We start from the raw sequence: 144179 nt of genomic DNA on the forward strand, positions 1-144179 counted from the left end.
TGTGTGGGGCGATGAGTCCGTGCTTTCGGAGCTGCGCTAGAAAAGACGGAATGCAAAGATCTACGAGAAGATCTCAAAAGCAATGACGGAGAGAGGATACAGCCGGGATGCAACGCAGTGCCGCATGAAAATCAAGGAGCTGAGACAAGGCTTCCAGAAGACCAAAGAGGCAAACGGACGCTCCGGATTCCAGCCCCAGACATGCCGTTTCTACAAGGCACTGCATTCCATTTTAGGTGCGGCCGCCACCACTACCCCACCACTGACCGTGGACTCTGAGGATGGGATTTTGTCGAGGGCCGCTTCCTCGGAGATGTTAGCGGACGGGGAAGATGAGGAAGGAGATGAGGAGGACGAGGCAGTCGACAGCGCTTACAACGCTGATTTCCCCGACAGCTAGGATCTGTTCATCACCCTCACAGAGATCCCCTACCAACCGTCCCCAGGCGTTAACCCGGAGCCAGAATCAGGGGAAGGATCAGTCGGTAAGTGTTTTAAAACATGTAAACATTTATTTTGAACACAACAGGAATATTAACAATATTAACAATGGGTTTTTCATGATTAGTTTGCCCTAGGCGCTTAACGTTTTAGTCCTTGGCAGTGCAACTACTGCAAAAGAATCAAACAATGTCCGGTTTATGATGATTAGTTTGCCCTAGGCGCTCTACTTTTTAGTCCTTGCCAGTGCAGCTACTGGAAAAGAAGGTCTATATGTCCGGGGATAGAGCTAAAATCCTCATGGGACATCTCCACGAAGCTCTCCTGGAGGTAATTGGAAAGCCTTTGCATGAGGTTCCTGGGGAGAGCGGCCTTATTGGGTCCTCCATGGTAGGAAACTTTTCCACGCCAGGCTATCATCAAGTACTCCGGGATCATTGCCTTGCAGAGCATGGCGGCATACGGCCCTGGTTTTCGCTGGCTTTCACGCAGCATGCGGTCTTTCTCTGTCCCAGAAATCCTCAGCAGAGTGATGTCACTCATGGTGACCTGCTTTGAATTAGGGGAATGTTACTGTTGGGACTGCTTGCCTGTTCCTTTACAGAACTGTAACCGGCGGTTTACAGCCACGCGGTGGAGGCGGGAGAGGGGCAGCATACAGGGATCTTTCCCGGGGACAGCCGTGAGGGGGTGGGACAGGGGCAGAGTTCATGCTTGCCGGATTGCCGGCAGCAGGAACTGGCCAACGCTAGTAGCATTGCTTTGAACGTGAAAGGAGGGCACTGCTATAATTTAAGTTTTAAGCAGCCAAAAGTCTACGGCTTACCATGTCAGCCTGCTACCCGAATTCCGCTGTCCTGCCCTGCTTGTCTGATCTCCAGTGCAAGACCCCAGGCACTGAATGTGAAGGCCGAAAATTCGATCTTGTCCTGAGTGTGCATGTGATAGGTGCTGTGCATGGTCTTGTTCACAGAGAAAGACAATGTTCATTGTTCACAAAAAATTATCTTTGTGAGGAATTCACTCGCTTTTTCACCATCCCACAGCTACGACTGTCTCCCGACCTACCCTGGCATCCCCCTCCCAGAGGCTGGCGCAGATTAGGCATAGAAAGAAAAGGACACGGGACATGTTCTCAGAACTTATGGGCTGCTCCCGAGCCGAGGCGGCCCAGCAGACCCAGTGGAGGGAGAACATGTCCCAAATCCATCGATCACACATTGAACGGGAGGAGAGGTGGCGTCAGGAAGACCAGCAGGCGACTCAAACGCTGCTTGGACTAATGAGGGAGCAAACGGACACGCTCCGGCGCCTTGTGGATGTTCTGCAGGACCGGAGGCAGGAGGACAGAGCCCCGCTGCAGTCTCTCTCTAACCGCCCTCCCCCGCCACAAAGTCCCATACCCCCCTCACCCAAAGTCCCAAGAAGGAGGGGCGGCAGGGGCCGTGAAAACTGTCACTCCACCCCTGCAGACTGCTCGAGTACCAGAAGGCTCTCATTCCCCAAAATTTGATAAGTCCTTTCCTTCCCGCCTCACCCAAGCCCCCGTCCCAGTTTCATCCCCTAACTGTGTAGTTGCTAATAAAAAATACGTTTCTGTTAATTACTGTTTCCATCATGTTCTTTTACAGGAGAGTGTGTTTGAAGGGTGGAAGGGGGTTGGTAATTGGAGAGGACAGTCACCTTTACCAGGGTACAGACGCGGGGGCAGGTTCAGCAGCAGGTCACACACACATTGCAGTCACTAGGCACCCTGGTCAGTCTGGGAGGTGGTTTTCATGTTCTCTGTGGGGGTGGGCTATGTGACTTTGTGGCGGGGGAGGGCGGTTAGAGATCTTATGCAGCGGTCCTTATCCTGGATCACAGAGCCACGCAGCAGGGGATCTGTAACCATCCTCCCCCGCCACAAAGTCACATAGCTCCCACACACAGAGTCCCGAAAAGGAGGGGTGGCAGGCTCCGTTGAAACAACCAGTCCAGCACTGCGGACCACTCTAGGAGCAGGAGCCTGTCATTCCTCGAGTTTATAAGCGTTCTTTCCATCACTACGCCCGCTCCCCACCACAGTCTGCGTCCCAGTTTCAACCCTTTAACACGAAACCCGTAATAAAGACAGGTGTTCATTAACAAAGTTCCATGTATTTTATTTTTAAACGTGTGTTGGAAGGGGGGGGACGGGGTGAACGGGGTATGTAGCTGCAGAGGATAGTCAACATAAACTGGGTAAAGAAACGGGGGCAGGTTCCGCTTCTCTTTAAACAAAGTTAATAGTCACAGGTTACCCTGCTCAATGAGGAACCTAGCTTTCAAAGCCTCCCGGATGCACAGCGTGTCCCGCTGGGCTCTTCTAATCGCACGGCTGTCTGGCTGGGCGTAATCAGCAGCCAGGCTATTTGCCTTAATCTCCCATCCCGCCATAAAGGTCTCCCCCTTGCTCTCACACAGATTGTGGAGCACACAGCAAGCTGCAATAACAATGGGGATATTGGTTTCACTGAGATCAGAGCGAGTCAGTAAGCTTCTCCATCTCCCCTTGAGACGTCCAAAAGCACACTCCACCACCATTCTGCACTTGCTGAGACGGTAGTTGAAGAGTTCTTTTTCAGTGTCCAGGGCGCCTGTATAGGACTTCATGAGCCAGGGCATTAGCGGGTAGGCTGGGTCCCCGAGGATCACTATAGGCATCTCCACATCCCCAACAGTTATTTTGTGGTCCGGGAAGTAAATACCTTCCTGCAGCCGTCTAAACAGACCAGAGTTCCTGAAGACGCGAGCGTCATGAACCTTGCCCGGCCATCCGACGTTGATGTTTGTAAAACGTCCCCTATGGTCCACCAGTGCTTGCAGCACCATTGAAAAGTAGCCCTTTCGGTTAATGTACTGGCTGGCCTGGTGGTCCGGTCCCAGGATAGGGATGTGAGTTCCATCTATAGCCCCACCGCAGTTTGGGAATCCCATCGCGGCGAAGCCATCTATGATGACCTGCACGTTTCCAAGGGTCGCTACCTTTGACAGCAGTAGCTCAACGATTGCGTTGGCTACTTGCATCACAGCAACCCCCACGGTAGATTTGCCCACGCCAAAGTGGTTCGCGACTGACCGGTAGCTGTCTGGCGTTGCAAGCTTCCAGAGGGCTATGGCCACTCGCTTCTGGACAGTCAGGGCTGCTCGCATCCGGGTGTCCTTGTGCTTCAGGGCAGGGGACAGCAACTCGGAAAGTTCCCTTCCGCATTCGAAAGTTTCGCAGCCACTGCGGTTCATCCTAGACCTGCAGCACTATGCGGTCCCACCAGTCCGTGCTTGTTTCCCGGGCCCAGAATTGCCGTTCCACAGCATCAACATGACCCATTGCCACCATGATGTTCACGGCGCGGGGTCCCATGCTTTGCGAGAGGTCTGTGCCACTCTCAGACTTCATGTCCTCACCGCGATGCCGTAACCTCCTCGCCCGATTTCTCAGCATCTGCCTCTGGAAAAGGTGGACGATAAGGTGCGAGGTGTTGACAATGGCCATAACTGCAGCGATGGTCGCAGCGGGCTCCATGCTCGCAGTGCTGTGGCGTCCGCGCTGTCACTCACCAGAAAAGCGCGCGAAATGAAATGATTGCCCGCCGGCGCTTTCAGGGAGGGAGGGCGGGACTGAAGGTTGGATGACGACAGTTACCCAAAACCACCCTCGACACATTTTTTCCCCCAGCAGGCATTAGGGGCTCGACCCAGAATTCCAATGGGCAGCGGGGACTGCGGGAACTGTGGGATAGCTGCCCACAGTGCACCGCTTCCAATGTCGACGCTTGCCCCGTTAGTGTGGACTCACAAAGTCGAATTACTGCCCTTAGTGTGGATACACACGTTCGACTTTAATATCGATTCCACATGTTCGATTTAAGTAAAATCGAACTACTCTCGTGGTGTAGACATACCCTCAGTGTAGATTTTCACTTTGTTTCCTTTGGGGGCTGACGAAATTCTTGGTGGACCTGTTGGGAGTAGTAAATTTGCTTCTTGAAAGGGGCACTGTCAGTGTTAATAACTTAAATAAAAAAAGTAAGATAAAAAAACTGATAGAATCTTTTAGTTTCCTGATTTCTTAAAGCTTCCTGCTCCTCGTGGATATTTATAAGGGTTTTATTTTTAGTAAGACGGGGACAGGCTTGTTCCTTTTCTTCTCCCGCACTTGTTTCTCCCACCCTCTTTAATAGCACTGAAATAAAGGCTCCCCCCATCCCCTAAGAAACGAACACCACTCTACCTACCTCTGCTCATGGGGATGCTCCAAGGAAGCCTGGGAAGTGGTCTCAGCTGCCTCAGCCACTGTTCCTTTGTGGACCCATGTGGGAGCCTGGAGACTGAAGCAGCTTTTCTCATGTTTATTGTTCCACTAATGCCTGCAGGGGCCTAGGGTTTGAAGGGGTTTCCTAGCCCTGGCTCCTAAGAGGAATACAACCACCCTTTTGGCCACTAACTCAGGAACATCAAAAGCTCTGCTAGCAATTCAGCAACAACACCTTCTTGCAGGGCCTGTGACTGAGCATATTTTACACTAGAGCTGGAAGGTGTAAATTCCAGCTTGAGGTGACATACCAATGCTAGCTCTGACTGAACTAGTGTGCTAAAAAGGGTGGAGGTGTAATGGGAGGGGGGTGGGATAGCTGCCTGAGTACCCATTTAAGGTCTCTTGGGATCATAGTTTGGGGAGTAGCCCCTCATCCCACTGTGGCTATATGCTTTAGCCTGTTAACTTGATTATAGCTAGAATGGCTGTGTTCTCAAGCTTAAATTTACAGATTCCAGTTCCAGTCTAGGCATACCCTTAAGCTGCAATGTAAATTTTCCTTTTCCCGCACTGAGAACAGAGCTTGAGATTAATGCTAAAGTAAGTACCAGCAACTAAACAGTAATATGGTTAAAACACTGCATGTGATAGCACCAAGTAAAAAGGAAATATTTTCTTACACATCTTTAGTGACAGGGCTGTTTAGCATCATAAATACAAAAAGTTCCACTAATGTAATTTAAGTTGACAATGATCCTTCAAGTTATTTTGGGGTGTATTCCTAGCATGCTAATTATAGATCAACACTTTTAGTCTGCCCACCTTATTTTAAACTGGTGTTAACAAAAGGTGCTGCCTAAGAAAAACATCTCACATGTTCAACTGTTGCATGATGAAATTTATTAAACTGCTGGCACTGTGCTCAATGCTTCACAAGATAAAGCCTGTCCCAAAGAACGTACACTCTCAGCTGAATAGACACAGAGTGGACAGGTCACAACTGGAAGATGAAGAAGTTTTTTTTTCTTTTGGTAGCTTATGTTAAGTTATTCATTACTTGTGGGGAAACCAGAAAAAGTTAATCTTTTAGGAAGGATTTGAAGGAAGAAAAGAAAGTGACTTGGCAGAGCAAAAGCAGGAATTTTAATATTATCAAAAACAACATTTGCTACTGAATATGTGGCAATTTAAAATATCAAAAAACAGAACCCAACCCAATAAAAATAAATGGTAAAAATTTTCCTGGTAAACTAATGTATTCTACATGCTCTCTTATGAGTGGCAGTGGTGGTTGTAATCAATTTAGCTGATCGTAATGAATTATGTGCAGTTATGTAGTGCTTTTTCAGCTGTAGATCTCAAAGTGCTTTTCAAAGGTGAGTTACCCCATGCTACACTGTGGTACCTAAGGCAAGAAAGATTAAGTATTTGATCTGCATCATACATACAGCTAGTGAATATCAGAGCTGGGATTAGAAACCAGGTCTGCATCCCAGTCTCATGCTCTACCCCCTATACTTAATGGTTTCCTGACAACCTAGACAAGCTCAGGATTTTATTTTTCACCCCCTGTATATTAGAGAACAAATTGGACAACCCCATTCTTTCAAGCTTCTTTTAAGGTATTAGCCGTTGCTGAAAGCAAGCTAGCAGGGGCAGGTATGGGAATAAAAATTTGTCCACTTCTGGCAGGGCACTTTCTGTGCCCCCAGGGCCAGAGGAGCTGGCGCTCTTCCACCCTCCAGGCTGGAGGAGCTGCCTTTCCTGCTGTGGCTCCAGGGCCGGAAGAGTTGTCATCTCCGGCCCAGGAGCTCACTCTCCCTGCCCTGGCCTCTGAGTTCTGTGCCCTAGTTGATTGGGGGGGAGGGGCTTGCCGCCCCCCCCCCCCCCATTGCACACACCCTTGCAGGCTAGTGAACTCAGAGCTATGATCTGATCCACTATGGTGATTCTTACATGCTTAACTATCCCCTGCTATCACTCAGAAGGATTTACCAGTCTTTAGGGGACTTGTGTGCATAACTTGTGAACAGGAAACATCTTGTTGCAGTTAGAATCCCCAGTGACCTTCTCACTAAATTTTGTCTAGTAACCGATGTATGTATTTCATTGGGGCTTAACTGGCCTCTCTCTATGCCATCCCAATGGGGCTGGAGCACTGGGGTACCACTTCTAAGAGAGGCAGGCTGTTGCTTGCTTTTCCCCAACAATGCTGATCTGTACCACCGATCACCCATCAAGGCTTGTCCTACCTAAAAAACACTTCCTAGGAGGAATGATCCACTACTGTAATGAGAAATCAATGGGGTTACAGCATTTAAAACTTAAGCATACTAGCTATAAATGTATTTTAAAAAACTTGATTCTACTATATGTCCATCTTCATACAATACACATGCACTATTACAGCTAATGAGAAGCACAAGTTTTGACCAATGGCTGTCTGAATATGAAAATTTTCAAGCTTTCTGTATTGTTTGAAGTTTGATTTTCATCAAAACAAGCAATTGTTTCAACTGAAACTGAAAAGTTTTCAATTTTCTTTTTGTCTCTCCTGTTCCAGTGGTAAAAGGAGAGAAGAGGTTAGGGGGAATGAAAATTGAAAACCAAACTTTGCATCAACTCAAACTGAAATGAAGCTTTGTTTCAAAACTTCCATTTTGAAAGTTTTCTGACAAATGTTCATTTCCTTTAAAAATTTTCACAGGCTAATTGACATTTTTTGACTATCTCTAGTAGCATGATAATAGTTTGAACTTATCAAGCTCCTTCTGAGTCTATCAGAGCACTCAATTAACCCTCTACATCCCTCTGAAGCAGGGGAATAGTCTTCATTTAACAGATGAGGAAGCTGAGGCACCAGACCTGTTAAGACACTTGGTCAGTATCACACAAGGAGTTGAATGTACAGTGTCAAAAATGGAATATGTTATTCCCACTGGATGCAAATGCATTGAGGGAATCTGTAGTGTAAACAGGGCTCCTGAGTATATTACAGGTTCCAGTGGTATTGATGCATCAATTTGAATTACAGATTCTAATTTTTCTAGTGTAGAAAAGTCCAGGAACTCCATAGCAGAACCAGAAGTAGAATCCATATCTATTAGTTCCCATTTTTCAACCATAAGACCATTCTTTCTCCCCTTTTTGAAGAATTCTGAAAATGCATAGAGTTTAAACCACTCTGTCTTTCTGCATCTGCCAAATGAGGTATATGATTATGTGTTGCATGATTAGATGTCTATTTGGCACTCTACTGTCTGTCATCTCCTCTCCCCCAGGGCTCTTCCTTCTAAAAGTTGCACATTGCTGTATTTTGTTTCAAGGGAATCATCCTCTTTATTCAGTGCCATGAGCATTAGCCTAGTTTACATTTTCTGCCCTCAAAGGCCCTGTGTTATGTGGCAGCCTTCCTTCTGAGGTGGCCTAGATAAAATCCCTTTACAAGGGCACTTCCAGGTTTCCTGGAAAGGGCATAACAGAGACTACCATGTAAACTTCTTGGGAGAGAAGTAAGCATGAGGAGAACAGGACAAAAAAAAAAAAAAAAAAAAAAAGCATAGAGACACTTAAAAAGGTAGTGGGAAAGAAAGCAAAGAGATATTTTTCTACCACATCAAAAAAAATTGGCTTCCAAAAAATACATAAAGTGGAACACATAACTTATGAAATCACCAAATGCTCTTGGTGGAATTGCAGAATATTTAAGTAAGGAGTATTTCATTAAGTTGGTAGGTTTTGAATTTTTCAAGTACCTTGTGAAGTTATGGCTAGTTTGCATGTATTTTATTACAATTTCAATATGTGAAAATAATTAAAGTTGTACCATAGGTACAGCTTTTTTTTTTTTTTTTTAATGAAACTGAAGTTTATTAATTCATCTCCAAGCATTCAACTGTGGTTCATTAGCAAGGCACCACATTCAGTGATGGATTTTACTCTGTGCTTATTTCTAAACTCACTGCTACAAGACCCAGTGCAGACTGGTAGTAAGTTAGTAAAGAATTTTAACTTCAATTATGCAGAGCCGTAAGAGAAGCCCCATCACTTGAAACATTTAGAAGTAGACAAGACAAAGCTGTGAAGGAAAAGGGCACAGGGATGGATTAATTGACCCATTACATCATTTCTATCTCCAACTTCTAGGATTCTATGAAAATATTTTTCATCCTCTTCATTGGTTTTCCATTCCACCCCTGTGCTGTATAAACCTTTATCAAGCTGACATTTACATGGTTTATTTTCCTAAATGGAAACATTCATCAGTATTATTCAAGTAAGGTGATGATGACATTGTCATCTTTTCCTTGCCAAAGCATTTCACCTTCAAACTGAACCAGCCCATATTTTCTTGCTCTCAGCAGGATTCCCACTACTTTATTGGAAATAGTCACATATGTTTCAAACAGCTGTCGGAATGTCACTCTTACATTTCCATCTTCTCCTTTCTCCCCAATATTTCTCATGATCAAGCATAGCTCTTCCACTTCCTTTCCCACATGTGTGTGGGCATCTTTCCCTCTTTGCTCTGTTTTAGACCCTTCAGGTGGTCTTCCATAGATGGGATCTCCTCTCTGGGGATGCACAGACTTAATCACGGGCTTGCTATCATTGCTGAATGGATTCTGTCTCTGATAATCAATGTGATCTTCTGCCCAGCTCTGCCAGCTTCTCCTCAGGTCACCTACAGCAGTGAGTTGGGTTCTGGTGGCTCTAGCACTCTGCCCTTTGTTTTCCTCCATCTCTCAAGAATGTTTTGTGGCATCCAAGCAGGAGTCAAAGCAATGCACTGCTAGAACAGCAGCTTCCTGTATGCACTCACAGCTGTGGAGGAAAACAACACTTTACATTCATATCGCTCTTATCTAAAGATCCTTAAGTGCTTATATAAAATATTCTAATAAAAAAATGAAATAGTTTCTGGGTCTTTTCATCTTCTTACAAACCCATTCACATCTTGTAGCAGATGTAGCACCCAAAGCCCCCCTACCTCCACTTCTTTCAATTGTACAACTGCATGAACTGAAAATAACGGTCCTTACTCGGGCAAAAGTCCTGGTGATTTCTATGGGAGTTTTGCCTGAGTTAGGGCTGGAGGCTTAGGCCAAAGAATACTGTAAAAATCTGAACATGTCATTATGTCTGCTCCTAACTCAACAACAATCAAGAACATAAAAGAACCCTAATTAAATAATTGAAGTCACTGAAATAATGTAGGTCCATAAATTAAACAAATTAAACTTTGAGTCTGTTACAGGACACATTTCCTTCAGTTTCCAGACAGATATACCATATAGCCCAGCAGGCTTAGGATCAATACAGTATAGCCTTTGTGAAATAAAAATGCATTATAATATTTACTTACTTTTTCATGCACTTGCATCTTTTATAAAGCTTTCACCCTCTGTAGCACAGACCATACCCAAATAATCTGTTCTGCCACTGTATTTGTTGACCTGTTCAATGCAGCTGCCTGCTGACAGACAACAAAACGAACCAGTCATCAAGCAACAGCCCACCAATAAGTGCTAAGGGGTGGGGATTTTCTCTCTTCTACTTATACACTTAAGGTGGACACACGAACCATGCTTTGAAGATTCCCAAAGTTGATGTTAGTTACTCTTTACAGAAAACATTATCCCCTCATTTGTGACATGCCATACACTGATGCACAGTGTATTAAGGAGGATTTCAGTGGTCACACAGGCTGAAAAGGAAATGGAATCCCAACAAATATTGATATCTACAAGTATGCACTTCAAATAACACTGAAGCGTGTAAGACTAGAGTAGATGGCACTCCCTTAATATGCTTGTGCTGTACAGCAAAGTCACGGATGCCTGCTAAGGAAAATGTGCATTGCAGCACTGCAGTCAAAAGAAGTTTTGCATGTGGGAAATGATATACATGGGCTGTCCTAGATTTCATTTCAAAGAAAAGAAAAGGATAAGATACATGGAACCAGCTCATGTGCAGCTATAATTATTTGATATACAGAAAGATCATGTGTAGTTGTCCCGCTTATAGAGATGGATCCGTTTGTATTAGTCTTTTCTTTATACCAGCCTTATACTTTGGCTGTTAAAATTAACATACTAGGTCCATCCTATACAAGAGAAAAGCTGTAGGTGTTTTCCCCCCAGATGGGGTTGGGGTGGATGGGTTAATTACTGTTTTAATTTACAGTAACACAAACCTGATCAGTTTGATAACAATGCATGGGAAGATGTTTTGAATGTTCTCCTATAACTTAAAAGTTAAAATTTCATGGCAATCTGTCTATGAGCAGACTGCAGTGCTGCTTCTAGTGAACTCCGATATAGAAATACTCCATTAATAATAAATAAGAATGGCATTCCCAAATTGCTCCAGTGCATTGTAATGTGTAAACTTCAATACCAATTATAATGAATTTATGCTCACAATGAAGTATTTCTGGGTGGAAAAAGAATGACTTCCCTAAAACATTTTTACTATAAATGGTTTTGGAATTATGCATGGGGGATTTTTTTTTTAAATAACACAACGGTTGTGAAATATAATTTAGAAAAACAACAGCATGAGTTAAATCATTGTTCATCAGAAGTGTTTTGAGGATTTCTCCTACTCCCATTCAAACTCGTGATCATTATAAGATCCCATGATACTTGCTACAGGAGAAGGGGGTGTTAACTCCACTGTACTGGTCAAATTCCAATTTGGATAATTACATACTGCTTACCTAAAATTTGCCCCGTAGGCTGAAAAGAGGGATTGTTCTTCATTTCCCTTTCTAAAATCAATTATGCAATGTTGTTGGTTTAATATGGCTGTCATATTCCATCCTCAAAACAGCTACTTTTCAATAGTACTGTAGAGAAATGGTTTATATATAAAATATAATATAGAATCTGTAAAATTGTTTGGATTCTTTCAGGATCAAACATTCTGTATAAATCATAGCTATTAGATGTGCAGTCACAAGCAGAATTGAGCAGCACATTCATTACAGAGACTCAGCTTGTGCTTTTGTTTGGCATTTACAGTGAAAATGTGAAAACAAAATTTTATGAGATAATACTAACATGATGTGTATCTGTGTTCACATGTGCATGCAGTTGGTTCATATTTAAAATACAATAGAAATATAAAAGCTTATCTGGTGCTATTTGCATGAGGGGTTTAAAATTTTAAATCTCCCCCCGAAACAAGATTATTTGTTTACTCTCTTAACCCATTTAGAAAACAGTATAATTGGAATACAGTGAAGTATTCAGAGTTCCTGACAACAGAAAGCAACACACTCCATAGATGAGACGCATGTGAAGAGAAAATCATCTCTTCAAAGAGCTTAATTTTAAACAATGGAACAGATAACTCCTACTTACAAGGTGCCAAGACAGAGACTAAATGGCTAAAAAAGCTCAAATGGGTCAGATTGGAAAAATAAAAGTGGTGACCTTCTGCTAATCTCTTCCTGCAACCCCAGACTAGCTGGATGTTTCTGCTGAAATCATTAGCAGTGAAACTGTTAACAATGTTGATAAAAAATGTGTCAAAATTAGGTTTCAGCATTAAGATATTGAGACAAAGGGGGCTAGCTGACATCTCTCAAAGCTGTTCTGTCTGTAGACTCAGACAGACAGTACTGCCTCAGTTCAAATTTGGAGTATTTTCTTTGAGATTATAAGGGCTAGACATTTTTAAAGTGAAAGTTTAAATTCTGCAGAAACCAACGAGGTAACCACAGAAGTTCTAGTGTAATGCATCAGCCAACAGCAGCTCTTTCCAACCTCTGAACACAAATATATAAAGAATGCAGTCCATGGAGCGCTTATAAGTCATGAGCAAGATCTTAAAATCTACAAGGAAAGCTATCATATGACAACAACAACAACAACAAAAAGCTGGAAAACAAAAGTTAAGTGTTGAGTTGGTCTGGTGCTAATAAAAGGCTTAGTGAAATCTGGATAAGCTAAACCTTTCAGTCAGCAAAATAGAGACACCAGCCAGTAGGGAATTACAGTAATCACACCTAGATGTTGGAGAGGGGAACCCAAAACAAAGGAAAACAAATCTTCAAGAAAAATACAGAAAGAAAGTTTGCCTTTTTTGTCCACTGGGTCCTCATGTCTGTCACAATCCTGAATATCTCTCCATTTTTTCCATCTCCATTCACTTCCCATCCTCACAACTCTATGCAATGGCTACTGTCCCCTTTGGTGTGGAAAAAATGATTGCAACTCCCTTCAGAAACTGTTGATGCTTTCTAGTCCATCTTTTAGATAGAGCCACTCCTTAATCAGCTGGAGGGGTCAATGGTGAGCAACATGAGTACTCCTGCCCTCCAGAGGGGAAAGCCTCTTGCCCTCAAGACCATTTCCAACCTCTAAGGTAGTATTATTTTGTAACATTTGTATGTCACATCATTAAAGTTGGTAGTGCTGCCCAAAGCATTTAAAGACAGTCCCTTCCACCTAGGGCTGAAAACAGCTGCCAGAATCAGAAAGCTAGGTAAATGGGTGGGAAGTTTTTGAAACAATTCCCTAGAGTACATAGGGCTTAAGAGAGATAGGATGTGAAATTGGGACCAGAAATGGAAGTCGGGTCTCCTGCACTGCCAGAGTACTACCTATAGACCACGGATGCTGCCAAAACCATCTTGCTTCTAATTGATTCCCAGGGTTTTTTTTCTTTTTTTTTTCTTGGTAGGTCAGTACTGGAGTGGAGAACAATGTATATGTATAAAGCATCTTCCATATTCAATATATTACAGAGTATTTTACAAAACAATATATAGTGGTAGTGAAACAACTACATAGGCGAGCTTAACAGCAGAGGCTCAAACATAATTTTGGACATTACGACCTGCTTCCCTGAGATGGGGAGAGAAGGCTGTTGGCCACGGCACTAGACATAACCCATATCTTTTTGAAAATTGCAATTGGATATTTAGGGTCTACTTGGGCATCCAACCAGGAATAAAAAGAGGCATTTTAGCTACATAATTTGTCTTATACTTAGATTGTAGGCTCCCTAGGACATGGCCCATCTTTTTGTTCCGTTTGTCAGTGCCTAGCACACTGGGGTCCTGGTCTATGACTAGGGCTCCTAGACCCTACCACAATACAATAACAATCTCTTTTCTGAAGCTCCCTTTCCCAATGCTGCCCTGCAGCATCAGTGTGGCAGGGTCCCTTCCCAGGGCATGGCACAGCGTGGCCCCACATGCACCCTACCCGCAGTGACATACTTGCAGGCAAGAGTACTTAAAGTAACACTCCTCTTCCTGGGGTTCAATTGAGTCCTTATGAAATACCACCTCCTTTGGCCTTTCAGGCCTAAACCCTTCCTTCCTGAGGTTCCCAATTTCACCCGAGCCAGCCAGCGAGCTCTGTCAGACCCCACATCAGCCCCTGGCCTCTCTGGAGAGTCTTTTCCACAGGCCTCCTGCTGCCCTGGGCACTGGACTCACACAACCCCACCGCTCGGAGCTCCCCGTCCCCCGGGCTCTGCTCCTTCCCCTCCCCAGATAAGGGATCCCCCAATGGGGCTGCGCTCACGTTCAAACAGCCCCCGCCCCCGTTACAGACCCGCTGCACGGCGCCTCCCCTCTCCCCCGCAGCCTCAGCTGGGGCTGGCTTTAGCCTCGCAGGGGGCCGCTCCGGTTAACACCTGCCCCCGCCCCAGCGGCTCCCTGAGCACCCCTGTTGGGTCAAAGGAGTCGCGTCACGTCACGTCCAGGGGGGTGGCCCCTTGCAATGGGGGAGGGCTCGGGCTCCCCCAGATCCCGTCAGATTTCCGTGGTGGCGCGGCCGGCTCTTCCCCTCGAGTCTGGCCGCTGTTGTGACCGCGGCCGGCCGGCGGCCGCAGACGTGAGCCCGTAACGGGCCAAAGCGAGGGGCCACACTCGCCCCAAGGCCCCGCCCCGCCGCGCTTCAGCCTGCACGAGCCCCCGCCCACCCCAGTACCCCTGGCTCCGCCCTCCCCCGGCGGCGCATGCGGAGTTGGGCGGAGCACTCCATGGGTTCTGGCGGGGCTATGGCGCGCGGGCCGCTGCCGTACTACCTGCTGCTGCTGGCGCAGGAGAACCTGGAGTTCCGGCTGCCGGTGAGAGCCGGGGCGCAGGGGGCGGGGCAGCTCCTGCTGGGTACGTGCCTCCTGCGGGGCAGGAGCTGGGGGGTACCTCGTCCCTGAAGCACCATCGGTGTGTGCGGGCGGGCGGGCGTGCAAACCTCAGCCCCCCCGGCCCGCTCCCTCCCTTGCCAGCGGCCCCTGCCCCGCTCGTGGGACAGGCTCCTCTCTCGCTTTCCCCCCTATCGCGGGAGGGAGGGTTGTTGTGACTCTCTTTGGGGACTGTGCCGTCCCTCCTAGCCTGGCATCGAGCTGGCTTGTGTGTGCCCCGTTGGCTGAGATGGCCCCACAAGCTTGCTTGTCTTTTCTGTATGTGGGTTAGCGGAGGGAATCGTCCCAGCTCTGCCCTGCAGTCATTAAACGTGAACCCAGCAACAGGGAGAGGATAGGTCCAGCAATGGCTATTAGTCAAGATGATTAGGAACACAACAACCCCATGCTCTAAGTGTCCTAAGTCTCTGACTGCCAGATGCTGGGACAGGCCGACAGGGGATGGATACTGGGCTAGATGGACCATTGGTCTGATCCAGTATGACCATTCTTATGTTCTAACAAACATGGAGTCTTTACAGAATTACGGATGTACCATTTCTGTTGGTGTCTTGTCCCCAGAGGCATAACTGGTTGCAAAAGCTGAGTAAATCTAGTAAATTGGATTGAATTATCCTGCTGAATAGTTTTAGCAGGTGTTTGATTGGTGGGTTTTAGTTATCTAGTGGCTTCTTTCAGGCATAGAAGGCCTGCAGAGTTTCTTGTGAAATTGCTACGTGTAGAAATGTGCTGTTTGTAGCAGTTAGTGATACGTATAGATCGTAAGAAACAGCTTCTGTAAAAAGATGCTACTTTATTTGTACATTGGTGGTGTTGGTGATGGTGTTATTGACGGGGAAAGGGATGAGGTTTATATAGTCAAATTTTAGGCACACTAAGTAAGCAAAGCAACAAAAACAAAGCAAACCCAACTGTCTCATAGGGTGTATCTACACAGGAATAAAAAATCTGTTGCTGGCCTGGGTCAGATGTCTCAGGCTTGTGGGGCTCAGATTCCGGGGCTGAAAAAGAAATTCGGGCTCGGGCTGGAGGGTCCCAGAGCTTGGGCTCCAGCCCGAGTGTGGACATCTACAGAGTGATTTCTAGTCCCACGAGCCCATGTTAGCTGACCCAGGCCAGTTGTGGCCATGCCACAGGTCTTTTATCCATAGATACACACCCATAGATACATATAAAAAGAGCGAGGAGCAAAAAACATACATGAGTGTATTTTTTAGCTCTACTGAATATATCTTCATTGGCTGTTTCAGGGCACAGAGTGTCTTGTCTTCTCTTCAAACTTCTGTACCAGGTAGGATTTTCAGAGATGATTAAGGCCACTTTGAAGTTTGGAATTATGTTTGGAAAGCAGCTAGCACACTGTGGGCACTATTGGAAACAAATACAGTAAAAGCTGTGTTATCTGGCACTTTACCAGCCGGAAAGCTTTAGAAACTGGCATTTTGGGAGGGGTTGCGGGGTGTGGGCTCTGGGAGGGAGTTTGGGTGTAGGAGGGGGCTCGGGGCAGGGGTTTGGGGCATGGGAGGGGTTTTGGGGTGCCAGATCTGGGCGGTGCTCACCTCAGGCAGCTCACTGCAAGTGGCGACCTGTCCTTGCTGCTCCTAGGTGGATGAACGGCCACAGAGACTTTGTGCGCTGCCCCCCCCCCCACCCCGATCGCTGGCTCCGCCTGTGGGCAGAGACAGCGCACAGAGCTGCTGGCTGTGCCTCTACCTAGGAGCAGCAGGGATATGTTGCTGCTTGTGGGGAGCCGCCCGAGGTGAGCACCGCCCAGATCTGGCACCCCAAAACCCTTCCCTCACCCCAAATCTCTGCCCCACACCCCTCCCACGCCCAAACTCCTTCTCTCTTAGTTAACCGGAATTTTTGACTTATCAGCATCCCCTATTCCCCCAACATGCCGGATAACAAAGATTTTACTGTAATTATAAACTCTCCTTTTTAACATTGTCAGGAAACGTCACCAACCCATATGTAATATCTACTCGTGTACCCATGTGGTCCCATGACTACTATGATCATAATGAAACAACTAATGGCATTTTATTCACCTTGTGCAAGCTGGCGAGTAACTCGCTTTTGGAAAACTCTAGCATCCTCTTAATTTCTATAGAAAATAGAAGGGGAAAATGGTCATAAAAGCAGTCTTACTAAAACAGTGGATGACTAGCATTATCCGGTGATTTTGGGGAATACTGAATGACTTCTTCCTTTTGTCTTCCATCCCCATGTAATTCTCAGTCCATAATAAAATGTAGGCATATGTATTTATAAGGATACTTTTGTGAGGGTATAGGTAGTCATCTGTTAGAAAATGAATGTGAAGTTCATCCTTTCAGGATATTTATTGATATGGATAGATCTCCAAGAGAAGTATCTTGAGAAACAACAGAGACATCAGAGATTGAAAGCCTATTCTAGTTCATTATTCTCTTGTTCCTTAGTATTTAATGGTTGCTCTGGGATTCATAATCTTCCTGCTTCAGTTTACAGTCTCTAACTTCAGTTACTATGGAAAATGCATCCAACAGAGCAAGTTATCAAGATCTCTGTAAGCAGAGAAGGAAGCAGAAAGAATGGACTCCTGCCATTGTTTTCCTCAAGAGGGACTTGCCTCGCTAATAATACACTTGAAGCTTTCTATGACTAGACCCATTACCCAGAATTCAGTTATAGTTATAGTGAGTGTACAACCATGTTAAATATTAGGAATTCCAGAGAGAGGTAAGTATAAAAATGAAGCACACTGGAGCTTGTCAAAAATTAGCCTAATCATTTTATCCTAATCCCATTGTGCATTGGATAACTAATCAATGGATTACTGCTATCAGAGGGTACTTTTAGGCTGTAGTAAAAAAAAAAAAGTTCATTTTCCAAGTGGAATATTTAAGTAACATTTAAGTAGTCATTCGCTACCACAATGTCAGATTTTTCTCCTCTCCTAAGATTTTTAATAGTTGGCTCCTCCTATGAATTAATATTGGACATAAGAACTATCATAACATTGTTGTTGAAGTCTCTTTGAAATTTTGTTTCTAGTATAAAGTTATTGTAGATGTAGTATGTGAAATTATGGTATGGGAACAATACTTCTGTTTTCTAAAAATTTTTTGTCCTTCAATGTTTTCATTGTAGGAGATAAAGTCCTTGCTCTCACTTTGTGGTGGACAATTCAGCAGTCAACAAGAAATTTGTATAAATGTAAGTTGAGTCCAAATGTTTTACTTGCAAATATATATATTGGCTACTTGCGATAGATTGACTTGACTTATGTGTTTTCTTTGTATTATCTTTATTCATTTTGAGTAGCTGATCAAATTTCAAAGATGCTTGGGAGAAGAGAGCATTTTCCAAAAACTGTCATTGGTGGAGTTTGTGGCGGCCTTACATTCAATTTTATGGCATTTCTGTGTGTGTTTGTGTGCATGTAACGCAAAAACTTTTGAAATCTGTATCCAGTCAATACCAAAATTTTAGGGAACACTCTAAACATCAGCTGTCAGAACCCTATTGATTTTGGGGAGAACTGGAAGACCAAAAGAGGGGGAAATGGAGGGCATGTGGTGCTGCTGCTATATTTAGCACAGTCACAGCTTCAAGCATTCTGCAATTGTCTATAGCTCAAACAACTCGTTGATGGCAACCATCAACACTGTCCAGCATAACAGTACTCCTACTCATCCTCCCAAGAGAGTTTTAAATGCTGACACCCTGAATGACTTATCTCACAGACAAATAATGGTATGGGGGGAAGAATGGGAGACCCTGCTATAGGAGGAGTGGGGGGCACACAGAGCCCCTGGCAGGGAAGAGGAGAATGGGAGACCCAGGAATAAGGGGAGGAGCTATGGGGGGGGCACACAGAATCCCCAAGTGATGGAGATTGGGGGAACCTCATATTGAGAATGGGATACACGGAGCCCCTGCCATGGGGGTATGGAGGTTCACACAAATTGAATGGGGGGGATAATAGGAGACCCTAATGGGGGGGGGAAAGAGGGAAATGGGGGGTGTCACAGTCTGAAGTGATTCACGACCATGAGTGCCAACCTCGGGGCAGACTTTCAAAAAAGGGCAGAAACCCTAAGTTGGTTGTAAGTTCTGTAATTAGATTTCACCAACCCAGTAATAAACATAAACTCCTGAAGCACTGTAACAGTCTTATGATGGAGTCACAGACAGTGCCCTTGGGCATTCCAGTCTATCTTGTCACCCAGGCAAGCTGGACTATGTGATAGATCAGGGGTGGGCAAACTATGGCCCGCCCGGGCTGCATCTGGCCCTCCAGACATTTTAATCTGGCCCTTGAGCTTCCGGCAGGGAGCGGGATCCGGGGCTTGCCCTGCTCCGGTGCTCCAGCCGGGGAGCAGGGTTGGGGGATTGCCCCGCTCCGCGCGGCTCCTGGAAGCAGCAGCATGTCCCCCCTCTGGCTCCTACGCATAGGGGCAGCCGGGGGCTCTGCAGGCTGCCCCCACCCCAAGCGCCACCCCCGCAGCTCCCATTGGCTGGGAACAGCGGCCAATGGGAGCTGCAGGGGCGGCGCCTGCGGACGGGGCAGCGCACAGAGCTGCCTGGCCGTGCTTCCGCATAAGAACTGGAGGGGGGACATGCCGCTGCTTCTGGGAGCTGCTTGAGGTAAGTGCCGCCCAGAGCCTGCACTCCTGATCCCCTCCCGTGCCCCAAACCCCTGCCCCAGACCTGACCCCCTCCCAAACCCCTCGGCCCCATGAGTTGGAACCTGTTCTGCCAGCATCTTGGGGAATAGAAATTGTATGGCGGGCCACGAATGCTCACAAAATTGGGGTTGGGGTGCAGGAGGGAGTGAGGGCTTTGGTTGGGGGTGCGGGCTCCAGGGTAGAGCCAGAAATGAGGAGTGCAGGAGGGGGCTCTGAGCTGGAGCGGGGGAGTGGGGTGTGTTTGGGGGGTGAAGGCTCCAGATGGGGTGGAGGCGGGGGCTGGGGATGAGGGGTTTAGGGTGCAGGAGGGTGCTCTGGGCTGGGATTGTGGGGTTTGGAGGGCGGGAGGGGGATCAGTGCTGGGGCAGGGGGTTGGGGCATAGGGAGAGGCTCAGGGGTTTAGGCTCTGGGTAGTGCTTACCTCAAGCGGCTCCCGGAAGCAGCGGCATGTCCCTTCTCTGGCTCCTGTGTGACAGCGCGGCCAGGTGGCTCTGCATGCTGCCCTGTCTGCAGGCACCGCTCCTGCAGATCCCATTGGCTGTGGTTACCGGCTAATGGGAGCTGCGGGGGCAGCATGCAGAGCACAGTCCCCTGGCTGCCCCTACACGTAGGAGCTGGAGGGGGGGCCATGCCGCTACTTCTGGGACCTATGTGGAGCAGCCCCCAACCCTGCTCGCCGGCTGGAGCGGGGCAAGCTCCAGACCCTGCTCCCCAGCCGGACCTTGAGAGCCGGATTAAAACGGCTAGCAGGCTGGATTCGGCCCATGGGCCATAGTTTGCCCACCCCTGCTCTAATGTCTGCTTTCTACCCTTCATGTGACGTCTCAAGATAGAACTGTTGAAGGGTAGTTGCCATACATGCTACTGACTATAATCTTAAAAGAAATAGTGCCATCTACTGGAAGTCTGTTGCTTCTTTCTAAAGCAGTTGAGCGATGAGAATTGCTAGAATTGCAGTAGCTGGAGTCCTGATTGGATTTGGGTTTTTTCTCTCTGAATCTAATGTGTGAATGTCTAGAAAAGTGAAGGTATTAAATTTTAGTCTTAGCAGTTACTTAAAACAAAACAAGGATAACTAAATGTAAATACAACTGTCAGGTTATGCTTCTACAGGGTTCTTTGAGGAAGGATGAATAAACAAGTGGACAATCTACTATTTTGCACTATCTACACATGCTCTGTCGTGTGTGTGTGTGTGCGCGTGCATTCCAGCTACTCTTGTTTGACCTCAAACTGAGTATTACCTCCTCATATTTATACAGCAGTTAACATCAGAACCAGAAAAAAGGTGTTCTTGTACCTTTGATTGCGTATTGTAATTTTATATAGGTAATCTTAATTGTATAGTGTATCTTGTGATATCCTCTTCTTAGCACTCGGATTTCTCTTACTGTCTTTTTATTTCAGTCTCCATTTTGGATTCTCAATATTCCTTCAGAAGAGATGGCAAGAGGACTAATGAAAAGGACAGTATGTGCAAAGTAAGAGTTACAAATTACATACACCTGGGCAACATGTTCAGCTATTTTGTGGCATATATTTTTACATGGAATCTTTATTTTTAATTTCAAGATTGAAACTTTGAAAATGTGTACACATTGTTGAAATGAAATATGACCGATTGAAAAGAATCGGTCTTTATTCTTTGGTTTCAAGTCTCTTTAGCGGTCTTATCCTGTGTTCTTCATTGCAGAGTACAATACTTATTTCTTCACATTGACAACCTTGTGGCAAATTTGTTTGGACACCTTGTGTCATGTTAAGTTAGTGACTTTTTTGAAGGAGAAAGGGGAGAGATATTTTTAATCCGTTTGGGTATATTTTTATTTTTACATCAGTTGTAAGTGATAGATAAGAGTTAAACACTGAATTTAAAAAAAGAAGGGGTATAGAGTAGCTGCTTCCTGGCTTCACTCTTCCACTCCTGAATGCTGAGTCCTCAGCCTGTGGAGCTGCAGCAGAGAGCCTTCCAGCAGGTCCTAGGGAGGGGGAAGTGTTCCAGGGAGCTAGTGCTATTCTCCCTTAAGATGAGGTCTCCTTGTTTTGGAGAATACAGCCCTACATGCTTTTCAAACTGCAGAAGGCTGTGTCCATTATATGGCACTTTGCAGACCAGACTCAGTAGTCTGGGGGCTGAAAAGAAAGCCTTATGTCTTTTTGACTGTCGATTGCATCATGTATTCAGTTTCATCTATGCTGGGCCATGAGTGTGCTCATGCAAATGCGCCTTTATATGGTAAAATATAGTTGTATGTCCTTTGGGGATAAATTCTGGTCTACTTCAAACAACAATGGGAAAGGAAATTGATTTGTTTTCAGCAAAATGTTTTTTGAAATTCACCTAAGTGGTAGTGATCTTTTATAAAGGGTGCCTTCAACAAATGTATTTCTAATATTAAATAACAAAAGAATAATTAAGGATATCCCTTAGAAAGAATGAACCTGGTATAGCTGCTCGTATTTTTTTCACCCATTGTGCCCACACACTAGTTTTAGTATAAGGTTGTTGATGGTTTTCCAGGTTGCTAGCAATGAAGGTGATTAAGTACTGTACTTGGAAGCACTATTAAAAAACCCCAACACCAGCAACAAAAAAACGAATGACGAGGTCTTTGACAACAGATAGATAAATAGGTGAGATGTGGGCCTAACGCCTTTTTTAAAATATCCCTCTAACATTACATCAAATGACAAAGATTAATATTCAGTTCTGCTTAATGCAGTTTATACTGTCAGCATTTCTTTAGCTCTTACTCTGAGTAATTTAAAATCTCACAGTAGATAGAAACACAGATGCTGTGAGAAGAAATAGCAGACTGTTCAAAAATGTCCTATTTTCCAGGGGAAATGCAGATTACAAATTTAGCTTTAAATAACACTTTCAGGAACTGAATACATTAATAAAATGACTTATTCTGAGTGGCTTTTGTTGCTGCTTAATAAAATATAGCTCATTTGCATGTCAGTTTGAGCTAACTAGAACCTTTGAGCATTTTGAAGAATTTCCTTAAGATGTTAGACCCTGATCTTTGAAAATAAGGTGCTGTGCAGTGACTAATCCTTAGATATTTTGTAAGAGTTCTTAACATGTTGTGTTCTGCAAATGCACCATAAGAACGTATAGCAATATATGGTACCATTAAGGTTCCTGGTACTGAAAAAGGGATTTTATGGCATGAAAAGGCCATTGGATTAGGATATTTGAATGGGAGAAAAGACAAACTATGGTGTGTATAACTGTTCAAAAGGAAGAGTTAGGTCAGGGGCGGGCAAACTTTTTGGCCTGAGGGCCACATAAGGTTTCAGAAATTGTATGGAGGGGCGGTTAGGGAAGGCTGTGCCTCCCCAAACAGCCAGGCGTGGCCCGGCCCCTGCCCCCTATCCGAACCCCCTGCTTCTCGCCCCCTGACTGCCGCCCCTCCCCCCCCGGACCCCTGCCTCATCCACCCCCCCTGCTGTCTGTCCCCTGACCGCCCCCAGACCCTCTGCCCCTAACTGCCCCCCTGCTGCCCCATCCAACCCCCCCTCTCCTTCCTGACTGCCCCCCAGGACTCCTGCCCCATCCAACCACCTCTTCTCCCTGTCCCCTGACCGCCCCCGGAACCCCTGCCCCTGACTGCCCCCCACTGCCCTATCCAACCCCCCCTCCTTCCTGACTTGCCCCCCCCCAGGACCCCTGCCCCATCCAACCACCCCTTCTCCCTGACCGCCCCCATAGCCCCCACCCCCATTCAACCCCCCTGTTCCCTGCCCTCTGACCGCCCCCACCCCATCCACACCCCTGACCACCCCCCGAACTCCCCTACCCTCTATCCAACCCCCCTCCCCTGCTCCTTGTCCCCTTACCACGCTGCCTGGAGTACCGGTGGCTGGTGGCGCTACAGCCATGCCACCCAGCTGGAGCCAGGCCATGCTCCGCGCAGCACAGAGCATCGGGTCAGCCCGGGCTCTGCAGCTGCGCTACCCCAGGAGCTTGCAGCCCCGCTGCCCAGAGCATTGTGCCGGCGGTGCAGTGAGCTGAGGCTGTGGGGGTGGGGGGACAGCAGGGGGGAGGGCGGGGGCTAGCCTCCCCAGGGCAGGAGCTCAGGGGCCAGGTAGAATGGTTCCGCGGGCCGCATCAGTTTGCCCACCTCTGAGTTAGGGTAAGGTGTCAACTCTCATAGCTTCCAAGAGGATTTTTTCCCCTTAAAACTGGCAGTATAGAAAGCAAAGGAAATCCATAAAAAGTTGGTGGTGTTAATGTTAATGATCTGTCTCAAAATGGCATAAGACAGAGCATCTTAAAAATGAGACAGAACCTCTGATGGTAGCTGGTCCCATTATACCCTGGGCATTACAGCACAGTATAATGCTCAGGTATAATGATACCTAACCACTTGGAAATAGGTAAAGAACAGAATTTCAGCCTGAATGCTCTTTCTTGAACATTTTAAATGTGAGTGAATTTTTGTAGGTGAGTCATGCCTGGTAGCATTAATTACTACCATCGTAACATTGTTAAATGAAGGATATTTTTTAAGGATCCCATAACATAGGAACTAAAATTTGCATCTCCAGCATGTGATGCAAGAGAGGGAAAGCATCACTGAGGCCCCAATTAACAAAACGAGACCCCGTTTCCTGAATCAGTGCCTGAATGTGTTGAGCAAGAAGACTCAGTGTGAAATAGGGTGTTTATTTTATAAGGCATCATTTTCTTCACTGACAGCAATCTAATAATCATGGAATTTCCAGGTCTATATTTGAACTGTGGGGTCAGGGAAAATCTGCAGAGGAACTGTACACATCTCTGAAGAACTACCCAATGGAGAAGATGGTATGTGTATAAAAATCTAGGCGATTAATTTCACAGTCTCACAGGCTAGCATTGCAATTTGTACTAACCAAAAGATGTTTTTTCTTTATTTTAGGTTCCATATCTACAGTCAAACTCAACATACAAAATACATATTCATGCATTTAACAAAACACTGACACAAGAGGAAAAAATTAAAAGGATAGATGTAAGTGGATTTTTTTTTTAATCTATTTTCAACTTCATGTATTCATATGAGTACCACAATGTTAGCACATTTACGCTTGTGTTGGGATTTTCAAAAGGGTTTAAGGGAGTCACCCACCCTAATCTTGTTTGAAATTGATTGGGAGCTGTGTACCTAACTCAAAATCTGTTGAAGATCCCACAGTTGGTACTTTCCCTAATAGATCTCACTCAAAACCTTTTTATGAAGAAAAACAAGTATCAGTGTACCTATTTTACAGATGGGGAAACTGAGGCACAGAGGTGTTAAGGCCAAAATGTTCAAAGTTGGATGGCTAAAGTTAGGCAATGGACTTCTGGACACAGCACCTCTGGAAATCTGGCCACGTTCAGGTGCCTTTACTTTAGGAATTTGTGTTTGGAAAACTTTGACTTAAGTGGCTTGTCCAATGTGATACAATGAGTTAGCTGCAGAGCTGAAAATAGTCTTCTGATTCCTGGTCCTGTGCCCAATCTGCTGGACCATGCTGTCTCCTCGTTAACTAGAATAGTGTTTTAATCAAGAAGCGTTAGTAAACGAATGGTCATTTTTGTATATTCCCATGGTCTTTTAGAGAAATAGTGACAACTGTACTTATGCAATCTTTATAACCACCTATTTTATATACCTTGCTGAAATTTTCACTATTGTTGATTCTAATTTTTGTGGTGTTGGGTTGCAGTAAGGAAGTTTGAGCAAAATTCCTTCAGCTGTTTCTCACTTACAAGGGAGTGGGGTGAATCCTCTCCCTCCCCTCTCACCTCCATTATGGCTAGAATATTTTTTTAAGTGGCTACATGAAAAATGTCCGAATTTTTAAACTAGACCTTGGTGTAGCTATAGTCCTTACTGAGAGCAGGTACCTTTTGGCTTGACTTGAAAAAAAAGTTTTAATTTGAAAATTCCATATTTAGTATTCACAGTAGATCTCTTTTAGAAGTGAGCAATGCACATGTAATAATAAACACAATGGCTCCTGACCTATCTTCAATCCAAAACCATTCAGACTTTCTTTATACATCAGAAAGAAGCTAAAGAGTGCAATCTCAATCTTCTTGTCCCCTTCCCCGTTTTCTGGTAACTTTTAATGTCTTATTAACAGATGTTTTGTTTTTCTTGTCCTGGCTATTTAAAAATTTCCCCAGGAAGTCTAGAATTTGTTTTTGCTATTTATACAGGCTCTGGAATTTCTGCCATTTGAAGGGAAAGTGAATTTAAAAAACCCAGAACATATCTTCTGGATTCTGGAAGATTATGGAATGGACCCTAACAACATTCCAGAAGAACCTCTTGATTTATATTTTGGTAGATGGGTGAGTGGTAAAAACTATATCACATTTTAGTAATTCGCATAATCAGAAAAGCCAGATTCTAGCATCATTACTTACATTTAATTTCTAAAAAAATAAAGTTTAAGTAAATTTAAGGCTTTAAAAAAATAAAAGTGATAAATTCTCTGCTTTTTAAAAATTTACTAGTTGTTTATGCCACCATATATAGTATAAATCAATGATAATGCAGAATTCTGGGAATCCTTATTGTGGGTAAGAAAAGGCAAGTTAATTCATCAGTGTAAACAAAAATGAAAAGATTAAGGTGTCTGTGAAAAGAGATTAGACATGAGAGACCCAGTGAATTTTAGTGCCAATGTACATCCCCTTTATGGCAGCTCTGCCAGCACAGAGGAGCTGTAAACCTGTCCACTGGGGAGTTCTCCAACATAGGAGCAAGTCTCTGCAAGGCACAATACTGGCTTAATAGTACTACACAGCCTCCCTGTGCTACCCCCAGAGTAAAGTTGTGTGGAGGGAGGTATGTGGCTGAAGCACCGCTCTCTAGCTATTCCAGGATCTCTGAACAACTTCCTGAAGCTATAGGCAGCTGGATCCAAATTAGGGCATCCCTGAGGCTGTTCTAACCTGCCCCTAGGGACTCTAAGCGGCCCCGGATGACACCTACGTAGCGAACATCATTCTGGGGTGTATTAGCAGGAGTGTTGTAAGCAAGACACAGAAAGTAATTCTTCTGCTCTACTCTGCGCTGATTAGGCCTCAACTGGAGTATGTGTCTAGTTCTGGGCGCCACATTTGAGGAAAGATGTGGACAAATTGGAGAAAGTCCAGAGAAGAGCAACAAAAATGATTAAAGGTCTAGAAAAAATGACCTATGAGGGAAGATTGAAAAAATGGGTTTGTTTAGTCTGGAAAAGAAAAGACTGAAAGGGGACATAATAGTTTTCAAGTACATAAAAGGTTGTTACAAGGAGGAGGGGAAAAAATGTGTTCTTCTTAACCTCTGAGGATAGGGCAAGAAGCAATGGTCTTAAATTGCAGCAAGGGAGGTTTAAGTTGGACATTAGGAAATCTATCTAACTGTCAGGATGGTTAAGCACTGGAATAAGTTGCCTAGGGAAGTTGTGGAATCTCCATCATTGTCGAACCTGCTCTTCAAAATCTCCAAACACCTATCAGGGATGGTCTGAGATAATACTTAGTCCTGTCATGCGTGCAAGGGACTGGACTAGATGACCTCTCGGGGTCCCTTCCAGTCCTATGATTCTATGAACTTGGGACCTCAGAAGTTGTTGACTCAGCGTAAATCAGAAGTTGAGGTTCATAGAGCAGAACATTGGAAGTGCCGGACTTTATCCCCATCTACACTATATAGGAAGTACTGCCATGTTTTTTAAACTGGCTGGTACATGTTCATCTGATCCATGTACAATAAAAGTGATTGATTTGTGTTCATACAGCAGTGTCTTTCACAATACAGCCATGGTTCAGTCACATTGGCATGTCCATATTCTACCATGCTACCTGCCTAACTATATTTGTATCAGTGCATCCTGGGAAAATCTGAATTAGTCTCTTGTACTGCTTCAGCAAGGATAGAGCATCCAGAGGTCATGTTTACAGGTAGGACACTCTTGGATGTCCTAGTGCAAAGAAAACTAGAAGGAAGGAAGACGAGCCAACCTGTTTACACAGACTTTGATATCTGGACAAGACCCCTAACCAAGTAGTAAGATCTGGTTACAAGAAGACAATTGTGACCACGTGGGCTGCTAGCAGGAATGATACTTGGTTAGCTCTTAGTTACTAAGAGTATTGTCCACCTCTGTCACTAATGTAGAGAAGGCCTTGAGTTGCTGAAATGCTGTGAAAGGCCTAAAGTCATTGTTGTCCCATCTGTACTGGCTTTTTAACAATATTTAAACATAGAAACCTGTTTTTGATTCTACTGTGGTTTGGCCAGACAGTTTGTATTGGATCGAACTGTGCTGGCAGATTAGTGTTCTAATGTAGTTTGACCCTGCCTATGTTGGTTCTGTCCAAACTGTGTTAGAAATATGATGGTTGAAATTCTCATTAAAAATGTTTGCTATTTTTTTTCAACAAGTTCTGGTCTGAAGACAGTTTGCTTTTAACAGCACTTAAACATAGCTTATAAACATAGCTGGAAAACCAGTGTATCTAGGACCTTAATGTAGATCTTAAGTGTTTTGTGTATGTAGCCATGCATTTACATAAATACATTAATATATTTGAATTTTTTTAAGTTTAGCTTTAATTCTGAATTTTCTGGGCGTAACCAGGTGGCTTGCCCCTGTAGCATATGTCTGCATTGCATCTGAGAGCAAGCCTGCCAGCCTACGTCTACAGACTTGTGTTGGTGGTGCTCACGCTAGTGCATTAAAATTAGCCATGTAGACATTGCGACTTGGGCTGGAGCTTGGCTTCTCGAGCCCTCCTCAGTCTTCAGCACAAGCTGCAATGTCTCCAAACAAAGCTATTTTTTATTGTGCTAGCGCAAGCCCCACCAGCACAAGTCAGTGGACCCAGGCTGGGAGGCTCACTCCTGGATGCAGTGCAGACATACCATTATGGGACAGAGGCCTGGGTCCAGCTGACCCTCCTCACTAATAAGGTGACCAGGTGTCCGGTTTTTGACCGGAACACCCGGTTGAAAAGGAATCCTGGCGCTGACCAGGCCGTTGACTGTCCGGTTGGTGGCGCCACCCTGTGGGGCTGGCGTGCTTTTTGCTAGCTGCCGAACCGTGCGGCTCCCAGGAAGCAGCTGGTATGTGTCCACCTCGCTCCTATGTTTAGGGGCAGCCAGTGGGCTCTGCACACTGTCCCCACCCCAAGCGCCGCCCCCACAGCTCCCATTGGCCGGGAACTGCGGCCAATGGTAGCTGCAGGGGTGGTGCCTGTGGACAGAGCAGCATATAGAACCACCTGTCCATGCCTCCGCATAGGTGCTGGAGGGGTGAACATGCCACTGCGTCCGGGACCTGCTTGAGGTAAGCCCCACCCGGAGCCTGTACCCAAGCCCTCCCCCGCACCAGCGCCCCTGCCCCAGCCCTGATCCCCCTCCTGCCGTCCAAACCCCTCAATCCCAGCCCAGAGCCTCCTCCCACACTCCGAACCCCTCAGCCCCAGCCCCCGATCCTGTACCCCAAATCCCTCATCCGCGGCCTCACATCAGAGCCCGCACCCCCAGCTGGAGCCCTCACCCCTCCATCCTTTGCATCCCAACCCCAGCCCGGAGCCCCCTCCCGCACCCTGAACCCTGAACCCCTCATTTCTGGCCCCACCCCAGAACCTGCACATCCAACCCAGAGCCCATACCTCCTTCCACACCCCAACCCCCTGCCCCAATTCTTTTATAGAGAAGTCTCGTTTGTATATTTTCAGTGGATTCAATCCAGGTGGCATACTATTCAATGAAGAATGCCTGATATTCTGTTTGTGATGTAGTATTATTAAGGCTGTTTATTAGTCTACTTATGTATTATATCCAGGGCCATCACACTGATTTTTTCTAAATGTTTCTACAGATTGCGGATGGGCAAAGGGAGCTTATTGAGTCATACAGTGTAAAAAGGAGGCATTTTATTGGGAACACAAGCATGGATGCCTGCTTGTCTTTCATCATGGCAAACCATGGGAGAGTAAAAGCAAATGATGTCGTGTTTGATCCATTTGTTGGAACAGGTATTTCTTTTTCTACTGCTGAAAAAAATTGGGTATTGCTTGCTTTATATACATTGTGTGTTAAAAGTAAGTTCTTTAGGGGAGGGACTGTCTTTGTTTGTTTGTACAGTGCCTAGCACAGTGAAGTCCTGGTTCACGACTGAGGCTCCCGTCCTGGTTCATGACTGGGTGCTGCCACAGTACAAATAAGAATAATTATAAAATCAACTGCTTGGTTATTTCCCAAGTCCTGTAGGGGAAGTGATTATAACTTCAGAAGGACTGGGTAGATTTGCTGAACATGTAGAACAAAGTACCTTCTCAATTCTTTATTTACCTCGAGTAACATTTTAAAAAGTGCCTAAGTCCCATTTTCCGAAGTTATGTAACTGCTTAGGAGCCAAAGTCACTCTGACTGTCAATAGAACTTAAGTTTCAAAATGATGTGAAATTTGAAGTTAGGAACTCACAAGGGGCAACATTCTTAAAACATTTTTGTAGGGGAGTTGTTAGGATGGTATTGAAGAGCAGAGAGCACCCCCGACTGTACACATTAGCATGGCAATTGTGGGAACACATTCTTCCAGGGTGGAAATAATGAGCTCTTCCTTGTGTCCTAGGGAAACGTGGTGACAAAATTGTCCACTTCTTTCTCTGGCTGAGGTTTTTTTTCCCTTTTCTGACAAGTCAGTAGGGGGAGCTTTCATTCCATTTATTGGATCACTTGTGAGGCATTCAAGTACCTTTTCCTGCACCTTGTTTGAATTTGAAATGGAAAAGCGTATGTTTCAGGATGTGCCATTTAAGTAGATTATGTCAAGATAATTTCATCAATTTCTTCAAAGGATATAGATGAAGGAGGGCAGTGGATGTGACTTAGTGAAATCTAGGTGAACTTTGATCAGGTATCCAGAGGGAACTAGGGGAACAAGAAATGATCTAAAGGTATCTGTGCTAATGTAGACGGGAGGGGAAGGGAGTGGTTAGTTGGCAGGAAGGGTCCAGAGAATGAATGGCAGCAAGTCCTCATTGAGAAGTTAGGAATGGGGAGGAGCAGGTCCCACAGTTATGGGACTGATTCTCTTTATTATGTGTAAATATGACTTGGAAAATAGCCTGATTTTATGGCATCAATGTTTTGCAGATGATACAAAGCGTTTGTCAATTCTACATTTTGTATATAATATAGTTCATGTGCAAACTGAGATTTTCAGTCCACACTATAATCTCTTCAGAAACTTCTTCTCTTCTTCTTGTGTCCCGTTCTCTTCCTCCCCCGCCCCGTTGTCACAGATTGGTAGTGCTTTTTGGAAGGTCAAGGAAATTCACTTAGGCTTGTGTTCTGCTTTTCTTGTCAGATTCATTTAATTACAATATTTGTGTTTAAATAAAAACTAAAGTTACAAAGCAACTTTGCAGGGGAATTCATTCTCTTAGGAAATCAAACTTGGAGAGAGAGGTAGGCAAGGGAGGTAAGGTTAGACAGAACAGGAAGAATTCATTGTAATAATGGTGGAAGTACAGAAATTGAAGACCGTGTTATATGTTCTTTATCATCAATTTTGTATTCTCTATGATTCAGTTTTAAAGCGTGACTATTTGATATAGGTGGGAGGTAAAACAAGAGACTTATTGAGTGGTCAGTTCATGTTTCCTAACTCTTCCTTTTCTGCAATCAAGAAAAAATTTATTAGATGAGCAAAGTACTCTTTCTTGCTCTCTTTAGAGGACTGGGTGGTATATCATACTTGGGGAAAGGGCTAGCTAAATTTGTCTTGACTTTCTGGAGGCACTGCCCATCTGTTCTGAGGGGTTACAGTCGAGAAGGGAAATGGGTGACTCCTTTAGGGTGAGTAACCTTGTTTTTCCCGGATCCAATTAACAAAGAAAAGTGGAGGACAATTTTTTTTCTCCTCATTTTTACTTAATTTGAATTCATTAATTTATAAGTGTAAGAGGTTTTTTTTTAAATCCTCTGAAATGGCATATTTAGCATGCATATTTAATGAGTGTTAAGAATACACAGATGGTGATGGGTAGCATTTGATTAATGTAGCTGTGTGGAACTCCTCTTCAGATTACGGCTAAAATAAAAATCTGTATTATAAGCACAAAGGGTCAGATTGTGAACCCCTTACTCACATTGGTTAGCTGTTGACTCTTATGGAACTGTCCCACTCACTAAAATGGGAAGATCTGTATGCATAACCACTCAGCACTGTGGGTCGCAGGTTCAGAGTCTGGCCTATAGTTGCACTGTAAGGCCTTGTACTATTATGTTAGGCTTACTGTCATGGACATCTCCTTAGTAATAATTTAACCCAACAATGCAGTTTCTCTTTGGAAGTACACTACTGCCATGCTTCTCCTTATTTTGGAAGCTGTTCAGGGCAGAGAGGAAACACTTGAATCCCTTTTATATACTGTTCAGATGTAGCATGATTTCAAGGGTAAATCATACATATATATATATACCCAAGACAAACGGTAACTGTACACAGTCCTATCCATCACAATAACTGAGGAAATAAACTGTCTTCATTCTGGCCATACTTGGATAACTTTAAAGGGACATTGTCAATTTAAAATCTAACTATAAAAATGAGTTAGAATTATTTCAAGTACTGCATCTGACACTGTCAATTGTTGTGCTTTTTACAATTACATTTTCCTAATATTTTAATTTCTGTCCCTGTTGCTGTGTGAAGCATTCCCACAAACACGGACATTGAATTTACACAAACTGCTGTGAAATGGACAAAGTAAACTAGGAAAAACTGAGAACAATATTTTCCCCACTCTAATATTTTACTTTAAGTAACCTTAGGGATAAGTTGTAACAATAGAAAGTTTAAAAAAAACTATCAGACAGAAGTGATTTTTAAACTGATATTCATTTAATTGTATTATGGTAACCGGAGGGGAGTGTAAGTGCTGAACAAACCAGCTCTTCCCAGATGTTTGATTCTATAACCCAGCAGGATAGAAATGTAGCACTGGAAGGGACTTTGAGAAGCCATCAAGTCCAGCCTCCAGCACTGTGGCAGGACCAAGCAAATGTAGACCATCCCCGATGGATATTTATCCATCCTGTTTCTTAAAACCTCCAGTGGAGGGAAGGGGGGATTCCACAACCTCTCTTGGAAGCCTGTTCCAAGGCTTTACTTAAATTTTTTCCTAATGTCTAACTTAAATCTCCCTTTCTGCAGATTATGCTCATTATTTCTTGTCCTACCTTCAGTAGACATCAGGAACAATTGATCACAGTTCTCTTTATAACAGCCCTTAACATATTGGAAGACTGTTATCAGGTCCCCCATCAGTCTTCTTTTTGCAAGACTAAACATGCCCACTGTTTTTTATGTTTCCTAATAAGTCAGGTTTTCTAAACCTTTTATCATTTTTGTTGCTCTTCTCTGGACTCTCACAAATTTGTCCACATCTTTCTTAAAGTGTGGTGCTCAGAATTAGATTCAGTACTCCAGCTGAGGCCTCACCAGTGTCAAGCAGAGCGGGACAAGTACCTCCTGTGTCTTCCATGACACTCCTGTTAATAAACCACAGAATAATATTGGCCTTTTTCACAGTTGAGTCACACTGTTGACTCCTATTCAGTTTGTGATCTATTATAACTCCCAGATCCTTTTCAGTAGTACCACCACCAAGCCAGTTAGTCCCCATTTTGTAATTGTGCATTTGATTCTTTCCTTCCTATGTGAAGTACTTTGCACTTGTCTATTGCATTTAATCTTGTTGATTTCAGACCAATTCTCCAATTTGTCAAAGTCATTTGGATTTCTAATCCTGTCCTCCAAAATGCTTGCAACCTCTCCCATCTTGATGTCATCTGCAAGTTTTATAACCATACCCTCCATTCCATTATGTAAGTCATTATCTTGGCTACTGCACAGTGTCGTCTTGTGAAGGTGGCCCACATCTCAGGGTTTTCATTCCATCACATTTTAAGACAATGCACTTTAGTACATGGGAGTGGATGCCTGCTTTGCAGAAATGGTCACCCTTGTGAGCAGACCGTACGATCAGCCTCCAAAGTTAAACGAAGGTTCAGTGAGGAGAATAAAAGGGAAAATAGTGTTGGCATACAGGGGACCTCACAGTAATATTATTTCTAATAGAAAGGGGCAACTGCCATCTGATTGTAACCCAGAGTGGTACATGTGTTTTCAAATTTCTCAGACTCAGGTAGCAATATCCATGACAGCAGACGATACACTTTTATCTTTTCTTTGCAGGTGGCCTTCTTATATCCTCCGCACGTTTTGGAGCATACGTGTGTGGTACTGATATAGATTATAATACTGTCCATGGATTAGGTACGTTATATATTTTCTTTCTGAACAAGTTAATTCTAACTCTTCAGTATTTAAGTATCTTTTATAGCAGGTACTAGTAGATCCAGGTATGAAAGGAGTATTCCTCTTCACAGGATTTGTTTTGTGAAACATCTGTGATATATCAACTCATTTACGGATATAGTCTAGCTAGGCAGTACTCTGAATATTAAGGATCAGTAAGATATAAAGATGGGATTTTTTTTTTCAAGTTTTCTAATACGTGTAACTAGTTTAACTGCCAATCCAACAACATTGAGTGATGGTATCTGGAGTGGCAGTGCCTGGCATGGTTCAGTTTAGTGGTAAGATTAGCAGGTAGATTGGTTTGGCTACCAGTGATGTCCCAGAGCCAGTGAGTCATGGGGACAAGCATAGTGAGGTTCTATCCAAACTTCTTAAACGTGACTGAATGAGGAGGAGTTGGGCTTTGAGATGGGTGTTTTCTTTGCACTGGGTTGGAACTCACTAATGCTCAATTTTAAGTATTTTGGCTTTAATACCAGTTTGTATTGGCAGTTTTTGTTACTAAAAACTGTTTAACTTTTTTGAACTATTTTTAGAGTTGTCTAGTTATATTGATAGTGCAGTTCAAAGTAGTGGAATTCAGTATTACAACTATATGTTCCCATTGAGATATTATGCCTTATGCCACAGGTGTGTATTTCTTAACCTGCAAATATTCAAGATGAGAGAAAATTATCTTCATATTAAAGTTAGATACAAATGTGTTCTCTCTTCCTGTTAAATTCCAGAGAAGTACTTTCATGGTGAGAAATGACTATTGGCTTTATTGAATCCCTTTAGTTTTCTGAGTTAAATTAGGATAAAAGGTTAGCCACTGTTAGTCTACCATAGGGATTAAAAAAAAAAATAGACCACTGCTAGTACTAGTGGCACCATCCTGTTTTGTCGTACAGTAGTTATTTTCTTAGTAGCTTTCAAAACCCAAAGTTCTAACAGTATTTTTGCTACTCTGAAAGATTTTTGTGTAGATTAAGTTTGATGTATGAATAGGGTTTTATGTGATGTATGTTAGCATAACATGAGTTCCTTGTAAACATTAGTAAACTTTCCTAACAATATCTCTGTGAAGTAGGGGAGTTTAATTGAACTATTCTTCCTCTCATTTGCATTATGGAACAACGTAACTGAAATAGAAGGCTTGACTAGAATAACTTCTGATACTTGAAAGAATCCCAACAGCCACTTTCCACAATAAGTAGAACATGTCTGGTGACAAGAGCTCTTAAATTGTTTTTATTTAAGGCAACTACTCAAATATGAATCCTATGAAGTGTTGTGAGATCTACTGTTGAAAAGCATTATATAAGAGCTAGGTAATATTATTCTCTTAAAATAAATAATGAAAAATCAGAACACTTTTGCCACATCTAATTTGCCTTAGATCAGTGGTTTTCAACCTTTTTTCATTTGCGGACCCCTTTGGGAATCTTAGACATAGTCTGCGGACCACAGGTTGAAAACCTCTGCCTTAGACTATGCCTTTTTTATTTTCTTGTAGGCAAGGCTAGCAGGAAGAACCAGAAGTGGAGAGGACCAGATGAGAATATCAGAGCTAACCTTCGGCAGTATGGTTTAGAGAAGTACTATCTTGATGCACTCGTTTCTGATGCATCAAAACCTATATGGAGGAAGGAAATGCTTTTTGATGCAATTATTACAGATCGTAAGTTGATTAATGTCCTAAATATATATGATTCATAATAGCCTAACTGTGGTATCCAAAAGATTGGAACCTGGCTCTTAATTTGTGTAAACTGGAGAAGTTTGCATCTACCTTCTTGACATAAGCGTGGCCTCCTGGAGACCACAAATCTGCTAATAGAGTGCTGGAATCTGTGATTTCCACATTAGAAATGATGAACATCACAGGCAGCATTGTAGAAATTGGGGCTGCATTTTGACCACTTCTACATTTAATCTGAGTATGTTAAATACCTAATGAAATATGGACCAGCGTATTAAAGCATTGTAACTATAACATTTTGTTTTTTGTTTCGTTAACTTATTTCCACTGAAAGAGTGTTATATTTCTGAATAGGAACCAATCTTATTGTCTCCTATACCTTTACTGAGTCATACTTCTTTCTACGTTAGGAGAGGTTTCTGTTCAATTTTTAAGTTGTACTGCATTGCTCTTGGGCCTGGATTCAAACACTATTGAAGTCCATGGAAAGGGTCTGACCGACTTTAATCATGCCTTCGGTTAAGGCCCTGAAGTGCTCATTGAAATGATTTCAAACAAACTCTAGTGCATCTTCTGCACACTTGACTACCAGCAATGGTAAAGATATGAAAGGTTCTCTGCTCTTTTGAGTCTCTTTATTAGACACTGTTTGTCATGAGCAGGAGACCTAAAAGGCAGTGCAGTCTACTAGACTAAACGTGGGATGGGGAGCCAGGAACTTCTGACCTCTACTATAGCTCTGCCCTGCCTTGCTGCGTTACCATGAGCAAATCAGTGAAGACTCTATTCTGTTGCCCTTGTTCCTGGGGAATGTTACTTTGCTCCAGGAGCAGTCCCATTGATTTCATTGGGACCGCTGGCCAAACAAGGTAACGCACATTGCGAGTAAGGGTGTTAGAATCAAGCCCTTAATCTGTGCTTCAGTTTCTACATCTGTAAAATGGAGATGATGCCATGGCGATAAGAGCATTAGGAAAGCTTACAGAAGTGTTGAAGATGAATTAATGTTTATACAGCATTCTTAAAGCTTTGCAGAGATGTGTAAAAATAAAGACTTGTGTAGTATTTTTAGGAAAATTATTTTGAAATGTAGACAATTACAACCATTTTGAAATATCTGTTACAGATTTTTCTAGGTGCATTAACAGGAGTTTGTTCTTTACACTTTTGTAGTGGGGTGGCTGCTTACTGAGCACCCCCTTGTGGCCAGGTGTCGCTTTGCAGGCACCCTGCCCCTGTTAGCCCCCCTCTTGTGCGTCCCTTAAGCCCCTCCTCCCCCCACAATTCTCTCTTTTCTGGCTAACAGCATCCCCACCTGGGGCTGGTTTAATAATAGAAAAGGTTCAAACAATCCTCAGTCCTTAATAACAAAATAGTTCAAACAAACAATCATCAGAGAGTCCCCAAAATAAACTTCATAATGCCGACACACAAATTCATATTCAGTCCTGGTTCTTCTGCCACACACAAAGCTTTGCTCTACCCAAGTCTGCGCTAACCAAATCTGCCAGTCCAGACCTTTCTGGTTGGAGCTCTGGCCCTGGCTTTCTTCTCTTGTCAGTGTTTCCCCTTGTCTTGAGGGAGAAGCTAGTGTATATACTACCCTCCTCCAGAGAGCTGCTCCCAATGGGCTGAAAGAGAAGGGAGCCCTGCCCCGCTCTGCACTACAGGGCTCCTGATCGTAAAGTATTCCAAGTATTTTACAAAGCAATAGGTAGTGGTATGAAACAGCTACACAGGTGAGCTTAACAGCCATAGCAAGAGCTCAGACATAACCTTGGACATTTACGACCTGTTTCCCTGAGATGGGGAGAGAAGGCTGTTGGCCAGGGCACTAGGGATAACCCATATCTTTCTGAAAAATGCAATTGGACTTTTAGGGTCTACTTGGGCATCCAACCAGGGATAAAAAGAAGAACCTCGGCTACATACATTGTCTTATACTTAGATGGTAGAGTAGCAGAGACCACCTTTTTGTTGTTTGTTCAGTGCCTAGCACACTGGGCTCCTGGTCTATGACTGGGGCTCCTAGACACTACCACAATACAATAACAATCTCTTTCTGAAGCTCCCTTTCCCAATGCTGCCCGGCAGCATCAGTGTGGCAGGGTCCCTTCCCAGGGCATACCCCTTCGAGGCACAGTGGGGCCCTGCAGGCATCTTGCCCTCACTTCCTTCAATGACATACTTGCAGGCAAGAGCACTGAAAGTAACACTCCACTTCCTGGGGTTCAATTTATTGGCCCAAACCCTTTCTGAGGTTTTCAGTTTCACTCTCATTCCAGGGCATCTGGTTCCTAGTCCCCCCCCCTCCAGTTACCTCTGAACCCCAACTAGGGAGCTCTGTCAGTCCCACATCAGCCCCTGGCCTCTCTGGAGAGCCAGGCCATTTCCTGGGCCTTTTCCAATTCAACTTCCTGGTATAGGGTCTTCTGGCCCCCTCTAACCTTAAAAGGGTCATTAAACCCCATTACAAGACGAAGCAAGGGAAGGGGATTAACAGCGTCATGTGTTGGAAACGTAAAGAAAATATTTTAGCCAACAAAATCATTAAAAAAAAAAAGAAAACCACTTCAGCACCATATTAAATAGTTTTTAAGTGGTTAGTGTGCTATTACACTTGACTGTTTAGTGTCTTACTGATAAGAGACCTTTTTGAAATAGCTTTAAAAAAGTGAGTCTTAGGATCAAGATAAACTTTTAATGGATACATCTTGAAGAAGTTAATCTTATAAACTCTTTGCAACTGCTACCACATGTACACTATTGTAGAATTTCATGACGTTATTTGTGTAAAGGGTGAACTCCTGAGCTCGACATTATGTACTTACTCTGTATAGCTCCATATGGAATACGAGAAGCTACTAGAAGAACTGGTTCACAAAAAGAAATACTTAAAGCAACGGAAAGAGGGTAGGTAAGCCTTTTATTCATTGTACATATCAATGTGTTAATGGAAGGCCAGCCACAGTTTTAGAAACTTACTTCATTGCTGTCCTTTAACCAAACAATTTTAAAAAGTACCACCGTCACTACATAGCTTGCAAAAGTGACTGTCAGTGCCCGTCTTCCTAAAATCCTCCTCCTCCTTGGCCATGCAAGTTTTCTAGCTTCTAAGTCCCAAACTCCATCTCTTACATTTACAAAATAGCTTCACGTCATCATCCCTGTCCTTGAACAGCTCTATTTAAGTAAGGGTGGCAATACCATAGCATGCACCCTTACTTCTGTGCTGCTGCCTGCAGAGCTGGGCCCACAGTCAGCAGTTGCCGCTAGCCAGCTGCACAGCGCTGAAGGCAGCAGCGCAGAAGTAAGGGTGACGTGGTATGATATTTCCCTTACTTCTGGGCTGCTGCTGGCAGGGGTGCTGCCTTCACAGCTGGGTGCCTGGCTAACAGCTGCTGCTCTCCGACTTCCCAGCTCTGAAGGCAGCACAGAAGTAAGGGTGGCAATACCGTGACCCCTTTAAAATAACCTTGCGACCCCTCCCCCCTGGAACTCCCTTTTAGGTCAGGATCCCCAATTTGAGAAACACTGATCTCCTCTGTGAAATCTGTATAGTATAGAGTAAAAGCACACACAAGACCAGATTTCACGCGTTTTTCATGGCCATGAATTTGGTAGGGCCCTACCCATGTATTTTAGTTTCCCTTGCGCCCCTACTCCCTCTTCCCCCCACCCCCCTTTGTGCTCACCTGCAACAGGCATTCTCTGTCCTGGCAGACAATCTCTCCATTGTTGGGATGACAGCCTGTTCTACTGCTTGGCCTTGATTTTCTGCTATTTTCAGATTTCATCTCAAAATGTCTCATCCTCCTTTGATTCTTACAATAATGCTTATGAAAGACACTGTACAAAATAGTTGTATTTCAAAAGTTATTTTAGTTGAGTAGTTTTCTTTGCAAATTCCATCCCTAATATTTAAAAAGCCACTGTGAAAGAGTTTGGATGCAGATTTCTCATTAATTTTAGTGGGACTTGGTCATCTAATACCCTTAACTGGCTTTGCAAATCTCAGCCTATGTTCAAAAAATAAAATAAACTAAAATTGTGGCTATTACCTGTTCAGTATTTTTTTTCAATATTGTTTAGCACAGAAAATCACATCTCCATTTCCTCGAACTATCATCTGAGTGATATCTTTTTTGACTTGTTAAACTCTGCGGCAGAGTACCTGGTGTTGGGAGGAAGATTGGTGTACTGGCTACCAGTTTACAAACCTGAGTACGTACTCTTCTAAATGCCTTGATATCTAGTCTGTAGTAGATAAAAATTATATTATAACCTAGCCATAATTTCTTCCAGGGTGGGATGTCTCTAGAACTTCCTACTGGGGTTTAAGAGGGATTCCTACGATTTTCATATATCAAAACTGGGTGAGTGAAGGAGAACAGTTTGGAACAATTTTTGAAAGGAGAGAGAACCATGTGCTGCCAGTTAGAAATCAAAACTTTTATTTTTTTGCAAAAATGCATGCTATTGATAAAAGAATGGTATGTGACTGGAAAACCAGAATACTGGAATCCAGGTAAACGTCAGAGCTAAATGCACACCCCTTTAAGAGCAGGCAATATTAGTTTGCCTTTTTATTGGGGCTTGACCCTTTTAAAGAGAGAAATTCTGGACAATTAAATTCTCCAGGCGAGTCCAGAGGTCAGATGACCAAGAGGAATCATGACTGCCAGGCTATATAAGAAGCTGCCTGTAGCTCAGAGACAGACTTGCAGGTAACTGAAAATGCTAGCTGTTCAGCTGCGTAGGTATGGGTTATGACTGTGGTGGACTGGGCAAGCTTGCCAGGGGTCAGGTGGTTCCCCGTGAAGAGAGTGAGCTGGGGTGGAGTCTGCCAGAGGGGCTTGGCTAATGAGGCCTGAGAGAGGCCCAGGAGAAGACCAGCTTCCCTTGTCCCTCCACTGCACTATCAGGAGAGGGCGAGCTGACACACCTGCCATGAGAGGAAAAGGACTGTTGTTTCTCAAAGCCTGGAGAAGGCAGAGAAGAGCAGAGAACCCTCTGTCAATAGGGCAAGGAATCATTTGGTCCTGGGGGAGGGTATATGACTTACCTGGGTATGGAAGGGCAGTCATGCATCAACATGGGTGAAAGCTGTAGCCTGTGCAGCAGGAAGGCACTGTGTACCCCCAGGAGAGCAAGCCTGCACTAACAGGGCAGAAGGACTATTAAGTCTGGGATGAGCTAGAGAAATTAGTTTGGTTTGGCCTTGGGTGATTCTTGGAAGGGGAAGTATTGACCAAGGGTTAAACTCCCAGTCTTTCCCAGGCAGATGGATGGGGTGGACAGCTGCTAAAGAGGGGGAAACTGAGCCACGGATGTGACTAGATGCAAGGAGAAATAAGGACTCCGTTACAGGCCATGGGACAGACCATAGGTGGGGAAAAAAGGAAGTATTTTCTTCACTTTCAGATGAGAACTGAGGGACAGAGGGTGACTTGCCCAGGGTAATACTGGAAGTATGTGGTAGAGCTGGGAATTGAACGTGAGTCTCTTAAGTCTCGGTCCAGTGTCTTAGACAGAGTTACACCTGAGCCTCTGGAGTTACAGCATGTCAGGGAAACCTCTTGTTATGTCAGTAAGATAACAGAAATTGCGTTCTGAATGCCAAGGCCCTATATCCTCCACAGCAAGCTGAAACTAAATTTTGTGGAAGAACCTTTGACTTCTGTGACATTCCGTTGCAGCAGACTGGAAATTTTGCAGAGCTTATTTAAATTTTAAAAATTGAGTCTTTTATTGAATTCAACATGAACAAAAATGCTGCCAGTATAATAGGCCATGTTAAGTGGAATTCATTTTATGCCCTTCCACACTCTGTTTTCAGTTTTTTGTGAGGGCAATATAAAATTGTGTCATGGAAATTTAGTTTGGGAGGGAGGTGGAAGCTGGATGTGTTTGGCAGCTGGGTAGGTGATATTTGAGGCTTTTGGAACCCCAGAAGGATATGGGAAGCAGTTTGGGATTGTGGGCTAAGCACATTAGTTGGATGTTTGTGATAAAATGATGAGCAATGACATGGCTAATTGGAAATATAGACATTTAAACTGTCATCCTTAGGTTGACTGAAATGGATCATATGTCTCTCAGAGGTATTGTTTCAGGCTGTCTGCAAACTCAAGGAACAATATTGTATTGTTATACATTAGCTCACATTTTTAAAGTTTTCTTTGCAATTAGGAGTGGAAAAGTGGGGGGGGTGTGTGTTGTTTTTAATATGAGAGCTTAGATTTTTTAAGTGCCAATCTGTGGCAAAGGGTGTGTTTTTCAGCCATGGAATACATGGGATCCTGTCTGTTGCTCACAGGTGTCAAATATGTAATCTAACATGTCAGCCTATAAGAGGTGTTCCTCACAGGTATATAGAAGGGGGTAGTATACAGCATGTTTACACATCTTAGGTCAGCACCAATACATCTTGTATCTAACCACAGCTTGTACATTGTCACAAGCGTCTTTCTTCACATGTGGTGGGACTGGAAACCACTAACAGTTGTCCAAGGTTAGACCACAGTGGTAAAACCCTGTGGCTTGTCAAGTTGTGACACCTCAACACTAACTCTGGGTATCAAGTGATTATTACCAATGAGATATCATTTTAACACTTGAAAAGACAAATAATCTAACATCAGACCCCTCTCTAGTTGCTTTGTGATGGTGGAATCACTACAAAAATATACTTCAAAGGTGAGCTTAGTGGATCTGTATCATATAGCTTGCATGTCACTCTTTTTGAATGATGGAATAAATATTTTTGTGTATACTTATTAAATGGTTCTTGCAGACAAAAAGGTGCCTTAACCAATGGAAGCTTTTAATTCATTATTCAGAATGTCTGTGGCTGCTTATCTCTGATGGCATTGTGTGTGCTTGTGAATTCCTAGATTGCCAAAATGTATGGCTTGTGCTAGTATGCTGTTTGCTTAGAATTATCAAGTATATTCTGTTTGTCACAGCATCGCGTTTTCCCTACTTTTTTTGAAGTTGTGCAACAGCAGTGCTGCCCCAAACAATGGAAGCTGTGTTTCTTACTGGTTAGAGCCAGTGTTCCCTTTAATTTTTCCCACCTTCATATTGGTGCACATAACAAAATTCATGTGGTGCGGGTGGGGCTGAGGGGTTTGGAGTGTGGGAGGGGGCTCAGGGCTGGGACAGAGGCTTGGGGTGCAGGGAGTGAGGGCTCTGGCTGGGGTTGTGGGCTCTGGGGTGGGGCCAGGGATGAGTGGTTTGGAGTGCAGGGGGGTGATCCGGGGCTACAGTGGGGAGAGAGGACTCCCCGCAGCGCTCTCTGCCCGCAGCAGCACCTGGACTGGGGGGGGGAGAGGAGCCTCTCCTCACCGTGGCAGCTCTGGGGCTGGGGCTACAGGTTAGGCGCCCCTCCCCTGGCCCCAGCAGGTCCGGGCTGGGGGAGGGCCACGTCGCTCTGGGGTTGGGCTGGGCTGCACCACCCCAGGGCCTGGCTGGGTCCGGGCTGCTCCGGGGTTGGGCCACGTCGCCCCAGGTGCAGCTGGGCCCGATCCGACTGTGGCTTGGTCTGGGCTGCAGGCTGAGTTGGGGCTGGGGGAGGGGTGCCTCTCTGGTGGCAGGTTAGGGGCCAGGCTAGGTGGGGGCTGGGGGGAGGGGCACCCCTCCCCTGGCCACAGGAGGTCCCTGGGTGGGTTCTCTGAGCGCCTGCATGGCACTAAATAGGTTGCTTCATGGCCTCACAGCTTACAGGGAACTTAGGTTAGAGCCGGTGGCTAGGAGTTAGGAATTCTGTGTTCTGTTGTAGCTGTGCCACTGACTTGCCTTGAGCAAATCAACCTCTCACTTCCTCAGTTTCCCCATGTGTAAAATAGTGCTGACTACCTACTGTTATGAATGTTTTGTTTGTAGTGCAGTGTGAAAATTTCAGATGAAATGCACTATGGAAATGTGAAACATTAATATATTAACACAGTGAGTTTTCAGTTTTAATCCTCTGTGCAGGTTCTTACTTTAACAAAACTTGCTAGCAAATTTGTGGGCCAAAGAGAGAGAAGCTAGTGACTAATCTGTTGAGCTGTCAGGTGTTCACTGACAATGTCTCCCTTCCTATTCATCTGTAACTGATGGTTACCATATGTCCTCTTCTTTTAAATTAAAAAGAAATCCATTTTACCCAATTTTTTGTTAAAGCAATTGCTACTATACTTCATTTGACAACGTTCTGGGATTTACCTAACGGAGTAATCATTACCTGTAGAAAGAACTGTCTGCATTAATGCTAAAAAGACAGGAAGGTGTTTTAGCAGAGTGATAACACCTCTCATTCTGAAAGATAACATTACACTCCAAAGTAGTTTATTGTTTCAATCTGACATTGAAATCATTGTTAGGCCTGAATTCTTTTAATTCCTTTGCTGTCGGGCTTTTACACAGTTATGAAGAGAAACTTCTAAAAGAAGTGGTGGCAGAGTGCCTATCTTTGTAAGTTGTTAAGAATTCTTTGGCCCTCTTCTGTCATGCATTTCCTGATTTTTACCTGTTGTAAGGGAGGCGTTACCAAATTTCAAGCTGTAGGTGCATTGGGAGAGGAGTTTGAGGTAGTGAATTTGGAGCCTCTGAAATGATGCACAGAACCAACTCATTTACTTGGTAGGACTTGTGATGCATCATCTTAATTTTATAAAAGCTCACGTCTGGTTTTTTTTTCCAGTAAGAAATTTCCAAATCTACCTCCTCACCTACACCTTCCTGCTTTTTCGGATGGTTGTTTGAAGCTGCAATCTATTGTAGGAGGTGTTTCGGATCTGTCTTTAGCTTTCTATTATCCAGATTTTGTGGACTGGTGTGTTCACAATCACAAAGTGCTCAACCCTGGTAACACTGTGGCTGAAACTCTGGTGGTGGTTGGTTTGATGTCTGTTTTGGGAAATAGAACTGCAGTTTGGTTGGGCAAGAAATTTAAAATGGGGAACATAAAGATTATAATAGAGCTTTTGAATGAAGACCTGGTAATACTTGTTGCACCCGAGGAATAGCTAAAAGAGTGTGGGGTACTTTCAGTTGTTATCTGGGTTTCAGATCACATTATGTGTAGCAAAGACCTCAGGAACTGGGTAACTAAAAGGAAGTGTGGGGAAAAACAGTAGTAGAGTTTGCTCTTCCAGCTGCAGTTTGAGTCGGTCTGTGACCCTTTTCTGTGCTTGTGGTCATAAATCATGGTAGCTAGATTAATTTGTTAATGATTAAAATGTTAGTTTTGTATCTTTGGGCCAGTGTTAGCCAAGAGTGTCCGTCCCTCTTCCTGCCAGTCTCATTATGTGAAATGTAGTAATATTTGCCTAGGCTACTAAACTCTCTCTTTCTTAAAAAAGCAAAACCCTCAAGACTGTTGTCACTTAAATTATAAACTATTCAGGGCAGGGCCCATCTCCGTTATATATCTGTACCATGCCTGGCACAATGGGGTTCTGATCCAGGACTGGAGCCCTTACGCACTACTTCAATACAAACAATGGTAGTGTGTCCTGTCAGGTATATGTGCATAAGTGAGTCTCTGATTTAACATTTGCGTTCTGCAAACTAAAAGTTGCATGAGACTTATTACCTCCTGTAATCAGATCTCCTAAGGATCAAAACAATGTTTTCCTCCTGTCACGCTGTCTGGAGTGACACTCAACTGTGAGTGCCTATCTCAGGGCAGACTGTCAGAAACCAAGGGCCAAACTGGTGGTATGTTCTATAATTAGATTTCACCAATCCAGTAACAAATGTGAACTCTGGATCACTATGTCAGTCTTACCATAGAGTCTTAGTCTCTCAGTCCATCTTGCCACCCAGACAAACTGAACTTTATGATAAAAGGTTATTAAAACCAAAAATCACACCACATCAAGTTTCTCCCAATCCCAAGAGCCCAGTCACTTACCCCTGATCAATTGGTACTCCAGGTCTTACACCAAAGATAACGCTGGCAGCCAATTCTATTGTAAACTAATTATAAGTTTATTAGCTAAGAAAAAGAAATGAGAGGTATTGAGAGGTTAAAGTAGGTAACATATATATTAACAAGTGAGTCAAAGTTTGTAAGTCTGAAATGATAGCAGAGGTGTAATAAACTGCCAGTTTACAAATGTCTCTCGGTCCCCTGAATAACTCTGGGGATCTGTCGTCTTGTTCAGTTATTCCACCCTGTTAGAATCCAAACAGTCCAGGAACACAGGACTGTTCCTTGAATCCATATTTATAGTTTCTTCTCCAGAAAACAATCTGAATAGTTTTCAGAGTAGCAGCCGTGTTAGTCTGTATCCGCAAAAATAACAGGAGTACTTGTGGCACCTTAGAGACTATTTACCCTTTGACAATGAGTAGGAAATGCAGACTGAGTCTGTGAATTCCCATTGTTGACCACAATGGCCCTCGCTTTGAAGTTATCACTCTTCTTCATTTACATTTCCAAGGCTCCAATTGCGTTTGATGAGTAATTTAATTATAGTGAGATATAGATATATAATGTAAATGCCTGCCATGACATTATGATAGAAATAGATAAGTGAAAAAATACAAGTAAGATTCCATTAGTTTTCATGAAATTTTAACACCTGAATACACTCTTACATTAACACACCTTTGATCTAGGGTTATTTAATTACGGGGGCATATAAATTAAATTAATGGAGATATCCCATCTCCTAGAACTGGAAGGGACCTTGAAAGGTCATCGAGTCCAGCCCCCTGCCTTCACTAGCAGGACCAAGTACTGATTTTGCCCCCGATCCCTAAGTGCCCGCCTCAAGGATTGAACTCACAACCCTGGGTTTAGGAGGCCAATGCTCAAACCACTGAGCTATCCCTGAAAACAATACAATTAACATCTCTTTATACTAACACACAAGCGAGTTGGCCTGAATACACTATAATACCTTTTAACACTTCTTTGACACACTTCTTTTAACAATTCATACACAAGTGAATTTGCCTGTGGCTTTGGCTTGAGCTGGTCTGTGAGCATCACACCTCCCGTGTGCTGTTTTTGACAAGCTCAAAACCTATCTCATAGGGGTTGTGTTTTCCAAAGTCACAATTTTTGTCACTCCCTGTGTTGCTATCCAGCCAGGCTAGGACCAACCAACTGGGCATTTGCCTTTGTGCCATCTGCTTCTGGTGTTCAGGCCTAGTCTGCCTCACCCACTCCTTGGCTTGCATGCTCTGCACCCTGCACTGCTTTGACCAGAGAGCTGCATGCAGCGCAGAAGGGGTGACCTTGTTGGTGGCTACTGCTGTCTCTTACACTGGCCTATGACTGTGCTTGCTTAAACCGCAGCCTTGCAGCAGCTGCCTCCCATGAGCAGACTAGCAACAGGGGAAGAGAGAAAGTGGCTTGTTCTCCACTCCTGAAGCAAGAGAGAGAAGAAACTTTCATTGTTTAAGGAACTAAGGGAGAGACTACTGCCAGCTCCCTTTCCCCTATCCTCAAGTGTTCTGAGTCTGGTTATTTTTCATGCCATCTGTCCTCCAGAAGGCGTGGAGTGTTGCTTTGGCTGTAATTTTTAATTTAAATTTTCTCTGGATTTATACAATAATAAAGGGCACCTGTCGAAGACTCGGCATTCTGCCACAAATCAAAAGAACAAAAATAAAACTAAGTAGCCACTTACCTGCCAGCAGGACACATCTCCCTTTCCCCACATACATCAAACCCAACATCCTCTGGAGCAGCCTGCACAAATAAATGTTCCTTTCAGCGTGCCTTGAAGTTCAACAGATCAGAGCTAGCTTGGACCAGGAGGAAACTTGTTTCAGAGCTCAGAGCCTCTCACGGATAACTCTATTGCCAGCCCCCTCCCTTTTATAAATCAAGGGGGCTTCTGGTCAAGCACGTTTGCTGATTGCAACTGTGGTAGTGTAGCAAGAAGAGAGAGGCAGTCTCATAAAAAGGTCCTGAGCGATTTAGGGTTTTATATAGGTCAAAACCATCCCCTTTTATCCATTAATTGACTGAAGCACAGTGTATTAGGGTGCTACTTCAGGTAGCAGATAAAAATTAAACAAGTTTAGGAGTTCTTGGGCATCATAGTAGTGCCCAATGCAGAAAACGGAAAATAAATGCAGCTCAGGAGGCAAGAGGTTTATTGCTGCTTTGAGCTTTGCTGAAGAGACACACGTTAGTACAAGAATTAAGGAGCCTGGAACTTCTGTCATTGATGTTCCATTTTCCACTTTCCTTTGAAATCTTGTAGCTGCTCGGTATGTCTATGTGTAAAACACCACAGTAGTTGCAGCCTCCCTGCTGTAGCACTTCATTGTACGCTGACAGGAAGGCTTCTCCCGTTGACATAGGTAATCTACCTTCCTGAGAAGCAGGAGCTAGGTCTACATCAAGAGTTAGGTTGGTATAGCTGTCTCTCGGGGGTGTGGATTTTTCACACTCCTGAGAGACATAGCTATACTAATGTAAATTCCTAGTATAGACCTAAGAAACTCTAGTTCTATTTTGGTTTGACTTATTTGTTTATGCAGGAGGTGGAACTCCCCTTATTTAAAAAATACTACAGTGTTCTGTATTAATGGCCCCCAGCTCTGTACCAGCATTATTGAAGGTTAGTGTCTATGGCTGTTGTAGCAGGCTTTCTAATACAGTTGAAAGAAGCAAGACTTGCAACATTGGTCACATTGTTCATAATTTTTCAGGTAGCAATGCAAAACCGTACACTTATATTCTGTCTTGAGTGGCCACATTACTGTAGTATCTGAGCAGTCTCTTAATGTAGTTATCCTTACAACAACCCTGTGAAGTAGGGGTTTGCTATTATCTTCATTTTACAGTTGAGGAAACTGAGGCACAGAGGCTAACTGACTTGCTCATGGTCACACAGAAAGTGTATAGATGCATAGAAAAAGTATTTTTTTTAAAAACAAACTTGGGAAGGTACCATCATAGGTGGCAGTAGGTGGTGGTGGTAGGAACTGCTTTTGCATTTTTTTTGTTTTCCCTAATATTTATTTACTTTTCGATACATGTTCAGAAATGCCTCCTTGTCATGGGTAAAATATGGAGCATCTCCCTCGTGCCTCAAATACTCCTTGCCCTTCAAGGGATGTGTGGGGGTTAGTTTTTTAAAGACTAACTCAGCAGCAGGGTGAAGATGCCTCATGTTCACGCTTTCCTTTATTATATATTTATAGGCTATTAATTGAGTCAGATGTCTCCTCCCCTTCCCCTCCGTGAATCTCTTTAAAACCTAATTCAGCTTTTAGCATTTTGAAAAATAAGAGGGGGAATGCAATTTCGGAGATGTAGATTCTTGGAAATTAGTCTTCTTCGTATGGCTGGTGTAGATGTAGTTTTTCTGCAAGATCGAAGTTATGTAAAATATTGTGGAAGCTTACTCTTTACCCACCAGTACAGAAGTTTTAACTGAATTAATTTTGGTACATTTTGTCAGCCAGGCAGTATTATTGTCCTCTGTCAAAGGGCTATCAGAACAGATTTTCTCCTTTAAAATGTCTTTCCCTGTCTGACAAAGGAAGTCCAATATGCTCCAGTCTGTTTATAAAACCAGTCTCTGAATCCAAAAGATTTCAATGGTTATTAAAGAGGTTGTGTTGTAATATAGATTGAAGTCCAAGTATAATAGTCTCCCATTGGGGTGTGACAGTAAATACACAACCACCCAAATCAGTTGATTATCATTGGATGCTTGTGAAATATTTTTAAAAAGCACAGTTCCTGATTGGGTGGTTGGAGGCATTTTCCCATGATACTTGACATGATGCAGGCATCTACATATAGAAATGTATGGCTGGAAGGGACCTCAAGAGCTCAATTACCCATTTGTAGAGAGCCCTATGGGAAATATTCTTCCTGTTTACAGCTAGTTCATCTGCACCATGTCTTTTATTTGTGTCCCAAAAAAATGGGATATATGCTTATGATTTCTGAAAACAAGTGAAAACGTTGTTTCTGGAAACTTAGTATGGCTATAAAATGTGTGGAAGCTTATAGTGTAAGCCAGTTTGAATAGATCTGTATAACTGTTGTGTTTCAAATGCACATGGTACAGTTCATAGGTTTACAGCTTTCTGACTGCTTATTTCTTCCAGATACACAGAAGAGATTATACCCCGGCACCCCTGCCTGAAACTTATTAGTAACTGTGAGCAGATGCTTTCCAGCCACACATCAAGGCGCTTGATAACCATGGAAAAGGTGAAAGAATTTGAGGTAAAATGTTCTTGGGTGTGGTGCGAAGTGGCGGCTGTCAAATATATGAAAGGTTTGCTCTACTGTTTGAACTGCAAAAGGGAATTTATTGTATTACCACCACCAGATTTGGTATTCAGTACTGGATTGTCAATTCTGCTGCTGCTAAGCCATTTTTATGACACGAATTAGAGGCTTTGAAAAATGCCACATCTTAAAGACAAAAAACAAGCCTGTTGTGTTGCTCACTTAGTCTGCAATGATTTAAGATAGTTTTTTGTTTTTAAAAAATTTTGATAACCAGTTTGCCCTGGATGAAAAATTTAATATGGGTGATGGCAGGATCTTTGAGGACAAGATATTTTTTCAGAGGTGCTGACTGCGTGCATTTCCTGTTGACTTCAGTGGGGATTGAGAGTGCTTATCTCTGAAAATTGGGTTCTAAGCCATTATATATACAGTACTAAAGTCTGACATTAGTTCAATGATGTGGGGGCCTCCTGACAGGGGTATTTAATCTCCAGTTCTCATGCAGGAAAGGTAATGTGTTTTCAGTTGCTCAAACTGTTAAAGATGACTAACAAAAAAATCAGTCTGGAAATACAACATTAGGAAAGAGGTACTTAGACATGGTAGGAAAGCAGAGGCAGGTTAATAAGTAGGACATTGTTCTTAGCTAAAATGTGTAGGAGGTGAGTAAGCGCTTCCAGTATTTTCTTAATTAGCTGTAAAAAGCTATTATTTTAAACAGTGGAGGTGGTTTGAAGCAAATTAGTGCTTCAGCATTATGGTATACATTCACAATCCAGCAAGCTTCCAGTCTGGATTTCATAATGCAAGTGATGACTTAAATTGTCAAATAGCACTTACGTAGTGTAACAAATTGTAAGTTGTTCAGAGCAGGTGCTGTTGACTTTGGCAGTAACAAACCATCATTTATAACTTAAAATTTGGACATGTATCTCTCCCCCCTTCCCCTATGCCAGTTTTATTTTTTATATATTGACAGGTTTGACATTAGTAGTATTCTCGGACTACATGTTCTAATTTAAACCACTTCTTCACCCTTCTGTAAATAGACTTCAGTCATTTAGCACTATTGTGTTTTGTACATCACTTACTCTTCAGTATGTATCTTGCCAGTTCAGTGATTGAAATGCTTAGTTTTGAGCACTTGATGTTAGCTGACAAATTTACTACTTAGTTAAAAATAGCAGGTGCCTCTGCCCAGAGATCCAGAGACCTTTTCTATAACTTAAGGGCAATGAAAGGCAATGTCCTGTTTCTAGTGAAAAAGCATGTCTAAGTAATAAGTAAAGCTGTGTATTGTTTAACTCCTTCCCTCAGCAAATGCATATCTGCTGTTGAGTTTTTTGATATAGGGTATGTTTGGCATCACATTGTTTAGTTCCTTTTACGGGGATCTCTTAATTGACATTCTTCCTACTGTTTCATATCAAACAAATGTTCTGTAGGGACATTTTGTTGTCCAGTAAAAGCGAAGAAGTGACACGAAAATAAGTTGTTTGGGAGAATTGGAGGTCTGCCCATTTATCTTGCTGTTGTGTGAGTGAGGGTTTTTTCATACTCCAGCATCTAGTGTACTTTTCCAGGCATTGTTCAGTATAATTTCATTTAATTAGGAACTAATTTTCTAGTGTGTGTGATAGTTCAACCACAGTGCACAGTGTCCGTGAATGATGATACATTTTTATAAAGATAGTGATTTTTATGCTTAAGGCTACGTTTTAGTCACTGGTATTTTTAGTAAAAATCATTGGCAGGTCACGGGCAGTAAACAAAAATTCATGGCCCATGACCTGTCCCTGACTTTTACTAAAAATACTCATGACTAAAACTTGGGGGTGGGCTGCCCGGGGCCCCCACGGGTGCTGGGGGCGGGCAGGCGGTTGTGGGCAGGCGGGACCCCCACTGGGGGTGGGAGGGTTGGCAGGGCCTGCAGGCTCCTACCTGCCTCCGCGCCTCCCCCCACCCAGCAGCAGATTTGGGGGCGGGGGAGGGCAGGGGGTTGGGGCACAGGACGGGGTGAGGCTGGCTCAGGGCAGCACTTATCTGGGGGGGCTCCCTGGAAGCGGTGACATCCCCCTCATTCAGCTCCGTCCTAGGCGTAGGTGTGGCCAGGCAGCTCTGCGCGCTGCCTCCGCCTCCAGGCCCGGCCCCTGCAGCTCCCATTGGCCACAGTTCCAGCTGAGCGAGGGGGATGTCACTGCTTTCAGGGAGCCCCCAGGTAAGTGCTGCCAAGAGCCCGCCTCACCCAAACTCTGCTGGGAGGACAGGGGACGGGGTGTGGTGGCCCGGGACTGCTCCAGCAGTGGCTGGTGCACCTGGCGCAGGGGCTGCCTGAGCTGTCCCTGAGCCAAGCACACCGGCCACTGCAGAAGTCATGGAAGTCACGGAAATTCACGGAATCCGTGAGCTCCGTGACAAACACGCAGCCTTAATTATACTGCATAATCATCATGCAATATTGCCAGGAGTTACCAGTACTAGCAGTAATGAATACATTGTATATATTTTTGTACAGTATAAACACTCTAAAACCCTGACTCCACTAAAGAAATTGATCTGTTGTTGAAAACACTCATCTGCAATGGGTCCCATTGAACGGGTGTTGAAAATTGGTCGTGTTTATAATTTCAAGAAATTAGTGATCTAAGAGACCAAAGTAGACATGAATCCTATCCAAAAATATTAATTGACGTACATAATTTTATCATAAGCATAAAGAACATCCCAGTAATAAACAACTTGAATTGTTTTTATCTCATTAAGTTCAATAGGAATTCCTCTTATAGCTGATAAAGATTTTATTTTTTGTAAATGTGCAGTAATGTACACACTTACGCAGAGCAAACTGGACAAAGTCTATACAAAAAATGTGCTCAAGTATGGCACACAATGGGTGGGAAATCTTAAAAGAAACATTTTGAGGCTTACTTTGGCCAAGGTGTCTTATTAATTACTTCACTCCTTCCCCATAATAAATGGGTATGGCCATATTGGAGGTAGGTTAAAAATAGCTAGTTAATACGTTATGAATCTGTATGAAATAAAAACCAAGAAGGTGGAAGAACAAGAAGGAAAGGAAGTGGGGGAGAAGGAAAGTTTGAGGGATATGAAGTGAGTATTTGCTATCCTTGATAAGGACCTAAAACCATTATTATAAAGGGGGCCTTTTACAGCATGAAAGTGTCTTGTAGTTTCTCCCAGGGTTGGGGAGGGATTTGGTTGGATGTGGATACCTCCCATGTCTCAGTGATATTCTTTGTTCAGGGCCAGTGCTATTAGAGCAAGCTTTTTCCACATAGGGGATATGAGCCTGTCCTCATCAAGGCTGATGAGGAGGCAGAGTTTAGAATTTGGCATGCATGTGGAAGCACCATAGTATGTCCGACGGTGAGGCATATGAATGGCTGCTTCTTCAGCAGATGCAGAATCTGTGAAGCTTGTGGTGTATAATCTGGTTGGTGTCCAGTAAAATTGGTTCAGTCTTTTGTTTTAGGTTAGCTGTAGGTTGAGCCAAGTTGAAGTGTACTGTACTTGATGTTGCACCAGGTTAGTTTCCAAGTTTCATAAGCAATCTGTTTAGGTGACGCGGGGAAGGAGGAAACAAACAGTTTTATGTTGCATACTTCGTATTTTTCTAATTCCAAAGTAGAATCAGATGGAAACTGTGTAACTACAAATGTATATGGGACAAAACAATTTCCAGCAGTATTACAGGAAGTATTCTTGAGGCTCCATATCTATTCTTTAAAGATTGACTGACTTGTTTTTAAATTCATCTTGTAGTTAGGTTTTTTGGGGGGGGGGGCAATCTCTTGTCTGTTCCACTTTTTTAATAAAACTGTCTAGCTTCTAGTTTTGTGGGGCTTGTTGAGTCACCCTGTAAAATATTTTGATGACTATATACTCTCTTCCACTTTCTGTTTCACTACTATTCTGTGTCTGGTGTCTTTCCAGAATAATTCATATCTATTTTGCTGGTGATTGTTCTTGTTCTGAAACTTTTAATCTGTACTCCTGACAAAATACTGATATCTGTAGAGTTCTAGAGGAGAGGGGTTGTTGACCACTCTTGAGCAATGTGCCTATGAATTGCATGTCAAGATAGGAACAAGAACTAGACTGAAAGTGCATTCTGAACAAATGACTGCCCATGAAAAGACCTGGGAGCAAAGTGTTAACAGATTTGCAAAGCTGAAGGTTTCCAGCACCTCCTTGTCACATGGTCATTCTAGGCATCTTTATTGGTGTTGAGTTTTTTCTACTGTATTTAGCAGCATCAGTTGCTAGACTTGACCCTGTTGTCCTGTTTGAACTACTTGGTGATGTTTATAGCTGTCTAAAATTTGTACAAGGGTTTCTCTAGCTACTGTCCAGTTCCAGATGTAGAACACTGGGAAGCTGTGATAAGGGTAGGAGGATTTTTTAAAACAAAAAACAGACATGAGTAATTACCCTGAGGCTGAACTGAGGCCCACTAGATTCAGCATAAGCTTGTACATTACATTGGATATCTGCACAGATGTTAAACTAAACACTGCTCTATTTGTAAACTTCAGTTCTTTTCCCTCCTCCCCTACCTGCTTTATTATGCTAGAAATATATTGCACCATTTTTAGATTATTCTATATAAGCAAAACTAATGTGAAGTTGCATGATCAAATAAGTTGTAAGCACTTAAGTGGCTTTCACTTTGACATCAGCCTTTCTGGCTTTCATTTATTGTAGGATGCATCATAAGCCATATGTGGGTAAACGTTTATGTAAAACAGCAGTTTAGTTGAAAATTGGTGCCATTGAGTAGAATATAAATATATCATGGTCCATACCAACGATGTGAAAGAAATCCTTATCAGAGAATGACAGTAGGTTAAAGGATGGTGGAAACCTGACTCTTACAAACAAAGGAGGAAATCACTTGCTTTCCTGAGCTGATACCATAATAGTGATGGATTTAGTCAAGTTAGTGTCTACAGTTCATTGTTGGCCACTCTTGGTGCCTGACCCAAAGCAATGGCTTCTAGAGAAACTTCACCTGCTTGTGCAGAGTAACCAGTTAAATGTTTTACCTCTAATACCAACTTTGGGCAATGGTTACAAAGGAAATAAAATGAAAAAACTTTTCCTATTCTTTCCCCTCCTCTTCAGTTTCAGGTCTGGGGAACAAAACAGAAAAAGAGGGGTGGAAGATGTCATTGCACTGGAGTAGGTAATGTTAGGGAGAGGAATGGCTTTAAGGTGATAGTTCAAATGATAAAGTTCAACTTTTGTCCCTGACCTGTTGCTTTGCTTAAAAAGCGGGAGCTAGGGGAAGAAAAGGCACAATATTTGGAAATTGCACCTGACAATTCAATGGTACAAGAGGATTTGACACCAACACTTTAATTGTGTGAAATCTGCTGTGCTGCAGATTTCATTAACTAGTGTGGCCCATGCACCTACTGTAGGGTGTATATGAAGAGTCTCAGAGATTTGGCAGAGATACTGTTGCAGGATTAGTGCTTGTATAGACCTGCTGACTTCAGCCATTATTCAGAAGCATATTTTAGTTAACCATTATATTCTGTTCATTGTAATTACCTAATATCCAGCAAAAATAGTAGAGAATAAATTATTTCCAAAAGATCTTGCATGTATTTGTCATTTTATATGGCTAAAGTCAGAATATCACTATTGTTCAGAGTCTACCTATTTAGCTTGTCATTAGGTAACAGGTTGTCATGCTGCCTAGCATGGGACAGAGCTATGAGTACCGATTTCAGGTCAGACTGCCAGAAAACAGGGCATGCACCCCAAACTGGTGGTTTATTCTATCCTAAGACTTCACCAAGCCAGTAACAAATGTGTGCTTCCAAATTACTATACTAGTTATTATGAAGCCACAGACTGTCCCATCAGGCCCTCTAGCCTCTCATGCACCATCCAGACAAACCAGACTTTTGTGATAAATGATTATTAAAACCAGAAATCACATCTATTGGGTTCTTCCAGTTCTAGTGAACCAGACACTCACCCCAGGTCAATATGTACTTCAGGATCTCACCAAATACCACATTTAGGGTTGCCAGGCGTTTGGTTTTCTGGTTTTCTGTTAAAAGTCCAGTTGGCTGCAGCGGGATAGGCAGGCTCTGTGCCTGGCTCCGTGTGGCTCCTGGGAAGTGGCCTGCATGTCTCTCAGACTCCTAGGCAGAGGGGTGACATGGGGGGCTCTGCGCACTGCCCTCACCTGCAGGCATCACCCTGAGTGCTGGCCCCGCAGCTCTCATTGGCCGAGAACCCACACACTGTAAAACTCTCAATCCCAGCCCAGAGCCCCCTCCTACACTCCAAACCCTTCATCCCTTATCCCTATCCTTTAACCTTTATCAATATATTAGAAGCAAGAGGAAGAGCAAAGACAGGGTAGGCCCACTGCTCATTGAAGAGGGAGAAACAGTAACAGGAAACTTGGAAATGGCAGAGATGCTTAATGACTTCTTTGTTTCGGTCTTCACCGAGAAGTCTGAAGGAATGCCTAACATAGTGAATGCTAATGGGAAGGGGGTAGGTTTAGCAGATAAAATAAAAAAAGAACAAGTTAAAAATCACTTAGAAAAGTTAGATGCCTGCAAGTCACCAGGGCCTGATGAAATGCATCCTAGAATACTCAAGGAGCTAATAGAGGAGGTATCTGAGCCTCTAGCTATTATCTTTGGAAAATCATGGGAGACGGGAGAGATTCCAGAAGACTGGAAAAGGGCAAATATAGTGCCCATCTATAAAAAGGGAAATAAAAACAACCCAGGAAACTACAGACCAGTTAGTTTAACTTCTGTGCCAGGGAAGATAATGGAGCAAGTAATTAAGGAAATCATCTGCAAACACTTGGAAGGTGGTAAGGTGATAGGGAATAACCAGCATGGATTTGTAAAGAACAAATCGTGTCAAACCAATCTGATAGCTTTCTTTGATAGGATAACGAGTCTTGTGGATAAGGGAGAAGCTGTGGATGTGGTATACCTAGACTTTAGTAAGGCATTTGATACGGTCTCGCATGATATTCTTATCGATAAACTAGGCAAATACAGTTTAGATGGGGCTACTATAAGGTGGGTGCATAACTGGCTGGATAACCGTACTCAGAGAGTTGTTATTAATGGTTCCCAATCCTGCTGGAAAGGCATAACAAGTGGGGTTCCGCAGGGGTCTGTTTTGGGACCGGCTCTGTTCAATATCTTCATTAACTACTTAGATATTGGCATAGACAGTACGCTTATTAAGTTTGCGGATGATACCAAGCTGGGAGGGATTGCAACTGCTTTGGAGGACAGGGTCATAATTCAAAATGATCTGGACAAATTGGAGAAATGGTCTGAGGTAAACAGGATGAAGTTTAACAAAGACAAATGCAAAGTGCTCCACTTAGGAAGGAAAAATCAGTTTCACACATACAGAATGGGAAGAGACTGTCTAGGAAGGAGTACAGCAGAAAGGGATCTAGGGGTTATAGTGGACCACAAGCTAAATATGAGTCAACAGTGTGATGCTGTTGCAAAAAAAGCAAACGTGATTCTGGGATGTATTAACAGGTGTGTTGTGAGAAAGACACGAGAAGTCATTCTTCCGCTCTACTCTGCACTGGTTAGGCCTCAGCTGGAGTATTGTGTCCAGTTCTGGGCACCGCATTTCAAGAAAGATGTGGAGAAATTGGAGAGGGTCCAGAGAAGAGCAACAAGAATGATTAAAGGTCTTGAGAACATGACCTATGAAGGAAGGCTGAAAGAATTGGGTTTGTTTAGTTTGGAAAAGAGAAGACCGAGAGGGGACATGATAGCAGTTTTCGGGTATCTAAAAGGGTGTCATAAGGAGGAGGGAGAAAACTTGTTCACCTTAGCCTCTAAGGATAGAACAAGAAGCAATGGGCTTAAACTGCAGCAAGGGAGGTTTAGGTTGAACATTAGGAAAAAGTTCCTAACTGTCAGGGTGGTTAAACACTGGAATAAATTGCCTAGGGAGGTTGTGGAATCTCCATCTCTGGAGATATTTAAGAGTAGGTTAGATAAATGTCTATCAGGGATGGTCTAGACAGTATTTGGTCCTGCCATGCGGGCAGGGGACTGAACTGGATGACCTCTTGAGGTCCCTTCCAGTCCTAGAATCTATGAATCCCCAGCCCCACCCCCGAGCCCACACCCCCAGCTGGAGCCCTCACCCCTTGCTGTACCCCAACCCCCTGCCCCAGCCTGAAGCCCCCTCCCACACTCCGAATCCCTTGGCACCAACCCAGAGCCTCCTCCTGCACCCCAAACCCCTCTTCCCCGGCACTACCCCAAAGCCCACCCCCCCAGCCGAGAGCCTGTACTCCCTTCTATACCCTAACCCCCTGCCCCAGCCTGGTGAAAATGAGCAAGTGAGCGAGTGATGGAGGGAGCGGGGATGCAGTGAGTGGAGGGCAGAGCCTCAGAGAAGGGGCGGAGCCTCGGAGAAGGGGCAGGGCGGGGCAAGAGTGTTCAGTTTTCTGCAGTTAGAAAGTTGGCTGCAGCATTGGTTGCCAATCTTTAGTAAACTAAGTAAAGATTTATTAATAAAAAAAGAGAAGAGAGTTACTAAAAGGTTAAAATGAATCCTATGCATTACAGTTGATGTCAGAGTTTGTAGATCAGGATAATAGCAGTGATGTTAAATCTGTTAGCTTGCAATAAGTCTCTCTGGATCTTCCAAAAGATTGGGGGTATTTGGTCCTTTGTTCAAAGCTTCCCTTTGTTAGAAATCATAGTCCAGAGATGTGGAGCAGGAAAGAGGCCAGGAGTTGTCACAGTCTCCAGTTTATACCCCCATGTGCATGGAAAGTTCCTATCTCAAACATGGAGTCGGGGTCACATGCTCTACAAGTCCTGTTGAGTCACTGGGCCTCCATTGTTCATACTATCTTTGAGCCATCCTCAGGAGGGGCCCACTGGAAGAGCTGATTCTCCTTAATGGCCCATCAACACATGGCTGGCTCGTCTTGATGTAAATCTGTCTTCTGGGTGTTACCAAGGGACACAACATGTTTGAGATACAAACACATAGCAAAGATTCTTAACCTTCATATACAATGATAATACATGCATATAAATAGGATAACATTGTTCAACAGATTACATCTTTTTAAATTATACCTTACAAGGTATACTTTTTATAAGATTTATCACAGTTGTGCAACAGTGGTGATGCCTTAGTGTAAACATAGTCATCTTTCTTTTTATACAGGGTCACACTGGTGTTCTAGGCAAAAATGAAATAGACAACCTAAATGCACCAACCTACCTATTTAGTGTCTTAATAAAACAAAGGAAATGTTAAAATAGGTTTTAAATATTAGTATCTGAGTCTGAAATCACGAATTAATTTGATTTTGATCATTCCAATTCTAGTCCTTCCCTACAGAATTATGTGCATTTTGATTGGTAAATTATTGGATTCAGAACAGTTCAATGTTTGACTTTTTCCTTTAAGAAGAGAGCAAACCATAATTAGAATGTTTGATCAATGGGTTGACTACTTCCTTAAATCTGTTATGGATTTACCCATGTCATCTTTCTCCTACCCTCTCTCTTTACCTTCTCTGTATTTAAATAGACTTGTTAGCACCTGGAGTTTAATGTTGTTCTATTTGTGTGTTTACACATTACATTTCCTTAGATACCTTTGGTTTTGGTAATTTGAGCTAATGGAATTTACTGGTAGAGACAAAACTACACCTCTACCCCGATATAACGCGACCCAATATAACATGAATTCGGATATAACGCGGTAAAGCAGCGCTCTGGGGGGGGGGGGGGGGCTGCGCACTCCGGCAGATCAAAGCAAGTTCGATATAACGCGGTTTCACCTATAACGCAGCAAGATTTTTTGGCTCCCGAGGACAGTGTTATATCGGGGTAGAGGTGTATATGCACGTATACAGGAATATATCTAATTATATCTAGTAGACTAGGGAAGTTGTACGCGTACACACAAACCAGTATTACAAATCTTAGTTTCAGTCTTTTAAATTACACAGTGTAGTTTTTCTAAGTGTCATGCACTCTGAAGCCAATGGGACTCCTTGCGATCACAAAGTTCCAATTGTGCAGATTGCTTTGTAGGCTTAGAATCTAAAAGAGTTGCATAATGGGGGAAGCTCCTTTGAATTTAACTATTTTAACCTTGTTACTATCTGGTGTTGAAAAATGTTCCACATTACTATCAGGGTATTTAATATTAATAAAAACAAATGTCCACTACATCATGGTCAGCATATGGTATTGACTAAGGTTTGGAGACTTTATTCTGTTGAGTGTAAATGTTGCCTTAAATTATTTTTATCTTACTGTTTGCATTTATGTGACAAAATCTACTTGAGAAACCCTAATTTCAAAGCAGTGGGGAGGATAACCCTTTACTGATAATTATAAACTGAATAACTTGCTGCTTTGTTTTCAAGTAAAGTACAGTCACAAACCTCATATGTATATACAGAAGAAACACTTTCCTGGACTATTTGGCTTTTTTTTTTTTGAGGTTTCTTTTACTAATTCAAGCCTTGCTGACAAGCACGATCAATTTAATGGCAGTCTAGCATTTATGGTTAGTGTAAAGTAGCCAGCAAGTTTATTCCTAAGCAAAGTTGATGTGTTTTAATGTATAATATAGATATTTGACAGGAATTTTGAAACGTAATTACGTGTATTTTGAACAAAATCTCTTGGCCTTAAAAGCCAGTAAATGGCTAAAATCTCACACACACACACACACACACACACACACACACACACACACACACACACACACACACACACACACACACACACACACACACAAATGTCATTTTAGCCATTTACTGGCTTTTAAGGCCAAGAGATTTTGTTCAAAATACACGTAATTAAGTTTCAAAATGCCTGTCAAATATCTATATTATACATTAAAACACATCAACTTTGTTATACACACACATATATACCAACTTAAGAAACTATTCTTGGCTAACATAAGATGTATATAATTTATAAGGATATCAGTCAAAATGTTAACATTACAGCTGAGTGAATACTGCACAAAACGAAACAAAAAACCCAACCACTCTTCCACCAATATCTGTAATTTTTATACGAATTCACTCTGGCCATTCTTGTGCCTCTTTTGTGTTTGCTTTCCACAAATATTTGAGTGATTAAGTGTTACTGGTAGCAGCATTTCCAGAAACCAAACTTTAAATTGCTGTCTGAGTAATCATCATGGTGGAAGTGCCTGTCCACGTCTCTGGTCAGGAGACAGCTGCGTGCTGCTGTTTCGATCTGAAAAATTGCTATTAAACAGCACGGTATCAAATACTCCTAGCAAATTGTTCAAGATTGATGCATAGAATGGAAAAGGGCAAGAAGATTTGAATAATGAATACACGTGAAATGATCCAAGAATATCTGCAAACTCGCATAAATTATTCATTGCAAATTATTTCTCAATTCTATTTAATATTGAAATTTGGAGAAGAATATCAACATTCCTGTAAATTCTGATTGAAACTTGAGTTATCTTTGGACTATTTAAACAAAAAAACAAAAAAAACCTGAGAATGACTTTTAGTTTGACTATTTACTTTCATTTGCCATTTTTTGAATGAGCTTTTGGCACTAACCTCTGTATTTTAATGCTATACAGGACAACGACCAGTATTCTCACTTGTTGGATTATCAGTCTTTGCTATACAAGGGTCACAATGCCTTTCGTGAGAAGTATTTCAGTGGTGTGACAAAGAGGATTGCCAAGGAAGAAAAAGACAACCAGAAGTAAAAAAAAAAAAAAAAAAAAAATAGATTAAAAATGAGGAAAGTATGAAGATTGTATTTCTTTGTAAAGACATCTGGATGCTTCAGAAAGCAAATACTGTTTTCAATTTTAAAAAAGTCACAATGAAAACCACAACATAGGTTAAGAACAGTTCTTTTTAATTAGCTTTGTTTATAGCAGATTTATTGTACAAGTTTTTTGAGCCTTATTTAATTTATATTTGTACTTTCAAGTACTAATGATGATTGACTAAAACCATTATTATTATTCTTTTACCATTAACTTTTACAGAAAATAGTAGTATTGTTTGGCTTCTTAAACTGTGAACATCTGGATGCTTTAGAAACACGTAATAGAGATCAAGGTTTGCTTATTAGGAATATTGCTTTCATTTGTTTTGTTTTTTTGTAACTGATACACAATAAAAACCAACAGAGCTTGTTGTGACTTTTTAAAATTGTGTTGCATGCAACAGATTCTCATGTGAATTCTTACTGCCATGTACTGGGCCAGCTATGTTTAAAAAAAAAAACAAAAACCCTCTAGGAGCTGAGGACCTGACAAGGCTTGGAGAGGCTATTAAACCCCATAAAGCCTGTCCACATCTGAAGCTCATCTGTACCTTGGATTTGCTGTTGCATTCCTAAACTTTGACTGCTGGTCAAGCCAACTGTCTGCAATTTTTGATTCAGAAACTAACTGATAGTTAAAGCAGTAACAACAACAAAAGATTTGGTAATGGTTTCTTAATGGTATTAAGCCTGATCAGCTCTTTGAAACTGAAATTGTATTTTTTAACGGGAAAACTTTGCTGAACCTACATTGTGTCCATCGTGAAAATACCTTGCTTGAAAACTACTAGACCCATTAATTAAGGATATTAATGGCTTTACTTGCTTTTGATGGTCAAATATACCTCAGCAGGGCATTGGTGAGTGTATCTATTTGTTCCAGCTAGATAGAGCCCCATTTCTTAATTTACTGCAGGTTATTGTGGTCATACAATAGTCTGCATATAGTGGTGACCTTCAAAAAGCCAGTGATACCTAGGCAGGCACGAGTCTGCATCTCTTCGGTTCATTGACTTATTTCACCTTCCCTTGTGTTTGACTCTGAGGGCACGGCTACACTGGAGAGTTTACATCAGCGCAGCTGCAACAATGCAGCTGCATTGCTGTGAGCTGTCTAATGTCGCTCCAACAGAGCTCTCCTGTCGGCTTAACTACTCCAGCCCCACGCTCCATGAGCAGCGGTAGTTATGTTGGCGGGAGAAGCTCTCCCACCGACATAGCGCTGTCTATGCTGGCACTTTAGTTGGTATAACTTGTGTTGTACACGGGGTGATTTATTCACAACCAATCCCCGTTCTTCTGAGCGACATAAGTTATTCTGACATAAGCTGTAATATAACATAGCCTATGTTCCAGCAGGGAGAGGTTACGTTTTCAATGACAATTTTGTCTAATCTTCTGGATGTAATTTTTGGTGTTTGGGTAATTTCTAAAGTAGTGATTTATTTTCAGTGTTTCCATTATAAACTACTGTGTTTTAAAGTCTCAAAGTGGGCCATAACAGCTGAACTAGTAGTAAAAAAAAAACCTTAAATCTAGTAAGTTTTTTTTTTTTAAACAAAATTTGAATTGGCCATTTTAAAGTACTGCACCAAAAAATTTACTGCTTTGAAAAGTTGTCTTTAAGTAACTAAAATGGCTTTAATTTTAGCAATAAAATTGGGTATTTAGTCTTTATTTTAAAATTTAAATAACTCAGTGTTTCCTCTTCATGGGTAGATACTGTGATGTATTTGCTGTGCATTTATAATTTACTGTTATCTTCATGATGAAAGTTACACTGGGCAGACATGATCTAAATAGCTGTACAAGATATGAGGCAGTGGAGAATCAGGCCCCATATATGTGAGAGAGCTTTGATTTAGTGTCTCCTCCACTTGTCCCAGAATGCTGCTACTTCAGGAATGACATGTAGCATCTATTTAGCGTGTGACAGACTGCTAATATCCTGAGCAAATTTTATGGAATTAAGGTAACTCAATAAAGAGTTAAGTCAGACCTTATTGAATTAGGGTTAATACCTTTGGGGTACTGTATTTAAAATGCAATTTGCTATGTGTTATTGTTGCATAGTATGTGCCTTCTCTAGTAGAAGGGGGTTGCTAATGTACTTTCTCTGTTATCAGCCCTTTAAAGCCACCTGCCTGGAGAGGTTTTCATATACTAATTCAAATTGAATTCTCCAGGGACTTACAGAAGAAGATGATTTTTGGATAAATAACCTGGTTTTAAGCTGGTTCCAGCACCCATGTCCTGAGACCATCTAAGATTGGGTGCCTGTTCTGAGCAGAAGCTATGATGAACTTGTTACCACAAAGGAAACCCTCTGGGTGGGGTGTTGAAGGACTGCTTCTGCCAGAGAGCACCCCATGTTAGAGTTGGGATGGTGTCTGGTAAGTTTATGAGCATGTACATAGGTTCTTCTATTAGAGTGGGTGCCCTGGCTAGACCACTGAGGGGAAGTACAGGAGCATTTGCCCTGAAATGAGTCAAGCAGTTCACACATCACGTTCTTAAGTAACTGAAGAGTACCACATTCCAATTGAAAGTACAAGTGGAATTTTGGCACTGGTGTTACATCCACTGTTTCAGAATAGTACAAAATTTAAAAAGTCAGCTAAAGAAGCATCTCTCGACCACCTAATGTCACTTAGGAGCAGCTTCAATTGTCTAAGCTCTTCGGTCAATTTTTCACCTTATCCGACATCCCTATAGTAGACTCTCCAATTATGTACCCAATGTATGGATGCTGCTGTTTTGATAGTGTGAATGCTGTGATGAAGCTGCCATGCTTTCTGTAATGAAGGATCCTTTCAAGTTTGTGGACTGGGGTCTCCTCTCCATTATAGATGGATGGATTGTCCTTCCTCAGAGGAATCAGCCATTAATAGCAGAGGTTTTTGACATACTCTACCCAAGCTGACTCTATCCCATCTCTCTTCCTCAGATTCCAATTAGTTTCCTGCCTTATCATTGATACACTTTTTTTACTCTCCTATAGTAAACGTAAGAGGATTGTGAAAACTTTTGTCTTTGAATAAGGGGTCACCAATCTGAAAAAGTTGAGAAACATTGCTCTAAGTGCCAACGTCCTCACAGAATGGACCTGTACAGAGAAGTGCTGGCTATTATGTGAGTGCTGGCTATTATGGAAATAAATCTTACTGTTCTTAGTCTCTCTTCTCCTCCCCCCTTACCCCCCCCCCCCCCCCATGGTTATTTCCTCTATGCCCAGGGCTTTTTTGTGACTTGTGGATTATGAGCTAGAGGAGTGTGTGTGTGTGTGTGTGTGTGTGTGTGAGAGAGAGAGAGAGAGAGTCACAAGTGAACATACTAAACCCTATATAATGCCCCCTCCCCACCACTTATCAGGAACAACAATGATCCTGCCAGGGCAGTGGAGGGACAGGAGGGGGAAGTGTCCAGTCTGAGGCTATTGCTTTTATGCAGTCGTGCTCATCAAACTTTGCTCCCCCTACCAGTAAGTGAGCAGCTGCTGCGCTCAGTCATCAGGAGTCTGCAGCAATCTCCTCTCTGCAGGGCCCCCTGTTGGGCAGGTAGAAGGCTGCAGGGCCACACTGCAGCTGGGTTAGTTCCCTTCACGGCTATGTTGTCACCTCCTTTCTGGGAAGCTCAGAGTGTCTGACAGCTGGGGAGGATTAGGAGCCAAGTCTAGCAGGAACGGAACTGACCTGCTGCCAAGGAACATCACCTGTAGTAGCTCTTCTTTTTCCTGCCACTGTCGTGCTGGAGATAAGTCCATGGGAGTTGGCTGATTTGGAAAAGACATAAAATGGGCATTTTAGGGAGAGGGACATGAGTACTGGGGAGCTTGGGAGGGTGGAGACAGTAAACATGTCATGGGAGCAAATCAGAGAATGAGACTTGGGGCACTTGGAAGCCAAAAAGAAAACATCCAAAGCTGACCCCACATGAAATGAAACTGGAAAAAAAACAAAAAACATTTTGGTTTGAAGCAAACAACTTTGGGGGGATTTTTTGTGGTTCTCGGCTCTAACTGTAACCAACCACAGCAGGGCTGAGCATTTCCCATATACAGTGCATTTGTGGCTTGAGGTAACTTCAGCTTTGGGTATATGTAATATGAGCACCACCTCTCTTCTCCTCCTCCATTGTCAGTGTTCATCTCTGAGTTGCCCATCTGCCATACTTCAGATGGATCTGGCTGTGATGCTGGCAGGCCAGATGCCAGTTCTTGCCCAGGCTGCAGGCATTAACTAAGAACTGACAAATTTATAGCTGGAGACCAGACCAGTTCACCTGTATGTTTAGTTTTACTCAAAATAAGTATTAGTCTTATAAGAATGTCTTTAGACTTTATGAAATGCTTGTAAGTTGCTGCATGCATTAATCTCACTTGTAATGTCTGTATTCCATGCTATAAGAAAATATGTACGTTTCTTGCTTTATAACTTTGAAACTGCTCTGAACTTGTGAACTCAGGCATGGGAATCATCTCCCCTATCTAGAAGGACTATCAAAATCAGATGAGCCATCAAGGAAATTCACAAAACAAAGGATTAGTTAATGGCTCTATTGCACCTGGGAAATGCTACGTGCAGGGTAGCTCGTCCTGTGGGCTTGGAAAATGGATGAAGGAAATAAAGCAAAGCCACAGGAAATTTTTCCATCTTTTTGGCTGTTTGAACTCTGAAGGACCAGAGACGGTAAACTGAAGCCAGAGATCCTGAGAGACTGCCTCCTGGATCCACCCTGAAAGACACTTTGAATTGACAGATCACTACAATTCTTTCACTCTCAGGGTTTAGATGGTAACTCATTTGTGTGTATGTGTTTGCTGGCTTTAACCTGTAAATAACTCTTATTCCTTTTTCCTTGGTAATAAACCTTTAGATAGTTTATTACAGTATTGGCTACAGGCATTGTCTTTGATGTAAGATCAAGGATACCAGTTGATTTGGGGTGCATGTTTGCTCTCTTGGGACTGGAAGCAACCTGAATGTGGTGTGATTTTTGGTGTAAGTGACCATTTATCACTAAATCCAGTTTGGCTGGCAAGATAGACTGGAGAGTCTAAGGGGACTATCTATGGCTCCCTGGTAAGACTCTCATCATGATCCAGGAGTTCACATTTATTACTGGCTTGGTAAAATCTAATTAAAGAACATATCACCAGTTTGGGATGTCTGCCCTGTTTTTGACAGTCTGCCCTGAAGTAGGCACTCATGGCCATGAGCCACTCCCGACAGCGTGACACTGATTTTCGTTAGTGTATGTCCCAACCTTAGAATTACTTAAACATATCTCTGGTTTTCATTAAGAAATATGTATTTTGGTGGGACTGATGCCTCACTTCTGTGGGGATGTATCAGTGGCAATGCAAGCACACGTCCATTAATGCACAGTTGAGGACAAATGAACAGGAACACCAATCATAATCTTCCATTCAGTATAGTACTTCTGTCCCAGAATAGGTTTTTTTCTCTGAATAGAATAGGGCAGCTGCTCAGTGCCAGGGTAACTGTCCTTAGCAAATTCCTCATCATTCTGTTTGAGATTCATTGCAAACCTGGGGCCAGATGCTGCTCCCTCTGAAGAGAATGGAGTTTTTGCTATTGACAACATTGGGAGCAGGATTAAGCCTGTAGATATTAGCATCAAAAGGACCAAAAGGCTTCTGCACTTGCTGCCCTCCCATCATCTACTGGATGCATTTGTGAAATAAATATGGTGGATAAATTCAGCACAGGATGCATTCATTCAGCTATCAAAATACTTTGGGTAGTGGGTTTGAGTGACCTACAGATTCTTAGCAAAGGTCAAAATAACCTTTGTGTACATGTACAGAATTACTTGGGTAATTCCAAGTAATTTGGAAGGGCATTTAGATGTCCTTATTTATGCAGTCTCCTTTATTGAGTTCTGTTTCTATCTCTGACCGGAACTAGTGTGATCTTGAGCAAGGTCACTTCTCTGGCCCCAGTTTACTCATATGTAATTTGGGTCTAGTGCTTGCTTCATAGGGGTGTGTAAGGGTTTAATATCTGTAAAGAAGCCTTGAGATCCTGAGGTGAGAGGTGCTAGATAAGTACAATATGCTCTATATGGTAATAAACCACAGACTGTGGATACACCCAGTCAGAGCTAACATCATGGTCCCTACCATTTAGGATACCCACTTCTATCCCTAGTACAGCTGATAAAAATAAAAAGATTTCAGGATGTTTTTGAAAGTATTTAGTGGCTGTTCAAAACTGGCAGTAATATTAGACAAGTTCTACAGCTGGTCAACCTCTCACCCTACCCACCCTGCCAGACTTTAATAAAATAAAAAAAAAAAAGATGAAATTTGGGGGAGAGGGGGGATCAAATTTTCAAAAAAAAAAAAAAAAACTCAAACTCAGAATTTGGAAAAACTTCAGCCTGTTGTAGTCCCTATTGCCATTGGAAGCAGCTATTGCGTGTTTGGGAATAGAGGGTAGAAATCCTCTTCCCGCCTCCCCCAAAAACAAACAAACAAACAAAAAACACCTTCTCCTTGGGCCACTGGGTCTTGTTACATTTATTTCTTACTATGTTCACAGGCTTGGGGAGATACTTCCCTGAATTGGCTCCTGCTCTCTTGCTCTCTTAGCTTATTCTAGAATATAGTTTGTAAAATGAAGGAATTTGTGCATGTGTTTTTAAAGAGGGAGAAGACATTTGTGTTAAACAATCCCTGTCCCTAGGGGGAATTGAACCAGTAGCTCTGAAATACAACACTGTAATTTCAAGAGCCTGGGAGCATTGTGTTGCCTTTCAAGTCTTTCCTCTTCAGAGGTCTCAGATGGAGGGACAGGTGTATCACTTGCCAATGAGGATGCAAATTGACTCACGCTAAGGAGAGCTGCTGGTGAAATTTACGGTGCGTTAAAGTAACTTGCTATTAATTATTTGAAAGTAAATCATTTTTATTTATTAACACAATGGACCTGGTCAGCCATATCACTTTAAAGCAGTTGATAATGACAATGGCTTGTAGATAGTCTTGGAAGGATTAGATTTTTTTTATCAGTAAATGTTGATAAACATCAATTTTTGTCATAGACACACACACTGATGAAAAAATATTTCCATTGATGCTAATTGAAATTTATAGATAGGTGCAGTAAAAAATATGCTTGAAAACTGATTTAAGGCTATTTAGTTTGTATATTTTGACATGTAATATTGACAGTTTGTGTTGTAATGGCTATAAAGCTTTAATTTTTTGATCAATGTCTACTGTCATTAAATAATTGTCTAACCCCTCTCCCATTGTCTGACCTCCTCCCCACAATGTCCCATAACTGTGAAAAAAGTATTAACTAGAAAAAAGCTTCAAACCCATAATTTTGTGCAACTGTAAACATTTCAATTAATAAGTATAGAAAAATGCTTAACTGCTATTAGTCAGGATGCACAGGGATGGTGTCCCTGGCCTCTGTTTGGGAATGGGCCACAGGGGATGGATCACTTGATGATTACCAATTCCATTCATTTACTCTGAAGCACCTGGCATGGTCATAGTTGGAAGACAGGATCCTGGCTAGGTGGACCATTGGTCTGACTCAGTATGGCCATTCTTATGATCTTATGTTAAACATAGCTATTATCCATTGAAATTATTTAAAAAATGGAAATGGAAATCTGCCAAGCCTACTTGTAGGTCAGTTGAGTCTGCCTGAATGATAGCTCCACACAGAGGTGGTTGGGTTTTTATCTACTCTAGGAGTTCTGTATGGTTGTTTTCTTTCCGAATAGTGGAGTTCTGTGAAACAATCCCGACAAGCCACAGTTTGAACTTGATAAACTGCTTCTGTTTGCTGCAGGAAATGACTTGCCAGAAATGACCCAGGCCTACATCACTGTTGGGGGAAGGGAACTGGGGGAAAAAAACCTCAAAACTATTTTTCCTCCTTTTAAAATTTAGAAAATTTCCCCCTTTTTAAATTTAATTGTATAACCATCTAATAGATTTTGTGCCATTTCATAATAATTATGGGGTAGGCAAAAATATGGAACATTTCTTAATTAAATCTGGATTTTCATTTGTTGTTTTTATTTAAAAAGAAAACACTTGTGCCAAGAATCTTTATTCTCCCACCCCCCTTTTTTGTATTTTCTTATATACTTGGCAGAATTAATGAAAAAAATCTTTCCAGCTGTGACTTTGCCAAAATCCTGTTCTGAAACTCCTCCTAATTTGGATTAAACTGGATAGTTGAAAGCTTCAAACAGCAAATCCTGGCAGTAGATTGCTGAGGCCTCACAACAGTGACATCAACAGCTCTTATCTTCAGAGGGAAAATAAATAAGCAAAATATAATTTTGTAATCACACAGTTGTTAGCTCTGTCTTTTCCATGGGCTTGGGAATTCCAACTATGTGTGGAAAGATCATGGACTACAAAAACGGGGACAGCCTTAATCTTCTGCTTAGCCCCCCTTTGCAGGCGGTGCCTGTATTTTGCAAGGTGAGGTGCTGATTTAACTTGTGTAATGCTGGAAGGTGTTTTGATACCTTGTGCCAGCTACTGTGTGCGTGAACATGGAAGCTGCATTTTAAAGCATGGTTCTTCTCTGAAAATGATTCTCTTAATGTGTAAAAAGCGACAGAGTCCTGTGGCACCTTATAGACTAACAGACGTATTGGAGCATAAGCTTTCATGGGTGAATACCCACTTCGTCAGACACATGTGGTGGAAATTTCCAGAGGCAATGTGGCAACTCTGAGGTTTTAGGATTATGATTTCTTTAAGCCACAGGATCTTCACAAGTCCTGACTGTTGGGTACCTCACTCCCTCCAGCAGTTCCAGGGGTAGCTGATGCTTTGTTGCCTACTGCCCTTACTGTCCAGGTTTTCTGCCTCTGGAGTTAGCCGCTGCAAGTAGAATCATAGAATATCAGGGTTGGAAGGGACCTCAGGAGGTCATCTAGTCCAATCCCCTGCTCAAAGCAGGACCAATCCCCAGACAGATTTTTACCCCACTTCCCAAAATGGCCCCCTCAAGGATTGAACTCTCAACCCTGGGTTTAGCAGGCCAATGCTACTCCTACTGTGACCAGTAATTAAGTTAATTTCTTTCAATTGGGCAGACCAACCTCGGCAAGTTGCCTACATCCTTTCCCTTTCCCTCTAAGGGAGCTATCAGGAAAGCTTTCAAGCTTATTAGAACATAAGAACGGCCGTACTGGGTCAGACCAAAGGTCCATCCAGCCCAGTATCCTGTCTACTGACAGTGGCCAGTGCCAGGTGTCCCAGAGGAAGTGAACCTAACAGGTAATGATCAAGTGATCTCTCTCCTGCCATCCATCTCCACCCTCTGACAAACAGGCTAGGGACACCATTCCTTACCCATCGTGGCTAATAACCATTAATGGACTTAACCACCATGAATTTATCCAGTTCTCTTTTAAACGCTGTTATAGTCCTAGCCTTCACAACCTCCTCAGGTAAGGAGTTCCACAAGTTGACCGTGCGCTGTGTGAAGAAGAACTTCCTTGTATTTGTTTTAAACCTGCTGCCTATTAATTTCATTTGGTGACCCCTAGTTCTTGTATTATGGGAATAGGTAAATAACTTTTCCTTATCTACTTTCTCCACATCACTCATGATTTTATATACCTCTATCATATCCCCCCTTAGTCTCCTCTTTTCCAAGCTGAAAAGTCCTAGCCTCTTTAATCTCTCCTCATATGGGACCCGTTCCAAACCCCTAATCACTTTAGGTGCCCTTCTCTGAACCTTTTCTAGTGCCAGTATATCTTTTTTGAGATGAGGAGACCACATCTGTACGCAGTATTCAAGATGTGGGCGTACCATCGATTTATATAAGGGCAATAAGATATTCTCCGTCTTATTCTCTATCCCCTTTTTAATGATTCCTAACATCCTGTTTGCTTTTTTGACAGCCTCTGCACGCTGCGTGGACATCTTCAGAGAACTATCCACGATGACTCCAAGATCTTTTTCCTGATTTGTTGTAGCTAAATTAGCCCCCATCATATTGTATGTTTAGTTGGGGTTATTTTTCCCAATGTGCATTACTTTACATGTATCCACATTAAATTTCATTTGCCATTTTGTTGCCCAATCACTTAGTTTTGTGAGATCTTTTTGAAGTTCTTCACAGTCTGCTTTGGTCTTAACTATCTTGAGCAGTTTAATATCATCTGCAAACTTTGCCACCTCACTTTTTACCCCTTTCTCCAGATCATTTATGAATACGTTGAATAGGATTGGTCCTAGGACTGACCCTTGGGGAACACCACTAGTTACCCCTCTCCATTCTGAGAATTTACTGTTAATTCCTACCATTTGTTCCCTGTCTTTTAACCAGATCTCAATCCATGAAAGGACCTTCCCTTTTATCCCATGACAACTTAATTTACGTAAGAGCCTTTGGTGACGGACCTTGTCAAAGGCTTTCTGGAAATTTAAGTACACTATGTCCACTGGATCCCCCTTGTCCACATTAGGACCCTGCTCAGAGTGTTTCTCTTCAGCATTCCTTATCCACGCTGAGTGTCCACTATGGGTGAGCCAGGGAAAACGCATTACTATAAATCTCAGCAAGTCCTGCCTGTGATGCACACCCACAGACCCTTGTTCTGTCAGTGAAAGGGCCTCTTAGTCCCTGGGATGGGGTGGCACAGCACCCTGGCCACTCCCCAGGCAGATTCCTCCCCTACCTTAGTGCACTGTAATTAGGGTGACCAGATGTCCCGATTTGATAGGGACAGTCCTGATATTTGGGGCTTTTTTTAATATGGGCTCCTATTACCCCCCCCACCCCCTGTTCTGATTTTTCACACTTGCTATCTGGTCAACCTAACTGTAATGGGGTTGGAAGGCTGCTGCTCTGGGTGCCTGTGCAGGGAATCCCTGCTCTGTGGCTGCTCAGAGCACAGAAGCATGTTCAGGAAGGTAGGAGAGCAGCTCTTCCGAGACAGGGGGAGGAATGCAAGCTGCTCAGCCAGAATTCCTAAGCTGCCTAGAGTGCACAAGAAGGATTAAAAATAAAAACAGCTCACAAACGTGGTAGTTAAGAAGTTTGGATACTTGCAAAGGAAATAGACCCTGGTGTAAGACTCATCAGCATTCCCGGTGGAACTTTATAGGAGGCTATATCCTTTGTCTTCAAGCTTCCACCGCTAGCACTGAATGCAATGAAGAGCTGCCTAACCTGTACTTGGAGATGGACTCCTTGCAACTGTTTTCCAGCTCCCTGGCACACCTTCTTCCAGCTGGACATATGTTTGCAAGGAGGAGTCTCTCCTGGCCATCAGTAGAGGGTTTTTTTCCTCCTCTGGCTGTTGAGCAGGCAGGAGGCAGATGCCAGACTCCCCATTCATTGCCTGGCCCAGCAACTCTAAAGGGACTGGGGAATATAGAGAGCCTGACCTCCTTCCCCCACCCATGGTGTCATGAAGTGGGGATAGCACTGTGGAGACAAAAAGAGGAAGGCCAGTGCTGAGGGCAATCAATGACTTCAGGAGAGAGGAAACTCAGTTAAGAGATTCAACATAGTGGGGCTCCATAGTTGTCACTGTCTCACTGATTTCCTTATCAAATGTGCTCGGTTTGCAAGTTAAAAGATTCCCCCCCCCCCCCCCCAACTGCTTGCTTTGCAACCTCCCCAGGACTCTGACGGTCCAGCTAGGTTATTTCCATCTCATGGTTCATCACCAGCTGTAAGAACTTTTTAGGCTAAATTGTGCCCTCAATGAGATAGTTGGGGATTGGTCCTGCTTTGAGCAGGGGGTTGGACTAGATGACCTCCTGAGGTCCCTTCCAACCCTGGTATTTTAAGAGACCTGTGCAACCCCATTATCTCCAGATTATATCTTTGGTTACACCTGCAACAGCCCATGTGTTGATATTATTATGCTATAATGAGGTCTGAATTTGGCATTTAGTACTTCATAATACTTTCCCATCTGTACACGCTTTTTAAAAGCTATATTGTTTAACAGCCTTAGAAAAATCAAAGATTAATACATGTTGATTTGGCTGAAGTCCATCGGTTCCAATATAGAAAATGTGCCATAAAGTGCTGCCTTACCTGTCTATCTAATTGTAACACCTAGTTTGCCATATTAGGATACAAGAACATATAGCACAAACGACTAAGGGTATTCAGTTCTGCATGCATGACTCCCATTCCACCAGAGAACTGTACTTAGCTTTAAGACAATATTGGGTGTTCTTTGTCCAAGATAAGATCCTAATCAACAAGTAATAGTATTGATGGCTTGAACCTAACTACATGATAAAGCAGTGAAGTTTAAAAAAAATCTAGGCCTTTACTACTTATCATTTTAGTTTAATATGAAGAATTTTAAGTTCACTTGACTCTACAAGGATAACAGATGGAAGAATTTTTAATCCTCCCTTTGATTCTTCCTTCATCCACCTAAGAGAATCACGTGCCCCTTCGAAATGTATACCTAATGAAAGAGAGCTGTCCATTTAGTTCACAAGTGCTGTCACCTTCCAGGACTACAGTGGTGCATTGTTTCCCATGATACTTTAAACACTTTTGGTTCATGGGGATCTGGTATGTTTGTGTTTCCCTAAGTGACACTTCTAAAATGTCAGGGTTTTTCTTTTAATCACATACAATAGTTGGTGGTTTTTAGAATTTTAAACCATATTTTTTTTAAGGGACAAATTGTCAAAGATATTTAGATTCCTAAAATGCAGATGGGCACCTAGGAGGATATGCATAACTCCCTAAGCAGGCAGGACCTGCCAGGACCAGGGTTTTTGCCGCCCCAAGCGGCGGGAAAAAAAAGAAAAGAAAAGAAAAAAAAAAAAAGCCGTGATCACAATTGCAATCGGCGGCACTCCGGCGGCAGCTCCACCGCGCCGCTTTCTTCTTCGGTGGGAATTCAGCGGCAGGTGCTTCCCTCCGAGAGCGACCCCCCACTGAATTGCCACCGAACAGCCCGGCGTGCCGCCCCTTCCCCTTGGCTGCCCCAAGCACCTGCTTGCCGGCCCTGTAAGCAGGTTAGATGCCTAACTCCCAATGAAAGTAAATAGGCACCTAAGTCACTGGGCCTTGCCCAACCAATCCTGAGTTTGTATTCTGTTATGGTGGCTCCCAAAGTGTCACTTTTGCAAATGAAGCTCTCTCTGCAGCCAAACTTTCCCCAGTAGATGGTGGCAGAGAGCTCCTTACCCGCTAGCGCTTCAGGGGGCTTACCTATGTATCTTATGAACTTACATGGCCCCTCTTACCATAGTATCTAAGCATCTCACATTCTTTAATGTATTTATTCTCACAATATCCCTGTGAGGTAGGTAGGTATCCCCATTTTATAGCTGGGAAAATGAGGCACAGAGAGACTTAGTGTTTGTCCAAAGCCCCGCAGGACGTCTGTGGTGGAGCAGAGGGTTGAAGGTCTTCCAGGTCCCAGGCTAGTGCCCAGACCACTACACCATCCTTCCTCTCTGGGATTGACCACAACCAGCTAACAGTGGCATTATCCATTAGAATTTTCTCTGTGCCAAGAGACTGGAGCAACAAAACCTTTCATATTTGTAAAGAAGCATGAAACAAACCCTTTTATATTGGCTGTATTGTAGCATCTTTTAATGTTCACGTAGTTAATTTTCACCAAAATGTTAGCTATGTGAACATTAAAAGTAGCAGCTTTATAGAAACTCATCCAAAAGTGTAATGCTATTAGGTAATGTGTACAAATCTTCTTCTGACAGGGAGGAACTGATGACCCTTGTGACTGTGCTAAGCACAGGTGAAAGAATGAATGACTGATCTGTAATTTAGCAGAGTTCATGCTGGTCTATGATGTAAACGTGCACACCATATTGCACATTCTTAAGTCACGTAAACTGAGTCACACAAGCAACACGCAAACTAATTTTTTGATGAAAGTAACTTGAATATTTCTGGCCAATGAGTAACCACTGTCTCCAGGGAAAAGTTGAAAAGCTGTAATCTGCACCATTGGTTTCAATCATTCAAACCTGTGATCGTTACTCTCATGTTTTGTGTAGAACTAGAGCAAACAGGTCAAGACTCAGGAGACTAGGAGAATTAATCCTTTATTATAGTGGTTATCTTCAAAGCTTGTCTTCAAGATCTTCCTCACCCAAAAAAGACAAGCACAATGGATTTTCCAAAGAAAACACTGCATGTCTGTGAGTGCTAATGTCAAGAGAGATGAATTCATCTGCTGAGCTTAGGTATCCTCTGAACACCACAAACATTGCAACTAAAATGGGCAAATGGCATTTCATTGGAACTTGTAGGTAAACAGTTCTTATTACTCCAGTGAATGTCTACAATGGGTTCCTCTTTTACCTTACAAGCCCATTGCACTGATCGGAGCAAAATAATTTTCTGAACAGTCTCCTAAATTGGTTTTTATTTTTAACTTAATCTTATTGGTAGCACTCCCGCTGAAAGCATGACATGAGAATTGAAATGTCATTTGAGACTTATTGCTCTTCCATATCACCTTTGGGCAAGTTTTGCCAACTCTGAAATCTAGAGCAGTGTTGACACTAGTTTCTGCAGAGAGAATAAGCCATTCAGAACCTGTTCCATCACTCAGCAGAGCTGTGACAAGGTGAAGATAAACATGTCACAACATTTCAGAGGGTCTGTCTTAGCCTTCCTCACAGGATACAGCTCATCAGCACAAGAAGAGAGGACAACCAATAGGGTACCTCCAGCATATGCACAGAAGATTATTTTCAAAGTTTTCCTTTTTTTTTTGTTCCTCTAGAAATTAATTCCTAGTCTATGATGATGGATATTTTCTATCTTAAAGATGAGAGGTAATGCAATATCAGATTACTGACTTCTGGATATGGACAACCTCTTGTGTTGGCTATTACAGTAGCTTGCGTGTTGTGTGTGTGCTTCACTCCTGCTAGTGGTTATTGGCCTGCTGTTGCTATATGAAGTTAGAATAATAGACCTTATAGATGGAAAAATACCTAATAGTCCATGCCCCATAAAGGCCAAATAGACCGCATAAAAACTGCAGGCAATATACTCCATGGCAATCTTTTTTTACCATGAAATACTGCATCCTCTTTCTCAGTCTGGGCAGGGAGCAGGAAATGTAACCATTTCTTGTCTTAAGATTTTGCCAGTTTGGGTATTTGGGACCCCCAGTTTTTTTTAGATACCAGATGCTTGTTCCATCATATATTTGGAGGGGGCAAGAAGTTTGAATGGAGGAATGCACCATAAAATACTTTTACCGTGTACAATAGTGTTCATGCCCAAGTCTGATACTGACCACAGGGTCAAGAATATTTGTTGAGTTAAATACATTAAATACCCAATTCCACATGTGGCTTCATTTAGAACTTGAAACAACATAGTGCTGTAATTTTGGGGTGGATAGGCTGTATTCTTCATAATGTAACACACTGCTTTAAATGCAAAACTCAGGTCAATCTCAACTATGGAGTTGTGGCTGATGCCCCCATAATTAGTGAGTCCATAATGGTTCCATTTGGTCTCCTATACAATCATAAGTGCAGCCACCACCCCACATAATTTTTACAATCTTGTTGATTTCTCTGTCAGATTGAGAATTACATTCACATTCCTGATCCCCTTCAAACCCTAGTATGTGGTTACACAATTCATGAAGTGTGTATATAAAGCACACCCAGAAATGGATTTTTTTTCACATTATCCCACCACTGGGGATTTTTTGTTTCTTTCAGTTCTGGAACAATGGAAGTAACTAAAATGTTCCATTGGATTATTTAACCTGACACTGTATGGAAAAAGAGCAGAAATCTTCATTACTTTATTGGTATTCAGTGTATTTTGTAATACTATTACTTGCACTTTTCTGACTGATAAAGAAAAATGTCAAAAAATAAACTTTTCAGTTTCCAGGTGTAGGTCTTGATTCTCCTTCCAATTATTAGTTTTACATTCTGGTTTCAGAGTCCCTGCTCCAGAGGAGCACCTCAGCTGGTATGTAAACACCTACCCAAAGAGAAGAGTTTTGCATTGTGTTCTGAAAGTCCCAAGGCTCTGGCTCAGCTGGGGCTTTAGTAGAATGTGGGTCCACAGTTGTGGACTTGTGCCAAAGTGAAGCAACAGTAGCCTGGAAAGGGTTAAGGGATCCCTGCCTATCACATGATTGGGTGGGATATATAAGGAAGTGGAAGCTGGGCATAAGGGCAGAAGAGTATTCTCTTTTCTACTGGCTGGCATAGGCAAGGCAAAAGCCTTTGGCAGAGGTAGATTAAGATATATTGGGGTCCTGGGCATAAAGAACACCCCCTCCACCATTGGGCCCTGCTCCTCCCCTTGCCCCCAAGGCCCTGGTCTGGCCAGAAGCCAGGCCACGGTAAGAGCTACCCAGGGAGCCTGGGCCACTGTGGGGAGCCCTGAACCCTCCACCTGCCCTGGGGGGCAGGACAAGGGCTGGGGGCGCTCTTGGGCACCTTGGCCCCCTGCCCAAGTCAGGTGCAGGGTCTGGGGCTCCCCACAGCTGCCTGGGCTCCCTGGGCAGCTCTTACCCAGCCTAGGCTAGTGGTACCCAAATTATTGGGCACACCCCTCTAGGGGCGCATGGAGAAATGTGCAGGGGAATGCGGCAAGGCCCAGCCCTGCCCCCAGGCCCAGGTGTGGCTGCTCTTCAGGGGGAAAGGGGCTCAGAGCAGCTCCATGACGGAGGTGGAAAGGGAGAGGGGCTCGGGTGAGCTTTGTGCCACGCAGGGGGTGGTGGAGAGCCCTCAGTCCAGTACCACGCCATGCCAGGCTGGGGTGGTCCTTGGTCCGGCAAGTGGGGAGGCACGGGCCAGCTCAGCGTGTGGCTTGGGCGAGCAGCGCTCAGCCAGATCTGCCTGGGGGCGGGGGGACTATGCATTGCTCACCAGACATCACCTCCACAGGCTGCCGGCTGGCCTGGAGGCGGGGCCTCAGGGGGAAGAGGAGGAGCAGAGGTCGTGGCTAGAGTTCTGGCCAGGCCAGTGGGGCCCCCAAATTTCCCGGGGCCCCTGGGCACGGGCTCTGTTGCCCATACGATAATCCGCCACTGGCCTTTGGGGACTGTAGCTAGCATTGGTCAGTTGAGTTGCATTATTTATATCTTTTGTGTTCAAACAATAAATTGTGCCCTGAAGCAATGGCCTTGTAGGGGACTTGGGTGTGAAGTTTGCTTTGCTGCTGTCAATGATCCTCACACAAAATATACAAAGGGATTGCATTTGCAAGAAACCCTGTTCTCTGCCATATAGTTCCCAAAGAATTTCTTCTCCAGAACAGAGAGAGCGGGATGAGGTGGGGAAAGAAAAAAATAACTCACCCTCTTACAGGAGCCCTGTAAGCAGCAACAGCTGACCCCAGCCTCTCCTAGGCATACTCTGGCCTTGACAACCTCAGTTGCCCTAATGATTGTCATGCCTCTTGTGGGAGAAGGTTAGTGAAATCTCTGTTTAAAGTACAAAAGAGCAACAAGGTAGAGTGGGGATGAGAAACCAAACTGTTGCCGGCACAGAGTGCCCGAGGACAGCAACAGCGGGGTCTGTTGCCCGGTGTGCTTCGCGCCAATGAACACACCAGGGTGGAGAAGCAATCAAAGTTTATTTGAGATCTCAAAGTGGTGCAAGGAGACAGGCACGTCTCAAATCAAGCACACCAACATAAGCGGCCTTTATCTTTTATACATTTTGCAGCTAACCCTTTCCCTTCTTCCCCCGCCCTTTCTCACCCCCCCTCCTCCATTCCCACCTCTCCCCCTTTCTCCCTCTGGTTACATTACACGACCTTGGCTGTGCAGCTTGCTCTCACTGTTTCTTTCTGCAAGCAATCTTGTCCTTTAGCTAGAAGCATGTAGGTTTCCCTTATCACTACTGCTTCCCAGCTGCTGGCCTGTGAGGTTAGTAAAGTTTAACATGCAGGGGCTTTGATTCACTTAGGCCTAGAGCAGGGGGGCTTCATCGACTCTCGGGTCTTCCAACCCCCCGAGTTACCTAGGGTGATGCCTAGTGACACCAACAAAAGGAAATGGGCTGTATTTATATGAATTGGAGGAGAGTTTGAAATCTCAAAGCCCCATCATGGTTTAGTTTCATTGTGGGTTCATCTTCCTCTTTTTTTACTCATTAATAAAGACAGAATGAAGTTTCCCCAAAGGCCTTTCATTTTCCTGACTCCTGTCCGAGAAGCAAAATCTCAAGACAAGGTAGGAGCCTCACCAGCTTCAGCTTCTTTACTATCCTCTGTTGGTTGTCATATGAATTTTAATACATCAGTCTGTATGTAATACTGTGTCTATTCAAGAAAAGGATACACAGAATAAAAACTTGATTCTATTAAAGAATTATTTTATTTATTATGGAAAATGGTCTTGCATGTTATCATTGGTTTAAGATGTGACTAATCAACTGGACAGATCCAAGGGGGTTTGGCTGTACGGTTGGTTAAAAAGAATACATTTTTAAGAGTGAATTAGCTGATCTTGATGATAAAAATGTGCTTGAATATTGTTACCGTTGTGTGTGCATGAAAATTGGGGATAATAACTTTTTTTTCTTTTGTTGACTGAGTTCTTGGTTTCCTTGGCTAAGAAAATTGCTGTTTCAAATTGATTTAGCAAAGAAATTGTTCAATGGAAGTCTGTAATTAGTTTTACTACGGTAGCACTCAGACACCCTATTAAGGGTTGGGGCCCATTTGTGTTGGACACTATACAAACATTATAGGAAATAGGCTGGGCCTGCTCTGGCTGGGTGGCGCTGCTCCGGATAGGCACTGTGGCTGGGCCTGCTCCAGCCGGGCGGTGAGCCTGGGCCCGCTCTGGCTGGGTGGCGCTGCCAGGCCAGCTGGCGTGGGGCCGCCGGGCCAGCAGGCGTGCGGGTTAATGGTTAAGGTGGTTAACTGGTATGACTATGCTTACTGGTTAACTTTTTACATCCCTAATAGGAAGATACAGATTTTGTCCTGAAGAGCTCTAGGAAAAGAGATTTGTATTATTAATGGGAGGAAGTGTATCTTAGTGGATAGAGCACTGCACTGCACTGGGGCTTGGGAGACGTCAGTTCTATTCCCAGCTTGGCCACTGGCAAGTCACTTCACTGCTCTGTGCCTCAGTTTCCCCATCTGTAAAATGGAGATAATGATCCTGACCTTCTTTGTAAAGTGCTTTGAGATCATAGAATATCAGGGTTGGAAGGGACCTCAGGAGGTCATCTAGTCCAACCCCCTGCTCAAAGCAGGACCAATCCCCAGATAGATTTTTGCCCCAGATGGCCCCCTCAAGGACTGAACTCACAACCCTGGGTTTAGCAGGCCAACGTTCAAACCACTGAGCTATCCCTCCCCTTTCAGATCTACTGCTGAAAAGCTAGGTATTAATAATGATAGCTAGTTCTTATACTTTGAAGAGAGGAATTTTGAGAACTGCAGAATTAGAGGGATATGAGTGTCACAAGTATTTGGTAAAGGGATTTATGGACTTCCATCTTCAAATCCAATGCAGCTCAGGTTATGTGACAAGGTGATCCATCTGTTTAAATGTTATATATATATATTTTACTAATTTTTCCAAATTCAACAAATATACCAAAATACCAGCTTCACCATAATACACAGAGTAAGTAAAGAGGATTAGAATAAAGGGGAGCAGAAGCCACATATCTATCTTCAGGGTCTACATTAATCATAGACCTCTAAAAAGTCAGCCAAAAGGCTTTGAATTTTTCAGGAATTCCCCTTCTGTGCAATGCCAGTCGGTCGTTAGCTGTAAGGTCAGCCAGGCTTGAGCCACTGAGCCAGCCAGCCACATTTGGTAGTAAGTGGGGAAGTGGGATAGCGGGAAGAAACACAAGGAGGAGGGTGCAACAGCAGAGGCCTCCTGATTCATACTGAGAAAGTAGGGCAATCGGCTAGTTATCTTAGGTGCCTGTACACAAACGCAAGAAGCCTGGGAAACAAGCAGGAAGAATTGGAAGTCCTGGCACAGTCAAGGAAGTTTGATGTGATTGGAATAACAGAGACTTGGTGGGGTAACTCACAAGACTGGAGCACTGTCATGGATGGTTATAAACTGTTCAGGAAGGACAGGTGGGGGAGAAAAGGTGGAGGAGTTGCACTGTATGTAAGGGAGCAGTATGATTGCTCAAGCTCCAGTATGAAACTGGAGAAAAGCCTGTTGAGAGTCTTTGGGTTAAGTTTAGAGGCGAGAGCAACAAGGGTGATGTCGTGGTGGGCATCTGCTATAGACTACTAGACCAGGAGGATGAGGTAGACAAGGCTTTCTTCAGACAACTAACAGAAGTTTCCAAATCACAGGCCCCAGTTCTCATGGGGGACTTCAGTCACCCTGACATCTGCTGCGAGAGCAATACAGCAGTGCACAGACAATCCAGAAAGTTTTTGGAGAGTGTTGGAGACAACTTCCTGGTGCAAATGCTGGAGGAACCAACGAGTGGCCGTGCTCCTCTTGACCTGCTGCTCACAAACAGGGAAGAATTGGTAGGGGAAGTAGAAGTGGGTGGCAACCTGGGCAGCAGTGACCATGAGATGGTCAAGTTCAGGATCCTGACAAAAAGAAGAAAGGAGAGCAGCAGCATACGGACCCTGGACTTCAGAAAAGCAGACTTTGACTCCCTCAGGGAACTGATGGGCAGGATCCCCTGGGAGGCTAATATGAGGGGGAAAGGAGTCCAGGATTGCTGTCTGTATTTTAAAGAAGCCTTATGGAGGGCACAGGAACAAACCATCCCAATGTGCAGAAAGAATAGCAAATATGGCAGGCAACCAGTTTGGCTTAACAGAGAAATCTTCAGTGAGGTTAAACACAGAAAGGAAGCTTACAAGAAGTGGAAACTTGGACAGATGACTAGGGAGGAGTATAAAAATATTGCTCCAGCATGCAGGGGTGTAATCAGGAAGGCCAACGCACAATTGGAATTGCAGCTAGCAAGGGATGTGAAGGGTTACAAGAAAGGTTTCTACAGGTATATTAGCAACAAGGTCAGGGAAAGTGTGGGACCCTTACTGAATGGGGGAGGCAACCTAGTGACAGATGATGTGGAAAAAGCTGAAGTACTAAATGCTTTTTTTGCCTCGGTCTTCACAGACAAGGTCAGCTCCCAGACTGCTGCACTGGTCAGCACAGTATGTGGAGGAGGTGAGCAGCCCTCAGTGGTGAAAGAACAGGTTAAGGACTATTCAGAAAAGCTGGACATGCACAAGTCCATGGGGCTGGATCTAATGCATCCGAGGGTGCTGAGGGAGTTGGCTGATGTGATTGCAGAGCCATTGGCCGTTATCTTTGAAAACTCGTGGCGATCGGGGGAGGTCCCGGACAGTTGGAAAAAGGCAAATATAGTGCCTATCGTTAAAAAAGGGAAGGAGGAGAATCTGGGGAACTACAGACCAGTCAGTCTCACCTCAGTCCCTGGAAAAATCATGGAGCAGGTCCTCAAGGAATCCATTTTGAAGCACTTGGAGGAGAGGAAGGTGATCAGGAACAGTCAGCATGGATTCACCAAGGGCAAGTCTTGCCTAACCAACCTGATTGCCTTCTATGATGAGATAACTGGCTCTGTGGATATGGGGAAAGTGGTGGACGTGATATATCTTGACTTTAGCAAAGTGTTTGATACGGTCTCCCACAGTATTCTTGCCAGCAAGTTAAAAAAGTATGGATTGGATGAATGGACTATAAGGTGGATAGAAAGCTGGCTAGATCATGGGGCTTAACGGGTAGTGATCAATGGCTCAATGTCTAGTTGGCAGCCAGTATCAAGCTGAGCGCTCCGGGGGTATGTCCTGGGGCCAGTTTTGGTCAGCATTTTCATTAATGATCTGGATGATGGGATGGATTGCACCCTCAGCAAGTTCGCAGATGACACTAAGCTGGGGGGAGTGGTAGATACACTGGAGGGTAGGGATAGGGTTCAGAGTGACCTAGACAAATTGGAGGATTGGGCTAAAAGAAATCTGATGAGGTTCAACAAGGACAAGTGCAGAGTCCTGCACTTAGGACGGAAGAATCCCATGCACCGCTACAGGCTGGAGACCGACTGGCTAAGCGGCAGTTCTGTAGAAATGGACCTGGGGATTACCATGGACGAGAAGCTGGATATGAGTCAGCAGTGTGCCCTTGTTGCCAAGAAGGCTAGCCGCATATTGGGCTGCATTAGTAGGAGCATTGCCAGCAGATAGATGAAAGTGATTATTCCCCTATATTCGGCACGGGTGAGGCCACATCTGGAGTATTGCGTTCAGTTTTGGGTCCCCTCCTACAGAAAGGTTGTGGACAGATTGGAGAGAGTCCAGCAGAGGGCAACAAAAATGTTTAGGGGGCTGGGGCACACGACTTCTGAGGAGAGGTGAGGGAACAGACAGGTCTTATTTAGTCTGCAGAAGAGAAGAGTGAGGGGGGATTTGATAGCAGCCTTCAACTACCTGAAGGGGGGTTCCAAAGAGGATGGAACTAGCCTGTTCTCAGTGGTGGCAGATGACAGAACAAGGAGCAATGGTCTCAAGTTGCAGTGGGGGAGGTCTAGATTGGATATTAGGAAACACTATTTCACTAGGAGGGTGGTGAAGCACTGGAATGGGTTACCTAGGGAGGTGGTGTAATCTCCATCCTTAGAAGTTTTTAAGGCCTGGCTTGACAAAGCCCTGGCTGGGATGATTTAGTTGGGTTGGTCCTGCTTTGAGCAGGGGGTTGGACTAGATGGCCTCCTGAGGTCTCTTCCAACCCTAATCTTTTATGATTCTATGATTTGGTGGGGATCACCTTTTCTATTTTTGCAGGATTAATTTTTTAGAGCCCAAAGCTGCACATTGGAACCACGCCACCCTGATACCAGGTAACCTCCAGGTATCAGGAATATGTCCAAGAATGAAACTTAAGGGACAGGGCTCCAACTTAACATCCAATATCAAACTGGTCCTTTGACCCACCTCATACCAGAAATTCTTGATAGAGGGCACTCCCAAAAGATATGAGCTATTGTAGCTCCAAGGGAGTTACATTTCCAACAGCAGTCAGCATTTATGGTGGGTTTTTCTTTCCTTTTTTTTTTCTAAAGCTATCTTGGATCTGAAAAAGAAAGCCTCTGGGAATTATATGGGAGGGAACAGGGTTTCTTGCAATTCCCTCGTGTATTTTGTGTACGGATCTTTGTTAACAGAGCTGTTGCTGGGGGAAAGTAGGAGCGCGATTCCTTCTTTTTTCTCTAGAACTCTTGCTCTTCCCTTCCCTCCCTCCCCCCCCAAAAAATTACTTGCCCTGGGCAAGTAGAATGTTGCAAGGCATGCATGTCTGGGAGTATCGTATATTTGAATGTGATACCTTTCCTATATTGTTTGTAGTATATAACTATCCCTCTTCTAAATCACTGCCATATTCTCTCACTGCAATCCTTTCCCACAGCAGAAAGGAAACTGTTGTATAAAATCCTTGCTGCCAGGGTTTAGCTGGATAAATCGCTGATGCAATATAGCTATAGCTCGGCCAAAGTCAGGAAGAAAGTCTGTTGTCTCCTAGTGAAAGGAAAGAGACTGTCCTGGGGTGCTGAGAGCCATTGAACCAAACTGTAAACCCTGTATGTGATAGGAATCACTTCAAGACCGAGGGTGCAGCAGCACCCCTAGTTCCAGCACCTATGGATTGCATGTTTAAATCAGGAGACAGGAAAAAGGGAGAAGCAAACTAATTTCAGGCTCTCTTACCTGATGGGGGAAACTAACATTTGTTCAGAGAGAGATTGTTGCCACTAAGCCTCGTGTGGCTAATTTGAAGAAAGACACATGTGCATCAATAGCAAGTCAGCAGAAACTGAGGCAGTGTGGATAAATTTGCAGTGTAAAACATATGTGAATAGAAACTAGAGGTTTTTCGGGCAACAGTTGCACTGCAGCATGGTTGGAAGAGGCTCCAGTGTAAACTTCAGGAGGTGAACTCACAGACCCATACTCAGAGCTGATGTGTAGGTTAGACCCTCTTACACTAACTCAGACTCTTTCCAGACTTGGGGGATCTCAGATTCTCTGAGCTGCTCACTCGGCCAATTGTACAGGGGAGTCTAAGTTGGTGTCCCTTACTTGCTGATGAGCTGGAAGAAGAATTAAGAAGATGTAACTAAAATAGGGCTGGATAGCTTTAATGTATGCCTCCTTCTAGATCCTCAGCATGACATCAGTAGACTGGTTCGAAGGGAGCCTGAGGCAGCTCAAGTGTAAGGCCATCTTAAGAATACATATCTCTGACTTTGGCCTATAGAGACTAGCTGTACTTTGCATTTTGGGCAATTGTAATTCATCTGTATTTTGTTTTTCCTATTGTTAAACATGATTTTTTCCTGTCCATTTTCTTTACTTGCTCTTAGTTGTCTCTTTGCTGCCCTTTCCCAGTCGCTTAGCCAGTGACAGATTAGAAGGCAAAGATGGAAATGATCAATTAGATCATCCAGTGCATTTCCCTGCCAGTGCAGGATTGTTATTTATCCAGTATATTTGCTATTGTTTTGTCCAGTCTACGTTTAAATGAGCTCCACTGCTTGGACCAAATTCTACCTCCATTAACACCCTGTGCAACCCTAATTGTAACAATGGAGTTGCACAGGGTATAATGTATAGAGACGAGTGAAGGACCTAGCTAAAATTGGCTGCCCAGAAAAGATGGGCTTTAAGGTTGAACAAAATTTCACTGATAACCACAAAGAGAAATCAGCTGAAGACTGAATACTAATAGAGTATTACTTGATATAAGAACACTAGTATGAAAATAACTTGGTATGAAGGGTGTATGCATTTTGGTAACCTGAAATTTCATAAATAAAATCCACAGTACAGGTCTGAACTATACTTAGCTAATGTGGTTTGAGAATAATAATCTGGGGTTGTAATAGGGTTTATTTTAGAGAGATTCTGTGAATTTCTGACAAGATTCTATTAAAATAGTAATTCTAGCTTTCCTTCTTTTACTTGCTGTAGAACCAAATGCTTCAGTGCTTTCAAGCCTGCTCCAAAGCCTTTTGAAGTCAATTAAAAAATTACCTGGGATCATTCCATCGCTGCCCAGATAGGTCAGTTGCTGGGTGAATATTTCTACAAAGTACTAGACTAAGGGCTTGTCTACATGGAGAGTTAGTGTGCAGCAAGCCAGGGTGTGACTGTACAGTGTTCTAGCTTGCCGCTCACTAACTGGCCATGTGGACCCTGCTTCTGTGCACTAGGGGTTCCCTAGTGGGCATTGATGTACTCGTATTTCAAACAGGAGTATGTCACTTTGCACTAAAGAACTTTTCATGTGCTGTAGCAGGGTCCATACAGTTAGTGCGTGGCAAACTAGTGCACTGGAGAGTCAAACGCTGGCTTGCCATGCACTAACTCTGTGTGGACAAGCCCTCAAATAGTTCTCTGGTCTTGTTGGAGATACGGTAGCTTGCTGCATGCTGAATAATTGATAAAACCATGGAGCTGCTTGGGTATTAATGGGCATGTAGCTGTTATGGCAGGTTTCATTGTAATATTTAAGGCTAGCACAGTGATATCAATGAGGAAGCCTAAGTTAGAATGAGAAGGTAAATCTCTCTGATAGGATTCAACAAATGTGGCATCCACTACAAAAGGCATGTACAGCTGCACTGCTCCTTCTCAGTTACAGCATGGCTCGGAATTGCTGACTCTAGCGAGGTGATGTTGATGAAGAAAGATGATGATGACAAGTTAAGGTGGGAAATATGGCTTATCTGTCAGTATTCAGCAGTTACTTGTTACAGTGACTGACCCAATGCTGCCAGTTTGACCTGCAGGTCTTGCTTCTCCTGTTACCTGCTGACAAAACAGCCAATTGTGAAGCTTTCCCATGGCAGCTATTCCAAAGTTCAGTTATGTGTTCCACAAGCTACTATTGGCTGCTGATTGCTATTGCAATAACTGGCAGACAAGCCTAACTGTTTACTAATGAAAATATATTAATGCATCTTTATTCAAAGACACGCACACCTTTTTCTTTGTAATATTTAAATGAGATTTATTTTAACAAACCCCCTCCTACCACATTAATTTTATGTGATCAGCTGTGTCCAATCACTGTGCTGCTAATTTCATCCAGTTTCATTCCCTCTTTCTTCTACTCCACAGTCTTCTCAGCTCTCACTGTAGCCCAGCCAGCAACACTCTTGTTCCTGGGTAAGAAGAATGTGGTTTCAAGTCCCATATCAACAAGAGCTGATTAGGGTTAAATGGGACTCCGATCCCCAGTCCCCTAGATTTTGGGCTCCACCTCCTGGGATGGCTCATTCCACCCACTCTGGGGATGGTTTCTCCCTCCTCCCTCACTAGATCAGAGGGATTCTTATCTTCCTATAGCTCAGGGGTGGCCAAACTGCAGCAGGCGAGCCACATGCAGCTCTTTTACCATTAAAGTGCAGCTCATGGAGCCCCCCACACCCCTCCCCCATTCTCCACCTTGGGGTGGGAAAGCTCGGGACCTCTGCCTTGCAGTGGGGTGGTGAGGTAGGGGCTTCTGCCCAGCGGGGCTGAAGCCCAAGCCTCCTTGGGCACCTCCTGCAGAGCTGAAGCCCTCGGCAGGTGTGCCGCGGCTCTCGCACTTCTGAAGATTGTCATATGCGGATCGGAGGGTCAGTAAGTTTGGCCACCCGTGCTATAGCTCCTGTGTCCTTGATATTCCTTTCAAGTGAAGCAGACAAGCCCTTCCCACCATTGCCTGGAACAATCAGTTGTACACTAGCTGCTACCTACTACACTGTCTCTGATTTACTGCCCTGTCCATGGCCCTCCATTTGTGGGGCTTAGATTCCAACACTTTTGCCCTATTCTTCCCCCGCACAAGAGGGCAACCAATCATATCCAGTCATGCTCATCCAGTATCAAGTAGGAGCTGCACTCTTGGTGCTGTAGTTTAGGGGAGGTGTTAAGCCAGGGTCCCTTTGGTATAAATATTAACAGACACCTGTCTGTGGACTAGAACATGTGGTACCTCTCACCTTTTCAAAAAGAAGTGGTGGGATCTTTAAACACCCACTCATACAGCCAGAATACTTGACAGGTATCTAAATGTACCACGTGTTCTAGTCCACCTTTTTTCTCCTGTTAAAACAAGTTATAATGTTCAAGGCTTGGCCTGTGGTCATTATTGCCTGCTGTAACAGTCTACTGGCATTGAATAATTTATTTGTATAAATGGATTGAGAATTGACATATAACTGGCTCTTCATTAAACTTAACTCCCTTGTTCCACTGACTAGAATTTGATTGCTTGATAGTGTTAGAAAACAGACAATAGTTCATTGAACTGCACAGGATTTGAGCATCTTTACTTCATTTTTGAAAGAACAAAGGCAATGAAACCACAAAAGACAATATGAATTTATTGTTTCCTTGGAGTTTACCAATTGCATTCACTAACATCTCCATTCCTGCTAACATTTTCTTTATGACTACATAATGCTGATGCCCCTGGGCGAGTCATCATGAACAGGGATTACACCAGTGATCACCAGGTATTAGTGTATGAGTCTCTCTAGTCTGAGCTGAAAGAACCCATTTTCTTAGCCAAGGCTGTAGCAGGCTCATCAACCTCTATGGGACTTAATCACCACTAGAGAGGGACAGAGCACCACAAGATGTGGCATGGCTTACAGCTCTTAAAGCTGTAACAAATATTTTCCATCAGCAAGATAGCTGTCACCACAACAATTAGCTCAGAAAGGTCATTCGTAATGGACCTTTTATTTTCAATTTTACTTCAGTACATTGGTGCTCAGAAGCGTTTGAAGAACGTTTCCTGTTTCAGTTGTTGGTCTGAGTCCCTTTATATGCCTCAGGTCCTTTTCTATTAGTGGGTCTTTTTGGGTAGGCTGCCTTTGACTGAAGGTCATACAGGCAAACCTGTTTTTCATGTCTTCTTCAAAAAGGTACCTAAATCACAGCATTTACTGTTAGTTTTTTCCACTTCTGCCAGAAAGTGGTGTGCGCCTTCCTGCCATTTCAGACTGATCATATATTTCTCTGCACTAAATGGGGGTTGTGGATTAAATGTATTTGGTCTTCAGAGACTGTATCTAAAAACTCTGCAATACTTTGAGATTGAACCACTGATCTTCTCTCCAGGCTTCTCACTTTGGAGCCTGTAATGGGGTGGGACTCACCCCTGCGGCGCCTCCTGCTGTTTGTCCAGGGAATTAGCTTTTCCAGCTCCTGAGCGCCCTCTGCTGGCCGATGTCCTGCTTGCCGCTGGCCCCCGTGTCCCTCCCAGACCCCGGTGCCCCTTTACGTTGGGTGGTGCCCCATAAACTGAACAGTGTTTTATTTAATCTGTAGCCTCACTGGCAATAGAACTGTGCTGTATTCTTTGCATATATTGGGCCAGATTCCACCCCAAATAGCAGCTCCTTTATGATGCTCTGGTGTAAAGAGGATGGAAACAGCCCCTGCAAAATCCCTCTCTCCTGGTGGGGAGATTCACTTCCTGGCACTGAGCTGATGTCATTGCTTCATGCCAAACCTCCTCCCGTAACCCTGATGTGAGATACCATAAGGGTGTGCCAGAAACCAGGGCCAAAGGTGACTTAAACTACTTTTGCCCCATCCCTCTGGTTCTGCTCTCTGTGCAGAGGAACCAGGGTTATTCGTTCGATTTAGCACCATCACCACCAGATTGCTCCATCTTCAAATGGAGCCATTGTTTTAATTTCAATTGCATACTGCTCTGCTTAGTTCTTTCCTTAAATTTCACTCCCTAATTCACCCCTTTCACATCATGAAGATCCCGACATTCATAGAAGTACAATATTTATCGGCTTTTCCATTTTGATTCTTGAGGTACCTATGTCAGAAAATCACTGCTCCTTATGAAACTGATTAGACTGTAATATCACATATTAGTGTTAACCTCCATATGCTGCTACTTCTGTGTAGGCCAAATTGTGTATGTTCCTGGTGAAAAGGTTTCCTTCATACACAGAGTGCTTTTGTAATATGGGTCTTTGCACAATAACCTTGCGCATCTTTGTGAATCCCAGCACATAACCTTCTGAGGTGGTTTTCACCATATACTAGCATACTGGAGATCAAAGAAAAGCCTGTTGGAGAATCAGTGTTATCAGAACTTGTTCAGAGTTCCTTAGCAATAGACTCTGGAGATGTTAATCAGTAAGGTAAGGTAGGGGAAAGTGATTGCCTGACTAGAAGAAGTGTGCATTCATCTGTTAGGCAGGGAGTTCAGGACTTTTGAAGGATGGCTGGCTTAGTTATTGGCTTGGCAGGCAGTAAAAGTCTAATAATAGGGCAAGATAGGTAGCTGGGCTCCCATAATCTATATGGCTAGGAGACTGATGATGAATTCCAAGTTTAAAGAGACCAGAGCTGAACTTTAGGAATAAAAAGTTGTTTACAGTACATAAGGTAAAATTTATTGAATACTGTCATTAGTCGTAGAATAAGCCCATGTAACAACTTAGTGGACTGTTTCCTGGCCAGTACTGGGCCCCATCAAAGATTAAGGAGATCGTTATGCCTAGTGTGTTCACAGTATTGCCTCATTCTTTCTGCTTTCATATATATAGATAGGTTTTTATGCCCAGTTTCTCTGACTCTTCTTCTTTTCCCATGTCTGCTTTCTTCCCACTCTATCCCCTCCTCATTTTCCACTGGTCATTGTGTTAACAAACTTAATTGTTTTGTGCTGAACTATTCAAATAAAGATTTATAAATAGCCACAAACCAACCACCGTTTTTTTTTTTTGCTTTCAAATTCTGGGCCAAATTCACCGCTGGCACAAGTGGGCACAACTCCACTGAGTAGAGTGGAATTGCACCTGCCTATGCCAGCAGGTGCAATTCTAGCCCTCTGTCTTGGAGGAAAAAAGGCATCTTTCTGCTGACCACATCCAGCGGAGGAAAAGGGGCAGAGAGTTAGGCCTGTAGAAAGCCCAGACAATCATCAGAGTATTGTTAGTAGGACCAGAACGCAAACATGCCCTTATTATTGCAGTGCTGACATCTAATCAGCTAGAGCATACTGAGAGAAAGATGAGTGTTAGATTGTCCCTTGTCTGGCATGTTGTGTGTCCTGTCCATAGTATCGAAGGGCAAAAGGATGGTGGCTGCTGGTGAGTGATCAAGTGGAGTGGCAGGTGCACTATTCCTGGCAGGAAATATCCCCTTCCCTTTTCAGTAAGAATCATTTACAATGATTATATTGATAATGGCAATATTATTGTTTGCCATTATGCACCTATAATAGATAAGCATGGCTACAGTTCTCTATGAGGTCTCTGGTCATATTATAAATCGTGAGTGGACTTGATCCTGACACATGACCCTGATACTGAGCACCTGCAGCTCCCATTGATTTTAAACACTTCTGATGATCAGATTCTTACGCCAAAATCCTGATCCAATTGAAGTACATGTCAGTACTCACACACAGAATTCAGTGCGAACAGGTGGCTCTTTAAGTGGTGTGTCACTAAACCCCACTCTGCATAGTTTAAACATATTTTTAGTACATAAGACAACTTCCTGCATGGCATCTGTATATACATCTCACAAGGTTCATGATGACCAATGTGATATAAGCTTTTATTTGATACCTTACATGACATGATTTATAGATAATTACTATGAAAGCAATGTGTTAGGTGTCGTGAGTTTGTAAGGCCTGATAGGAGGAGTTGTTTCAGAAGAATGAACCACCAATGGGCCTCTGTGTCATACAAGCCAATTACTTGTATGACACAGAACTGGTAGTTCAGAAGTAGTCAAATGAGATTGATTAAAACAGTTTTGTTTTCACACTCACAGCAAATATTTTAAAGAAATAGTTTTTAACAAAAACTAAAAGTTTGAAAATTCTACATTAATTAAAGAGAAAATTAAGGATTTTTTAAAAGAACATACCCATAAAAATGATAAATAACATTAGAGTGGTTCCATTATAGCAATAGCTCTGTTGTCATTTTCATGACCATCAGTTTTATTCAGGGCTGACACTTCAGAAACATGTACTCGGACCAGAAACAAACATTGTTCTATGAATAAAAAAAAGCTGATTTTTAAGTTGCAGCAGGCTGATTACAAAGTAATAGATTTTCCCTGTGTATGTGTGTGTGCATGTTTCCCTGTGAGAGAGTATGTGAGACCTGCTTGTTTTGCATTTGGAAGCTCTACTTGAACACAAATTGCTTTTCAAAGTTATTTCTTAAGGGGTTTTGTGATACATACATTCTGTTCTGCTCTGGTAGTATGGGACAATCTGGGTGCCAAAATATGGTGGTCAGATTCTGATCTCAATTACAGTGGTGAAAATCACGAGTAATCCTATGGAGTTACTCCTGAGATGCAAGTGAGATCAGCATCTGGCCTGGAATTTGCATGATAGAACTCCGCAGCTTCTTTGGAAGACCAATAAATATAGTGCCAGATTCCCAGCTTGTGTAAGTAAGCATAGCTCCATTGAAAATAATGAAGCTTTGCCGATTTACTCAGGTTGATGATGATTAATGCCATAAAATCTATCAGATGTATAGTGCATGTTCTTAACATTCTCTAGTTTCATATTTACAAAAGTGATGGAGCTCCCCCAATCTCAGATGACAATACTTCTAACATTTAATACAAAGAAAAAAATCAAATGAAGTTTTGTGGGATTGGGAAGGGATAGGGCTTGGGGGTTGGAATGAGGATGGAGATTTTAGAGCTAGCTGGATTTCCTGACTTTTGTCAGGATAAGTGAGACTTTTTATATTACTTTAATATAGACATTTTCACTTTTTGCTTTTTCAGAATTACTTCACTAAAATCAAAGGCAATTGAACCATTTTGTAATTAATTAACATTGCCCTATAATTCAATATAGTTCTGCTGCATAAACAAGAGATCCTTCTATGTAATTTAGGTCTAATTTAACATGTAATACGAGGGGCCCAGGATATAGTTCAAGGGGTGTCAACTGCATCAGAAGGAATGGATTCATTTAAAATTAAATTTGATCCTAAGCATCTGATTTTAATAATTGGAAAAGTGCAGAGTATGAGACCTAGAGTTGCAGTGTATCGGCAACTTTTGTATTTTTATGCACAATTTTACTAGTATAACAAGTTCTGGTGTGCAGCTTTGCCTGACCTTGAGTCCAGGGAGCAGGATATGTGCTCCCAAAGGCACAATTAGGGCCCCTTTCATTTACTATATATAAAGTGCAGTCTTTACTTGCATTAGGGAGACCTCTCAAATACTTACATTCAAAATGTGCACTATCAAAACTACATGTTCATGAATAATGTCCATTTATCATCAAGCTGTATAAATTTATAGCAGATAACAGTCTGGTAGATAGTATATTATCTGCTTTCATCACTGTCACATATTGATCATGTGCAATGAAAGACTTGCCATGAATGCGGATATGTCATAAAAACTTGCAAGGCATAAATTAACCATGAGCAATATTGTGAAATGGCTTTCAGTACAGCTAGATACACGACATGCACCTGGTACAAAAACTTTATTTTTAACATCTTGCCAGTTTAAGTCATACCATATCTTCACAAAAAGGAAAATCTGAACATGATATTTTGGGTGTATTAAATTATTTTTATATTCTGCATTAATTGTGTGTGTAAAAATGGAAATCTTTGTAGCTGGAGTTATTAGATTTATGGGACACATTATAAAATGATAAGCCTTTGAATTAAGGACCACACTAAAATGATTTAAACGTGAACCTTGTTACATTCATTTTCAATAGACTCCCAAACTTAGGGCCCAGTAATTTTTATCTTGATTTTAAAATAGCTGGTTGGTTTGTTTGTTTTTCCTCAGAGATAACTAGAAAGTGTACATCATCTTAATCAGGTAATTTTCTTACAGTGCAGGATGGAAAAGAGCAATACAAGTTTAAAAAAAACACTTTGTTTTAAATCTTATGTAAAATAAATAATAATTAATAACAAAAACCCAACTCATGTTACTTTAAATTATTCTGTTCTGTGCTTTGACTCCCTGGCCTGACAGTGACACCTCCTGGGGCAAGCTAAGTCTTGGGATTGTTGGCTTGGAAGGTCCTGTCAGCAGCAGTTGAACCCCGGGTGAATTGGAAACAGAAATGTTGTAGTTTCACCAAAATTCTATTGTTTTTGCCAAATGGTGTATGGAAAAGAAATGCTACCAGATGTTCTTATGTTATTAATATTATTACAAATAATACTCCCTATGGGCTAGAGTCCAGCTCCTGGGGCATCTGGATTGCACGTGGATGAGGAGAAAGTGCAGGGAATCTACTTCCTCCCATATCTTGCACATCTGTAAAGGAGGCCCAGCAGACTCCTGATGTTTGAGCTCCTTGAGTGCCAGTTGGAGGGGGAGTGCTAGCACTGCCGGTGGGCCCAGGTGTCGTAATGTAGGGAGAGCCTTTATAAAGGCGCTGCTTTCCTCCCCTCCCTTCACATTGGCTAGTAGCTGCATGTGGTCACTGGCAGCAGGGAATGCTGCATTCTTGCGGGAGGGTGGAGTAGTTGCCGCTTCGGAGTGCATGACATCAGCACCTCAGATGGGTTCTGCCTGCCTCTATATTCTGAAGATGGTCACTCATCTGGGCCTCTGTTCCAGTTTCCTCTCTTGAATAGTGGTTGCTCCTTCCCTTTGTGGCCCTGTTTACATAGCTCATCCCTGTGTATAATTCTGGATATTGGTAAACTGCTGAAGACTGTCCACCTGAAGGAGAACTCCTCCCCCCCACCAGGCCTGTCCCATGTCAATACCCTGCCCATCTCCACAATGAGCTTCCCTCCTCTTGCAAAAGATAATGAACCATCCACTTTCCGCACACAGTCAAATCCATGCAGTGGTGAGGAAAGAGAAGAGCGTGTGGTGGGGAGAGCTGGAGAAGTCTGAGGTGAAGGGAGGTTGAACATTTCCTTTTTCACCCTCCCATTCACACATCCCTGTTGCCCATTAAGACCATCTTCTGGGCACCTTCCTCTCCCTTCCCTCCATGTAACAGCTCTCCTGATTTTTCACTTCGAAATTCTGGGCACCCTAGTCACTGAGGGAGCCAAGAGGACACTGTAGTGGGCCTGCAGGTTCTCTACAGTGTAACTGTAATATCATTACCATACTTCACATTATCGCAGATATGATTGTCACAGTTGGTTGTGCACAGAGATATTATTAATCTCTGCTACTTCTGCTCTCATTTCAGGTCTAGAGACAACAGGGCTGCATGCCAATAACTTGAAGTACCAGAGACAGAGAAAAGCAGGGTGACAATTAGCGGTGGAAAATCCTAGACTATTTGCTAAACTATTTTATCCACCATTTGACAAGATCTAGGAAAATATTCCTCTGTGGAAAATATTCCTTTTTCATGGAAAGTGAAATGTTGTACGGTTTCACCTTGAATGGGTTTTTTTTATTCTCTCTAACAAACAGGACAGTTTTTGCTGGTGAAAATAGGATAGTATGGCCCAGCTCTCATGTAAGTCTCCCCATAAACATCACCATACTTGAAGCATCAGGGATGCACCAAATGCTATACAGTATTCAGCGTGAATGCCAAACCATTGCTGCAGTGGCAATTATCCCATCGTCTCCAAGCTAAGCCAACTGTCAAGGAGCAAAGAAAGAATTAAAAAACATGACAAGAAGAGTTGATGACATTTGTTCATTAAAAAGCAATACAAGCACTAGGATGCTAATAACCCCAGGATACCAGTATCTGTATATCGATAAAATGAGCCGTCATTATCTCCAATGTAAACAGGTGGAGCTAGGAAATTCAGACTTTTGCAGCTGTGACTATTAAATGTTTTTAAGCCTGTATATTAAGCCAGTGTATTCTTAATGGTTATTAGATTGCAGTGCCATCAAAAATGTGCTAGGCCCTTTCCATGCACAGAGGAAGGCGTAGTCCCTGCCCCAAACAGCTTACAGTCTAAAAAAACCAAAACATTTTGCTCCAAGGTCAGCTCTGATATAAGTGTATCCAACGCCACTGACTTCAGCCAAGTGGCACCAGTGTGCCACGTCTGAATTTAGCCGGTTACATTGTTTAGTTCCATTACCAAATGGCAGTGTTTAACGAAAGGGCATTAACTCGCGTGGAATATCTTTTCTCCTGAAACATTCCACTCCACTCAATCTTCCAAATGATGGCTGCCCTTGCAAACGTGGAAGCAGCAGTTGAACCCCGGGTGAATTGGAAACAGAACAGGGTGGGGACCAACTAATGCTGCCAGCAAACACTACGTACCCCAGAGGAAATGAGTTTCAGATTTGGGAGCATGGAGCCACCTCGTCTAGTGGCCTCTGACCAGGAGGCCAGTGTTGGGGGAAACACATGATGTATTTAGATGGTGTAGTAATGGCTTCTACTGAACATGCCCTCCCTAGTATCCCAGAAGGCATTGTGATACCACTGTTCTAGCCCTGTGTTTCCTCCCCTTCAAACCCTGCACACTAAGGCCTTGGCTACACTTGCAGATGTACAGCGCTGTGAGTTAAACCTGACTTCGTGCAGCTGAGTAGGGAAAGTGCTGCAGTCTGTCCACACTGACAGCTGCCCAGCGCACTGTCGTGGCCACATTTGCGGCAATTGCAGCGCTATCGGGAGCGGTGCATTATGGGCAGCTATCCCACAGAGCACCTCTTCCCATTCATCATGCTTTCGGATGAGAAAAGCCACTTTCATGGGACAGTGTGAGGAGCTTGCCCCCACCCTGTGGCGCAAGGACACGAGATTGAGAGCTGCCCTGCCAGTGGAGAAGCGGGTGGCTATTGCAATCTGGAAGCTGGCAACTCCAGACAGCTACCGGTCGGTCGCAAACCAGTTTGGAGTGGGAAAGTCGACCGTTGGAATCGTGTTGATGCAAGTTTGCAAGGCCATTAATCGCATCCTACTCAGAAGAACCGTGACTCTGGGTACCATGCAGGAAATAGTGGATGGCTTTGCACAAATGGGGTTTCCTAACTGTGAAGGGGCGATAGATGGGACGCACATTCCTATTCTGGCACCACCCCACCTAGGATCTGAGTACGTTAATCGGAAGGGGTATTTCTCTATGGTTCTCCAGGCGCTCGTGGATCACCGTGGGCATTTCATTGACATTAACACAGGCTGGCCCGGAAAGGTGCATGACGCACGCATCTTTCGGAACACTTGGCTGTTCAGGAAGATTCAGGCCGGGACTTTTTTCCCAGAGTGGAAGATCACAGTAGGGGAAGTTGAAATGCCCATTGTGATCCTTGGAGATCCCGCTTACCCGTTAATGCCGTGGCTCATGAAACCCTACACAGGGAGCCTGGACAGCAGCAAGGAACGGTTCAACTACAGGCTGAGCCGGTGCCGAATGACTGTGGAGAGTGCCTTTGGCCATTTAAAGGCCCGCTGGCGATCTCTGTATGGGAAGCTGGACTTGGCCGAAAACAGCATCCCCGCGGTTATATCCGCGTGCTGTGCCCACCATAATATTTGTGAAGGGAAGGGTGAAAGCTTCACTCAGGCATGGACCTCTGAGGTTCAACACCTGGAGGCTGAATTTGCACAGCCACAGAGCAGGGCTATTGCAGGGGCCCAGCGCGGGGCTGCAAGGGTTAGGGATGCCTTGAGGGAGCAACTTGAGGCTGAAAACCAGCAGTGATATCTGGTGCACTGCACGGGAGTGAAGTGCAGTAGTTCCAATCTTTAGGAATCAGTGTTTGCTAAGCAGACAAGCAGACTTGCAGTGCCTGTTTATTTCCTGGGCTAAGGAGTCTTTTACTTTATGCAATAATAAAGAATGTTTTCAAAGCCAAAAAATCCATTTATTGAAAAGAAAAAAAAATTATTTATTGAAAAGAAACAAGGGGGTGGAGTGGGGAACAGTACAATCACAGATTCGCGTATGTCCTGTCTGGTGTGCTGTGCAGTGAGTGCTGCACTTCAGGACAGCTATACTGCATGGTGATGGGGGTTGAGTGCAGAGGGTAAGGGTCGTGGTTTTCAGGGCTGGGTGGTGAAGATACTGGTGTTGGAGGCAGCGGGTGGCGTGAAGAACACGGAAGTTGGGGAAAGTGGGTTGGAGGTGACAGTGGGGCACAACGGAAAGAGTTTTGGGACAAGGGCTGTGGGGGAGGGGTGGCGTTTGCGTTTGCGGTACTGCTCCTTTTTCTGCATGGCTACGAGCTCCTGGATAGCGTCTGCTTGGCGCTCCAGGATGCTTATGAGCCGATCAGTGCTTTGCTGCCGGTGCGCGGTGCTTTGCCACCGGTGCGCTGCATTTTCCTGGCGGATCCTGCTTTCTCTCTCCCAGTTCTGTGCTTTCTCATTCTCTTTAATAGATTGCCGCATCACTTCTTGCAGCATGTCTTCTTTGCTTTTTCGTGGTCTCTTCCTGAGTCTTTGCAGTCTCTGAGCAGGCGATAAGAGGGACGGCTGAGGTCTCAAGGTTGATGCAGCTGTATAGGCAAAATGCAACATTTAATAGAGGCAGCATTGTTTATACCAGACAGAGTAATGATTCCCCCCGCACTTAAGGAGTAGAAAACACACAGGGTCTACACAATAGCATAATTTTCCCGTCCGAAACAGAGCGCACACATCCCACGGGAGCCTCAAAATGGTGAGTAAGGGGGACTGATTGTTTCAGCTCTGCACTGTCCTCTGGGTTTCTGTGCCTTGGGGAGAGCCAACAGCTTCAGGGGGCACCTACACTGAACACTGTCCCAACATTTTCCACAGGAGTTTGTCCTGGACGGTATCTCGCTGCTGAGGGTGACCTGGGAAGCAAGGGAGGGTCTTCTCCTGCAATGCGGCTTCTGCCCTGGCCCATATGCAGCTTGCCTGTGTGCAGCAATGGTCCCCCCGCCCCTCGCGGCACAGTGGCGCGGACACGTTAGCCTGGCTGGGACAAGGACCACGGTGGCTCTCCCGATAAACCTGCGCAAGCGCATTGCACACATTGTTCTGGATGAGACATTCGAGGAGATTACCGAGGCCGATTACCGCGATGTGATAAACCACATCAATGCACTATTCCGCATCTAGGCATGCATGCCTAACCCTCCTCTCCCAAAGAGCCCGCACCGAAAAAATTCCTTCCCGAAAAAAAAACCCTGCTTGCCAGGAACCTGCTGTTCTGTTTGTCCTCCACCAAGTACCGGCCGCTGCGACTGGCTACCTTCCTCCTGGCTCGAGAAGAGCTCCTGGCTGCATGGCTCCAGGGATTCTGGGGTGTCTACATCCGGCCCACCACCATCACTCCCGTTTTCCTCCTCTTCCTCCTCCCCCCCCCACCGGCTCTGAAGTGTTCATGGTGGTGCTCGGAGTGGAGGTGGGGTTAACCCCAAGTATCGCATTCAGCTCTTTGTAGAATCAGCAGGTCGCGGGGGGAGCACCGGAGCGTCCGTTTGCATCGCGGGCTTTGCGGTAGGCACTCCGCAGCTCCTTCACTTTAATCCTGCACTGCAGGGCGTCCCGGTCATGGCCCCTTTCCATCATGTCCTTTGATACCTTCCCGAAGGTATCGTAATTCCTACGGCTGGAGCACAGCTGGGACTGTACAGCTTCCTCCCCCCAAACACTGATGAGGTCCAGCAACTCGCCATTGCTCCATGCTGGGGCTCGCTTGGCACGTGGAGGCATGGTCACCTGGAAAGATTCACTGATAGCACTCCACACCACGCCGGGCTGAGCAAACAGGAAGGGGATTTTTAAAATTCCCGGGGAATGTAAAGGGTGGGTCACATGGTTGGTTACCTGAGGCCAGGGCAGTAGAGTTTGAACTGATGACCAGAGTGGCTAGAACAGGCATTGTGGGATACTGCTGAATAATTCTGGAGGCCATTCACAGTGCATTGGGCGGCCACACTGGCGCCGCAGAGCTGAAGCGGCAGCGCAATACTTGCTATTCCTCTCTGAGAGGTGGAGTACATGCAGCGCTGCAACCACGGAGATACAGCGCTGCAAATGCCTTGCCAGTGTGGACGGGGAGTGAGTTACAGCGCTGGGGGCGGCTTTACAGCGCTGTAACTCGCAAGTGTAGCCAAGGCCTTGTCACAGCTGAGCCCTTAATGTTAACACTTAAAGGGTGAAATCCTGGCCTCTTGAAATCAGTGGCAAAGCTCCCATTGACTTCCACTGGGCCAGGATTGCACCCCAAATATATATATTGACAAGCACTTATTGAAGAAACACAGCTTTCACAGAGCATGGCTTTCTGTGCTATAGATATCTATTGAGGGGGTGTCGTGGTCTTGTCTTGTCTTGTCTCACTTTCTTCTTGTGAAAGAGGGAAGGTATCTTTGGGAACTGAGCTACACTAGTATAGCTGTCGTTTTATCCTTTAATAAAAGTGATTTCAAATCTGCCCTTCCCTGCTCACATCATGGTTAGAAGTGGACACAGTGTTGGTCCAAAGCCATGATGAATAAAGAAATTAGGGTGAAATCTAGGCCCAGAAGGCTATAGGAGTTGTGCCATTGATTGTGATAAGGCCATGCTGGATTGAAAGATGGTTCTTTTTCTATCAAGGGTTGGGTGAAAAGACTAGGCTATATAACAAACAAATGGAGAGATGAAAGTGTTTGCTCCTTTCCGCCTCGTACCATTGCCTACAAATGCAGTAGTTTTCTGCTCCAAGTGGAAAATGAGCATCATTAATCACTGCCTGCAGCCTTGTCTTCTCTGAGGATTTTCTTTTGGATACATATAAATCTTTCTAATTAGCTGTAAAAATCATGAAAAGTTGACATCATGTTTTAATTATAAACTGCTTGGGCCATTGCTGTTCATGTTGCCTCCCGAATCCTTATTTCTATGTACAAATTACTGAGTCTCTGACACCTTGGTAACTTCTCTCTCATGCTAGCAATGCTCAGGGTTTCAAACACAATGAATTGTTTTCAATAACTAAGTCATACCATACACACATGAAAAAAACATTGACACATTCGCAGCAGAGGTTTTTTTGTTCCCTTGTGTGTTAGCAGAATATTAAAGATCCTTAGAGATAATTAAATGCAGGTTTCAAGTGTAAAATCTGGCAGTCAGATCAGTAAACTCATTTTCTGTTTTCTAAGAAGCTAAGGAAAGTTCTCCAATCAGTTGAGCAAGGAGGATATGAAACTGTAAGCACTACATTTAGACAGCAGTTCTGACATGCTGGGAAGTTTTTCTGAGGCAGCTTAACAGGTCCAAGACATTATGGACACAGCTGTGAAATCAAACCTCAGTTGAATTCTTATCCAAATCATCATAAATGTGGTCAGCATCTGCTAAGATACTGGTTAATAATAACTTGCTTAATTATACTTTCTGTCTGTAATTGAGTCCGGACCAGCTTTGCTAGTGTTGGTGGTTGTTTTTTTCTAGCTCTTTTATGTTACTATAATCAATGCATTGGGACCTTGGTGTATGTCTGTGCATCTAATTTTCACTCTAAGCCTTAATGCTATTTTACATTGTCAAAATAAACATTATTCTTTGCTTTTCCAAGTTTTGTTTCAATACTTTCAAAGTAAACATTTTGCTTATGAAAGTGGAAAAGACTGTGTCCTTTTACTGATCTTTTCTCCTCCATATCATAACAGTTCAATTTTGCAGAACTGCTTCCAAATGTGAGAGAAAACATGTTTTTTTAAATATGACTTTTTTTAGTGCTCTTTAAAAGTCCTCTGTTTTAGACACAGAGGAGGTGCAACCAGTAATCTGTCAATGTAAGATTTCTGTGGAAGTACTACAACCCTGAGCTGGTGGCGCCAGGGCCGGCTCCAGCATTTCTGCCGCCCCAAGCAAAAAAAAAAAAAAGCCGCGATCGGCGGCGGCAGTTCAGCGGCAGGTCCTTCGCTCCTAGAGGGAGTGAGGGACCTGCCGCCCCCGAATTGCCACAGGTGCCGCCCCTCTCCCTTGGCCGCCCCAAGCACCTGCTTGTTAAGCTGGTGCCTGGAGCCGGCCCTGGGTGGCGCTCAGAGCTAGGTAAAAGAAGATATTTCAGTCTCCATGTCCATTCAGTCCTTGGCTTCTATGCTGAGACTCCCAATGAGGGTGCCAGTTAGTGCTAACTGCGATGACATTGTGTGATATGAGCACTTGTCCTTTGGGAGCTAGACTCTAATTGACAGCATCACTGAGCAAATTTCAAAAAGATCTTTGAACAACTGTTAGGCAGCTATAACGTTCAGTCACTGGATTTGAAACAGGGGAAAGTTTCCATAGGTCTCAAGAGCCACTAGTTCAAATCCATCTCATTTCAGCAATGATAGAATAAATCTAAATAAGCTAATGGGCTATCTGAAATGAATTGCCCCAGTTCCTAACGAACAGGTATGCACATAGCAGAAATCATCATAGGGAGTAATATCTTGGTTGGCAGTCTCTGCAGAAAGGCCACAAATTGAATGAGCATGGAAGCTAACCTGCCATCAGTCCTAAGGGTGCATGCTCCAGGCTATGGGAGGGAGAGGCATGTTAGTAAGGCAGAATTGGGGAAGCTTGCTGTAATTGTTCTGTGGATAAAATAAGAGCATCCTTCTCCAGGGAGGTCATTTGTGCACCTTTCATGAATGCCACATTTGCTAAAAATTGGATTTAAAAAAAATCACCCATCATGGATTATTGGTTCGGTCTTATTTTCGGAGTTGTTTTCAAGCAACAGTGAAAATTAAAATCTGGCGTAGTCAGACGATCAAGTGTCTTTACTTTAAATGACTCACCAATTAGTGTGTCTGTGGCTTTCAGTAACATTGCATTCTTGCCAATCACACTAGGTCTCAGCTTTCCCTCATATATAAATTACATACCCACAGTGATGTCTTTTTTGACTTATCCAACTGCTGCAGCTGAATGTCTTTGGCTGAGATTTGGGGATAGATGAGAGCTACCTGACTCAGAATCAGGTCAGAAAAGACTGAGGTAATGGTAGGTTGAGGAACCAACTAGAAGAGCTGGAAGAGAGTCAGTCAGTCTCTTTAAGAGAGCGTGTGTGCCCATGATTTTGAGTTCATGACTTGGGGGTGGGTGTCTTATTAAACGCACAGCTGCCTTTAGATGATCGAGAAGACACTGTGGTCAGGATTGCTTTTTCCATCTGTCTCTGGCTAGCAGGTTGTGGGTTTTATTTTTTTTTTATTTTTTTTGGATGCGACTCTAACTGGTATCATCAATGGCTTTGTCATCTTGTGATTAAACTACTGTAAAGTGCTGCACAAGGGACTTTGCCGTAAATTTATTTGGAAATTGGAGCTAGTGCAAAATGCAGTTGACAAATTATTGTGTTGAATATAGTACTGGAAACACGATATACCAGTGCTCTGCAATCTGCAGTTTTTGCCTGTTTGGGTTCTGGGTAGAGTTTAAGATGTTGATTTCAACCTATAAAGCTGTAGATGCAAGCGATCAGTCTCTCCTTGTGAGACAATGCTGAAGCTGGGGCCTGTGTGCATGGGTACCCATTCAGGAGAAACTTTGATGTATAAGAGAGGGAGCTGCTGATAGGATATTCTCCATGAAGGCCCCTCAGCTTTGGAATTCACTTTCCTCAGTCTGAAATAGCCCTGATTTATTGACCTTTAAGTCACACTACAAATCCCATCTGTTTTTGCAGGCATTTACAGAGGGTTAAGGGCGTGGGGAACATAGGGTTAAGAGGCAACGAAGGAATTTATTTATTTGGCTAGCTGGTTCAATAGTATTTTTTTTAAGTATAATGTAATATTTGTAATTGCTGTGGAAGTGCCTCTGGCAATTGGATAGGCACTCTTCTGTGTGCAATAAATCTAAATAAAATAATGTTCGAGGGACTTAAAGATCACCTCATTTATTAATCAAAATGAAACTTAAGAGCAACATGGTCACAGTTGAATCTATATATAGGAGCTTAGAGCTTCAGTGTGGTCATAGAAAGTCCATATGCCCTGCAATACACCCAGAGGAGCTGGGGACTTTTTCCCCCTTAAGTGAGTTTGCACATGTATCTGCAAGGGCATAGTTTGACTTACATCATCTTCATTATTGGCAATGAGGCACAAGATGGAAACAACCCAACTTGACTGTCAGAGCCCAAGATGAGTTTGCTGGGCACATTTTGATGGAGACATTGGGGAGACACTAACTGTGGAGCCCCATGATGCCATTTTACAGTTCATTTTTCAAGACAGAACTGCCCTTTAAATGACATACCTAAACCCATACCATAAATCTGTATTAGAGCTGAGATCCTTACTCTCAGTCCTGGGCTTGCTCTGCTAACCCACGCTGAGATAAACCTGTTTGAGGTGAAGAGGGAGCTTGGACATGAGGGGTTTAGCAGGGAACCTGTCCTGACTTATTAATGGAAACTTTTGAAAACAGAGAGCCATAGTAATTTGTTAATTTTTTCCCATGCAGAAACAATTTGTGTGCAGCAGAGTCAATCTCTGGAAAACATTTCTTGAATTTATCTTCTTTAATTATCACTGTTCTTTAACAGCATCTGGTTTTGATTTTTTATTAGAAAGTTTGCATGTTTGAACCGGGCCTGGGTGGTGGTTCATTTTTCCTTGTTTCCATTTTCTACTGAGTTGGTTCTTCCCATGGTGGGAAGAGATTTAGCCTTGCTTTTTTTCCCCATTAGGCACAATAAATCATACAAATATTCTACTGTAACATCATTATTACCATGTAAGCATGCTCATGTACATATCCTGCAGCTTACTTAATATATTTACTTGGGGTTAGGAAGCCAAGCATTTCAAAGAGCAGATTCGGTTCCCGTTGTGAAGATAGACATATGGCTTATGGGAGGATGTACAGCTTGGCCAAGATTTTCAAAAGTGACAAGTGATTGATTACCTCAATGTTTGGGCACCCATCTTGAGACACCTTTAAAGGGGCCTGATTTTGAAAGGGTGAATGCTCAGCATTTTCTGAAACGTGGGCCCATGTAATGTGTCTGAGCTTGGGTACTCAAAAATGGAGGCACTTGGAATCACTTTTGAAAATCTTGGCCATTGCTTTCGTGAGCAACTACAGATAGAATAGTGAAGGTCTCTGTTGGCTGGGTAGCACATTCCTTCTCTGGTGTTTTTCAAGGTCTGTTAAGTAAACAAGGTGTTTCTTAGGCAATTCAGTAATCACGCCCCTGTTGTATTTGCTCTGGTTCTGTGTACAACGAACCCCCTCTTCTCTGGCATAAATGCTCTGATCATCAAAGTGACAAATAACCATAACATCTCTTATAAATGAACCCACTGGAGAATAGTAAACAACCTGTAACAAGAAGCAGCTTGTTCCCAATCAGAGAGTGCAAAAAAAGGGTATGCTTTATAAAATAATTACAAATATGTGCTGCAAACATTTTAGAGTGACCTGGCAGAATATAAGGGACTAAAAACAGCACCACAAAAGCAAACAGTGTATCAGGGCTTCGGCCAGAAAGGAAAAAATGTCAGTGGCTGCTGAGGGTTCTCAGAGCTTTACAGGACTGTAGTCTCCTTCCAGTGGGGCCTGCTTATTCCACATGCTGTATTTGGATCTATGGAGTATACTTAGCTCAGTATGGTCTGCCTGTTTTCCCTATCGTGCAATGTTTTCTTCTGGTTGAGCAGAATTATGGTCAGTGAGGTAAGGATGAATTAAAGATGACATAGCAGTCACTAGTCCTTAAAGATGTAAACCAGTGAATGGTTACTGCTGCCCTGTAAGGAATCTACGCTGCCTCACTGATGCCTATGCCTAACGTCTATTTATGATAATAGGTGTTTCGGGGTTCATCAAATGGAGATGAAAACTCTGACTATGTGATTTCTCTTGTAATCTAGGGCTATGAAAAAGCTGAAGACCAAGCACAAAGGTCTTTACTCAGTTTTTATTCGGGCACGTTCCCTTTGATGTCAGTGGGCTTTGTCTGAGTAAGCAGTTCAGAATTTGGTCATAGATGAGGAGACTGCTAATTCAAACACAGCATGAGGTTTGTTTTAGATTAAAAGTAAAACAAGTTTATTAACAAAAAGATAGAGGATTTTAAGTGGGTTTCAGTATAAGGGATAAAGTCAGAAATGGTTACAAGCAAATAAAAGTGAAAAACACTTTTTAGTGACTAAGACTTAACAGAGCTACAGTCTTGGTTCAAGGTAAGGTTCTTACCACACTTTTGTCCCCCAAGACTGACACACCCCATTGGTCAGGACCTCCCACAAAGTTCAAAGTGCTCAGTTCCTTTGTCTTCTTAGGTGAAAGATAATTTGGGTTTCTTTGCCCCTCTCTTTTATAGTCCAGTGAACTTTTGAAATGTATCCTTCTCAAAGTTCAGTGCCCCTGCTGTGGGGAAATGTTCCATGGAGAAGGTTCCATGCTGGTTTCTTCCCTGCGGGTGCTTTTTACAATGCAAATGGATCTGTCTCTGCAGCCTCCGATATGCCAATGAATGACCACTTGACTATGATTGCCAAATGTCCGTGATTTCACCTGGATGGAGTCATCAGCCTGTACTTTGTCTGGAAATAACCTGTTTACCCACTCCCCAGACTTGTCTGGTTCCAACACATTTTAGTCCCATATTTTCTTCACATTTGTACAGTCCTTTGGGTGTTTACCGTACATACACCATAGAAGAACATTAATGATCAGTGTGTTATACTGGCTTTCCAATGATACCTAACATGACACTCATTAGATACAGACTACTAAGTGAATTGGGGTACATGAACAGATCAGGCCAGCTAGAACTCACTAACTGATACCAGAGAGCCCCTTGCCTTTTGGCACTGGGATTTTTTTTTATGGTCACAATTATATTTAGTCACACATCATGAATAATGGATAGGAAATAACATATACACACATACCCTCTGAATATTATACTCATAACAAACTGTGAACAAACAATCCATAGGCTGCAATTTCTTCAAAGGTTTTATTGAATAATTTTAAATAGGGAACACATTTGGACACACTATAGACAATTTAAACACCAAAAGAGCAGATATATTTGCCAAATAAATAATTGTGTATAGTTCACCCAGCTCTAAGCCCTGTAGAAGGTGAAACTGGTCAGCTCAAAGGATTAATCATGAACATGAAGCCTACAAAAGATATGAAAGCGGTCCAGGTCCTTAGCCAATGAATGTTGCTAAGACTTTTTCAATGAACTGTGTGAAATAAGTTGGGAGAGAGTCTCAGTGCAATTCCTAGTGGACATAAGTTCTATGTCCACTTCACAATCCCCCTCCCCCCCCCATCCTTCTAAAAAAACTGGCACTTTTACTGAGATTTGGTAGAGAGCCCAAGGGATAAATGGACATGGAGACTGAACTGCTCTTTCTCCTCTGGCTGTGTTCTGCCCAGGCCAGGTTGGAGGTTCATTGACAAGACAGTGTGGGGAAGTTTGCACTGCATTGCTGTTGTCCTGTTTGTACCTGTTCTGTCAATTAAACAGAGAACTTCAGCTTCCCAGGCTATCAGACTGAAATCTTCAACCCACACACAAATTAATAAAATTAAAAAATCTCTGGCAAATGGTCATACAATTAGACCAAATTGTGCCCGGTGTTTATTGGGATTGCACATGTGTAAATTGAGGCAGATTTTGGCCCTATGAACAGGCAACAACTGTAAACTTAAAAACATAACATTTCCTGCACATTTTAATAGGATTTTACCTTCATCATCAGACATGCTGGATGGTTTAGCTGAGTTTCCAAATTGCCAGGGCTCACATGAGAGCAATGGAATCTATTACTTTCCCGTCTGTTGCAGGCTACACTACTCACCCATCAGAGAGGAATTTTTCCATATTGAAGGGGCGTGGAAGGAGTGAAATGTTTTGCCGGAAAGGCATTGGATTACTTCCTAACAAATCAAGGAGCATGATATCTGTGGTTTGGCGTGTGTGTTACTGCCAGCTTGTCTCCTCATAACACAGAATCTGTGAGAGAGAGATGGTCACCACAGGGGATGTACAGGCACGTGGCAGATTGGTGCACTTCACCCAGGTATTTTTCTCCGGTTTCTTATGAATTCATTTACACTGGAATCCTACAAAGAAGACATAGGGCATATAGTCCCATCCCTTTGGCTATGCAGGATTGTTTCCTATTCTATATTCATCACTATCTAGTTTTGATTGATTGTGGTAATGGGGCTTCCAGAACTTCATTTGAGGAAACTATTCTACAGTTTAATAGACCTCACTACTGTGGAATGCTTTCCCTTATATTCAGCATTAATTCCAAGTAGTTGAAGCATTCCTATAGGTTCAAAGTGCTGCTGCCAAAATCTTTTCCCTCACTTATTTTTTTTGACCACATCACACCTTTGAATCCCTCCACCAGCTCCTCCTTGCTCTGTGAATCAAGCTGCAGCTTTGTCTTTGCATTCGAGGCCGTGCACCACTCAGCCCCTACCTTAATCTCCTGACTTTGCCTCTATCTGTATTCCCCCACCCCCAAACACATCCCCTCTATTCCACCAGTGGAGCCAGCCTTGATGTGTCGTTAGCTCCATTCTCCGGCTCCCATCTCCATGCTTTCTTCCATGCTGCTCCCTAGGTCTTTGCTTCCCAAACTTCACTCTCCTCCTTCAAATCAAATTTCTCTTTAAAACTCACTTCTACCACCATGCCTACAAATGGGGAAAGAAATAATAATTAATAGTAAGACATCTAAATTTCAGATCCCTCAAGATATGTTCATGCCTTATTAAATAACCAAACAATCTCATTGTCACGCACGTCCTTCCTCTCCTCTGCCCCCATTTTTGGCCCTTTATGACTCTCACTGAATTGTGGGCTGTTCCAAGCAGGGACCATGTCTGTACTTGTTTTGTGAAGGGCCTACTACACTGCTGAGTCCTCAGAAATCATAAAAGCTTTGCATTAAATCTAACTGGATGGTGCTTACATTTCCTGGCATCTCAACTTGCTGGCTTCACTCATGATTAACTGCTGGTCAGTCCTGTGATCCAAAGCTCTGGGTTGCTCCCTTGCCAAGCTGTAGATCTCTTGGGATCTACTGGCCTAGTTCATTGTCTTGTCCCTCTGTTCCTAGCAGATTTCAGTTGTTCATGTGCACGTTTCAGTGTCTGCTCATTAAAAGAGGTCAGTTCCCACTTTCTACCTAGCTAACATCAGAATCCCTGTGAAGAAACTAAACCCTGTAACCTTGGAGCATTCAGGGGTGAGACTGGAGGTTAATCAGAACACCAAAGCCTCTGGTTTTAATTGTCATTTAGGGTGCAGCTCATTGATTCATTAAAGTGGGTTTACAGATGACAAATAGGTCAGCTGAGATCTGACCATCCCTGAGGCAGGAGATGTGTTGCGCCAAATCATAAAGGGTTTTGAAATTGTTTTTTCTTTTAATTTCCAAATATGCCCTTCTGTCCTATCATACAAAATATGTTAGAAAGAACTTATTGGACAAAAATCTTGTCCTGAGTTATATTTATGTTACTCCACTGAAGTCAGTTGATTTGGACTGGGGTTGCTCCAGGTGGCAGTCCCATCCTCCCACTTGGGTAACTGAGTGCAGAACTTGGCCCATTATAGATTTGTAGAGTTTAAGGCCAGAAAGGACCACTAGATCATCTAGTATGACCTCCTGTATATCACAGGCCATTTCATTTCACCAGTTACTATTGTACTGAGCCCAATAACTTGTTTGGCTAAAGCATATCTTCCAGAAGGCATCCACCCTTGATCTGAAAACATTGAAGAGACGGAACATCCAACATTTCCCTTGGTAGAGTTTGTTCTTGGTAGTCGTCTTCATTTTCCACACACTATAAACATTTTTTAGCTGCATCCACTTCTGAATTGCTATTATGTCATACATCATAGTCTCATTACTTCCTCAAGTGTAACCTCTTTCAGGTACGTAGCCCAGCATTCCAGGTACCAATAGTCAGAGATTTGTTTCAAAATCCTTCTGCACTTGTCAACTCAGGTCATTCGGAAACCTGGAATTTATATAGTGAGGCAAAGTTACAAGGTAAATAACAACTAGCTTTATTGAGCATACTTACTGGGCTTCTACACTGAATCACCTAAAACTTCTAAAGTCTGGGCCCAGCATATACTGGAACTTCAGTAATATCTGGGATGGACTCTCTAGAGGTGGCATCTACTTTTGGTTGTTACAAAGTCCTAATCTGGAGCATAGATGGAATCTTTCAAAAGTCTCTATTTTTCCCCACACTGGATAAGAATAACTCCTACTGAGGTCAGTCAGAATTATTTGACTACTGCAGAGCATAGAATAGGACCTGGGATATCATAGGTCAATCCCATTTATTTAAAGCTAAACATTAGCTTTATATATATAAAGATTTTCATCTCTGGAATTCAACGCAGCCAGACGACTCTCACAGGCTGCAAGAGTTCCAGTTTTGAATGACTTTATTTTGTGGGGAGCTTTTGTTCTGTAGGGATGTTTTTACTTATTATGTCAGATAAATTTTGTTATTATTCAGTACTAAAGCCAGTTACCACTGTCTGCATGAGAAAACACTACCTCTCTGCCGACTGACGTGCCAAATAGACATGTTAATATATGGCCATATGTGAATACTCCATCTGGAGTCTATATTGTGGGCTATGGATTGAATGATACGCAGAATAAGTGTCAATAGTTTACTGAAATACTCAGATATGGAGACACACACACACACACACACACACACACACACACACACACACACACACACACACACACACACACACACACACACACATATTTTGGCTTCCTGATGTGGAAAAGAGACAGTGGCAACTGATAAACAACAAACTCAGGAGGAGTGGAGATGGACTGTCAGCTCTGATTGATCTCATATTATGCCACAACAAAAGGCTGTGAGCATATCGTCACCTTTTATGAACACTCAGGAAATTTTGGGCTAGAGAATTATTTTCTATTTAGGAGAAAAATGAGAGGTCCAAGAGACAGGACTAATAAATTATCCTAGTCTACAATACTCACAATACATCCGGTACCTGTAGAATATTTTGGAGCAGAGATAGATACTAAAGAGCAAAACCAGCACAGTTAATACTCGCAAATTATCTTTCTTAGGACAAATTTCCTTCCTTTCAGCCAGCTGGCACACACAGTTCTGCCTCAGTTCTGTACAACTTGTCTATCTTTAAGGGCTGCACTGCATACTTAAACTCATCTCCTGAAAAACCATTTGTCACATACTGAATTGTCTTACATCTCCACCCCCTCGCCTTGGAGCTTCTCTGCCTGAGACTGCTGTGCAATATAAAGGGTAGCTACTTGAACTCAAGTTTCTCAGTGGTTCTCATTCAATTTCAGAACACCTGATGGCAAAGACAGTGGCCAGTGAAATGTTTTCTGTACTACACGCTTTCACCAACATTTTGCTGGCTGGTCATTACTGACAATACCAGCTCTTCATTGAGAGATTCTTGACTGAATAGTACTTTCAGTTTTAGAGTCTAAAGCAGTGTAGCATGTATTGATATCCTGCTTGTCAAGGATATTACTTTGAGTTTCTTGAGCAAAAGTCACAAAAGTATAAGTTTAGAGTATTTTATTACGTACAAAAAAAGCATTTACACGGCATACATCAAATTCCCATATATCTTAGTATTTACTAAAAGCTATTGTCATGGGAAAATACTATGATGGAGAGGAAGAACTATCTTATGGATGAGGCAATGGCTTGGAGCACAAGATATTGTGTTCCTTTGCCATCTTCCTGTGTTATCTTGCACAAGTCACTCAGTATTTTCGTGCCTCACTTTTCCTTTTGTAAAATGGGAATAATACTTCCTTATCTCACTGGAGTGTTGTTGTTAATTATGTTTATTATGGTAGTGCATATGGTGAGGATGAATTAATTAAATGTTTGTGAGGCACTCGTACTATGGTAATAGGAGTCATATGAGTATTTTGATGGATAGATTGGTATGTGTGTATGTGTATGACACATACATGGATAGATTCACATACAGTTGGTCCATCTAGATATTTATATAATATATGCATACACATTTTCTTCTTTAAAATGTTTAACTTTTGTTTAAATACGTCTAACTATATTATTCTAATGTAAAGGTAAAGAGTCCTGAAGTATCACAGATGAATTTATGACTAAAAATGCTCTTTCCATCTGGGCAATACATTTATTTTCAAGAGAAATGGTCTTTTCTCACTGTGCAATCTTTATTAGGGTCTTCCATGATTAATTCTGGAACAGTCCCACAAAGGGGTAGCTCTCCAAATACAGAACTGTCTGCACTCACTCTCACAGGGATTTTTTATTTATTTCTTTTTCAAAAGATATTTCATTCGGAGAATCCCTGCTGAGCTTTTTATTGCAGAAAATTAGGGCTCATAAATCGCCCCTCAGAAAACTATAAATTCAGTACAATTGAAACATTCCATGGGCAGCGCTTGGCTCTTTGATGAAATCACTCCTTTTTCTTGTATAATTTATGAGCTTTTTTTCAGCATGGGGGGATTTATGCCTTTAAATTGCACACCAGGGTTTTATTGAATATAATTTGCTAGCAAATTTATATGAGCCAAATATATTGCATTTTATCCGCAATTATGAGCAATAAAATTGATGGGGCTTTACTTTTCATTTTCCTCTGGCAAGCAGAGGAAGCATGAGTTTATCCTGAATTTGGAGTGGAGTTTCTTAGGAATACACATGTACAGCTTAAAAAAAAAAATCAAAGAGCAAAGAGTGAAGGCTGAAAGGCAGAGGTGCCATTTTGGAAAAGTTTTTATGGTGAGTAAGATGCACCTCCAGTGCTCCAAGAGGGTAAAAAGCACTTGGGACATGAATGAAGTCAATGACTCCTACTGACTTCAATGGGCTTTGGATCAGGACTTTGTAAGGTAAGCCGGGGATAACCTGTCTCAAGGCAGCTTTCTGAAAATATATCCCAGTTGGTGCAACCTGGTGTATTCCAAAAGTGTGTGTGGGGAGGGGAGGGATTGCCTTTCTGTGCTATTTTTATTGTATATAAATTGTGCTTATTTTTGTGGGCCTTATTTTCTAAGCATTTTTCCTATAGACACAAAATGAGAGAAAAGTCAGAATAGTATCAAGTTCTTTGAGACAGGACTGTCTTCTAATAGATGTCTGTAAAGTGCCCGGCACACTAAGGCCCTGATTCTCTCCTGAGGTCACTAGGCACTATCATAATACATATAAATAATGGCCAAGATTTTCAAAAGTTATTTCCTTAAAGTTAGTTTGCTAAATCCTTATTTAGGCATCTAAGGGTATGTCTACACTACGAGAGTAGTTCTATTTTACTTAAATCGAATATGTGGAATCGATATTACAAAGTCGAACGTGTGTATCCACACTAAGGACAGTAATTCGACTTTGTGAGTCCACACTAACGGGGCAAGCATCGACATTGGAAGCGGTGCACTGTGGGCAGCTATCCCACAGTTCCCGCAGTCCCCGCTGCCCATTGGAATTCTGGGTCGAGCCCCCAATGCCTTCTAGGGAAAAAAATGTGTCGAGGGTGGTTTTGGGTAACTGTCGTCATCCAACCGTCACTCCCGCCCTCCCTCCCTGAAAGCGCCGGCGGGAAATCAGTTCGCGCACTTTTCTGGTCAGTGACAGCGCGGACGCCACAGCACTGCGAGCATGGAGCCCGCTGCGACCATCGCTGCAGTTATGGCCGTTGTCAACACCTCGCACCTTATCATCCACCTTTCCCAGAGGCAGATGCTGAGAAATCGGGCGAGGAGGCTACGGCAGCGCGGTGAGGACCTGAAGTCTGAGAGTGGCACAGACCTGTCACAAAGCACGGGACCCCGCGCCGAGGACATCATGGTGGCAATGGGTCATGTTGATGTTGTGGAACGGCGATTCTGGGCCCGGGAAACAAGCACGGACTGGTGGGACCGCATAGTGCTGCAGGTCTGGGATGAATCACAGTGGCTGCGAAACTTTCGCATGCGGAAGGGGACTTTCCTGGAACTTTGTGAGTTGCTGTCCCCTGCCCTGAAGCGCAAGGACACCCAGATGCAAGCAGCCCTGACTGTCCAGAAGCGAGTGGCCATAGCCCTCTGGAAGCTTGCAACGCCAGACAGCTACCGGTCAGTCGCGAACCACTTTGGCGTGGGCAAATCTACCGTGGGGGTTGTTGTGATGCAAGTAGCCAACGCAATCGTTGAGCTACTGCTCTCAAAGGTAGTGACCCTGGGAAACGTGGAGGTCATCATAAATGGCTTCGCCGCGATGGGATTCCCAAACTGCGGTGGGGCTATAGATGGAACTCACATCCCTATCCTGGGACCGGACCACCAGGCCAGCCAGTACATTAACCGAAAGGGCTACTTTTCAATGGTGCTGCAAGCACTGGTGGACCATAGGGGACGTTTTACAAACATCAACGTCGGATGGCCGGGCAAGGTTCATGACGCTCGTGTTTTCAGGAACTCTGGTCTGTTTAGACGGCTGCAGGAAGGTATTTACTTCCCGGACCACAAAATAACTGTTGGGGATGTGGAGATGCCTATAGTGATCCTCGGGGACCCAGCCTACCCGCTAATGCCCTGGCTCATGAAGTCCTATACAGGCGCCCTGGACACTGAAAAAGAACTCTTCAACTACCGTCTCAGCAAGTGCAGAATGGTGGTGGAGTGTGCTTTTGGACGTCTCAAGGGGAGATGGAGAAGCTTACTGACTCGCTCTGATCTCAGTGAAACCAATATCCCCATTGTTATTGCAGCTTGCTGTGTGCTCCACAATCTCTGTGAGAGCAAGGGGGAGACCTTTATGGCGGGGTGGGAGATTGAGGCAAATAGCCTGGCTGCTGATTACGCCTAGCCAGACAGCTGTGCGATTAGAAGAGCCCAGCGGGACGCGCTGTGCATCCGGGAGGCTTTGAAAGCTAGGTTCCTGAGTGAGCAGGGTAACCTGTGACTATTAAGTTTGTTTACAGAGAAGCTGAACCTGCCCCCGTTTCTTTACCCGGTTAATGTTCACTATCCTCTCCAGTTACATACCCCGTTCACCCCGTTCCCCCGCTTCCAACACACGTTTAAAAATAAAATCACTTGAAATTTGTTAATGAACACCGTTTTCTTTATTACTGTTTTCGCGGTAAAGTGTTGAACCTGGGACGCAGACTGTGGTGGGGAGCGGGTGTAGTGTAGTGATGCAAAGGACGCTTCTAAACTCGAGGAATGACAGGCTCAGCACTGGTGGACTGGTTGTTTCAACGGAGCCTGCCACCCCTCCTGTTCGGGACTCTGTGTGTGGGGGCTATGTGACTTTGTGGCAGGGGGAGGACGGTTACAGATCCCCTGCTTCGTGGCTCTGTGATCCAGGATAAGGACCGCTGCATAAGATCTCTAACCGCCCTCCCCCGCCACAAAGTCACATAGTCCCCCTCCCCCCCCCCAGAACATGAAAACCACCTCCCAGACTGACCAGGGTAACTAGTGACTGCAATGTGTGTGTGCCCTGCTGCTGAACCTGCCCCCGCGTCTGTACCCTGGTAAAGGTGACTGTACTGTCCAATTACCAACCCCCTTCCCCCCTTCAAACAGACTCTCCCCCAAAAGAACATGATGGAAACAGTAATTAACAGAAACGTATTTTTTATTAGCAACTACACATGAAACTGGGGGATGAAACTGGGACGGGGGCTTGGGTGAGGCGGGAAGGAAAGGACTTATCAAATTTTGGGGAATGAGAGCCTTCTGGTACTTGAGCAGTCTGCAGGGGTGGAGTGAGAGTTTTCATGGACTCTGCCGCCCCTCCTTCTTTGGACTTTGGGTGAGGGGGGTATGGGACTTTGTGGCGGGGGAGGGCGGTTAGAGATAGACTGCAGCGGGGCTCTGTCCTCCTGCCTCCGGTCCTGCAGAACATCCACAAGGCGCCGGAGCATGTCCGTTTGCTCCCTCATTAGTCCAAGCAGCGTTTGAGTCGCCTGCTGGTCTTCCTGCCGCCACCTCTCCTCCCGTTCAATGTGTGATCGGTGGATTTGGGACAAGTTCTCCCTCCACTGGGTCTGCTGGGCTGCCTGGGCTCGGGAGCAGACCATAAGTTCCGAGAACATGTCCTCCCGTGTCCTCTTCTTCCTACGCCTAATCTGCGCTAGCCTCTGGGAGTGTGATGCCAGGGTAGGTCGGGAGACAGTCGCAGCTGTGGGATGGGAAAAAGGGAGTGAATTCCTCAGAAAGATAAATTTTGTGAACAAAGAACATAGTCTTTCTCTGTGAACAAGACCATGCACAGCACCTATCACATGCACACTCAGGACAAGGTCGAATTTTCGGCCTTCGCATTCGGTGCCTGGGGTCTTGCAGTGCAGATCAGACAAGTGGGGCAGGACAGCGGAATTTGGGTAACAGGCCGACATGGTAAGCCGTAGACTTGTGGCTGCTTAAAACTTTAATAATAGCACTGGCCTCCTTTCACGTTCAAAGCAATGCCAGTCCCTGCTGCCAGCAATCCGGCAAGCATGAACTCTGCCCCTGTCCCACCCCCTCGCGGCTGTCCCAGGGAAAGATCCCTGTATGCTGCCCCTCTCCCGCCTCCACCGCGTGGCTGTAAACCGCCGGTTACAGTTCTGTAAAGGAACAGGCAAGCAGTCCCAATACTAACATTCCCCTACCTAATTCAAAGCAGGTCACCATGAGCGACATCACTCTGATGAGGATTTCAGAGACGGAGAAAGAAAGGATGCTTCGGGAAAGCCTGCAAAGACCAGGGCCGTATGCCGCCATGCTCTGCAAGGCAATGATCCCCGAGTACTTGCTTGTCTCCTGGCGCGGAAACGTTTCCTACCACGGAGGACCCAATAAGGCCGCTCTCCCCAGGAACCTGATGCAAAGGCTTTCCAATTACCTCCAGGAGAGCTTCGTGGAGATGTCCCAGGAGGATTTCTGCTCTATCCCCGGACATATAGACCGGATTTTACTGTAGCTGCACTGGCAGGGACTAAACAGTAGAGTGCCTAGGGCAAACCAATCATACTAAAGCGGACATTGTTAGATTTTTTTTCAGTAGTTGCACTGCCAAGGACTGAAACGTTAAGCGCCTAGGGCAAAGTAATCATGAAAAACCCATTGTTAATATTGTTAATATTCCTGTTCTGTTAAAAATAAATGTTTACATGTTTAAAACACTTACCGACTGATCCTTCCCCTGATTCTGTGTCCGGGTTAACGCCTGGGGACGGTTGGTAGGGGATCTCTGTAAGGGTGATGAAGAGATCCTGGCTGTCGGGGAAATCAGCGTTGTAAGCGCTGTCGACTGCCTCGTCCTCCTCATCTCCTTCCTCATCTTCCCCGTCCGCTAACATGTCCGAGGAACCGGCCGTCGACAATATCCCATCCTCAGAGTCCACGGTCAGTGGTGGGGTAGTGGTGGCGGCCGCACCTAGGATGGAATGCAGTGCCTCGTAGAAACGGGATGTCTGGGGCTGGGATCTGGAGCGTCCGTTTGCCTCTTTGGTCTTCTGGTAGCCTTGTCTCAGCTCCTTGATTTTCACGCGGCACTGCGTTGCATCCCGGCTGTATCCTCTCTCTGCCATGGCTTTTGAGATCTTCTCGTAGATCTTTGCATTCCGTCTTTTTGATCGCAGCTCGGAAAGCACGGACTCATCGCCCCACACAGCGATCAGATCCAAGACTTCCCGATCAGTCCATGCTGGGGCCCTCTTTCTATTCTGAGATTGCATGGCCATCTCTGCTGGAGAGCTCTGCATCGTTGCCAGTGCTGCTGAGCTCGCCACGATGTCCAAACAGGAAATGAGATTCAAACTGCCCAGACAGGAAAAGGAATTCAAATTTTCCCGGGGCTTTTCCTGTGTGGCTGGTCAGAGCATCCGAGCTCGGACTGCTGTCCAGAGCGTCAACAGAGTGGTGCACTGTGGGATAGCTCCTGGAGCTATTACCGTCGATTTCCATCCACACCTAGCCTAATTTGACATGGCCATGTCGAATTTAGCGCTACTCCCCTCGTTGGGGAGGAGTACAGAAGTCGAATTTAAGAGACCTCTATGTCGAACTAAATAGCTTCGTTGTGTGGACGGGTGCAGAGTTAATTTGATGTAACGCTGCTAAATTCGACATAAACTCCTAGTGTAGACCAGGCCTAAAAGGAAGTGGCCCAATCTTCACCAGTGCTGAGTGGCCAATGACTCCAATGGGAGCTGCTTTGCGCTTTTGAAAGTTTAGGTGCCCAACTTAAGGCACCCACTTCTGAAAATCGGAGTGAGATCGTCACACCCACTCCTGACCCTTTATACCAGGTGAACGGCTGCAGTGGCATAAATCACATGGAGCATTATCATTATTATTAATAGTAGAAGTGTTGCGGTAGCCCTAGGAGCCCCGGTCATGGACCAGGGCCCTATTGTGCTAGTGCTGTATAATCACAGAGTCTTCTACTGGAGAAGCTTGGAGGAGATATCAGAATGAACCAATAGTCAGGACAGATTAAACTATGTTAGATGTAATTATAGTTTACAATGCACATTCCAGTGAATATAGAGCAGCTTGTTTGCTTCTTATAATTCACTCTATCAGCCTTGTGTGTTCATATCATGCCTTTGGCAGTGGCCCATGTCAATTTTAAAAGACAGAAAAGAAAACGAGAAACCAAAGCATGGAGTGGCAAAACTGAAGGGACTTCCACAGTTTTCATTCCGACCTTGTTCAGAGAAACTCCCCTTGCTTTTGCTGAAAGTTTGCCCCAGCAAGCAATGAGAGGAAAATTGGAGCTATGGGGATAATTTCCTTTGATTCTATGAATGCAATGTCCCCTCCATGCTCTGATTACCCACTGTCCTGTGTGGCTGTCAAACTTCCCCTTTTAAAGCATCTCCTGCAGGTCTTGGGTGCTGCTCTTTGAGAATGGGAGGGCTGGGGTATACGCTCATTATGTCCAACACTCAGAAACAATTCTGCCAAAATGCTATAGTAGAACCTCAGAGTTACAAAGACCAGAATTATGAACTGACCAGTCAACCACACACCTCATTTGGAACTGGAAATACACAATCAGGCAGCAGCAGAGACACACACACAAGAGCAAATACAGTACAGTACGGTGTTAAATGTAAACTATTAAAAAAAAAAAGGGAAAGCAGCATTTTCTTCTGCATAGTAAAGTTTCAAAGCTGTACTAAATCAATGTTCAGTTGTAAACTTTTGAAAGAACAGCCCTTATGTTTTGTTCAGATTTATGAACATTTTAGCATTACGAACAACCTCCATTCCTGAGGTGTCCATAACTCTGAGGTTCTATTGTAATAATATCTCTATCTCAAATATTTTTAAGGCTTCCATTTCAGTGATATCTGAGTGCCTCACAGAACCGGCATGAGGTAGGGTAGTATAATTGTTCCCATTTTACAGATGGGAAAATGAGGCAAAGAGATATTAGGTAACTTGCTCAAGGTCACGATGTCTGTGCTAGAGCAAGGAATTGAAGCTAGGTCTCCCAGATCCTAGGCTAGCACTGTAACCACTGGACCATCCTTCATTTGGTCTGTTGTCCTTTTCCTGGGCTCCTGCTGCACAGTTGAATCCTTTTTCAAATGTGCCTTGCTAGTGGGACAGATCTACATGGGCCCCTTTAGCCACTGCAGAGGCACAGCATTTTGAGCAGGATTGACTTAGCCCCTGGCAGATCCTCATGTGTTTCTCAGACAACCCAGGGAGCTTGGTGGCTGACTTACTTCTTCTGTGCAGGGGTTCACAAAAGGAGGCAAATGTCCCTCTATCCTGAGGGAAGAACTTGGAGGAAACTTTAGAAGGGAAACTTCATGGCTTTTCCCCTCCCTCATTAGCCCCTCATTCAGGTTTTGCTGCAGGATGGGACAATCAGGCCAAGAGAAGGGACCTTGGAGTTTTACTGCATTCAAAGATCATGAAGGTTGTGATTTAAAATGGTCAGATCAAAAGGAAATTCAGAGTTAAGGCCAACATGCTCTTTTTGCTATTTTTCCCACAACAGCATGAGTAAAGGGTGGGATCTCCGCATTTACATTGAATTTCCTGACTGGCTTGCGCCCATTTTGTGTCTCAGACTTAATGTTATTGAAACATTCTATAGCCTTTGTGTTTAATGTATACAAAGTGGTGAGTGCCAGGGCCATAACAGTGAAATATGACTTTCTTAATGAAATTTCAGTCCCAGCTCATTTCACTTCTGACACTGAGGTGATTGCAAATAAACACTTTCCATAAGAGTCATTTAAATGGCTGCATAAGCAATTTATCAACTACTATAACGCTTAAATAAATAAAAAAAGGAGTAATTCAAGTACAGTATATTACTGCCTGTGGCTTTGTTCCCAATAACCTTTCCCCCCACCCCTTGTCTTTCTAATAGTCAGATTCCCACTGGCAGAAAACAAATCTTTCTCCAAGTTGGAGAATTTTATCAGATTTATCTCTGAATGTCAGCTCAACGTGTAGGAAACAAATGGAGTCAGCAGCATGATTTAAATGAGAAGTCTAACAATTTACAGTCTCCACTGGCTTCTCATAAACCTTATTCATGTTTGGCATCAGGTACCAAGGAACTATAAATAACATTCCAAAAAGAACATTTATATCTGCTTAGCCTCTCGTTATATGTCCTCAACACAGCTTAAATAATGCCAGTAATACCTTCATCATGAGCAGGAAATGAAAAAGTTACCCCATACATGTTTTGTCTTTTAATCAAATATTATTTTCTCCTTAGAACTCTGAGGCTGTTTTTTAGGTTTAATTCATTCAAAACGTATGTCTGCAATTTCCACTTGTTTTTATAAAACCCTTAAAGCTGAATCAAGCACCATGATTTCTTCACTTGTCTCCCTCTACTCACAGTCCCCGCCCTCCATATAAACTTTGATGCTGCTGTAGGTCTAATTCTCCTCTTGGATACATGTGCAAGTGGAACTCATTGACTTGAATGGGAGCTGTGTGCATGCAGCTAGGGGGGAAATTTGCCCCCAAGTGTCCTAAACTCAGGTATAAACTCAGTGGAGAAGAAGAGGAGAAATATTTACACACACCCATACACTGCCCCACTCCTTCAATACACTCTGTTTAATCTTCTCCCCTTCTCTCCTTTTCCAACTCTTGGCTTTGTGCCCCATGGACTTGGAACAGTCTTGCTTTCTTGCTGGATACTAAAAATCCGCCCCCCTCCCCTCCTTCAAACATCTTTCAGCTCACATGGCCTTGCAATGCTGATCTCCATTCTGACACTGTCTGCTCCCAATCTCATGCCTGATCCTTATCATTTTGATTCTCTCTCTCTATGTTAGAATACAGCTTTTCAGGGCATGGACCTGGTATTTCTAAGGGGTTATAAAGCACTTTCGGCAACTATGGTGCTATGTAAGTAATAAATAGACATTTAGATTCTACAGGCCAAATTCTTCCCTTGGATGCATGTTCATGGATCCTATTTAAATCAATGGGAGCTGCATAATTATATACAAGGAAAGGATTTGGCTCCTCGTGTGTGTATGTGCATATATATATATCTATAGATAGATATAGATATACATATACATATATATAGATATATGAATGATGCATTGCGACAGACACAGACAAACAGAGAAATGCCATATTGAGTTCAGTGTAGAGCCGCTCTTCGTTCAGACACTGAAAACAGGGCACATGCTGTGACAGTCACAGTTGGAACTTAATCATATTGTTGATACACATCAGTGAACAAGCAAAGAAACAGCTACAAAAATAGAAAGTATTAGAAACAGTGAAAGATATGCATCACATACAAAAAAGGGCAAACAGACTAAAACAAGAACCAGAACAGTGGTCTACAAAGTAGGGCAAGCAATTAATGTATTGTGGAAAAAAACATGAGAGGCAAATGTCCAGCATATAGTGCCACATGTGCTTACTTCAAGAGAAGAAATCATTTTCAAGGTATGCAGACGGTGACAGAGATAGTCCCATAACGTATACCAAGGGGAGAGTGACGACGATACCTACTCAGATTAAGTTTGTCTTCCACCACTACTCACTGTGCTGGGGCTGTGAAGAACAAATGGACAAAGTGATCTGAACAACTTCAAGTATCACCACAACACCCAGCTCAGATGTTCAAATGTAAAATTGATAGTGGCTATACCTGCAACGTAATGAGCTTGAATGATTACTGCAAAATTGTACAAGATAAATCCTCCAACCTGCTGAAAAGCAACTCCAGTCTAACATGCTACAGTGGCACATTAGGTTGCTCCTTGGGATGAGGCACATTGATATATCTGTAAAAGGGTGAACTCTACAAACTAGACTTTGCAATAATTGATATGTCACAAGTGCCATCTCCTGGGACCTTATTAATTATCGACATATATGCAGCTATAGAACGCTTTCACAACAGGGGCTTAACGTCTATCATTGCACCTCACTGAGATCTAAGAGAGATGTCCGAGAGAGAAGAACAATGTTACACTCCCAAGGGTTTGCACCTTACAGTACAGTACCATATAACTGCCTTTCATCTGGGAGTCACCAGGTGCATTACAAATACTAATCAGTCACTTAATTGCCAGGGCTTCCCCTGTCAGTTCTGCAATCCTTTGATCTTGCCTCTTTTATCCGGCAGCTCTCCAAGCCATCCAGTCCAGCCTGCTACTCCTATTTCCTATCACAACCCTTCCTCTTCATAGCTCCTCCCACAGCTCAGTGCCCCACAACCAAGTCTGATGGCCACTACAACCAACCGCCTCCCTTGGCTTGCTCTTCTTTCTTGTTCTGACATCATCAGCCTCTTATGCCATTTCACTTCCCCCCACTCCAAACTTTCACTCTACTCATTCCTCAAAAATTTCTACTTTATCCTTCACCTGGCTCCACTCAAGCTTCCCACCCTGCCTCCTGGCTGCTACGCCAAATGAGCCTCTCCCTCAACTGCCATTCCACCCACCATCCCAAACTCCTTACAGCTCCATTGGTCAGCTGAAATCTCAGGTGAGATTCTATTTTTAAGGTTTTGAGGAAGTTACCTTAAGGGGCTGACACTGATTTTATTTGTGATTTTTAACCAAGATGCCAACATAACACTTAGAACTTGTGTACAGAAGCCTCTTCAGAAGCTATAATGCCAAGAGCATAAAAAAGTACAGACAAAAATAAAACACACAAATATTAACAAAAATTATACAAATATTTAAAAGTAGAGGTGACAATTAGATTTAGCCCTTAAAAGGTTGCAACTGTGTTTAAAAGCAGAAATATTTGACATACAGTAGTGGAACAGCTGGAGGTAAATTAATTCCAAGAATAACTAGCCATAAAACCAACTCTTTTGACCCGCAGTAGTCAACTGAAGGAAAAATAAGACCATTAGCCTGAGTGGGTAGACAATTAGGGGCTGTTCTACTGAGGGAGTTTTCCAGATAATAAACAAGGCTTATGAAGACATTTAGAAGCCTCTGTAATAAATTATATTCTCTTTTGGGCTTCGAGAGATTTAGTCACTTTTTCATTTTAAACAAGATGCAACAATAGGGTTCTCTGTCAGATCTAAGAATTAAAAAACCCAAGCAAAATACCAGTTGTATTATATCATGTGATTTTAAAATATGCTCCAGGCTTCTATTGAATATTAAATCACCATAATAAAAAAGAAGAATAATTGCACACTTTATTTATGGAAATACATGAGAGCATCGTTAGAAATCTCTTTAGAAACAACACCAATAACTTGGTGGTGGAAAAATGTGTTACTGTGAAACACTGTAAATATTAAGTAAGACTGTTTTGTGTTCCATATGGAAGGTATAGAGGTGGTTATTTCTTGGAAGATTCCTATGGATGCCTTCAATTTGGGGGAAGGGTGGGGGGGAAGGAGCTTTGTCAAAGCTACTGTTTGTTTTGTAAAAGTTTGTTTCCCCAGGATTTTATCCTTATTAGCGGCAACTGTTTTAGAAAGTGCCTTCAATGCATTTAATTAAGCTACATGGCCCTAGTAGCAGTGGCAGAGTTTATCAATATACAAATAAGGTTCAGAGTGCAGACATAGGGTAAAATGTTCAAAAGTGTCCAAGTCCCATTTTCAGAAGTAACTTAGGAGCCTAAGTCCCATTGAAAGTCAATGGGGTTTAGGAGCCTATGTACCTAAGTAATTTTGAAAATTTTACCCATGATCAATAAAGCTCATAGTTATGTATCACCATTGAGTCTCAGGACCTTGATTTAAGGAGCTCCCAGAAACTAGGGATACAGCAGTGACCAGTCTGCCAGATGTAAAAGGTTCACCACAGTTCCTATTAGCTGCATATCATCAGATATGTTTGACAGAGTGTCAAGGTTACACAGCATTTATATGATATCTGGAGGATTGTCTTGATATACATGTATGAACTTTGGACTGGCTTTGGCAGCTTATGTGTTAAACATGGGATGCATTTAATTTTTATAGAAATTATTATTTATATTACCATAGTGTCTAGCAACCCCAGTCAAGGCTCATTGTGCTAGGCACAGTACATACAAATAGTAAAGAGGACAGTCCCTGCCTCAGGGAGCTCAGAATCTACGTGTCAGACAGTGAAAAGTGAGGTAATAGAATGAACAGAGTATTGCAGAAAAACAGAAGTCACAGCTCTCCACTTGCCTGTGGTGGTTTGTAGACATCACAGCAGAAGTAAGTTTTAAGAAGAGATTTAAAAGAAAATAAAAGTGGCTGCTTTACAGATTTTGATGGGGAGATTTTCCCATTTTCCTCTCAACTTTTTCTGCACTCCTTAGTCCCTCATTTTTTCAGTTCCTCTTTGGAAAAAATCTTTCCCTACATTAGAGTTCAGGGCTGCTCCAGGTACACTGTACCCAATGCAACCATACTATCTCTCTCTGTCTAGGTACTTGTACGACCCTATCATCATAGTATTTGAGCACCTTCTCAGTCTTTGCTGTATTTAGCCTCACAACGCCCCTGAGAGGTAGGGCAGTGCTATTATCCCCATTTTGCAGATGGGGAACTGAGACATAGAGAGGGTCAGTGATTTGCCCAAGGTCATAGAGTCTGTGCTGGGACAGGAAATTGAACCAGAGTCCGTGGAGCCCCAGACTAGAGCCCAACCACTGGACCACCCTTCCTTTCTCTAGTCATTGGGATCCGCGTAGCTGAAAGGATGTGCATGAAGTTCAGAATCTGGGTTGTGAGATAATAGTGACAAGAAATGGAAGTTGCAGCGGTTAATCTGGAAAGTGTGTATTTTTGTTTTGAAGAACCTTCTTCCCCAATCTACCTAGGTATTCATTCAAGGTTTATCACCATTCTATCTGAGCACCTCATCCTACAGCATGGACATTGCCACGCCTCCATATTTGACCATTTTTTAAAGCATTTAATTATTTCAATTTTTAGAATGTTCCAGTTAGTTACAGTGAGTAATCACAGCATTTGCTTTGAAACACAAAGACCAATGTTTGAAAAGCATGCATGAGAGAATTCTAAAATCCCCAGAACATTAATTGTTTTAACAGCATCATTGCCAGGTATGATGGCAAGTGTTAATTTTTTTCTGCCAATAGAATTATATAAACTCCTCACATTTTATTTTGTAATTTGGCTTATGCTCCATATTGAAATGGTCCATAAACCACTCATTCTACGTAAAAATATTTTTTCCCTATATGTAATATGGCACTTTGTGTAATAGACATTGCCAGAATATAGAACATAAGAATGGCCATACTGGAGTCAGAACAAAGGTCCATCTAGCCCATTATTTTGTCTTCCAACAGTGGCCAATGCCAGGTGGTTCAGAGGAAATTAACAGAACAGTTAATCATCAAGTGTTCCATCCCTTGTCAAAAGATAGGGCTAGAGTTTCAAAAAATGGCCTTTATTTGTGTGCACAAAGTTGTCTGATGTTAAATTTTTTGTGCATGTATGCATCCAAATGATATAATGCACTTGCACTAAAATATGTAAATGGATTTTGCACCTATGACATGCTATGACACTGATGTTGTAATTTTTTATGTATCTGTGACATTCTCCAGGGTGCAACCTGAACTGCTGAGTCCCCTTTGCTCTCCAGCCTGGGATACCTTTTACACTGCTTTGCGAGTGAGTAGCAAACTCCTCCAGGTTCTGGTCACTCACAGCCACCAGCATGCAAAGTCACTGAGTACATGAATGCTATGCCCAGCCAACCATGAATCACATAGTGGGTGACACCCACATATCCCTCAGTCCTAGACTTGCACCTCAGAAATGTACTTCTTGTACTATTCAGTAGCTCACTGAACCATACAAGCTCATAATTAGTCTGTCATTCCAACAATGGGTAATGAATATGTGCCAGCCTTGTTGTCTCAAGTGGAGGTTTCCCAAAGACTTCAATTAAACACATTAGTTTAACTACAGAAAGACAGATTTTAAGTGATTATAAGTGGTAAGGCCTAAAAGTCAGAATTGGTTTCAAAAGAAATAAAAAGATAAAACTGCAAGTTAATTCCTAAACTTTATCAAGCTAAATAAGATTTGAAGCAAGCATCATTCTCACCACACTAGATTCTGCAGGCAATTCTCAGCTCACAGTTCATAGGCTGGATTTCCTTTTAGCCTCCCCTTTGTTCAGTATTCTTCAGGTATTCATGAGAGGAAAGGAGAGGGTCCCATGGAAGTCACTTTCCTTTATTTTTAACCCCACTTCCTCTCTTTGAGGATTACCCCCTCTCCCCGCTGGGGTGTAGATAAACAGTCCCCTAAGTACATGAGATTCACACTGTATCTAGGAGGAAATGTAAATTTCTTGCTTACATTTCCCCATTGCTGAAGAATGGCTGTTTAAGTAAGTGAAAGCCTACTTGACTTTGTTGATACCTGTCTGGGGTTGCCAGTGTGTCTTTGTCTCGGAAAAACTAGTTTGTGGGCATTACCCAGAACTACAACATATTTCAGTAACAATCGTATAGCAAAATCTCATAATTTTACATGCAGCGATGTTACACACATCTTAATAGGACAATGATGCTCAGCAGATTATGAGTTTTCAAATTATACCTCAGAAAGCATACTTTGTACAAAATATATCATAACCATATAAAAGTGGTGAAATGGGATATAGGGTGTAACATGGGGTACAGGGTGTCTCAGTATCTTTATGGGTTTGCTAGTGATTGTATTCCTGGCTAAATGGGTAAGGTAAGGAATGCTTCCTTCAGGAATTAAAGGCATTGGAGGATTGTGATGATTTGGGGGATTTGTCTGTGCAACTTATGGAGCTTGGTTGGTATTATGAAGTTGTTACTATGAAATTGTATCATGAATGTTCCTCTGTTTATGTATCATGATAAGCTAGCAGAGCTATCACATCTCTGCCAAACCAGGGACTATGGTGAGTCATTAGAACTGAACGACTGCCTATTCAAGACAAATTACCATTGGTTTGCTTGAGGTGGAAGAAGTTACATTTTCCTCCTGCCAGAAGGTAGGAGGAAGTGGAGAGCAGTTACTAAAATAGGAAAAAGAGACAACTAACCAAAGCAAAAGGTTATAAAAGGACTCACAGAGAGACACATCAGAAGTTTTGGGCAGGATAGAGGAAGGGGACGGGAAGAGATGGACTGATTAAGGTCAGCTTGCTTCCTCTGACATAGGGAGAGAGCTTTATGTTTCAGAAGTCAGACAGTTGTAGGGGAAAGATCCTGGATCCCACACAGGATTCTGACCCCAGCCCAAAGAATGCCCTGGAGTGGTGAGGAAACTGAGGCAGGGAAATGCGTGTAGAATTTATTATCTTTGTATGGATCTTTGTATTTCTTGTGTGATCAAGTAAAGAGCAATAATGTGTTAGACTTCTGTGCAAGGTATCGGTATATGCAACACCTACCACATGGCCCCTTGATGAGATAAACCAGAAGGCTCACACCTTCAGTGGTTTTCTGGGAGAAGGTCTGTTTAAGCTACAAAGGAGTTTGAGGAGTCAGCTCTGATTCTGGGGCTAGGCAGGGAACCATATGGTCTAAGCTCTCAGGATGGGATACTAGCTAGAGGGTCTGCTCTCCAAGAATGTGCCTAGAGCTGGGTCCCCTCACATCAGTCTGGTGAGCTGTCAGCAGGGGCAGCCCAACCACATCTGTGACAGGGATAATGAATGCAAATCCCCAGTGGTGAACCAATGCATGTAACAAGTCCTTTGAAGTTTCATCCCCCTGGGGAAATGCATGCAGGCTGGTTTGACCTGGTTCAAAATCCTCAAAAGCTCCGCGGGGCGGGGGTTTGGGCGGCCCGGCGCAGCGCTCGGGGGTTTGGGCGGCGCAGCGAGGCGCTGGGGGGTTTTGGGCGGCCCGGCCCGGCCCGGCGCTCCGGGGGGCGGGGGTTTCGGCGGCACGGCGCTGGGGCGGGGGTTTGAGCGGCCCGGCACTCCGGGGATTTGGGCGGCCCGGCAGGGCGCAGCGCTAGGAAGGGGGAGGGGGATTGGGTTTGGGCAGCCTGGTGCAGCGCTGGGGGGGCGCGGGGGTTTGTGCGGCCCGGCGCTCGGGGGGGGGGGGTGTTACGGCGGGGCGGCGCTCTTCTTTTTTGCCTGGGGCGGCAAAAAAGTTAGAGCCGGCCCTGAGTATATGGCACATGTATGTCTCATTTCAACAGACTACTTAAGCATGCGCCTGACTTTAAGCATGTATTAAAGTTAATGGGACTATTTACTTGTTTAAGTACCTTTCTGAATCAGGGTCTCAATCTTCAGAGCACTCTGCAGATACTAACAAATTAATCTTCACATCACCCCAGTGAAGCAGGTAAATACTATTCCCAGTTCAAAAACTGAAGTAGACAAATCCCGGATTTTCATTCATGTCCCTTAATTTGGGGTGCCTCAGTTATTGGGTGCCCACTTTGAGTCACCCAAGTGTTAGATTTTCAGAGGAGCTGAGTACAGTAGAACCTCCAAGTTAGGAACATCTCGGGAATGGAGGTTGTAACTCTGAAATGTTCGCAACTCTGAACAAAACGTTATGGTTGTTGTTTCAGAAGTTTACAACTGAACATTGACTTACTGCAGCTTTGAAACTTTACTGTGCAGAAGAAAAATGCTGCTTTCCCTTAATTTTTTTAGTTGTTTATATGTAGTATTGTACTGTTAATAATACTATTAACGTAGTATTGTACTGTATTCCCCCCCCCCCCCCCCCCCGTCTCTGCTGCTGCCTGATTGCATCCTTCTAGTTCCAAATGAGGTATGTGGTTGACTGGTCAGTTTGTAACTCTGGTGTTCGTAACTTTGTGTTCTACTGTATTGGCAGCTACTATTTAGTTCAGCTGGAGTATGGGTGATCAGGCCCAAGACATCTGAAATTGGGCATCCACAAATTGAGCACCCCAAACTAGTGACCGCTTATAAAAGTGTTAGTCTAAGTGACTTGTCAAGGCCACACAGTGAGTCATTGGGCAGAGCCAGCTTAGAACTCAGGAGTTCTTAATTCCATGTTGCCTCTTCTAAATCACGCTGATTCTCTTGGACTAAATGTAAAGTGAACTGCCAAGAACGTGCACTCATGTCATATGCTAGAAACACCACAAAGCTTCGTTGGCCATATAAAACTTTTTGCACAGTGGGACAATAACTTCTTCTTAAAAAACAAATAACTATTTTGATCTAAAGCAATCAGGCTCCATTAAAGACAAATACTCACTCATTTTACATAACAGCCATTTTGGAAGTATAGGAGTACAAAAGAGCATGATACATGCCCCCTTCCCTTGCCTAGATCTATTGGGTTTTCAAAGTGAGCGATGAAATCCCCTTTCTGGACCAAAATCTCTGATGCCAAGTTTCTAAACCCATAGGAAATGTCCTTGCCAATGAACCTTTACAAATAATGGTATATAACAGAAAGCCAACCCCTCTTCCCCCCCCCCCCCCCCCCAGGATGATGGAGCCACTACTGCAGAGCACATAATTATAGGTCTGTCAGGCTTTCCCTCATATCCTCCTATTTTCAAAGAGTTGATGGGATGAGAGAGGAGGCAAGGGACCAAGAAATATTATTATTAATTATTTGTATTACTGTATCATCTGTGAGCGCCAGTAATAGCCGAGGGGCCCATTGTGCTAGGCGTTGTACAAACACAAAATAAAAAGACATTCCCTGCCCTAAAGAGTTTACAGTTGAAGTATAAGACAAGAGACAACAGACAACAGATTGATATAGACCAGTGGTTTCCAAACTTTAACAACCTGTGAACCCCTTTCACTAAAATGGCAAGTCTCGTGACATGCTTATTAAACACTATTATTAATTATTATTTATCATTACAGTATTTTTATTACATTATGAAAACGGCAACACTCTTCCAAGATCTCACTTTTGTAGCTTGTATCACTTTGAATAAGCCTGTTATAAGACAAGGCTCCTATGTTTCATCAAGGAGTATCAGAGATGAAACAGCATGAAGGTATTTAAGAAGCCAACTCAAAGAGTTCCTCCTACACAAGAATTCATGTCTTGAGCGGTCCAGGCAAACAATGCACGTTACAACAAAGCTTGAACTTGTTCTTCATAATAATTTTAAAAACAATACTAGCTGCCTATTTAGTTTTAAAAACAGCAAAAAATATACACCTCCATCTCCATTTCTTATGAGTCTTGAAGTTTAAATCTCCTCAGTGTGATAGATATGTTTGCTTTGATCTGCTTAGCTCTTGGAAGTCCAGGGGCATGCTGACCCCATGCTGCCCGGAGTTCCTAGGGACAGCTCTGTGTGCCATTAGGGAATTTTTTCCCGAGAACCCCCTGTAACATTTTGCGGACCTCTAGGGGTTCACAAACCCCAGTTTGGGAACCACTGATATAGACAGATGGGGGCGCACAAGGAAACAATGAGACAATACTGACCACAGCATGATCCGTAGTGCTCTCAGCACACCAGCTGCCTACATGTTGTCAGTTTTTGTGTGTAGGCATCATAGCAAAGGAATGCAAAGCAGGCAGGGCTGACCCCCAGCCCACGCTTATGCCCTGGTTCTCTCTAGCCCCATCTAGTTTTAACATGCTTATAAATTGAGGCTGCATTCCTGCAGATTGTTGCATGTGTGGAGTCCGGCTGGCTCAGTGGGGATGCAAAATTGCAGAATCGCAGTCTGCTTTTCTTTTTTAAGGAAAAAATCAGCATGTATAATTTAAAATATTATACTTACAAATATATAAAAAAAGTGATCAGGGCAGGGGAGAGCAGCGGTAGGAAGGGGAGAGGTGGCTGTGGGAATGAGCCTAAGGGTATGTCTACATAGTAATAAAAAATCTGCAGCTGGTCCATGTGCATTGACTCAGGCTCTTAGGGCTCAGACTGCAGGACTATTTAATTGCAGTATAACCTTCTGGGCTTGGGCTGCAGCCTGAGCTCTGGGACCCTCCCACCTCACAGGGTCCTAGAGCCCGGGCTCCAGTCTGAGCCGGAAAGTCTACAATGCAGTTAAACAGCCCAGCAGCCCGAGCCCCGTGAGCCTGAGTCAGCTGACATGGGTCAGCTACGGAGGTCTAATTGCAGTGTAGACATACCCTAAGAAACACAGCTAAATTAGAAGGGGACTGTGCATAGCGGCAGCGGGGCTCTGCAAGTTCCAGCACTGACATGGGCATCATTAACAGAGGGGAAAAATTCATGTGGTAGTGCAACTAAATGTTTAGAAGTGCTAATTTTTAACTAGCATATGAAAACTGTAATTTTGAGCTGTGAAATTTTCTGAAAAATTTCTTCTCTTAAGTTGCATTACACATGGAACTATCCAATGTAAATCGTGTATTCGGCTCAAAAGTTAGCATGTGAAAGAGGTCAAAGCCAGGGTTACAATGGAACTCCCAATGCAAATTTAATTATGGAATCTCTATTCTGCCTCCATTGTATATTTGAATTTTACTACTGACAGTGGATCACATTTGTTAACAGTCCCAGTCAGGAAATACACCTGTGCTGACAAAGCTGCCCAGCAGTCAGTGTGATAAGGAGTTTTCAATGATTAGCTGAAGACTGGAACACTCCCCAGAAGCATGCATTTCTACTGACGGCTTTGAGCACGGATACTATCCTGAAACCTTGGCCTTGCAGCCATTTCTTTTACATACTGTAAAACTATGTGGAAGGGTCGTAGGAATTTTCCTGAATTATAGTGTAAAAATTTCCAGTTAAAATAGCTCCGATTCATACCTGTCCATTAATGTACTCTATTTGCATGGCCTCTCCATCTCCGAGGTAGCTGACAGTTGGTTCTCTAGGGCCAAGGAGAAGCTTCCTGGCCCTCTGTCTTTTTGTTTCACCTCATCACCACTTTCTCTCTTCTTTTGTTTCAATGATCTTATCTTTCTCTTTCTCTCCTTTCTCAAATCTCTCTCAACACTCACACCCGCTCCCTGCGTGAGGACATACCTCCGTCCTATAGGCCTTAAACCCCCTCTCTACTCTAGCTTCTCTCTTTGCATTAATCCTCCACACCTCTGTCTCTATGGGAAGGCTGGAGCCCTCTCTGTCCAAGACTCAAGCTCTTCCCCAGATTGTCATCTTTATTTCTCCACCAGATCTTTCTCAGTGCTCTAGCCTCCATCTTTGTTCATACTCCTTCCCTTGCTACCTTTAGGCCACCACTTGGATGTAGTGGTGCTATGCTACATGCTCATTTTCACTTCCCCTCTTCCCCCCACTCATTTAATCAACTACATTAGATTGTCTGGCTGGCTGGAGGTTGTTTCTCAGATTGCCTCATTCTCCTTTGAAAGGGCAGCATTTTATAGAACTCAGTATCAGAGTTTTGGTGCTGTCTGGAAATTTCCACAGAACATGTTCTGTATCATTTCATTACCATTCAGCCATTGGCTGGTTATTCTAAACCAATTTGATTATGGTTGGTCAAAATGTATGTAAAATATACAATATTTCTCTTCTCTTGTTCCCCCACATAACTATTAATTATGTACAGTGCTCTGAGCCAAAAACAGTCAGACCTGCCAAAATTCTGGATGAAGTGTCCTATATTTTAGTCTTTTCACTTGTTCCCCAGCCAGTCTCCACTAGCCCCTCTCCACTCTGAAAACTCCTTCTGCTTCCCATTACCTGGTTAGTCCATTATATGCTGGCATACTAGTCCATGACTTCTTTCTCAGGCACATGGGCAGAATGGGGTGCTAAGCCTTAATAATAATGCCTAGCTCTTTATTTGCTGCTTTTAATTTGTAGATATCAAAGTGCTTCACAATCTGTAGGGTATTTATCCGCATACCACCTCTGCGAGGTACGGCAGTGCTATTATCCCCGTTCTGCAGATGGGGACCTGCACCACAGAGAGGCTAAGTGACTTGCTCAAGGTCACAAAGGAAGTCTGTGGCAGAGCAGGGACTTGAATCCATCTCTCTCAAGCCTATGCTAGCACCCTAACCACTGGAATGCTCTTTGTTCTGTTTAGCATGTGATCACTGATTGATGATAGGCTCCCTGTTTTAGCCAATTTTCCCTGATTGTATTGACCAAAGGAGAGGACTGAGCCAGTAGTCAGCAGTCCAACCTGGGCAGCAGAATTAGAGGGAGAAGAGGAGCAATGGGTAGTGAGCATATTTTGGAAAGGGCAAGAGGATAAAAGGAGAAATCAGAGTAGGAGAAGCAAAATCCAAATCTCCTGTAGTTCTGCACAGTCCCATCTCAGCACCACACAAAATTTCCCCCGACCTCTGGTTGGAACTTGGCAACTGTCCAATTAAGGTCTCATGAAGCCATTAATGTTTTAGCTTCTGGGCCCTCAAGTTCTCCTGGTTTAGTTCAGAGGAGTTAGCCACCTACCACATGTGACCCAGTTGTTCTGCCTGCAGACGCCATATGGTGATACAGAGAAGATAAATTTTGCCACAGTTCCCCAACTGGATGCCAGATGGTGATACTTGGACTGATGCAAACCATATGTCAAATTGTTCCTGCCCCAGCTTTGTGTCAGGGGGTTGCTGGCAGGGGCAGAGCTGGCTCGGGCAGGGGCAGAGCTGGCTTGGGCAAGGGCAAGTGGATCTTGGTGTAGGGCCAGGTGGTGAGAGCAGGCTGGGTGTCTGGAGGAGGAACAGGATCAGGCTGGATGCCTGGGGGACTCTGTAACACCACAAGGCAGAGGGCAAGTTCCCAGCCACATTGTGATATTGCACAGATTGGCTTGCTGACCTTCCTGTGGGATTAAATAGCTGTCCCTAGGGGTCACGTGACCCCATCCTTTCTCATGGATTGGCTGCTGCAACACACCTGACGGATCAGTCATTTCACCTCACACTCAGCTTCCAGCATCTCTGATGTCATCACGGAGGCAAAGGACCAGCTGATGTCATATCCCGTACCATAAACTATGCAGTTGGCAGATATTTTTTATTATTTTTTAAATGTCTGCTCACTGAGTAAGCCACAGGTACAGATTTTTAAAAAACATGCACCTATGAACATTTAGAAAATGCACCAAAGCTTAAGCTGCCCTTCTAGTTCCCAGTCCGACAGACTGCACTGACAGGCTGCATGCATGCACAGGGGTCGGCAACGTGTCCATACACGGACACAAGTGTCCATGGTAAAAGTTTGGAGGTCCGTGGGGGCGCTCACCTTGGGCGGCTCCCCGTAAGCGGCTCCTTGTCCCTGCTGTTGCTGGTGGAGGCGCAGCCAGGCGGCTCTGCACACTGCCTCCGTCCCCCCTCCCCGAGTGCTGACTCCGTGGCTTCCAGTCCATTGGCCGGGAACTGCGGCCAATGGGAGCTGTGGGGGCGGCGCCTGCGGATGGGACAGTGCACAGAGCCGCCTGGCCGTGCCTCCGCTTAGGAGCCGGAGAGGGGACATGAGACACATTTTTGGAAAGTGTTTGAAACTTTAAAGGCCCCCCATTAAAATTTGGTCTTAATCCCCATTTGGCAGGATGGTAATAAAGTCCAGTGCCTGAAGACAACAGGCAACCACACACCACCAGGGAATCAGTTCATTATTTTCCTGATAAGAGAATCATTGTAAAAGCAGGACCTGGTCACATTACAGCCCAGAACAGCTCTAATGAGTTAATCCTCTTCCCCCATGGACCTCATTCCACAGAGGAGATAACTATGCAGGATTTAACAATAACAGGCAAGATTGTTGTTCAGAAATGCATTATAAGATTTCATGTGTATCCCAAGGAAAGAGTAGTAGGAATTTCAAGAGTCTGTATTACCACCCTTATGAAAACGTGTTGGTTGCATGAGTAGAGTATGTTTAGGTTAAAATATATGGGGTTAATGCATTTCAAGTGTATAGGTTAGGCTTAGCACAGTCATAGTATTAATACATTCCAAGTGTACTCTCAGTACATAGGTCTGTAGCCATACAACTGCTTTTAAAAATTGTTTAGCACTCAGGGAAGATTTTAGATTTGTTTTATTTGTCCACTTACAATACACATCTGTTGGCACCTCTATGTGCCTGTAGAAGATGGAAAATCTCATCTGTTGCATGCCAATTTTTTAAAATGTGTGCAGCTCAGGTTTATATGCAAAACACCGGAGGCAAACACACTGGGATACCATGGTGGTGAGTACAGTATGGAAACCTAAACAGATAGATTGGGGCAGCATGTGTGCAAATTCTTTGCTGAAACTTCACAAGAAGCTGCCCAGATTTATTTTCCATTGCTATGGTGTGAATGTGTAAGGATGAATGGATACGGGTCTGGGTGAACATGGCTGGGTGAGTTTGTGATTCGGTGAATGTAGCTGTGTGGAGGGAGAGAGAAAGAGAAGCTTCAGATGAGAAGTAATGTAGAGCATAAAACCCAGAAGAAGGAGAAGAGAATATAGAAAGTGAATAATAATTAGTAATACCCAAGAGTAAGAAAACACTCCTCCATAAGTCCCCCATCCTTCCTGCAACAGGTGTGTCTATTTTTCACATTGGAAATCTGGTTGCCTTTTGAAGAAAGAGTAGGAAGCTGTTGAGGGTAGATGTCTCTGGCAGCCATAACCCCACCACTTATTTTGAACACTAGCTATCACTAGTTGGCAGCATGAAAAGAAGCCTGGATTTGCAAGAAAGGGACAGAGAACATTCGGGAGAGAGGAATAGGTAGTATACAGGGTGTGAGAGAAACTCTAGAAGGAAATGAGAGTGGAGATGCACTCAGTGTGGGGCTGTGTAGAATCTTCAAGTCTCATAATTCTAATAAATCAAAATGACTTTCCCTTTCTTTACCGCATTTCACCAAAGGATTCTAAAGTGCTTTACAAACATGGGTGTGCTGACTGTGGGCCTGATCCAAAGTTCATTGAAGTCAATGAAAAAACTTCCGTGAGTTTTAGATCAGGTTTTGTTCTATTTAATCCACCCTCAGAGAAAATGTAAACTATGGTTTAAATTGAACGGTATGGGCCTGATCATACTCCCGTTGAAGTCAGTGGGAGTTTTGCTATTAACTTCAGTGACAGTCCTTCAATTATAATGGCACTGTATATATTAGTGCATGTTCTTCCATTTGCTTCAAACTGCATTAAAAAAGGGGGTGGGATCATGCTAAAGTCTGTAAGTAGGAACTATAAATTGGTTTATGAAATTATTGAACTGTATCTAAAAGGAACAATATTGTAAAATGAAAATATGAACCAAACCCCAAATATCGGCGCGTGGTGGAAACGCTGAGGAAAAACTACACACACAGTGAGTGGAATAAAGAGGAAAGAATATCAAAATTTGATTTAGTTGCTTTGTGTTGGTATTGTTTAAACTGTGGGGGTGGGCAACTTGATTTCAATAATTGGTGGAAAGTCAGTAAAGGAAACATTTTAATACTATTTTTCTGAAGGAGCCTTGTGCCATGGTACTGCTAGATGCTTATTTTCATAGTTTCCAGTATATGTCCCTTAACATCATGTGTTAGGTTATCTTTCAATTGAGGGGGGGCGGGCAGTGTCTGTGGAGTTTTCCCATGGGCTTTTTACATAGGTCTTTAATTTCAGGTGTCATCTGAATTTCTAAATTTGGAACCCTTTTAGGTTCCAATTAGGTTACCTAGTGGGCTACATTCATTGATGGTGTAAGCAGGTGCAACTGCATTGAAGACAGTGGAGTCAATGGAACTATGATAGTTTACACCAGCTGAGGATCTGCCCCCATTATTTCTACATTGTCTAAGGGCTCAGTCCTGCAGGGTGCTGAGTACCTCATCTCCAGGGGCGGCTCCAGGCACCAGCGCATCAAGAGCGTGCCTGGGGCGGCAAGCCGCGGGGGGCGGCCTGCCAGTTGCCGTGAGGGCAGCAGTCAGGCTGCCTTAAGCGGCATGCCTGCGGGAGGTCTGCCGGTCCCGCGGTTTCGGTTGCAATTTGGCGGCGGGTATGCCAAAGGCATGGACCGGCGGACCTCCCGCAGGCATGCCGCCGAAGGCTGCCTGACTGCCAGGCTTGGGGCGGCAAAATACATAGAGCCGCCCCTGCTCGTCTCCCAGTGAAGATGATGGCAGTGGTAGGTGCACAGTACTTAACAAAATTGCTCAGCATCTTGTAGGACTAAGCCCTAAATGAACAAAATAGTTTAATGTCTTGGACTGTTTGTTTTTGTCTCCTGGAAGAATACAATATTACTTTGTTTCAGTTAGATATGGGACAAAACGGAAGCCTCTATTGGACCCCTTGCCCTCCCCCCATCTGTAGTGATTCAGATGAAATGGAACAGGATCCAAACCATCCTGGACTTGCTTTTGTTTTTGCAAAGCCAAAACCTGAGTGATGAGGTTTTGCAAAATTCAAACCCAAACCACTCCAGTTTGATGGGACTAAACCCAAGACCTTTTATCTGAACCTTCCATCCTCCCTGGACTTTGGTGGTTTGGATAAAAATGGAATCTGGATTTAAACCATCCCTGATTTGGGTTTTGTAAATCACAACCTGACTGATGTAGTTCTGCAAAACCATAACCATAACCTTCTTCCCGCTAAAATTAAAATGTTTTGGTCTGGAGCATTCAGGGACTGCAATGTGCAGTAGAAGGTTATCAGCGTAAAGCAATATTTTATTTTATCTGCTCCCCTAGGACACAACCCTGAAGTCCTAACTCAGTCCAAAATGCCCCCAAGTCTGGCTTCTCCACCCTTGTGTGGGCTGGGAGGGACGGTTCTGTTTTTAGGAGTCTGCTTCTGCGTCTACAGAAGTCAATAAAATAACTCCCACTGTGGGCAATGGGAGCAGTATTCCTTTGTTTCTGGGGTTTGGACTTTGTAATTGTGTGTGTGAAATCAATCCCTTCCACAGGAAAGGGTCAGGCAAAGGAAAACTGCCAGGTTCCCTCATTGAATTTTCCCAGATCATTTGATTGAGGGGAATTGGGGATTGTGTCCCCTCCTGTTGGAACAATGAGGAGTTCCAGACTCAGAACCAACACATCTCTGGGGTCTATCAGAGGAACAGGGTCACCTGTGTGGAAGCTCTGTTCTCCCAGCACCCTTCCTAGCAGAGTGACCCAGGACCTATGTAGCCAGAAGCAATCCTGGAAGAGTATTACTGAGAAATCTCCTCAACAGGAGTGTGGGGTAGAGTGTTCCTAAGTGCACAGATGCACATCTTCTCACTAGCCTTGGCACTAGCTGTCCCATTTTATCCCATCCCCAAGCATGGTCCCTGGATTTATAGCTGGATCTATTTCCCTCTTACCTCCTTATTATATGCCTCCTAGTGGTCACTCTGAATACTGGCTCTATATGTTCTCAACTAACATCACACTCTCTATATAGGGATTGTGGTAGAATGGAACTATTCAGGAGAACTGCTGTTTTCTTAGTAAGTATGCTAGTAAGATGAGAGCCTTGTTTCAATGTTCATTAGTTGTTGCTTTTCAGTATTTTTTGTTGCCATTCTCTGATTTTTTTCTCCTTATGTGTGGATACCTTTGGGTTATTTAGAAGAATAATCACAAAAGAGAGATTAGAAATAGCATGAGACAGGTTTATAAAATGTTATTTTCTCTTTACTGAGGCTGTGATTTAACTGTAATATTGCTCCCTTTCTAATCTACCTATCTTTCATATTTTTGTAGCACTGATCCCTGTAATATCTTACCTTGCTGTTTTTGAGTATTAAAATTCAATTTTTAATTCCAGAAGCAGGTATCCTTGCTGGGATTATGTAGGATAGCCACTGTAATAAATCCAACTCTACAGAAGTGCAGAGATCATGGCTCTCATCCTAACCTTCATATATTAATTTTGAGAAATAGAACTTAAGACGTCTGATTCAAAATCACCACACCTCTACTTATTAAGTAAAAGGAAAATATCCCTTAGCTGTCACTACACTAGTAGAACTTCTATCCTCTTTGTAGGGCTTGAGCCACTAGAGGGAGACATAATCACTAGAGGGAGACTTGGGTGGGGTTGGACATTCCACCCATCCCTGGCAGTGGATCACAGAAGCAATGATAGCACCAGCCATCTTGGAATAATAAAAGGAATGAACCTAGAAGGTACTGATTTTTTCTAAGCAGACTTTTATCCAGTACATTTCTGCTAAAACAGGCTAAATGCTTAGGACAAAAAAAATTGCAAACCTAGCTGGCTAAAGTTAGACAACTAAATCCACACCTGCAATTCTTTACTACCCCTCCCTGAAGGCCCAAAGAAAGGGCTGTTGTGGATTCTTCTGCCCCTTTCATCCACACTGGAGGGGGGATTGCTGGAGGAGCATTCTGTTTCATGAGAAGAACCCAGAGAGGGATCTGGGACTTTTATTCCCTACTCATGTTGGAAGGCAGGAGGGAGTAGGAAGCCAGTGGTGGTCACAAGAGAGAGTTATAACTTTCCTTTGGCTTCACCTCCTCCATCCAGAGAGAATTCTATCTCTCTTTCATTGTTAACATGGTCAAAAATTCCTTCTTCTGCTCCCTGCCTTCCTGTTGTCCCAGATCCCTTTTCTTGCCATACCCATTATTCATCCAGCTCCACCAGAAAAACTTCCTCCCCATTAATTGCGCCTGTTGGGCAATTGGGGGGAATGCTTAATGGGCAAGCATAAGACTTGGGCTTCCGCAGCACTGCACTGCACAGCTGTGTAGAGTTAAAGAAAGGCTGCTTAGTCAGTGGCCAGAATGGTATATTAGCCATAAGAGCTCAATTTTAACTCTAGATAACATTTTCAGTGCTAACTGGAAGTGAACCTTTCAAGGTTTGTCCATCAATGTCTCACTGATTTTTGTGATGTTCAGTCTGGCAGAAGTGACATAGCTCAGTGGCTTTCAATCTTGAACCCTAGACGGTACTTGGTCTCTCCAGCCCAAGTTCACTGTATAGATCTATGTAGTTATGAGCTGGAATATTTTTCAGTCATATCAGCCTTTACTGTAGCTCTCATCAGGCTGTCACCAGAAAAGTTTCAAAAATGTGGATACTTCACTGTCCTTTGGGTCCATAGGCTGTAATACACTATGGGAGTTATGAGTATGTTGGTTGAACATCAAGTAGTGTAAAACGCTCATAACCATAGATACTTCAAAACTGATTTTTTTCCCCATGGAAAAGTTTGACTTTATAGTGCAGCATATTCAGAAACTAAACTAGTTCAATTTGGAAATGCTGCTCTTGGTGCCTTTTGCTCTCCCATTCTCTGGTCGAACTACAGCTCCCATATGCACCATGGTCCCCTCTCTTTGTAAGGGGAGTGGGTGAATCATGGAAATCCCATGGGTGATAAAGTCTGGCTGGGGAGCCCATCCTAGAGAGGAGAATAGGGTCAAAAGGCAACGGAATTACAACTTGCACTGCAGTGGCATATTTGAATAGAAATATTTTGGGTTTTGGTTTTTTGATGAAAAATCAAAAATTTCCACAGAAAGTGGACGCTTTTTGTGAAAAAAAATATTTAGCTGAAAACCTAAGTTTCCACCAAAAGACAGTATTGATGGAAATTTTTGATCAGCCCTTGTTCCAATACTGCCTTGCACATTCAGTTGAATTGCTTTGTACAGCCTCATTCTGAAATATTTTTAAAAGTATTCCTTTTGAGAATGGATATCTTTCCTCCCACCCCATCTGCCATGAAGAACAGGTTTCCCATCAGATGCAGAAATGTGCAAAACTGGCCTGAACTATAAAATTAATAGCATGTCCATACATAAGTGAATTATCACCAGACATCTCAGTGGACCTCTTAAAATATTCATTTTTAGGGGGTGAAGCTTAAGTTGTGTAATGGATTTTCCTCAAACCTTAAACTTTCAGTGGCCAACAAAAAGTGCAGAGTGGAAGCTGGTTGCCAGATGTTCCACAGCTCTGAGAGATAAAAGGAGATCATTTTTACAAGTTTAACTGGGTGATATAGTAACCACTGTGTAAAATACATATTTTTTATTAAGTCATGATGCAGTTGGACAATAATGTTCCATATTTTCCAATAAGAACCTGCATAGCTTGCCTCATCCAAGCTAAATTTATTGGCAGTTCTAACTGCTTCTCTTTCACTTTACAATGCTGGCAAAGTTGGTAGGAGTTCTTTTTTTTTTTAAACTCTCCTTGATTTTATTGTTTTAGTTATTTAAAATGATATTGTCTATTGACACTTAACATCAATCTTATTAACTAATCTCATAAATAGAGTACAAAAAAAGCCTAACACTCTAAAGTGATAAAACAGATTGGAGAAGTTGCTTAGTTCACAAGGCTCTGTATCTGAGAGTCAAATTAGTACACTCTGTGCAATCCCCATGTTTGAAAACAACTGAGGATCAGATCCTCAGCTGGTATAAACTGGTATAGCTTAATTGGCAGCAGTTGAGTTGTCCTAATTTACAGCAGCTGTGGCTCTGGCCCTTAATTTTTAAGAAGAGGGAAGAAGTTAGAATGTGCTGGGTCCAAGTCTTGAAAGTAGCAGGTCTGTGAGAAGGTTGACTTTCATCCCCCATATAACTGATCATTTTTTATTGTCTCTGCCAGCCTCCTTTGTGAACTGGAAACTTGAAACCTTGTTTCCATTAAATAAAAGGACCCAAACATTGAGTGAGCCCTTTTTGTTGAAAGAAGGTTGGAACTCCCCTGCAGTTTATTCCCAAATCAAGCAGGACTCCTCATAAGTATATTCTCATGCTGAGGAAACTGCATAATTTTAACTCATTCTCCACTGCTGTGCACCTTGTGTAGTCATTTGCACTTGTGTGAAATGCTGCCAGATCAGAATGGTGATGTTTTACAACTGCTTTTCATGGGTGGAAATGACTACACGAGGTGTAAGGTAGTGGGGGGGACTACTGGAGTAACAGAAAGCAGAATTTGGTGAGTTTGTGTATTAAGTCACTTTAGAAAATCACATTAGAGGGAAATTCTCTTTATTCAAAATATGCACAAGATAGCTCATGGCACAAATTATGGATAGGTGAACTGGTTTGGAAAAATTAAAACTCCCTTTCTTTCTCTCCCCACCTGACTGTTTGTCATCTGCAGAACTGAAACTGAACTGAACAGTTATTAAGGTTCTGAAATGTTCCCCTTAGTTTTTTTCACTTCTGTTTTCTGGCCAGGAGTGGAAGCTGAGGTGCTGAAATGCCATGCAAAAAACTAGACTTGAAAAAGTGCTGGAAATCTCAGGAGACAGCCCATCCTCATGAGATTTCCAATCAAATGCTCAGCAGTTTTGGATCGTTCTAGTTAGCTTTGGAGAGACGCTCAAAGTAAAACTGCAGTCAGAATCTTTAGAGATTTGCCATCACTAGTACATGTAAAGATACTGTCAACTGTAAAATCGACATTAAAAAAATTAGACCACAAAGGTAAAACAGGGGTCTGTGTTCTCCACGTTGTATCCATGCAGTTTATACAATACCTAGTAGGAATTCATGCCACATGTAGAGAAACAATTGTTCTGACTTTTAACAGTGTGTAGATTTATATTTTGCTTCAGGCAGCAGCATTTAAACTCCCAGATTAAATTATCATTTATCCTTTTGGTTTGAATTAGAAATAGACCAAAACCAGAATGTCAAATTTAATCACCTTTTAAATTTCGAGAGAAGGAATCCAGTTCCTGGATTCAAACCTGCAGGACTGTCTGTACAGTCCATTTTCTACAGTTTTGTCCATGATTTTTCTTGCAAGATTTATACCTCTTCTGGTTTTCTATCCAAACTGGAGCCAAAATCACAGAACCAAATGAAAGATGATTCTTAGTTCTGATTCAGTCTCAGACCGAAACCCAGAACCATAGCCTAAAGGTAACGTGGATCCAAACATTGCCTTCTTGACCCATCTTTATGTTGATTTGTGTGAAATGCTATGTATTTCTACCACTCACCAGACTTGAAGGTACAGACTTAATGCAATCATGAACAATAGATGGACTTCTACAAATCCTAGACTACCCTGTTAGTTTCCCATCTGGTACCTTGTATTAGAATATTTCACTTGATAATCAGATATATTTAGTCTGAGATACTGCTCAGAAAGAATGACCGTAAACATGAAGGTGTACAGACGGATCAATCTGAATAATTTTCTTCTCTCCTATGCCCAAACCCTTTACTCAAACAGAGGTCATTTAAAGGTCTTAAAATCACCCAAACAAAAGTAAGCTGTTGAGGGAGCATCGATCCCCTCCCATTAAAACATGA

At 43.3% G+C, this 144179-nt stretch overlaps 1 protein-coding gene across 6 annotated transcripts; it reads left to right on the plus strand.

The window, feature by feature from the left end:
• The first annotated feature begins 14695 nt into the window (after positions 1–14695).
• Positions 14696–62126, plus strand: TRMT11 (tRNA methyltransferase 11 homolog). Of its 6 annotated transcripts, none has more exons than XM_065400958.1 (14): positions 14706–14806; positions 16132–16172; positions 18017–18082; positions 20965–21038; positions 24266–24373; positions 24468–24560; positions 25757–25891; positions 29419–29575; positions 33808–33888; positions 35432–35596; positions 38458–38530; positions 39710–39841; positions 49697–49817; positions 61485–62126. In XM_065400958.1, exons 4-14 carry the CDS (start codon positions 21030–21032, stop codon positions 61614–61616), a joined length of 1206 nt encoding a protein of 401 aa, XP_065257030.1. In that variant the 5' UTR covers positions 14706–14806; positions 16132–16172; positions 18017–18082; positions 20965–21029; the 3' UTR covers positions 61617–62126. The 6 variants fall into 6 exon arrangements, with proteins under 6 accessions (XP_065257025.1, XP_065257030.1, XP_065257031.1 ...); XM_065400959.1 differs by having other exon boundaries at positions 24292–24373; XM_065400953.1 differs by lacking the exon at positions 16132–16172 and having other exon boundaries at positions 14696–14806; positions 24292–24373.
• Positions 62127–144179: the final 82053 nt, after the last annotated feature.

The sequence above is a fragment of the Emys orbicularis genome, chromosome 3, assembly GCF_028017835.1.
Source record: "Emys orbicularis isolate rEmyOrb1 chromosome 3, rEmyOrb1.hap1, whole genome shotgun sequence".
Lineage (NCBI taxonomy): Eukaryota > Metazoa > Chordata > Testudines > Emydidae > Emys > Emys orbicularis.

Coding starts and splice junctions, on each gene's coding strand:
- TRMT11 (XM_065400953.1), top strand. CDS start 14,696: ATGCGGAGTTGGGCGGAGCACTCCATGGGTTCTGGCGGGGCTATGGCG. Junction 21,039..24,291: donor AAAAGGACAGTATGTGCAAA/GTAAGAGTTACA, acceptor TGGAATTTCCAG/GTCTATATTTGAACTGTGGG. Junction 25,892..29,418: donor ATTTATATTTTGGTAGATGG/GTGAGTGGTAAA, acceptor ATGTTTCTACAG/ATTGCGGATGGGCAAAGGGA.